The sequence below is a fragment of the Ochotona curzoniae genome, unplaced genomic scaffold (genome assembly GCF_017591425.1).
Source record: "Ochotona curzoniae isolate NIBS_2020 unplaced genomic scaffold, NIBS_Ocur_1.0 scaffold_4506, whole genome shotgun sequence".
NCBI classification, from domain to species: Eukaryota; Metazoa; Chordata; class Mammalia; order Lagomorpha; family Ochotonidae; genus Ochotona; species Ochotona curzoniae.
Window position 1 is genome coordinate 21,353,698 of NW_024467119.1, and position 144,179 is coordinate 21,497,876.

Genomic DNA, 144,179 nt, shown 5'->3' on the forward strand with positions numbered 1-144,179 from the left:
GGGGAAAGAGATATGCAATGTTCCCCCCCACCCCATGGCCTCAGTGACGACTCTGGCAGTGGCTGCTCCCTCCAGAAAATTAGCTCCCATGATGTAGTCCTGTGTGTGAGGAATGTTTAGAAAGTTCATGGAAATATATGGTTTTAAAAAAATCCATCGACTTTAAAATTATTTCGCTTTCAAAATTAACTTATCTTTTCATTTTATTTTTCCATGAAATTTTTGAAGTTCCACTTCAAGTCCAGATCTCAGGAGATACACACTGATAGAGTGGAGCAGGTTCGAGATAGATCAGCTCCTGGGATCTGGTGCCACAACATGCTCCCCCAGCTCCTCCATCAGCCCAGATAGTGGGAGCACTTTGCTGCTTTTCCTAATTCCAGGATTCCTCCATATCTTTCTCTTTGGTTTTCCAGGTCTTCCATTAGCTGTGTAACCAATCTTCTGCACTAAAATGATTTCTGGTTGCTATACCCAGAGGCATTTTTGTTTTTTCTGAAAGATTAGTTACTAATAAAGCTTTTGGTACCAGGAATGGTACCAGGAATGGTCCCAGGAAAACTGATACTCCTCATAGAGCTCCAAGATTGTGTTCTTGGTTTCACCATGAATGCAATGACAACCTGCTTATAGGCTGGAAACGGAACAAACTGAAACAAATTGGAGGCCCGGAGCAATAGTGTACTGGTTAAAGTCCTCGCCTTGCATGCACGTGAATCCTATATGGTTGCCAGTTCTAATCCCAGCGGCCCTGCTTCCCATCCAGCTCCCTGTTTGTGGCCTGGGAAAGTGGTCGAGGACGGCCCAAAGCTTTGGGACCCTGCACCCGTGTGGGAGACCCAGAAGAAGCTCCTGGACCCTGGCTTCAGATTTGCTCGAAGCTCCTAGTAGTCTATTGATGAGTCTTTGGGTTTTCAAACAGGTGTGGAGGAGCTTTTTCAGTCAAGGGCCATCTGGATATTTACAGCATCATTTGCAGGTCATAAAAATTACCAACTTGGGCCCAGCACAATGACATAGTGGCTACATCCTTGCCTTGCAAGTGCCAGGGTCCTATATGGGTGCTGGTTCGTGTCCTGACTGTTCCACTTCCAATCCAGCTCCCTGCTTGTAGCCCTGCTTGTAGATGACAACCCAAAGCCTTGGGAAACTCCTGGATCCTGGCTTCAGATCCATTATATTCAGCTGTTGTAGCCACTTGGGGAGTGAACCAGCAGACAGAAGATCTTTCTCTCTGTATCTCCTCTCTGTAGATCTGCCTTTCTAAATGAATAAATGAACAAATAAGAAACTGGTCAGAGATGCTTTGTACAGTTGCTTTTAGATGATCTCAATAAAGGAGAAAAAGGCAAGGTAGAAAATCGGGCACCTGTGTCTAGTGGGAAATTGACTTTCTGAGATCCCATGATGAGAGAGGCCTGAGGTTCCTGGGTATAAACCCAGATTGCAGGAGCCTGTATAGGAGACACTGGGACCCTTGACTGGAGGTCTGATCAGCAGACCCCACTTCCTTCAGTACCAGGGTCATTGGAATTGCCATGACCCTTCTTATAGATGGTTCCAGAGGAGACTTCTGGCCTTTGGTTTGAGGACACTTCCTCCAATAGTGGCCTGGTTTCCCACAGTTGAAGCAAGACCTTGGGGTCTTTTTTTCTGAGATAGGTGCAATTATAGTGACCAGAATTTCACTATGGTGCCATTTTTTGCCTTTCTTTAAGTCTCAATAATAGCAAACAGCGTTAACTGTCTGATCAACTGGTTCAAAGAGGATTTGTTGGGGTCTGCCATAAGCTTTTGGAGATTTCTCCTGATATCCAGAGCAGACTGCATAGAGGAATTCATCCTGGAGATCTCTCCGTACATGACTATATTTGGGTCCAAAATGGTGAATTTCAAAGTTGCTCCTTTGATGAATTCTAGAAAGGTCATTGGTGGCTCAGTCTTTCCCTGAGGAAAAATGGTGAGTCAGCTATAATTCAGAGACTTAACTTTTGCTCTTCTTAATCCCTCCAAAATATAATAAATGAAGTGCTTCATTTCCCACTTGTGTCTTTTGTCCTCTGAGTGCCAGTTGGAATTTTATTTTTTGGTAGGGATGACCTCTGCTCCAAGCGGGACATACATCTTGTCTCTTAGTGTTTTCCCTTGGGCTGCATAATAATCATTTCCAGCATAACAAACCATTTCCAGCACCCTCCCTCTTTCCAAAGAGGTCAGGGTCATGTCTAAAAGTAACATCACATCTTTCCACGCCAGATCATACACAGACTGAAGTCCCACCTTTTCTTGTTAATATTTGTTTATTTCTATTGGAAAGTCAGATATACAGTCAGGGTGACAGAGAGGAAGATACTCCAACTGATGATTCACTCCCCAAGTGTGCGCAATAGCCAGAGCTGCGCCAATCCGAAGCCAGGAACCAGGAACCTCCTCCAGGTCTCCCACGGGGGTGCAGGGTCCCACGCGGGTGCAGGGGTGGCCTTGGGCTGTTCTTGACCACTTTCCCATGTCACAATCAGGGAGCCAGATGGGAAGTGGAACTGCCGGGATTAGAACAGACGCCCATATGGGATCCGGCGCGTTTAGGGCAAGAACCTTAGCCGCTAGGTCTTGGTGCCGGGTCCTGAAGCCCCACTTTTTAAGGATACAACCAAGAGGAGTCTGATAGCCCACTCGGGAGATGTGAGATCCCATCTAAGTGACACAGTTGAGACAAGGAAAAGCTTACAGAGACTTGCCCTTTATCCTGGTCTAGCCTGAGCCCTGAAGTTTATGTCAGAACTAGGGGCAAGTTCAGTCTGACCCCTGTGCATGGTCATTGCAGGAGTGATCCTGCTGTCTGCCAGAACAGGTTCCAAGAGCACGGGTGCTACCACGATCACTCCTGCCTTGCCCTACTTCCCTCCTCACCCTTGACCATTGTCCTATGTGGCTGTTAGTGTTAGGTATTTTTGCATAACTAAGCTCTCTTCGGGATAAGTTTGCCAAAACAAGCCAAAACACCAGACACAGTGAGACACCTAGGAGGTCCTTTATTCCAGCAGGGTAGGGGCCAAAGGACAGAGTGGAGGCAGAGGGAGAGGGAAGGAAGGGGCTGCAAGGCGAGCAGGGGAGAGGTAGGAGTAAGATACTAGGATTGCTGAAGCCACAGGGGATTGAGGGTTGCTGGAGAGGGCTGTCAGGTATGGCACCATGAGGTTGCAGAGAATTGGTGGGAACAGGGTTGCAAAGTTACACTAGATTTGGCACACAACAAAATTTGAACTTGAAGGGAATGCAAGTCTTAAGGAATCCAACCTAGGGGAAGCAGATATTTAAAACAATACCGAGTCCCAAATGGCAGAAGTTCAAGTTATTTCTTACAGTGACCACTGTGGAATCCCTGGTAACCCTTTTCTTCCATGTGATCTCTGTTTCCCAGAAAATGTTAAGATGGCCAAGCAAGTCCCCTGAGCTAAGGAGGATTGTCTGTTACTGTTTGGATTTTCATCTCTTGGCCTGATCAAAATAAGTGGAACAATCACATGGTTTTAATTGTTCTCAGTATAGTTTAAAATTAATGAGGCATCTACGAGATGACACCACGGGAGCATGCCTTGTAACAGGCCTGAGGTGGGTGCACCATTCCAAGAAAAGGCAAGTTGCTCCCAGAAATGGAGAAGTGGCAGCAACATGAGCAATGGGTATCTAAAGAAGTTTCTGAAATGCTTCCCTGATTTGGAAATTTCGCCCCACCCCAACAGCAGGACTATAAGAATCACAGTTGAGGTAAAGACAGAGCCCAAGGCTTAAATTCTTCAGACTCTTGGTAGGAGCTTCTGAGGGCTGGGCTCCCACTGCCAAACCTGACCCTCCCTTTTCTATGGGTGTTCAGGTTTCAGAGACCAATAGACATTTGCGTGATAGGGTTTTGAAAAGAATCACAATGGGGGCAGGGATAGAACCTGGCTGCTCCTTTCTTCAAGTCCTCAAATATTCTCTGTGGCTATTGGAGCTTCTGAGTTTCAGGCTCCTACAACGCAGCTCCAAAGGTGTCCCTGCTTGGGTCTCCGAGGTGGGAAGCCATGCGGTTGATAGAATTGGGATGAGACACAGTAAAGAGACTGACCTCTTCTCAATTCATCTGGGGAGTGGAGAGGGGGGTCTTCCAAAGGTTCACTCTTCAAGGGATCAAACCCAAGCAGCACACTCATGGAGGTGCCCAGGATTCACACCCCCCCCCCCTCCATCAACTAGAAAGCAGGCCAGAGGGGAGCTGGAGGGTTGCCTGGATCGCCATTGTGGCAGGACTATGACCGTAGTAGCACTGGCCCAAATCTAGTGGAGCACGGGTCCCAGCTTCTATGTAATGTCCTGGCACCTAAACACCCCTTCTCCCAGATGATAGTTACCATCTCTATGTTGTGTTTCCTCTGGTTGGGAGAGGAATGAAGGAAGCAGTCTGTACCACCAACAGTGCAATACCAGATTATATCTAGAATCCACATCCCATCCATCAATAAGATCAGGGCAACCTGTAGGTAGCACAGATGCCCACGTTGTTATGGGCTGTCTGCTGCTGTGGTGGACTTCACAGATGCTAAGGTAGATTAGGACCATAACTTCACACCCACACACACCCACGCATTAGATAGACGATACCTTCAGGAAGAGAGAAAGGACTTGGCATATTGGCATGAAAAGCAGAGTTGCAGCTATAAAATGCAAGGCAAAAAGGAGTATGTGCAGAGCTTTGAACTTGAGCATATCTTGATTCTTTCACACCCATGACCCAACAAAGGTAAAGAATTTGTTGGGATTAGGGTACTCAACTTCAAGGAAAGAAGCTGGGTGAATTCAGGAACATCTGATGGAAGAAGGAAGATGAAAATACTAATCATAGCTTCAGAATCAGGAGTAGAATGAATTTGGTTCTGCTATTTTTTAAAAGACTTATTTATTTTTATTGGAAAGTCAGATATACAGAGAAGAGGACAGAGGAAGATCTTCCAACTGCTAATTCACTCCCCAAGTGGCCACAACAGTTGGAGCTGAGCAAATCTGAAGCCAGGAGCTTCTTCCACATCTTCCATGTGGGTGCATGGTCTCAAGGCTTTGGGCTGTCCCATACTGCTTTCCCAGCCCACAAGCAGGGAGCTGGATGGGAAGTAGAGCAGCCAGTATACAAATTGGTGCCCATATGTGATCCTGGCACTTGCAAGGCGAGGACTTTAGCCACTTGGCTACTGTGCTAGGCCTGCTACATTATTTTTATTGTTGCTCGGATTATGTCCGGTTAACCTCAAGATGGACTTAATGCTGAGCCCAAATCTCAGTGGTAAAGATGTGCACCTTTATACTCTGTACCCTGCCCCATACCCTTTAACCTCACTTACTGAACACAGTATTTCTCAGCTTCTACACTCTAAATCCTACTTGCTCACTCCTTATATATTTGTTTCCCAAGTGAATTTGATAAATGCACAGCATGGATGAGGAAAGGAATTAACTTCCTAAGGCATAACCCTTAACTCACAGGAAATGAGAACCCCTAAGTTCATCATTTTCCTCATCTCCTGGTAAAGATAATGTTAAGGGACTTGTATTCAGCTCCTCAGAGGCTCACTGACAGGTCTGTACCCCACAGAGATGACGGCCCAACCATGACCTTTGACTTGCTTTTCCTTGTTCCCTATTTCATTCTTCCCAGCTCCCCCCCCCCCCCCCCCCCCGCCACACACACACCTTTTTGGTTTCACTCATCCAAACAAACTACCTCTATGCAAGGCATTGTCTAGTGCTGGCTGGGTGAGATTACCTATTTCCATTTCAGCAATGAACATGTTTTGCCAAATGATGACACATGGTAGAATGCAAGGACACTTGGTGAATATCTTCAAGGTCTTGTCTCTTGAGCATCTTAAAAATATATACTCACTGGAAAAACAAACATAGACAAACAGAAAGACAACAGCTGGGGGCTATAATGGGCCAAAGCCAGTAATCTGGACCTGTAGCCAGGTCTCCCACACAGGTGGCAAGGTCCCAAGCATTTGAGTCATCCCCTGTTACTTTCCCAGGCATGTTAACAGAAAGTTGGATAGGAAGCAGAGCATGTGGGACAAAAAGGGCAGCCCAACTTGGGATGCTGGAAGGGTAAGCACGAGCTTAAAACCCCAGTGATACAACACCAACTCCCAGAGTATATTCTTAAGAAGACATATCTTCAAATCTGGAGAACTTAAAGACCCACTTATAGGTGAGTGGTCCCACTTTCGGCTAACATAAAGGATTTAATGAAGACAAGGCTTTCAGGGTTCATGTCAGGGTCACACTGAATCCTTCAAATAGAAAAAAAAAATCAAATCTACTTACCTGTTAGTGTTGGCATCTATTGCAAAACATCTCCCGTGTTTCCAAGAACTTACTCCACTGCAGAGCTGTTTCACTTTACTCTTTCTAGAATAATCTCAACTACACCACCCGTGAAAATAATTTTTCAGTGACCAGTCCTTAACAGTTTGGAGAACTCCTACAGTACGGGTTTTAGCCTACCAAACTGTGAGATCAGATGCACAGAGAGGAAGATTCTCTATCTGCTGATTCACTCCCCAACGCAGCTGCAATGGTCAGAACTGAGCCAATCCAAAGCCAGGAGCCCAGAGCCTATTCCGTATCTCCCACATGGGTGTTGGGTCCCAAGGTCTGGGCAGTTCTCAACTGCTTTCCCAGGACATAACTAGGTAGCTGGATGGGAAGCAAGGCCTCCGGGATTAGAACTGGTGCCCATATGGGATCCCAGTACATGCAAGGCACTAACTGCTAGGCTACCATGCTGAGTCTAGCCCACCATACTGTGGAGAATCACCTAGTCTTCCGAGCTTCCAAGGCACATTTGTTGAGCTGCACTATTCCCCTCAACTCCTCCCTTGGTCCAACTCTAGTTCTCTTTTTCAAGTTTTCTCCCAAAGTACTCCCCGGTGAGTTTTCTGCTCATGCCCTTTGATTCTGCTTCCCAGGAACTGCTTGCAGCACTGAATTCCAACATGCTATGCCATTATTTTATTAGTACAGTCTCCTCTCCCCTTCCCAAGATGCTAACGTTTCACTCCACGACACATAATTACCTTCTCCTATGTCGTAAAAAAAAATTCTCAGAATACAAATTCATAGAGGAGACAAGAGCCTGACTTTCAAGGTTAGGAGTGTTCTAGCACAATGTTTGTGGAAAAAATTGAATTAGAAGTTGATACACAAAAATCTCTGAACCCAGGCATGGCTTTCCATAATGTGTTTTCCATGAACTTTATGAAGATCCTTACAGAAGACTGCTCATCTCTATTTAAGGCATTTCCTCTAGGCCTTGGCAGATCCAGCTGTGGAGTCTGGTCACTACTGGAAACTGACCTGATGCATCTGATGGTTGCCTGTCATGATGGGCTTAACTATGTCCTCGTTAACAAACCTGCATTCTACGAGACAGAGATTTAAGTTTTTATTTATACTACATGGCTGAAGTCCAGCAGGGAAATTCTGTTCATCAAAGTTACTTGGAGAGCTAAGATAAAAAGTTCCAGCATAGTTATCTGCTTCAATGCTCACACATTACCCATTGGCTCTTCAAGTTCTACTGAGGAGTCTATGTCCCTTTACTTTCTTCAGGCAAGGCAAGCTAACTTTGGAATCTTGTGTAAGTAGTGATGTAAAAAAGCAACAAGAATGTAGCTTGAAGTGTAACTGTTTCCTGAGTTACCTTGGCTTCCTGTCTCACTTGACAAGTACCAACCAAAATGCAGAAACTTACACTGTACAAATAGAGTCAAAAACCAAGACACACAGATGCACTTGCAAAATGGCCATTTATTGCCTACAGGGGAGGGAAGGGGTGGGAGAGACGGGGAAGTACACAGGTGCAAGGAAACAAGCATATATTTAGCCCTATACATCATGTGTGAGCAGTACCCAATCTCCAAAATGGAAAAAAGTATTTTGTCATCTGACATAGTAGTTAAGGTTCTTAAGCACCTCCCTTCTGAGCTGCCACAAGATTTAAAAGGCAGGACTGCTTTGTTTAGTCAATGTTCACATTAATGAAAAAACTACCGCCCAACTGTGTCCTTTCGCACACACATTTTGTACAGTGTCTATTGTGAAAAACATCTCAGCTGAGCAGTTTGGTCAAGATTCAGATCTCATCAATTGTTTAACCATAATAAATAGAAAAATAAAGCAGCTGGTGATTTTGTCAGAGAATGTGTTCGGTAAGAACAGAACCACTTTCTCCAGGGATGACAGAGTGTTAAATGGTTAGAACACCACAGAAGCAATCTATTAAACATTAAAACACTAGTAAGCTACAATTGCATGGCACTTAATTGAATCTTCTAATTAAAAAAAAAAGAAAATCAGATTTTTAAGCTGATTATTGGAACACAATAACAAGTTGATTTACTGCTTGGCTTTTTTTTTTTCCTTTTCTATTAGGATAAAAGCAAAGTAAATACATAACCTAAAACAGTAGAATTTTATCCTAGGATAGTATCAACAGAAACTATCAGGTATCTGGGGAAAAAAAACTACCAAAACTTCTTGCTCAGTTTTAAAATCAAGTGATTTGCTTTCTGATCACTAAAAATAATTACAAAAACTTTACAAACCACAAAATGACTCAAATATATGCAAAATAAGAAACTGTTTAACTTATTGTCAGAAATGAAAATAAATGAACACCACCCCCCACTCAAATAATAAATTGATTAGAAGAGTACAACATCCATGGATAATTAGTTGGCACTTGTTTTATGGTTGAAAAAAAATCAAAACAATAGATATAAATTAATCCATGGTGAGTTTGACCAACACCCTCACACTTTCAAGGAGGAGTGAGTACATACACATTTTCTCTAAAAACAACAAAATAAAATCCTCCGACTATGCCACTCCATAGACAAAGACAAAGTTGAACTGTTCATCTTCAAAGTACTCCTATGGAACTCTGCACCTCAGCTTCTCCTAGATGAAAGATTGTTTGCAATTGGACAACTGTACGAATGCCCATAGTGCACTTCTCAGTGCTGCTGGTGTTGAAGAAATTTGCCACTCACAACACTGAACAATTCTGTATCCAGTGTGCAGTAACACAGCCATCCAAACCCCTCTCCCCAACCTCCAAAAGTTGGCAGAGCACCGCTCAGGAATTTCACAGGTAGGGAATATATTTTTAGCAAGTTAAGCACAGAGAAAGGACAGTAGAGTTTCTGAATAAATACAAACCCAGTTACTGCAGATACTGCATCAAGATTGAAACAAATAGCAGGATACTTTAGTAAGAAGCAAAGCCAATTTTGACAAATCAACATGGAGTTAATTTTCTGGGTTCAGATAACTACAGGCAGATTAAACAGTTGTGGTACATACAACAATTGAAAACTGAAAAGAAAATATATCCATAATCCAAAACAAGAAGGGACAACTTTTAAGAGGGTTACCATGATTCTTTTAAAGTAACATCAAAAAGGAACATTACCTAAATTTGAAGAGACTGTTATAAATAACTTGTACTAAGTACCAAACTGTGCCTTCTGAAGGGCTCTGAAAGCTGACTAGACCATGCGACCACGCCAAGGAGTCCTATTCCCTGACATGTGCAAATCCTTTTCATGTGATTTATTTCTGATGCCATACTTAATTTCAGTTCAGTGCTACAGTTCATATGACATGGCATAGTAAGAAATCAATACCTAATGTCTTTATTTCATAGACTTTGAAAGTGAACTAAAATAATACACTACTTGGACATCCCGTTTGTTGAATATTACTTCAACATGTTTGTTTTCCTTTGGTTGCAAGACTCTCAAGTTCAACTAAACTTACAGAAAAGGCAATTACTAAGTGGGTTAACAATGTGTTTCCTGCCATCTCCCTTGTGCTTTAACAGAGAAGCGAACATAAAGAAGGTATTTGGTTAAAACAACTGTACCTGCACCCCCTGATCACCTTCCTGAAATAACTGGGTTTTTTTTTTTGTATTTTTCTTTTTAATCTTTCTGCTACTCAAAACATTCTGCAGTACATATGTAAGGGCTTTATTTCTTTTGTAACATTTAAGCTTTAGACAGTACTTTCACAAAAAAAAAGTATCATTCTACAAAATGCAGGATGCTCTAGGCACCCTGTTCTTAAACAGATCACAATCCAACTTTGGTAAACAAGCAAGGGTAAAGATGTACTAACTTACTAATGCTTGAATTTAAACTGGGTGATCATGATACTATCACAAAACTAAAATCACACAAAATAATCAGAAGCAGAACAGTTTCATTTGTCTGAAAATTTCAAATTTTTAACTGAAATTCCTGGCTTGGAATCCTCACATTCCTAATTTGTCATCCTACAATTCACATTGTAGTTTTAAAACCAGTAAACAAGTTTTCTAAAGGGAAAGACGGGTGGGAGACGGAAAAACCTTACAAATGTGAGAATTCACATTTCTGTCAAAATGTAAGTATGTATGAATGCTCTTTTGAAAATGTACCCTAAAGTCTTTGCCTGCTAGAAAACCGTGATTGTAGCAGTAACTGATTTTTCTGTGATCAAAGCTGCTCATCAGTCAGCATACTCTGCAAAGCTTATCAAGTATGTCAGAACATAAAAGCCTACAAATACTGGGACACAATCCACTTCTATCACTTAGAAATCCAGCATTGTATTAAGAAGGACAAGCCCTATGTCTGGTTCCTTCCCACATGTAATGTGTTCTTCGTCCTTGTGCTTTCTCTACTCTGTTGTTGGATATGGAAAGTACAGATGGCATTCATGTTTAGAAATTCTCAGAAATGAAAATACAAATCTGAGTTTCACACATTAATAATAATACATATTTAGGAGACAGAATCTTAAAATGGAACACCATGTGTTTGCTCATGTTCCAGTTTTAATATGCCAAACTCTCAATGCCAATGTGACCTATCATAGAATCAAGTGATATGAGACTCAGATATATTTCTACTTTCTCCCTTGCTTGTCTGTGATTTAATATGTAACTTTAAGACGACAAAAAAAGTAGGGGCAGCAAGGAAACAGCTTTATATTTCTGCAAACTGTAACACCAAAAACACAAGTGGCTTCTTTCAATACATTCACATAGGATGCTTATTAGTAAAATTAAATATCTGCTTATGAATACCAGAAAAAAAAAACTTGAAAACAAAGAGTATGGAACAAGGCAAATGGGGGAGGGGTAGAAAGCTGGTCTCAGAACCCATTGTGCCATACCTGACTTCAACATGTGATATTCAGACAAACTTTCACACGCCTCACATCAAAGAAATGAAACAAAAATATTCAGCTATGTTGTACAAAATTTTTTTTTTACATAAAACATCATAAATCTTGAACAGATTCACTATATCTGAGTTCTAAAAAGTTGCCTATAGAATGGTGCTGGGATTCTGTTCTCTGCTTGCTTTTAGGCAGTGCTGTTGCTTAAAAGTTGACACCAGGCACAATATTTGAAAACAAAGTCAACAAGCAAGGAGCAGTAGGAGGATTTGAGCCTTTCCCAGATGTCAGTCCTGAGGATGCTGCAATATTCCCCGTCCAAATGTGTAAAGCTATGAGGCGGATACTGATGCCTGAGAGTGGGTGACTTGACATGCATTTATATGACTGCCGTAACGCAAACAGTGCAGTTTTTCCTTCCTCACACAACACTGTTTTAATAAATTTAAAGAACACTCCAGTTCTTAGACAAATATCAGAAATTATATGGATTTTAAAAAAAAGGATCACAATCTAAAAATGCCCCAATTTTCTTTTATCTTCAGATAAAATATGCAGCAGCCCAATGGCATAAAGCTTATTAACTTAAATTCTGAGAGCTAGAAAGTATATGAACACATATATTTAACTTCCACTGAATATAAATCGTATGTCATTCACCTCTTTCTTTTGGCTTCTCACTGCCAAAGTTCCAAATGGCATGCATTTTAACAAGACAATGCTGAGGAGAGCAGCATTTCTGATCATCTGAATTGGCAGCTCAAAACAGATACCACTCCTTTTACAAAGGGAACAAAGGGTGAAGGGGGTGTGAAACTTGGGCAGTGGGCTCAAGGGAAACCGTGCACATGAAATTTGGGTTACCATGCCCCAAGTGTGTGTGCCACCTAAAACATAACAATTGCCTACTTCAACAGAGCTACTACCAACATTTACTAAAACCACATTAAAAATACACAGGATAATGAATGGTTTGAAAGAGTGCATTTGGAAGCAGAGAGAACCCAATTACACACCTTCCTGCAACAGAGTGCCTCAATCATACACAAAATAAACTTAAGCTGTGTACAATGTTTCCCAATTTTTTATTTTTCCCCTCTACATTTAACTATTAAAAAAGTTTTTTTATTAATAAATGGGCTCCTCTGTGGTTCATATACAATCATAAGTGAATTTTAAATTCCATTTTATACAAACATCTCAAAAAATATTGGGAGTGAAGTATGGTAGGAAATATTGCTCACATTGCTAATAAACATGCGTATATGAAAGGAGGAAAATGTTTTGTTAGTGCATATACCTCCAGAGCAGAAAATCCACCCACAAAAAAAGACCTAAAATAAAACATACAGTAGCTGATTACAAAAAAAGGTAATGTCCACAAGATTAAGTTTTTCATGCTATTCTACTTTCCAGTACTATGCTTTAGGTAATCAATTTGCATGGCTAGATGTTGGATGCTTGAGGTATATAAGAAGGGATACCTGCACGCTGAGGAAAATCTGTCATCTTAAAGGTTGTTCCTTTGTTTATTCTGGTCCTTTAACATTTTTAAAAGGATATTTACATTGAACTTCAGTGAACTACAATTACATTCCAATTATAAATAGATGACAAACAACGCCTCTATCACTAGGCACTTTTAAAGGGGAGTTTAGGCTTTCCAGAACCCTCCTGATGCAATCCCATATATGGTAATGCATCATCCCACCACCCTCAACCCACTAAAATTACTCTTCAGGGGAAATATCTTATGTAGCCTGATTAATTTACTAAGGAAGAAATTAGTAGAAAAATGACCAAGGGAAATGCATCATTTAAGTCTAATAAAACAGCCTAAATTTTCAGGTTTGTAAGAGGAGACAAATTGTACATATTTAAAACAAATTAAATAATTTAAATTTGACCTGTACTTTATATATTAGTGAAACACAAATATAGGCTATTTTCTTTTAAAATTTCATTCACATAATGGAAAATTTCTTGTTTATTAAAAATATCACATTTTGAGACTAGAAACAGTAAAGTGCATGAAAAGTTTAAAATATAAATTTCAGAAAACTCTTATAGCAGCAAAAAAGCAGAATAAAGAAAAACTTAAAAACACAGACACAACCTTTTCCTGTTACTGTGCCATAATTAACATCAAGTAGCCAACTAATTTTTCCCCCAAAAGGTTCATTGCCTCGAGTCACAGATTTTCAGCTGGCTATTCCTGGGCCAGAAAGGGATTCCAACATATTTAACGGCATCAACAGTTGGGAATAAACCAGTAGCTTCTTAATTCAACCCTGACAGACAATGGAAACAAAGACTAAAAGCATATGATGGCCATTTGGCAGCTAGAGTTAGGAAAAATGATCTGAGATTTTCATCTACTGCCTCAAATTTTTCTGCCTCTCAAATCCTTTCCATAGTTACTCCCAAAAAACCAAAATCAACAACTCAATCTACTTTGGGAATCAAGTGAAACATTTGTATGGCTTTCCCCTCTAAAACTTTCATTCTTTGATCAGGGAATTTTTATTTAGCAGTGGCTTTTTGTTTTTTAATATATGACTGTAATGGCAAAACCTAGATAATATGTAATTCCAATTATGCTAGGCAGAATAGGGTAGTTGGGAGTCATGAAAAATAACAGACACTAATTTTGTGGGCATCATAAACATACTGAATTCTATTTCTAAGACGTGTGGCAGTATAAATTACCTGCGGTTCCCCTCTACATAAACTGGAAAGACAGGCTTAGAATCAATACTTCTATTAAGACAACAAACTAATAGGGAGACACAAAAAATAAATTAATTAAAAAAAGAAACAGCATTTGGCCACAAACTGTCATGTGCTATTAAATGCTTGATCCAAAAGCATACTGTATAATTTGTAATTTCTCAAAATTTTTTTGTTATGATTAGAGGCTATGTCATGGGTTATGTATAGATCAAGCAAATTTAAGTGCTTTGCTAAGGTGCAAATGATTTGGTGAGCAAAAAAATCAGCCTGTTATAAAAGAACACAGAAATTCAAGAATAAAAATTCCCAGCAAGACATACTATCATTCAGTTTAAAATCTTGTATCTATAGTATTAAAAAATTTCCCTTTACAAAATTGGTTGGTTCATGAAACCATTCCAAAGAAAGTATCTGTCTTGGAAAAACAAATACCCTGTTGTTGGGCCTCAACCTGGTGCTTTAAAAATTATGGATGTTGTCTGCTAATACAGTAAGAAGGTCTAATTTAAAAACATTTAAATTAAAATTTGGAAAGAGTAATACTTTGGTTCCAGCCCTAGTGCCAAATGATATCAATATGCACAAAATGTACAAAGTTTTATAGCAAACACATAATGAAAGGAACCTGAAGAAGCAGCTTAAGGATGGCCATACTTCACTCCTACATACTTTGATTTACAACTGTACAGGTCCATAGCAACAGATCCCCGTCTCTGCGGGGCAGTACTCCACTACCTCCGACTCGGTAAGTGAACACCATTGACAAGAGGCAGGAGTGGAGGGTGGAGTTCAAGTTGTGTTAACAGTGAGAAGTGGTCTGAAGGGATGTGAGGGTGTGGACACCCAGTGATGTTGTTCTCAACCAGCCATTGAGGATCTAAAGGCCCCAGGACACCAAGTACGTTCATATGAGTCTTGGAATAGAAAATGTAGTCAATCACGCCCTGCAGAGAGTGGGGATTGGGAAAGAAAAAAGGAAAACATCAAGACACATAACCAACAGTCTAGAGTCTGTCAAAGCCAAATCACTGTGTAACCTGCACTTCTGACTTCTGGTATCTGTTGTCCTGGCAGCGGCTCAACTAAACCTCTCATCTTCAGTGAATATTGTATGAAATAAAGATACTTCAATAGGGAAACAGCACCATACTGAAATCAATATAACTTGCATTTGTGCATCAGTAATAAACTGAGAAGCTAAATATAGGAAATTATGTCTAGGAATCTTCAGAAAATAAAGATATTTACATAAATGTCCACATAGTTCATGAAAAATCAAATTATTTTCTTCAATGCTGTTGGCTTCGTTTTCAACTTCTGCATGCAGCCAACCATATCTGAATGAAATCATGGCAAAGCATGTTTTCACATTTATTACAAATCTACAAAATAGTACAAAAAGTTACCCATTCTAACATGTACTTTAATTTAAAATACTCATTTTCACAAGCTCTAGGATACTGTGAAATCTGGGCTTCCTTGCAGCATAAAGAAAATGAAGCAAATCACACCTCCCTCAACTACTATTTCCTGGAGTTTAGTAGCAATATCAAATATCAGTATCTCAAAATAAAGCAGTGTATTTTAAAAGAACACCAACAAAATAAGCTGGGTTTACAGTCTCAGATGACCTGTGTATCCATGAAAATCAACTCAAATTTATTCCCCATGCAAATCCAGAGAGCCCAAACCCAAACAAAAACACAGTAGCTATTTACAGTAGAGACGTGCCTCTACCCCAGCGGAGGTGTAGCAGTCTTGTGAACAACTGATAAGACCAGCTGTCTTAGCACCTCTTCCCAACTCTGAATGCAAGTGGGAGTTTGGAAACGGCTGCTATCCAAGTACTTAAATCACAAAAATTAGTCAGCAAAACAAATCAGGACTTCTTTTCCAAGTAAGGTGGCAATTTCCCAACAGATTACTGCTTGCAAGTGGTTAGAACAAAATGAAACTATTCATAGAAGCAGCTTCTAACAACCTCTAACAGCAAGCCTAAGCCAGATTCAACTTCTAAGCAATGTTTTGCATAACTACAAAAGCTAATAGCATCAATAGATAAATTTCCATTCTTCCTCCTATTTGCTTCTTTAAAAGGAGCTAACACTAAAAACAGGAAAAGTTATTAGGGACATGAGAGTCCATTGCATAAATGTCATTTGGTATTTTACTAAATTCTCTCTAGGTTTCTTAAACCAAACATCTTTCTCATATCCTTTTTTTTTTTTTTTCAGTAGAGTTAATATTTGAATATGGCTGCCAGAATGCCAGAAAGCTCAACGGAGGTACAGTATAAGGAGTCACAAGTATATAAGCTGTATCACAACACTGCCAAATCGGCAAAAGAAAATAGACTAGACTACAGAAAATCAACAAAATCAATCTTTCTAAAGAACACCTGGGACCACACAACAGGTGCTCCAGCTTCATTATTTGGAAAAAAAAAAAGTAAAATCTTTTGTTTCTTTTTTTAAAACTAGACTGTTCCATCAACTGGAAAAATACTAGCATGTATACATGGGCATAAAATCTTTGTGATTACACAATTAATCTCTCTCTCTGGCACACACAGAACACTTTTCTTGCTTCCTACATGTTTATATGTACTTTCCCCATCAGCCTGGAGGCTGCCACTCACTTTGAAATCAAAGGTGTAATTGGTGTAAGGCATCAAGTTATTTTCATAGGCGCTCTTCAGTTGGAAGCCATGTGTGATTCTCCCTTCTGAGCTTCCATTCTTTCCGTTGCAGCTGAAGTTCATAAGACACTCGTTGTACCTTAATTCCTTGAAGTCTTTATGGTTGTCAGCTACTCCTCCATTACTTAAATACTCCACAACACCTATCGAATTAACACAGAAAGGACACAGCACTCAGCATAAGGGCCTCACACGAGATTTCACAGGCAAGGTTTGTTACCACACGGATGTACCAGATTCAGGGGGTTGTATCAGGTTGAGTCACATGAAACTGTCTTCTTTCTTGTTCCAAAACACAAACAAACACACACACACCTAAATATAAGCAATTTTGTATGATTCTGACGAATCGAAGAGTATTTGTTTACTTTGGAACAAAATATCAGGATTACCTAGAACCAGCTTGTTTTCTTCATACTGAGGATGTTTTCTTAGACCTGCATGACATTCACCACAAAGGTTTTGATTCTAAATGCCTTTTGAATATTAATTCTAAATCACTGTCATTTTTTCCCCATTGTACTGGTCAACCGACAAACTGGGAACATATAAATACAGCACAAAAAATTTAAAAATTTATAAAAAAGCATATTTTGTAACTTTAATCGTTCAGCAACTAGACAATGTTATTTTGAGCCCAGAGTGATTGTTTTTAGTCTAAAACTACATAATGTCATAAACCAGTTATACCATTTAGCAAAAATACTGGGGTTCTCTAAAAAATGAGTACACTATTTCCACTGCAGTGAATATGAAAAAGGTCTCACAACCCTTCTTATGATGATGATTATGGCTACTGTTAGATCATCTTTTTTTTTTAATTTGTGATCAAGAATGATAGCAAAGCATAGTGAGATATAAGTGCAATGCCAATATTATGAATAAATTCAAGAGGCGCTATCATTCAACATTTACTTCATGCTGGAAGCTGTTGTAAGTACACTGCACATAGAATCCTCACAAACAACTCCATGGAGAGAATAGAATTATCATTCCCTTAGGCTTATGAGACATGGGGAGGGAGTGGGCTCAATCACAGATGCCCCAGCTCATAACTGTTAGAACCAGGATCCAGTCTTGACTGGCTCCAGATCAGTTCACTCACATGCTGTTCTGCCAAATGACACCTATTTTACTCAAGTCAAATTAAATATGAAGAATATCTGCATTTGGGAGCAAGGCAACTGAAGGATTAAGAGGGAAAGATAAGAAGCCAACCAGGGCAGGAAGTTGAAGATAAACATTTGAAAACAACAGTTTGCGCTCTTATTTGCTAAGGAGAGAAATCTTATTTGGGGGGTAGGACTTGTTTTTGCATATTCCAAGCATGAAAATGTGGTTATATTTATTCTTGAGAGATTATTTTAAATAACTTCAGACTAACAGTGAAAACACACCAATCTGGAATATGCCTTGGCAAATGGCAAAAGAACAATTTAATATTTTACATCTGGAATTTAATACCTAAAATGCAGAGCTGATTTTTTTGCAAACAGTAGGAATTCTAATCATTCTTCTATACCTAAAATTTCATGAATCCACTGGAAACTGCCAGTTTACTCAACCAAATAACTACCTGTGCTGAGTATTTTCCCGTTGCCCCTTCAGAACACCATTCTCCATTCTACTCTGTGTGTTAGGGGGATGGTATTTACTGCATCAACTTCCCCTTGAAGATTCTAGTTGGATTTGGTCAGTGGGCAGCACTGGGAGAAGATCAGAGGATAGGAGCAGGGTGAGTATACACATACTGGCATGTTCCCCAGCCAGATCCCTTCTTACTAGTGTGGCAGGGATTACATTAGTAAGTTCAAGCCAATCTTCCTACAATGTAAGATCCACTCTAAACAGCCGAGGCAAGACAGACCATGCCAGACTGGGCCACAGTACCCAAGTAGCACAGTAAGAACCGGGGGTGAAGGGAGGAAGCAAAGCTGGTAGGGGCAATATGGAGGGCTCCCCTGCCGGAGCAACACTCCCATTGGAGAGCATGAGTTGGGATGGGGCAGACCAGACTGGCCAGGGTTACAACACCTGTCAGCATCAAGTGAGCTAGATCAGGAAAGTCAGGCTGGGCTCATTGTTCCTACTGGTGCAAGCAAACGTTAGAGTGGGTGTGGGTTGGCAGGGCTCTGTCGCGCATCAGCTGGCAGATACTGGCACTGGGAGCTAATTATGTCATGCCAAACTGCAGAACCACCTGGAGAGAGTTCATGATCCAGGAGTGAGAGTGGGTCCAGTAGGGAAACAGTGGACACCTCCATCCTGGATTGCCTCTTCGACCAGTGAGCATAAGAACCAGGACTGGGGCAGGCATGGCTAGACAGAGAGTGGTGCCTCTTGGCAGGTATGTGGGCTGGACAGCGGGGCTGGTTGGGTTGAACTAGGCTTCAATGCCCAATGACATGTATGAGAGCTGAATGGGAGGTGGGGCAGACTGGACAAATCTGCTATACATAGTGGCAAGCATGGGAACCAGGGGGTGAGGCGGCCCTGGTGGGGATTATTGCAGGTCGCTCTGACTAGGGTGCAGCTCCCACTGGTTTGCATGAGAGCTGAGCGTGTGGTAGGCAGGATTGGGATCGACTGCAATACCTATTGGTTCGTGTATAAGATAGCACTGGAGGAAGAACTGACTCAACAATTGCAACCACCAGCATATGCATAAATTGATTGGGTCTACAAACTGTGCCTGACCCTGTACCAGCAAGCACACCCAAGACTCTGGTCTGGGATCACCTCAGACAAAGTTCCTTTGGGTGTCCTCCCAATCAAACTGCCAGATTCAGAACCCCAACCAGAAAGAGAATTGCAGGTTCCACGGTCTAACCAAGGAGTGCGTGTGTCAAAGCTGAGCTGCCTCAGTGGCTCAGACGGAGCAGTGGACAGCATATCCAGGTGCACATGGAGATGTGGTAGTATACTGGAACTTGCAGAGGATAACTGGTAACACAACAGAGGATGAAGGACAGAACAAATCAATCAACTACCCCAGTCAAGTGTTGGCAGTGAAACTCTGAGCAAACGGAGACTCTAAGATGGACTATGCCAGCCAATAGATTCTGGAGAGATTTCATCGTGCCTGGAATGGCAAGACTAGCAGTAATTCAGAAGAGGTGAACTATCAAAATCACTTGAGCAATGCCCTGAAAACATGCACCACATCGGGGCTGGATGGGGCTTCTCACTTTATCTGCCCGCTTTTCCCAGACACAGGAAAAAAATGAGAATGTGGAAACAATGGTCTTACCCACTTTCCAGTAGCCCTTGACCCTTTGTCCCTAATCAATTATGTAAAGATAATCAAAATTAAAAAATAATAATAATACAGAAAAATGTGTCCACATTCTGATGCTCTGTCAGTTTCTTGTTGAGGTGGTAAAGACCCTAACTCCACTAACAGGACACTGCATCATCCACCGCTTTGTATCCCTTTGTTCTGCCCATATCTTTGGAAACAGCTTTTTTGTTTAAATTTGTTGAATTACTCCAAGCTTCATTACTGAAATTTTCACTAATATGCTTCCTAATTTAGAAATCATAAAGATCTAAGAACTAATGGCTTGAACAAACAGTGAAATCAAAATTAAAAGCAACGACACAATAATGTTCTAAATACCTGAATCTGGCAATGAGTTCAGATCTGCACATAGCACCAGCGGAATAGAATTAGGGTCTGTGGTTGGGCTGCCAGGCCTGCTCGAAGCCTTCTCCAGGATGTTTTTAACCTCTGAGACAAACATCATGGTCTGGATGAGTTTCACATCAGAGTACTCTGGGTCCCAATGCATGTGGGCGTTGGCCACAATAAGCAGCTGTTTGTCTGCAGCATGAATTGGCTTCATACCTAAATTTAAATATTACAAAAAAAAAGAGGTAAACTTATGCTTTATTTAGGAAAAGTGGTATCTTAAGGTGTTTCGTCAAAATATCATTTTGTTGCTCTTTTCCATAAATGTATACCTGTTTTTTTTAATTTCATAAAGCTATAAGTTAAAGTTTTGATCATTTAATATGGAAATTACTCTTTTAGACCAATTTAGCAAACAATACCCATGGCTAAATGTGGACTGCCACATGTTTCTGTACAGCCAGTAAGACTGAAGGATAATTTTACACCTTTGGAGCTTTATTATCCCCCAAAACAAGTGTGAGTGAGACCATGTGTCCCAAAGAGCCTAAAGTCCTTCCTAACCAGCCTGTAACAGAAAGCCACTGACCCCACTCTACACAGCACACAACAAGATGATACAGTGTCTGATCAGTCATTGCATTTTCCTGAGTTCCTATCTTAAAAAAGTTCTTAATTATTTCAGCAATTTAAATATCACAATAAGTCAGAGAGGCAATTTTCAGTTACATGTGTTTCTTAAGACTTAATTTAAATCCTTCCCACTGGTCTATATTGATTCACCAAGAATTCTAGAGCACAACAGTAACAGGTCACTAGTAGAAAGTGGTAAGACAGTAACCCATGCAAAACCAAACAAAGGAATTTGCTACCTATCAGAGTAACACCATACATTCAAAAATGTTATTTTTAGGGCCCGGTGCGGTGGCGCAGTGGTTAAGGTCCTCGCCTTGCACGCCCGGGATCCCATATGGGCGCCGGTTCTAATCCCGGCGGCCCCACTTCCCTTCCAGCTCCCTGCCTGTGGCCCAGAAAAGCAGTTGAGGACGGCCCAAAGCTTTGGGAACCTGCACCCGCGTGGGAGACCCGGAAGAGGCTCCTGGCTTTGGACCGGCATAGCATCGGCCGTTGCGCTCACTTCGGGAGTGAAACATCAGACGGAAGATCTTCCTCTCTGTCTCTCCTCTCTGTATATCCGCCGTTCCAATAAAAATAAAATAAATCTTTAAAAAAAATGTTATCTTTAAAATGAGAATTAGAGGATGGAGGAGGGGGCATTTGGCATACTAGTATGTCACTTGGAGCAGCAGTATGCTGTGTTGGAGTGCCTGGGCCTCAGGTTTGGTCTAATCTCAACTCCAAGTGCCTGCTGAGGCACTAAGGCACACCCAGAGAGGCTGCAGGCGATGGCTCAATTACTGGGTCCCTATCTGGAACACTTAAGAATTCAGTTTCTTGGCTATGAACTAACAGAACCCCAGCAGTTTCAGGCTTTTTTGGGGGGGGATAGATAAATACAGTCTCTCTCTTTCTCTTAATATGGTTCCAGAGGTACAAGGATTCTCCTTTCCATCTCCTACCCATTCCTCTTCTATTATTTCCTCCCAAATTATTACAAAAGTACAGCCTTTCAACAACAATCACAAGTCCATCATTCTATTTAAGTGTAACATGACATTGTAGGTATAACAATGGTAGAAAGTCCAACATCCTATTGTCAAGATACATTTAACAGTTTCATTGGGAGTTCCTTTGATTTGGAAGTACAAATGCATACTGAATTTTATCTTCACATCTCAATATGGCAATCTTTATTTTAAACTTCCTCCAGAGGACTATACGTACATGCATGTTACCTACATATCTACTGACCTTGTATTTTGCATGACGCTTGTCTTATATCAGATAGAACATATATTTTTCCTTTTTGGTTGCAAATAGTGGAATTTCATTCTTTTTAATGGCTGGGTAGTATTCAATAAATTAATGTATCAGTTTCTTTAGCCATTCCTTTTTGGGGGGTGGGGGTGAAGAGTGGGGGGAGGCAGATATGGAGAGGAGAGACAGAAAGGAAAATCTTCTGTCCAATGGCTCACTCCCCAAGTGGCCACAATGGCGCTATAGTGTTGTTTGTTTTGCAATTGTTGAGTTTCTGAAACTCTTTGTAAATCCTGGATATTCATCTCATATCCGTTGTGCAGTGTACAAAGACTTTCTCCCATTCTGTTGCCTTTCACTTTTGTTGATCATTTCCCTTCACTGTACTGAAGCACCTTAGTTTCATGCAGTCCCATTAGTTTATTTTGGCTTTGACTGCTGTGATTTTGCTGATTTTTCTAAGAAGTCTTTCTCAATTCCTATATTTTGGTGAGTGCTTCCTGTTTTCCTCTAACAGTTTGATGGTTTCTGGGTACAGATTTAGGTCCCTGATCCATTTAGAGCTTCTTTTATTTCCTATACGGTGACAGGTGAAATCTTATTTCTTCTCCAACCCGCTATCCAACTGTCCCAACAGCATTTGTTGAAGAGACCAGACTTTTTCTTTGGATTATTTTTAGCTCTCTTGTTGAACGTTAGTTGTCTGTACCTGTGTGGTCTCCCTTCTGGTATTTCTATTCTGTTCCGTTGGTCTTCCCTGTTTCTGTACCAGTACCAAACTGTTTTGATTACCATTGCTCTGTGGTATGTCTTGAAGTCAAACTGTGATTTCTCGAGCTTTATTTTTATTCTTCAGAATAGCTTTGGCTATTCACGGTCTCTTGTACTTCCAAATTTTTGCAACATTTTTTCTATTTCTGAGAAGAATGTTTTTGGGATTTTTATTGGGATCACACTGAATCTGTATATTACTTTTGGTAATATGGACATTTTGATTATGTTGATTCTACCAATCTAGGAACATGGTAAATTTCCCTACTTTTTAATGTATTCTATTTGTGTTTTCTTAACATTCTGTAATTTTCATCATAAAGGCCTTCCACGTCAAACAAAAAAAGGTATTTTTAAAGGCTTATTTTTATTGGAAAGGCAGATATACAAAGAGAAGAAGAGACAGAGAGAAAGATCTTTTGTCCACTCAATCACTCCCCAAGTAGCTGCAATGCCCAGAGCTGAGCCAATCTGAGGCCAGGAGTCAGGAGCCTCTTCCGGGTCTCCCAAGGAGACACAGGGTCCCAATGCCTTGGACCATCCTCTACTGCTTTTCCTGGCCACAAGCAGAGACTACATGGGAAATGGAGCAACTGGGACATGAACCTGGCACCCATATGGGATCCTGGTGCATGCAAGGTGAGGATTTAGCCACCAAGCCATCATGCCGGGTACAAACAAACAAAAAATTTTTTAAACTAAGAAACAAGGAGTAGCATGTTCCCAAAGTCTAGACACTTGAGTTTTACACCTGACATTATTACTAATTACTTTGTTCCCCTGATCAGTAACACATTGGGCTTGGTTCAGAAAAACAGATATTCCTCTAGATAATCTTAAGATTGTTTTTCCTCCAAAAATTCTTCTATTAAAAAATCCTGTCAAAATAAACATTAACATGAAACCTTCCAAATAACAGATGGATAATACATTAAAAGCTATGGAAACTGTGTCTGGTGTTGTGGCCTGGAATGCCAGCATCCTATTTGAGTACCAATTTGTGTCTCCATTTCTCCATTTCCCCTCCAGCTTTCTGCTAAGGGCCTAAGAAAAGCATTGGAAGTAATCATTTTAAAGCAATCTGATCATAAGATGAATAGCTATAAAGAGTAGGTGACACAGTTTTGCAGGGATAGGTGAAACAGTACAGTTAGGTGCCTCCTGGGATACTCATTTCCCAAAGTGGAGTACTGGTTTGTTGTTGCCAGCCGCATCTGTATGTACTGCCCACATGCCGTACCCAAAATGGCGCCGGCCAGAGAGGCTACATCTTGGTGTCTGGTGGAGAGTCACGTAGCCTTCGCGGTACTGCGCATGCGCAGTCAGCTGCGGCGTGGCTGGCGCATGAACACTGGGACTGACGAATCCAGTCGCCCAGGACCCTGCGTAATCATGACGCCGACCTATCATCGGCGGAGGCGGGGCCAGTCAGCACATAAGAGCAGACAGCCTGCTGGGGTCGGAGCCCTTTCCTCCTCATCTTGGTGTGCACAATAAATTTTACCGCAGAAGGCTTCACTCGCGTCTGCCTCTTATTGCGGGGCGATAAGACACGTGGGCGCGACAGTCTGTGCCCCAGCATCTCTGCTTCCACTCCAGCTTCCTATTAATGCAACCCTGAGATGTGGCGGACAACAATGTTGAGTTCTTAGGCCCCAGCCACCCACATGGGGGACCCAGATGGAGTTCTCCACAATCATGACTTCACCCCTGGCCCAGCCCCGGCTGTTGCAGGCTGGGGACAGAACTAGTAGATGGGAGATCAAACAGGCAAAGAAATAAGTCCACTTGCTCTTTCTCTCTCATCACTTAAAATTAAATATTAAGACAAAATAACTGTAGTCCTAATCCTTTAAGCTGTCTTCCTTTCTTACAAACAAGTTTCACAGTATCACTTTTGACCATAAACAGTAAAACATACATGTTCACTGCATTGAATATTTAAAATTTGACTCTTCAAAGGAGACGTAAGTACTTAATAAGTAAACTTCCCTTCAAGAGCACAAGAGACACATACTTCAGAAAGCAGAGGTATTTGCAGTACAATGCAGAATTTATCTTTTGGAAATCTGAAGGAAAATTCCAAAAGAAATTCAATTTTCACAAGACTAGGACAAAAAGTACAAAAGGGAAGAATGAATTGGAAAGGATATAAAAGTATGTAAAAGCAGAAAGATCACAGGGAAAAAAACTCAAAATCTCCCATCAAAGACTTGTAGAATTAAAGGGCAAGCTAAAGAATGAGAAAAGGAGGCATGATTTATATGCATATGAATAATTCAAATCAACATTCAAGGCAAAAATCTTCTGAAAGAAAGTGAGGAGGTGGGGGAACCCTGATTTAGTTACCCCTTCTTGCTCTTTCTTAAAATATACTAATAAATGATAAAATGCTCAAAGGCAGGCAATAGAGGCTTTTTAAAGAAAGTTTGAATGCAAAGAATATAATGACTTTTTGCTCTGAAGGTAGCTATAAATAATCTAAAATGCTGAAGAACTGTAGATAAAAGATCCTGCTCTTACAATAACAGATAAAACAAAGAAATTATGGAAGACATGCCAAGCACTTAACCTTAAAGACAAAAGATTCACACTCCAAAAGCTGAAAATATGGCTCAAAAGAGAATAAGTCATCCTAACTCAATCTAAATTTAGCTCAACCCCAAGCTTCCTTATTTCAAAGAATCTTTTGGAAGTAACAACATATTAAAAATACTTTATACACATCACTTCGTAGGAACACTATGACAGAGACCATCACATATCCCAGGAAATCATTCCATCTTTCACAATTAATACTATTTCCCTGTCCATCTCCCATAACTTTCTTCATTTTCTTCACATGGTTTTAAACGAGAAAATTTCACTGTTATTTGTAGCAAAATCATGTCAAATTGTACTCACCTGTTCCAAAAAGTTCTTTATGGACTTCTAATACCACAGCAACACCAATGTTATCTTTTGTCATCACTCTGTTCAGCATAGCTTCGGATCCATCTGAATTAGCCATTGCCACTTGGTTAAATTCAACTGTATGCTTTTGCACCAATGTAAATCTAAAAAGCACAATGCATTATGATTTAAGATACATGGACTACCATGTTAAAAGACATTAAATAAAGAAGCGTAGGATACAGATAGTATCCAGTGTCTCCTTTTTACTTTTTAGCTGCAACTGTTCCTGTTATAAGGCTCTGCCTAATAAGATGTAAGAAATCTGGTATCTACAAAGAAAAAAAAAACCTGCCAAAAAGCATACAAATTCCTTTATCCCTTTACACTTCTGCCCCTCCTCTTAGTGCTTAGAGGAGTAACAACAACCTTGTAAGACACAACATAGGCAAAATCTAACCTTCTATGGATGGAAAAAGTCAAACCAGTTCTGAACCGTCTGTTTCTTGACTTTTTGTATGAAAAACAATACTCTTCTACTTGTTTCACTTGCTGTTGGAATTTCCTGGTACTTAAAGGCACACACAATCTTAACTTCAGAAACACGAACTTTTCTGTGTTGAGAAAATAGCTCTTTCTGTGATGACAGCTTTCACACCAATGGCATTTCCTTGTGGCAAATTATTAAGTATTGCAGAGCTGCAGGATTTAATAGCTCTAACCCAGTGCTGGTATTCAACAGAAGTGTGGGTGCAGGTAGGCAGTTGACCCAGTGACTGAGATGCCTATGCTCCCTAGTGGAGTCCTTAGGTTCCCTACTTGCCTTTAGCTATTAATGCCAGCTTCCTGTGCAGACCCTACGAGGCAGCAGGAACGACTGAAGTACCTGAGCTTAGGCCTGATATTGTGCACAATGTGTTACGCCTCCACCAGCAACAACAGTATCCCATAGGAGCATTTGTTCAGTCTCAGCTGCTGCACTTCCAATTCATTTCCCTGATCATAACAGCCTGTGAAAAGCAACTGTAATGTTTTTTTTAAGATCACACGAGTACTTGGGCCTCTGCACACCCATATGTGAGACCAGGATGGACACATAGCTTTAGCCTGGCCAACCTAGACTGTTGTGGCCACTTGCAGCAGACAGAAGATACTTCTCTCTTGCCCTCTCTCTGTATCCCTGGCTTTTAAATTAAAAACAAACAACAAAGGATAACTGGAGGCCTAACATTCTCTTAGGAGACACAGATTAAGTTCCTGGACTGGCCTGGCATAGTCCAGCCCAGGGTGTCCCAGACATTTGCTAAGTGAACCAGTGTATATTAGTTTGCTAGCTTGCTCACTGGCTCTCTCACTTTGCATCTCAAAAACAAACAAGAAACATAATAGCAATGTGGTCTTAAGCCATTTAACTTCTATCTAATTTTAATATCTTGGGAACTAACTCTGTAGCACAGGGAGTTGATGCACCTACTGCAATGCTGGCATCCTGTTTGGGCATCAGCTTGTGTCCTGGCTGCACAATTTGCATTCTAGACCCTGCTAATGCTCCTGGGAAAACTGTCAAAGATGGCTCAGGTGTTTGGGTCCCTGTACCAATATAGGAGACCCAGATGAAGCTTCTGGTTTCAGATGAGCCTAGCTCTTGCAACTGCAGCCATCTGGGGAATGAACCAGTAGACACAAGATTGATCTCTCTGTGACTCTTACATAAAACAAATAAATCTTTAGGGGAAAAAAAAGAAAGACATATAGACATGTCTTCCATGATCCTAAAAGCTGACTAGATAGATGGTCCACTATATGGAATGATACTCGCCTTAGGATTCCATTCTGAGTATCTCAGATGCGCTGACACGTGTCAATGGCCCTGATATAACAAGCCTGTTTATCAGTCTTGGGCTTATTTCTAACCCAGAGCACTTAAAAAGGAAGTATAGTTTGATTTCTTCCTTCTGTAAGGAGGTGATCTTTAAAGTTGAATCAAAGAAGGACAAGAGTTACCAAAGTGAGTAGGATTATGAGCATTCCAAGTCAAAGAGGCAGAAGCTGCAGCAGGGAAAGTAAAGAACCTTTAAGTTGCAGGTTAGAATGGAAGCAAAGGGTGTGAAAGGATGCCAGAGATAAAATGGTCAACTAACAGTTCTAAGCAAGCAAATATTGTTTGTCATTTTTTTTAAGATCACACAAGCTACTTGGTAGAAAACATTACAGTGACCGAGACAGAATTCTGAAGCCAGTTAAAAAGAGTCTGAAGCTTGAAGAAATGATGGCGTCCTGGTTTAGAGCAAGAGAAATAATTCATCAATATCAAAATCTGTTCTAGCAGACAGGAGTGACTATCCTCCAGACTTCTCAAACATCTGCAAGCCACGGAATATCATCTTTAAGCAACTTCTGTGAGATTCGCATGTATGAAACAGGTAAAGCATCATTATGTTAAAAGAAAAAACACTACTGAAAATAACCTGCTTTGGAGAATAAAAAAAAAAGAGAGAGAGAGAGAGAGAGAGAAAAGAAGGTATATTTGACACAGTCTTATCAGTCTCCATATCCAATTTACTTCTCTATTTTGTCTTGGTTACAAAGTATTAATAACAATCCTGATCACACAGATAGAAGTCAATTAAGCACATCAGAAACACATGCTCCCCAAAAAATAAAAGTTGGTATTACTAAGATTGATTTATAACAACACAGTGTTCTTTAGGAGGTTAAAATACCCTGCTTAATAATATTTTTAGGGCCTGGCGCAATAGTGTAGTGGCTAATCCTCACCTTGCATGCACCAGGATCCCATATGGGTGCCAGGTTCATGTCCCAGCTGCTCCACTTGCCATGCAGTCTCTGTTAGTGGCCAGGGAAAGCAGTAGAGGATGGTCCAAGGCATTGGGACCCTGCATCCACTTGGGAGATCCGGAAGAAGCTCCCAACTCCTGGCCTTGTAGTGGCTCAGCTTTGGGCATTGCAGCTACTTGGGGAGTGATTGAGTGGACAAAAGATCTTTCTCTGTCTCTCCTTCTCTCTGTATATCTGCCTTTCCAATAAAAATAAATAAATCTTTTTTAATAGTAATTTTTTAATGTTTTAGGACAGTTTTATATTTTAAGATAGCTTAATTCTCTAGGATAGGTTTCTACCAAAGTCAACTATTTTGAGGAAGAAGAGAGGAATAGCAACCTAACAACCTTTATTTCTTCTACTAAATCTAGACCTCAATCTTTTAATTCAAAGAATATTAAATAAAACTAATTTCTCTTTCACGTGGAACCGGCTTAAGTATCTGCAATAAATGGCAAGCTCTCCATCCCAGAGTCTTCCAGAGATGATGCGTCCAATTCCTTATGACACACCATGTATAGACAGCTGTTCCTTTGAATTAAGTCAAATTATTTAAGGGTGCATTCATTAAAACTGAACATAAATGAACCAATGCCTTCTTAAGTTTCAGCTGCTTTTTTTGACTTTGTCAGCCAGTGGATTCTGGAGAGATTTCATCGTGCTTGTAGTGGCAAGATTGGCAGCAATTCAGAACAGCTGAACTATCAAAACCATTTGTGCAGTGCCCTCGGAGCATGCCTCACATTGGAGACCCTGGGATGGGTGGGAGGCTGGGTGGGGCTTCTCCCTTTATCTACACCCCCCTTACCCCAGATACAGAAAAAATAATAATGTGAAAACAATGGTCTTACCCACTTTACTCTTACCCACTTTCCTGTAGCCCTTGACCCTTTGTGCCCTAATTAACTATATGTAAAGATTATCAAAATAAAATTTAAAAAAGGACAGGAGTCGCACTTTGGGTACAGCCATGATTGATTAACCTTTCCTCATTTGAAAAACAATTCTGAAAGCTCCCAAATCTTCTAAGGTATCTTCTTGCTATGGTTTTTGGTTTCCAAGTCAAGAAAACATAAAACCAGTCTTCCCAAGTAAAATGAATATTTCTTCATAACTAACATTCCTTTCCTTGAGTATTACAAAGTCTAAAAGGGACAGTGGCTCATACTTTCAATTCTTATCACTTCAGTTTTACCAAAAACTAAAGAATCAAAAAGATAGTTAATAACTAAGAAACCACAGAAAGTTCCTTTTTTCTAGTTAGGACTAATGAAGGCTACAGTTATATTTCTTGAATTTGAAGAATTTCTGCAAGTACTCCTGTTGTAAAAGGATGAGACTTCCACCATTAAGGCTGACAATGCAATTTCCTATAGTTTACCTTCTTTCCATGTTTATATTTGTTCATAAAGCATTATCATAAGAAACAGACATAATCTATTCATGCCATCTTAACCATACCATTCCCTACATTTTCCTCCCAAATACAGTGAGATGTATTCCATTCTGCTCCTTTCTATTTTACAGACTTCCATTCCAGTAATATTTTGAAATACTGAGGTATTCATCTACTCCTTTAGATGTTCTTTTTGAGTAAAGTGACTTGGTCTATAACTTACAGTTATTAATTCAAGTCACTCAGTCTAAACAATATGGAAAAATCTTAGGGACCGGCACAACAGCTGAATGGCTAAATCCTCATGCTTTGCATGCACTAGGATCCTATATGGGCGCCAGTTCATGTCCTGGATGCTCCACAGTGTCGGGAACTTGCAACTGCCTAGGCAACCCGGAAGAAGCTCCTGGCTCCTGGAATCAGACCAGCTTGGCTCTTGCTGTTGCGTCCACTTGGGGAGTGAACCAGCAGATTGAAGATCTCTAATTCTTCCTTTCCAAAACAAAAACTACTTAAAAAAGATTAAGAATTGTCGAACACTTTGATTTTAAAACAGTAAGACTAAGACTAAGAGTAAGGAGAGAGTCATTCTTTTATTGCTATATAATTTTGTAAACCACACAAAAAGTGGGAAGAATATACAAATAAAGAAATGGGTCCAGAAAGGATAAATAACTCATGTAAGGTTATACAGCTAGGTCAGTGCATGCTAATCCATAAAGCTCTGTACCTTTATGGGAGCTGGACTGAGTCCTAGGTGCTCCACTTCAGATCTAGCTCCCTGTTAATGGCCCAGAAAAGCAGCAGAGTATGTCCCAGGTCCTTGGGTTCCTGTACCCACATCGGAGATCTGGAAGAAGCTCCTGGCTCCTGGCTTAGGATTAGATCAGCTCTGGTTGCTGCAGCCATTTAGAGAGTGATCCAGTGGAAGATCTCTGTCTGTCCCTCTCTAACACTGACTTTAAAATCAGATAAATATTGGGGGGCGGCGGGAAGATTATACAGCTAAATAAATGTAAGAGCACCAGCTAACTTCAAATTTTTAGTCTTTATGCCATATTATCTTGTCAATCTAAAGAAAGAGTAAAGGTGGGGCAGTGTGTTTTATGTTAAACTCCAAATCATTTAGCATTGGATATTGAGCATTTTAAAAGTAACTTGGATGAATATTTGGTACCAGGAAGGAAGATAGTTTTAAGGGGAAAGAAATTCAGAGGAGGCACAATGTAAGAATGTATCATGAAGTCATGAGTGCTGTTGAAAGATGTTACTATTTAGAAACAGAACTGAGGAAAGGAGAAGGAAAAGGAATCCAATCAGATCCTATGTACTAATTTCTCAACTATCATTAAGCATTTTTAATAATTTCGTACAAATACCCAGTATTTAAAGCATCCTAGATAACAGCTTCATAATTTTCGGTCCTTCCCTGCATCTAGTAAACCATTAAGAAATTTGATTTTTCCTCTCAAAACTGTGAGGGACATGGTAAAAACACATTATCTTGAAAGAAACAATGATACTTGGGAAGAGTTTGATGTCAGAAATCCCACTGCTACTAACAGCTAATACATTTATAAAAATTCAAGTGTTTCAAAAGAAAGTTCTGTATAAACAATAAATGTTGAGAACACAATTAAAGGCAATTTTTCCAGAGGGATCATAAAAAAATCCAAAGGGATTGTATAAAAGCTCAAATAAGAAGCGTTAAGATCCAGTTTATTGCAGTGCGTAAAAGAATGGGCTACAAAGGCTACTGCATTATGCTGGACTAATTAGCAGAGCTGTGATGATGAAATAACTGTATACTTATCCCTGAGAGCATCTCTTAAATATAATCCATGTAACTAGAGGAGACCTGATGCACGTTAAACACTATGAAAATTACATTTGTTATTTCTAAGATTCACAAGACATTACCAAACACTAGAAAAAGTTAGTATATTCTGACTTCACACTAGCTTTTTGTTATTTTATAGGATCAAACCAAAGACAATCTTAAACATGCGATAAAAGGAATTCATTTACACTTTTGCACTTTGTTTCCTTAACTCACTTTTCTGTTTTGAAGAATATTGCACAACCATCCACATGCTTTCTCTCCTGCTCAGACATGATTTTGGCACGTGACTTTGGAGAAAAAAATCCATCATATCCACGCTCCTTCAATGCAGGCAGAAAGAGAGTGAAGTATTGCTCTGTTTCCACTTCCTGAGATGAAAGAAAAGTAAACATCTATGTAACAGAGTATAATTTAACAGGGATATGAAATTTTTCATTATCATCAGAGGCTTCATTGAAATGATTATAAATTCATGTAACAGCTGGTCAAGCCGTCTTACCTCACTGCCAATGACTGCCATTTGACAATGGTAACTTTTTAAACATCAGAGTGCCAGAAAGGTGACTTAACTGTCTTATGCCTACACAGCTAGTTTGTGACAGGAGTAGGACTGCACGCTAGGTCTCCATTCTACTATAATCATCTTAACCAAAACAATTAAATATATGACAGATTAAGTGTAAGAGAGCAGTAACTTTGAAATATAAGGTGGTAAATTTTAAAATTATTCATTCTTCTGAGCCTTGGTGGAAAGGATTAGCAACCAAGAGTGAGAAACAAATTTATCATCTAAAACATCCTGCTTTAAGGTAGCTTAATTTAGTAATTATTAAGTTAATTTATTCACTGACCCACAAAATATTTTAAAACAAACTTTTCAAAAGGAGTCAAATATGAGGAAAATGTGTACACATGCATAAGGCAACGTGATTTTGCAAAAGCTCATAAAAATTAAGAGTCTAACAATACAGAAAAGGCTAAATATGTATTCACATAATTAATGTGTTTTCAAGAATTTTAGTAACACAGATGGCACACTAAGTAAAATTAATAAGAAAAAAATACACTAACAGGACCTCAATTTTCTCTTGGCTGTCATGAAAATGCGCAGAAGAAAAGCCTGTAGAGGTTCTGACGTAACAAGGACCTGTGAGACACGGAATGAGATTGTTTTCCTTTATCATTCCTTGTCCTTTCTCTCAAGCTTCAACTTCTTTAAAATAAATACTTTAAAATATGGCATTAATACAGAAAATCAACTTTCTTGAATTGTGTCTTTTTCCTTAGAACAGTGTGAAGCTGCTACTGTACCAAAAAGGAGAATCAAGTAACTACAACACTCTAGTTTTGTTTGCTTCTCCCACCTCCCAGTTCTGTGTCGGTGTTCAGAAGAACATTTAACTTTTGAACATGTTTACTTCTTGTTATTTCCCAACAACAGAAAAATAATTTATCACATTGTTTTAATCCAAAAAAATAACTTCAAACAATTTTTTTGCAGGCTGTGTTCAAAAGAACATGTGAGATTTCAACATATAATTTAAAACATCTTTAAGAAATATGTTACTGGCATGATGGATTTGTTAGCTACCCTGAAGTGATCATTCCACATGTACATATATATTAAACTATCACACATCTCCATAAATATGCAATTCTTATTTGTCCATTAAAAATGTTAGAAAAAAATTTTAAGACTTTAGAATGCTTTGAAAGTAGCTGAGAAAAAAAATGTTTTTTAACTGGCAATAAATCTTTACTTAATTATTACCCTAAATGTTGAAAAACTTGATATGTATTTCATAAAAGGATCTTTCAGTTTTTATAATAAAATTAAAAGACAGATGAGGAAGTTCCAAAGATGATTATAAACACAAAAATGCATGACTTATGGCATATTTTAAATGTTTATTTGTAAAGAACAAACAACTATTGGGAAGCTTTTTTTTAATGGACTCTATTGTAAATTAAATTTATATTTCTCAAGATTTGGCAATCATTTGTAGCTTTCCCTTTTAGCAATACCAAAGATTTCTTCATGGGATAAACTCTTAACATGAATTTGGTTAAAATTATTTTTTACTTTAGAGAACAGCAAATTAATGTTAAGTGGATGGTTGTACTAAGCAACAGTTTCACTGTGGAATGTTCCAAATGCTTATTAAATTTGTCCCTCTTTTAAGAGAAGAAAATAATTAATTTAGAATTTCACTTCAAAGACAGTATCTCTCCCAGAGAAAGATAATATTTTTGAGTTCACCTTTAAGTTAAAGACAATTTAATTTCTAGAGTGTTACCTGAAGACTAATGATATCTGCGTCACAGTTAACAATTTCTTCCATAATTCCCTTTTTCCTGTATTCCCAGTTTAATGCCCAGGATGGGCAATAGCCATATAGCTGCCGCGTGGCGTATTTATCACATAACACATTGTAACACATAACCGTGAATGATGCTAAGAAGTGGGAGAAAAACAACAGGGAGAAAATTAGGCAATTTTTTCTAAAGCAGTTATCATGTGTTTACCTATACAAGTACACATACATAATTCAAAATTACCATAAACAACTAGAGGAAAATTAAAACAGCACTGTATCTACTGAAACTTTAAATCAGCCATATCAAAGTTCATGGACTGAAGAAGAATGCAATTTACCCTTGAGATTTTTTGTTAAAGATAAGGGTTTTTTTTTCCAAGAAATAAAAACTCATTTTAAATCTACATGATAATTTTTGTACATAATTTGCCAAGAAAAGCTTTTCTGTATAGTGGAATCATGTACATTTTGGTTTCTTTCTAATTAAAGGACTCCAACTCTATTACTTTTTATTAACACAGTACCTAAAAACTCTTGGGTTTTGTGCTGTCACTACCGTAAGCCGGAATAGTACAGACCAATAAAGTTAGAAGAGAATCCTTTTTGCCAATCAAATATTCATTTGTGAAACAAAATTCTCATCTTACTGTGCTTCTGAGCTAGCATAGGCATTTGGCCTAGCAGTGAAGACACAAACTTAAGATGCCTTCCATCATGAGAAAACCTCAGTCCGGCTCCAGCCTCTGGCCTAGCTAATGCAGACCCTTAGAGAGCGGAATGTGGGTTCAGGTGGCTGGGTTCCTGCCACACACCAGACTGAGTTCTCCTTCTACCTGGCCCAGTGCCCGACACTACAGGACTTTGGAGAGTAGAGGCAGTGCTCTCTCAAATGATCTTTATAATGGCCTTGAACAATAAAAGGACTGTGAACATAATAATAGTCAAGAGAACATGGTTTTATCCTTTCTACTCAAAAAGCATACTTTAAGGACCATCAGCATGTCATGTACAAAATTTGAAGTGCAGAATCTCTAGTTTCTGACTGCCATGTTCTGGCCTAAATGTACTCCAAGGCTAATTTATCAAAGTTTGCCTTCTCTCAAAATATACCATAAAACCTGAAAGAAATGCAGAATCTCTGGATCCACAAGTTAATTATTGAATAGGAGGTGCAGTTTACCAAAATCCCCAGGTGATTCATAGGCACGTGAACATTAAGGCATGAAAAGGAATTCTAATCTTCACTTACACCCTATTCTCACTTCCCATCAGAAATACTCTGGAGAACATGAGGGAGAAAAAAAAAAAAAAACTGCTGACACCAAGGAAATTATTCCAGACTGAGTCAGAATCAGAGGCTCGGTATTCATTTTTTTTTTTAAAGAAAGACCTTTGAACTGACAGGAAGAAATGGATGAGAATCATTTATATAAATAACATGTGACAAACACAAGGTGAAGTAACAACTGACTGGGGCCAGTTCAATTTCAAAGGATTGGAAAGATATTCGCGGCAACTGAGTTCACTGGTCCCCTGGGAATCAGACTGGTGACCATTGTACATCCTAGGGGCTAAATTTCAGTGTGAGGTGATTGATATTCTGATTATTTATCTTGGAAAGGATCCAGAACCATTCCCAAGAAACCACATTTTGAAGTGAGCAGGCGCAGTTTACTTCTCCAGAATGGAAACATCCTCTGACAGTAAAGGGAAACGAAGCAAGACGGTAATTTGCCTCATTGACTTTTTCCCTAAGCCTCTGTGACATGAATATGTCCCAGACAGACAAGGCAGAGGTTATGGTTACACAACTCTTCCTCGTCAGTGCCAATGCCAGAGAACAAAATCAGCTAAGTCACTACTACCACCACTTTCCATGCTCTGTTTCTCTCTGGGGTCTTTTTCGCCCTATGGGCTTGATTCCTACATAGTTTATCATTCCCTCCATTTGGCTAAAATCCTTTACAATTATCACCAGCTGGTATCCATATTATGAACATCACTCTACGTATACCAAGTAAGTATATATTTAACAATATGTACTTTAGCACTAAAATTCAAAGTCCTACATCCCAAGAAAATTCTTCAATACACACTTTTAGAATTTAGCAACTAATGAAAAGTCATTTCTATTGTTCTTTTTCTTAAAGGGAAGGAAGGCTGCCATACAATATTAGGAAAGTCTTCAAGATTGTGTTTACTCTAATAGGCAATTGTTCAGAAGAACTAGAAAATGGTACTTTTAGTATCACAGAGGAGTAATTAGATTATACTCCAGGTAAAGGCAAGACTAAAATATTCCTTTTATTTGGACCAGCAATGCACATCCTGACAATTAAGTATTATTCACAGTAACACTGACACTGCACTTTTTAAAATGGCTAATACTGTGGTTTGCAGACTATGCTAGCTCTGAAATTATCTCCTCTAGAAGAAACAAAATGTACTGCATATAGTATTTTTCAATGCTAATAAAATATACACAAAACCATAAAGTTGTAATTCCCACATTTCCAAAACTAAAACAAACGCTTTGTTCCAAATATTTTTAATTTAGAAAATAAAGAAAGAAAAATAGGCAGCAGGCTAGGCTGCCTCCTTAAACACCCATATTCTTCTGCTAAGGAACCTTGCCTAAATGGTTTAAAAATTTCCAGATATTCATTGTTACTCATCTTTCTTAGACCATCCAAGTCTCTGCGGTAAGAGGCCATTTCAAAAGCTGTATTACAAGGACTAATTTTAAAACCAAAAGCTACATCACTGTGACACTTGTACCTAGGCCTTTCTTAAGATGAATTTTAAGTCTATCCGTCAGTATTTTAAAAGTCATCGACCCATGGTAGGTCAAACTAAGACTTACTACACAAAGACCATGAAGCTCAAATGGTATGTAAGTATTTCTGACACAAATAAAGGAAGGATGAAGAAGAACCACCTGATGGCAGAATTTGGTCTCGTTCTTTTAATGTAATCCATGGCCTCGGAGGAAGCTGCTCTGGATGAACTGAAAAACATTTTTGCAAAAGTAAGTTACTATTACATTTTCTAAAATCATCTTCTCCTTTTTTAAAATATATATAATGTCAAATGAGCCTCTGCTTCCTATTCAGTTGTACTGGTCCACAAACCAAGTTACATATCTAATAATGAAATTTAATATTTACAAACAAAAAGAGGTTTAAGAAGAGCTCTGCAGAAAAGAACAAGATATAATGCTACATAAACCATTAATGACATTTCCACTCACAAGGTATTTTTGGAAACTATCTATTTACAACACTAAGTAAATAAGTCTTCATTTTATTTGTAAATTGCATTGACTCCAAATTGTTCCACACCAGAAAATTAAAGCTACATGAGCTTAATAACAGATTAAAACATTCAAATATCTTTAAAATGAAAAGTATACATAAATATATAGGAAAATTAACTGAATTTTCTAAAGGGGCTTTTATTTTCCAATTTTGTTTTCTCTTAGAACATCTTCCTTCTAAAAATCTTTACAATTACAGGGCTATTTGATTCAAGTTTAAAGATATGCTCATACCACTAGTGTTTGAGAAATATATATCTTTAAAACAAACCACTCTATCTTCATCTACCCCCAAATTTTCACTATAGTGGTCTCAGATCTTCAAAAGTATAACTTTGCTAACAGTTTCAGCGTTCCTAAGGTCTACTATTCTATTTTAGCAGCTATATTTTCAGAGTGAACACTTCATCACATATCCTGCACTCTTCCAGCAGATAGGAAGGTCATCACAACAGGACAAATTGCTCATCTAATGGCTTCAGTGTACTGACTCCTGGAACTATACTGTGTCTGTTACAAACACCATTCCTGAATCATGGCAATTATCCCAAAATGGAAAGTCAAATATGCAAATCAAACTGATAATTAAATGATTTTTTTTTCTAACTTTTGAGATCCTTTTAGCAAAATCTTCCTAAGGTGGCTAGGTGAAAAATTTAGAAATTAGGGTGAATATTTGGTGCAGGAGTTAACGATGCTGCTTGGGATGCCTGCATCCCATATTGGAGTGCCTGAGTTCATGTCCTGGCTCTGCTTCCAATCCCAGCTTCCTGCTGATGTAGCCCGAGAGGCCACAGGCGATGGCTCGATGGGCTGGTTACACACTGGGTTACAGGCTCCTAGCTTTCACCTGGCAAACCAGAACAAGCCGCAATGGACATCTGGGGATTAAATCAATGGATGGGATATTTTTCTTATCTCTGCCTCTCTGCCCTTAAAACAAATACAATGATGAAGATAAAAACTTAGAAAACTCTCAAAATAAAACATGCTAATGTCAACATTTTGGTGGCTCCCAAATCTTAACATGTCAACAATATATCAATGCAAGTGAAAATACAATATTCATCAACAGTATCTAAACAGCCAAAAACATATGAAAAAATGCTCTATCCCACTAATATCCAGGAAAATTAAGAAAGATGAGATACTTGATGACATAAGTTTAAAACATGCAGAGTTGGCAGCAGTAATCGCAAACAACTACTTGCATGTATAGCTGTGGGAACATAAATTAGTACATCCACATACAGAACCAACTGGAATTATATGCTAAAATTTAAATTTTTTTCCTGTATCTAGCAATTTTATTTGCTAGGATAACTCCCTTTGCCCAAAGCAGAATTTTTTTAAAAGATTTATTTAATTTTACACACAGACACAAAAAAAGAGACAAAGTTCTACCATCTGCTGTTCACTGACTATGGGGACTCGATAAACGGAGCTGGGCCGATCCAAAGCCAGGAGCTTCTTCTGAGTCTCCCATGTGAATGTAGAGACCCAAGGATTTAGATCATACTCTGCTGCTTTCCAAATCCATAAGAAGGGAACTGGGTTGGAAGTAGAGCAGCTAGGACATGAGCCAGTGCCCATAGGGGATGTCAGTGTCACAGGCAAAAGATGAGCCGGCTATGCCACAGCAAAGTCCCCCTTAAAGCAGAATTTTAAAAGATATCAGAGTACCTGGGATCTTATACCCGTTCTGCTTCCTGCTAACAAGGAGCCCAGGAAGCAGCAGTAGTGGCTCACGGCGTCCTACTTGGCTTCAGCCCCTCAGCCGTGGCAGGCGTTAAGGATATAGGAACATCATCTTCACTACATCTCTCAAATAAATTTTAGATATGTTTAAGTTCAGAGAAAAATTAAAGCATGTTTATATTGGCACAAGAATGTTTTGAAATGTGTGCAGTTTTTTTCATAATGAGCATTTCCATGAACTTTCTTAAGATCTCCTGTGTTAAAAGTACAGAAGTGTTCAATGAATACCACTGAGCGGGAAAAACAATATTCACATACTAATCCTGCTACCGATTCAAATTCTCAGCTGACTACAGCAGTTGATTCCCTGCCACCATGTGCAATGCCCAGATTCAGCTACTGGTCCCTGGCGGTGGCCTGGTGCAACCCCAACACTGGCTAGCTGAGGATGAAGGTTCTCGGTTTCTGGCTCACTACTTGGCTCTCTCTTCCTCTCAAATAAATAACTTTCTTTAATTAAAATGTCTATATATATATATATATAATGGAATCAGAATTTATTTGAAAAATTTAAAAGCATACAGTAAACAGTACAAAATTCTGATAATATCTGCACACAAATCAATGTCTAACAAAAGCACAAGTATACACATCCAACTTAGAACCATGATCATTTACATGAGACTGAGATAAAAGAGTAGACAAATGAAACTCTAACCTTAACAGGAATTTTAGCAAGAATGATAATACAGTCACGAGATATTTAAATGCAATTTTTAAAAGATAAAACAGCATGGTCAATAATAGGATAAAAGAATACTACTTTTTCAGAAAAGCAATAATGTTGACCCAATCTAACCAAAGCAGCATCTCCAAGCCTATCCCACACCTGACACGGCTGACAGCAGTGAGCCTGCTCTGCCCTCAGGGAAGGTGTCAGCAGGGCCTGGAAGGGAGAACACCGTCTACACGCTAAAGCTAAACAGGGCAACTGTCTGCCACAACTGAACACGTAGAGATGACCAAGAGTCTCCTAACACAACATCCAAACCATCTGCACTACAAATCACTGATCACACTAAGAACCAGGAAAACCACAACCAGAGAAAAGTTTTTCAGAAGAAACCAACAGTGACATGAATAGGATGTTGAAATTATCTGCTTGAACAAATAGTTACAATTTTCCTTGAGACAAATGCAAACAAGAAAAACAAAAAAGGGGTTATATTTTAAAACTTCAGAGGAGATAGGAACTTGCAAAAACAAAAATTTTAAGGGTACAATAGACTTAACAAGATATAACTTCATCAAAAGATAAAAGCAGTGATCCTGACAACAGAACAATAGAACTTAATCTGAACAACAACAAAAACAAAATGAACAGAAACTCAAGGACCTGCCTGTGGCACAATAAGACCATCAGCGTTTCAGAAGAACAAAAAGAAATGAGAGCTGAAAAAGTATGCTAAAGAAATGAGAGATTAAATTCTACACAAATGTTAAAGACAGAAAATCACAAATTCAAGAAGGTGGACAATCTTTGATTACAATAAACCCAAAGAAGCCTAAATAAGAACATAATTAAACTTGTGAAAACCAAAGAAAGAACTTTAAAAACAAAGGAGAGAAATAATACATTACTCAAGAGGAAATAACAAATTTGAATCACTCTGAATTTCCTTTCTGAAACCATGGAAGTCCAAGGACAAAGTATATTCTTTAAGGGCTTTAAACTGCCAATTCTGTGTTCAGTAGCTTATCTTCATAAATCAACAGCAAGCAGTTAAAGGAAAGCTATGAGACTTCACTGTTCCAAGACTACTTGTTGGGGCCAGTGCTGTGGTACAGTGAATTAAGGGGCCACCTGCAGCCCACACATCCTGTACACGCACTAACTCAAATTCTCATTGCTCAACTTTTGATCCAGTGCCCAGCTGGTGTGCCTTAGAGGCCAAGGTTAGGTCCAAGTGCTTGGTCCCCTGCACCCATGTGGGCAACCAGGAAGAAGATCCTGGCCCAGATATTGCAGCCATTTCAGGTGTGAACCAACAGATGAAAAGACCAGCCCCCCACCTCTGTCACTCCCTTTTTCTTTGTAACTTTGCCTTTCAAAGAAATACATCTTAAAAAAAAAAAACCATTACAAATGAAAATATGAAAGAAGAAATGGGACACCAAAAGTTTACCACAAGTAACAGATAAAATTGTAGGTAAATACATAACTATCATTTTCCCCATCAGCTTCTTAAATCATACTTGATAGATGAAGCAAAAAAATCTAAGAATATGGTGTGGTCCTCTGTATAGGTATCTACTATTCTTAAATTGACAGATTAAAAGACAGGGCAGAATCTTAGCAGAGTAAATGAAAAAACATGACCCATGACTCCACTACATGCTGATCATAAGCAATTCACTTCAAGTACAGTCATTATGGAGCTGCCTCAAAAATCTAAAAACAGATCTGGAATTTGATCCAGCTATCCCTTTTCTGGGCATACATCCTAAAGTAAAATCAGATTTGTACACAAATGCTCACTACAACCCTATTGACAATAGACAAATGGCAAAATCAGTGTAGCTATCCATAAACAAATGAACAAATAAAATGTGCCATACATATGCAATGGAGCATTATTCTGTCATTAAAAACAATGAAATCCTGACGTGCAGCCAAATATAATTAGAAATCATTATGTCGAATGAAATATGCAAGATATAGAAAGAAAAATACTACAAGGTCCCCCAAATGAAACATTATTTATTTGGGACTAGAGCTTTGGCATAGTGGCTAAACGTGGTGTTGGTTCAAGTTCCAGCTGCTCTACTTCCAATCTAGCTCCCCACGAATGGATGGCAAAGCAGTACAAGATGGCCTAAGAGCAGTACAAGACGGCCCCTGTTAGCACATGGGAGACCTGGAAGAAGCTCCTGGCTCCCGGCTTTGGACCAGCCCAGCGCCAGCCAGTGCAGCCTTTTGGAGACTGCATCAGAAGAGGGAAGACTCTGTCTTCCCTTCTCTCTCTGTAATTTTTTCAAGCAAAATAATAATAATAATAATAAATCTTTTCAAAGTTATCTGTTCAATCTGAATTTTAAAACTGTGATTATTAGAAACCCAGAAGGGTGGAGGTAAGGGGGTACAGGGACAAGTATAGAGGATGCAAATAAAAACACAATAGGGTACACCTAAAAGGTTCTGGTATTTTGTACAACCATTTTAGAAAAATGAACCGTGGATGGAAGAGATTTCCCCCATTATTAGACCGTTCAAAACCTTAAAAAATATATAGGAATATAGACAATGCAAATAAGTAACTGTAATAGATGACAGACACCACTATATAGCAAACACTGAGACATAAGAAATCCTGAACATTATGCCAATAAATTTGAAAATTTAGACAAAAAAGCCCAAGTTTCCATAAAACATAACTTTCAGAACTGGACAAAAGTGAAATATCAAATAGAATTACAGTTACTAAAAAATTAAATCAGGACTTCGAAATTTCTCATGAAGAAACCCAAACCCCAGATGTATTCTACCTAAGATTTAGAAAAAACAACAATCTTGAACTCCTCCAAATGACAGAACCTGAGGACATATTTCTCAATAAATAGTACAAAGTCAATTTAAATTTTTTAAGGACTTATTTATTTAAAGAGTGAAAAAAGAAAGAAGGAGAGAAAGATTTTTCATCTGCTAGTTCACCTCCCAAATGGCCGCAACAGCCAGGGCTGGGCCGTCCAAAGCCAGGAGCCTGGCGCTCCATCCTGGCCAGGGGGCTGAGTGCCAGGCCCACACACACCAGCAGGGAGCTGCAGGGCATCCAGCCCACACCTCGGTATGGCAAGCTGGAGGTGCAGGCCACAGCTTCACCTGTCAGTACCAAAGCCAACACACCTTTAATAGCAAAACTCAACAAAGGACATTAAAGAAATAAAATTATTAGCCAATCTCACTCGTAGGCATAGTTGAAAAACAACATTATAAATATTAGTAAAAAGAATCTAGGTATAACAATGTATTATGAACTCGAGTTTATCCCAGCAGTACAAAGTTGTAAACTTACGAAGATTAATATACCTATTCTATGAGCAAAATAAATGATAAAAATCATCTATTTCAACAGAGAATAGGCATTTACTTACAGTTAATATCTACTCATCTATTTATATTTAAAAAAAATTTTAAAAGCCCTTTCCTGGTTAGTAAAAAAACATACAAACAAATAAAAAACACTTCCTTAGTCTGAAAAGCTTTATATAAAAACTAAAGTGAGTAAAATGGTCAATTATAAATTATAAAATTTTAGAAGTTAGAAAACAGTTAAACTAGGTAAAAATGTCCATTACCACTGCCTTCAATTAGCATTTTATTGGTGGTCTTGCCAAGTGAAGTAAAAGCAAAGGGAAAAAATTAAGACATTAAGTGAAAATATAAATATTGGAAGAGAAATTAAACACAATGATAGGAAAAGGTTATGCAACTGGAATTTGCAGATAACCTTGCATAAATTGAACTAAAAATGCAGTAGGATTAAAAACAGCTTATTGGGTCCAGTGCAGGAGCCCAGCGGCTGAAATCCTCGCCTTGAATGCACCAGGACCCCATGTGGCACCAGTTCATGTCCCAGCAGTCCCACTTCCCATCCAGCTCCCTGCTTGTGGCCTGGGAAAACAGAGGAAGATGGTCCAAAGCCTTGGGACCCTGAACCCATGGGGGAGACCTGGAAGAGACTCTAGGTTCCTGGCTTTGCATCAGTGCAGCTGGGGCCATTGAGGTCACTTGGGGAGTGAATCAGTGGACAGAAGACCTTCCTCTCTGTCTCTCCTCCCCTCTGTATATCTGCCTTTCCAATAAAAATGTAAAAAAAAAAAAAAAAACAGCTTATCAATGTGCCTATGTATTTTATTTAGGAATAGTCTAGAAAGATGTCTAAAAACCAAGAAATACACAAAACTGAGCCGTTGTATTTCATATATCACAAAAAGCCATGAAGATGTAAGATTTTTTAAAGACTATTCAAAAGGGTCAATGCTTAGAATAAATATAAAGCAGTTCCCAGACAGAAACTTGAACTCTTGACACAGAGATACTATAAAAATCACCAACAGGGCCTGGCGGCGTGGCCTAGCAGCTAAAGTCCTTGCCTTGAACGCCCGGGATCCCATATGGGTGCTGGTTCTAATCCCGGCAGCTCCACTTCCCATCCAACTCCCTGCTGGTGGCCTGGGAAAGCAGTCGAGGACGGCCCAAAGCTTTGGGACTCTACACCCGTGTGGGAGACCCGGAAGAAGTTCCTGGATCCTGGCTTCGGATTGGCATAGCATTGGCCGTTGCGCTCACTTGGGGAGTGAATCATCGGACAGAAGATCTTCCTCTCTGTCTCTCCTCCTCTCTGTATATCTCACTTTCCAATAAATAAATAAATCTTGAAAAAAAAATCACCAACAGAAGAGTTAAGATTAATTTGTAAATCTATCAGTTCTTTCCAGAGTGATCTATAGATTCAATACAATTCCAAATAATACTCCTACATTTTGAAGAAAGAAGATAAGAAAAATTCATCCTTAAAGTTATGATGAAAATATGGGGCATCTTGAAAAAGGTTACAGGAAATGTGTGTCATGAAAAACACTAATGATTTTCAAAAACACACCAAACATTTTAATCCCATTTTCCATCAACTTTATGAAATTTTTTCATACAAGGCTAAAGCAGCAAGAAGACAAAACTACCCATTATTCCCAACAGGATTAAAAGGAAAACTTAATCTAATGGATCTCAAGATTTTTACGGCTAACGTAATTAAAGACATTCTTATACTGCTGTAAAACTTAGGTGAGACAATGGAGAATCCAGAAGCAAATCCATACACTACATAAACAACTTAAGAAGTTGTGACAAAGAAAACACTAAAAACAAAAATGAAAGGATAGTCTTATCAATAAATTGCTCGATGTTACTTTTGCGAAAAAAATTACCTATGCAAAATTCACAAAATTCATCAATTCTAGAAAGTTACATGTTACAAGTGAAAAAACACGTTTCTAAATAATGTAAGACTATGCCCTTAATTAAATGGTAGACAAAAAATTTTAAACAGAATACAAAAGCAGCACCTTAACAGAAAAAGATTAATAAATTGAAGTGTTAAATTTTTCTGCTCAAAAAAAACTGATCAATGAAAATTTATACATATATAAACAACTTGTATTTAAAAGAATTTCTGAGAAATCACAAAGAGATACATAGTATCCATCTTGGTTGGCTGCCCAAATCTATACTTATAAGAGCTTTAAAGCAATTTGTAAATAGCATACACATGCTATATATATAGCTCTAACCGCCACATATTTCTATCAAAATTATCTTGGAAATAACTTTTTGTATTTTTTTTCATCAACTTCTAATTTTTTCATCCACTTTTTAGGTCATATTAATTTGGTTTTACCTTAACATAAACTCTACTTCACACAATGGGAGAGTGGCATGTCAAAAATATTGTGATGATAGTCTCTATTCCGTAATTCTTCATTTGTTGAGACCTGACTCAGCATTTTTTTCTTGGAATACTTTATTCCAAGAAAATTAGCTGATTTGGTATGGGAACACCATACAACCAACATGAAGTATGAAACACTGTTGAAAAATCACCTGTAGCTAGGTCACTCATGAAAATATAGAAAATGTGTGGGTTCTAAGTAATTTATATCAAATTGAAACAATTGATAGATGTGTAACTTTGTAATTAGAAGAAAAACAAATTGGCTTCACGGCCATGACTTTAATGCAAATTGGTTGGTATTCAAATCTTAGAATTTGCACCCACAAAATATAAATAAAATCTCCTACACCTCTGAGGCTCATAGAAAGATTAATCAAGTTACTCTAAGTAAGGCTCTTAACATACTGCTTAGCAAACATAAAGTACTCAGAACATGAAAAGAATGTCATACTATCATGGAAATTATTAATGAAAGAAACTCCAAGTCTACAGGAAACTAGTCTTAAAAAACCTCTCATGCTTTTGAAAATCATCTGATATATTTGCGATTAATAATATAAGAGGTCAGCCACCTGTGACACTGATATCCCATATGGTCACCCACTGGAGTACTGGCTGCTCTATTTCTGATCCAGCTCCCTGGTGGTGGACTAGGAAAGCAATACGATGGTCTAAGTGTTTGGGCTCCTGCCACCCACATGGGAGATCCGGATCTAGTTCCTGGTTCAGCTCAGTCAAGCCATGTTGCAGCCATTTCGGGAATGAACCAGTGAATGGGAAAAAACTGACTCTTTCTCTCTCTCTCTCTCTTTTCTCTTTCTCTTTCTCTCTCTCTCCCCACACACCGCAATCACACACATGTGGCTCACTCTCTTGTGCTCAACACTCTCTTTCTAATTCCACATTTAAAAGACATCATTAAATCTTGGGGCCAGCTCAATGGCTTATCAGGCCAATTCATCCAACCGCAGCACTAGCATCTCAAATGGATGACAGTTTGACTCCTGGCTGCCCCACTTCTGATCCAGCTCCCTTCCTACTGCCTGTGAGAGCAGCAGAGGGCCGTGTGAGTCCTTGGATATCTTCACCCATACAGGAGACCCAGAAGATGATCCTGTCTCCCAGCTTCAGATCAGCTGAGCTCTGGCCACTGCAGTTATTTGGGGAATGAACCAATGAGTGGAAGATTTCTCTGTCTCTCCGCCTCTCTCTTTAAATCTGCCTCTCAAACAGAAATAAGCAAATCTTTTAAAAAATCTGTACAGTTTACTGTTTTGTCATTATTAGTTACCTGCAAGATTGTCAAGCATGAAGTTCAGTAGCTTTCGGGTTCCATCTGGGTCCTGGTATAAATTGAGAATATCCTGTGATAAAGGATTGCCTATAGTAGAAGATAAAAATAAAAACTGTAAGACTCACAGTTGAAAAACTAGACAAAAATGCATTCTATATAACCAAATGCCAACGTTTCAAGCTGCAGACTATCGTATTAAATATGATTACACATATCCAAAGAAACCATATAAACTTATTACTGGGATGTAACTGTACTAAGCTGAGGAACATCTGTATGTTTAGTTAAAGAGAAGGATATATACAGAATTAAAGAATAAGAATGATGTATAAAAGAATTATCAAGAAATAAGTTACCAAGAAGCAAACTAACTATGAAATTTAAAAACCACAATGAAAAATAATCCATAGAAGAGTTCAATAGCAGCATTGAGTAAGCAGAAGGAAGGGCAAATAGCTTAAAAGGTAAGTTGAAATTGTACAATCTGAAGAACTACAAGAGAAAATAATGAAGAAAACAGTCTCAGAGAACTAATACAATTCAGATACAACTTTTTAAATTTTACTTTATTTGGGATTACCCCTAAACTCCTATCCCCCGACAGATTTTCCCCACATTGCTACAATAGGATAGTCCTTCATAAGAAGTCATAATTCCATCAGTCTCTTATTTAAGTGTGCCCTGACATTGCTGGTACAGACAGTGTCAGACATCCAGCATCCCATTGTCTACACATGTCCAACAGTTTCACTGGGAATCTGAGATGCAGCTTTTAATACTATTGAAATTAAGTTCATATTAATGCAAATTAGACTCCTACATATGGAGTTGTAGGAATTGTAATTCCAGGCTAACCTTTAAGAATAGAAATCAAAATAATGCAGCAAAAGAAGTAACAAAAGAATTAAATTACTACATTAGAGGATATAGATATCACAAGACATTGAGAAATACAGAAACAAAAAATGACAAATGAAATAGAAAACAAACAACAAAGGCAAGACTGATTCCTTTTTTATTAAAAAAAAAATTGCTTAATGGAAATGAATGTTACAGTGCTGAGATGGTGAAACCTTTAGGAGGTGGAGCTTTATAGAAATGTAAGTAGGTCATGAGCCACCACACTCAGAAGGGATTAATATAGATCTCATAGGACTGAAGTAATTCTTGCTAGAGTGGAGTGCTATAAAGCAAGGCCATCTAACATGCTCGGCCTCTTAGGCAGGTGAAGGGTCCCTCTTCTGCTTCTCTGTATTATGTGTCCCAGTCAGGGAACTCTCACTGGAATGTATTTGAACTCTCACTACACTGTCTGAACCTTTCAGCTGCTAAAACCATGAGCTAAAACAGATCTCATATTGGGCAGTGTTTTTGTTATGTAGATTACCAGTATTAGTAAAATTCATTTAAAATCATGATCCATTATGATAATTTAATGACGCAATAAAGAAGAGAAACAAAACGGGATAATCTCAATGCTAAATGTTTCAAGAGAAAATTACAAGTGCATTTGGTTTTACTGAAAAACTCAATCATTTAAGAAAGCAATTACAGAAATGTTTTGGAAACTTTTCTAATTTCACATCAATGACAAAAGCCCTTAGAAAGTGTGAAACAGAAGAAAACATTACCGAAGTCCTACAATCGATGTTAATGTTGAAAGATGGACTCTACAATCAATAAAGCAAAGATATACACTGTCACCAATTCTATTCAATACTGTACCAAATGTTCTAGCCAGTATGATAAGGCAAGAAAAGTAAATTAAAATTACACTACACATTGTAAAAGAAAAAAGTAAATGGTCTCTACATATAGATGATGAATCTACAGTTTCTAAATTTACAAACTTTGCAAGAAGAGATCAAACAAGCAGTTTAGTTCTGAAACAAAATTCTAACAAGCAATACCAATTTACAACAGCATAAAATGTATCAAATAACAACAAGAAATATCTAGGAAAATATGTCAGATTTGCATGCTGAAAACTGTAAAACATTCTACATGAATAAAGACACGCTGAATTGAAAACCTCAATATTAAATCACAAGATTGAAGCAGTGATAATCTCCAAAGTGATCTACCTGTTCAACACACAAGCACACACACTCAAAAATTCCAGAACAACTCACAAGCAGAATCTTGAATTTACATAAAAAGGCAAAGCATCTAAAAGCATCCCAGGCAGGGGAAAGGTTGTGATGCAGCAAGCACCACTCAGAACACCTGTATCCCATATCAGGGTGCCAGTTCAAGTCCTGGCTCCTCCTCTTCCTAACATCCTCCTCCCAATGTGCCTGGAAATGCAGCAGATGATGGCCCAAGTGTTAGAGGCCCTTCCAGCCCTGGCAGGTGTGCATGAAAGATCTCTATCTTTCTCTCAGATAGGAGGTAGGTATTCTTTCTTCTTTCCTTGTTCCTTTCTTTTTTTTCCTTCATTGCCTCCTTCCCTCCTTTTGTTCTTATCCTTAATATTTATTAACATGAAAGGCAGAGTTGGACCTGGCACAGCAGTCTAGCGGCTGAAGTCCTCACCTTGAACACACCAAGTGTGTTCTAATATGGGCACCGGTTCTAATCCCAGCAGCTCCACTTCCCATCCAACTCCCTGCTTGTGGCCTGGGAAAACAACGGGGGACGGCCCAAAACCTTGGGACCCTGCACCCACATGGGAGACCTAGAAGAGGATCCTGGCTCCTGGCTTTGGATCAGCACAGCTCCAGCCACTACGGCTGCTTGGGGAGTGAATCAGCAGACAGAAGATCTTCCTCTCTGTCTCTCCTCTTCTCTGTATATCTTTGCAATAAAAAACAAATAAATCTTTAGAAAAAAATGAAAGGCAGAATTACAGAGATATATTTTCCTCCTGCTGATTGACCCAAAAATACCACACCAGTATGATCTGGGTTGGGCTAAAGCCAGGAGCTAAGAGCTCCATCCAGGTCTTCCACCTGTGTGGAGAGACCCAGACACTTAAGTCATCCTCACTGCTCTCCAAGGCACATTGGCATGAAGTTGGATCAGAAATGGAGCAGCCAGAATTTGAACCCCATTGCAGCATCCCATTGCAGGCAGTGACTCTACTTCTTGGCCACAATGCCAGCCCTGGGATGTAGGCATCTTAGCTAATATCTTAATCACTAGGCCAAAGCCCATCTCCGAAACTATCTTTAAAATGAAAAGAGCTCCCTGTTTATAGCCTGGGAAAGCAGCGGAGGATGCCTCAAATCCTTGGGCATTGCATCCAAGTGGGAGACCTGGAAGAAGCTCCTGTCTCCTGCGTTTGGTCTGGTCTGGGCCTAGCTGTTGAGAGCACCTGCGGAGTAAAACAGTGGATGAGAAGACTTCTCTCTGTCTCTCCCTTTCCCTTGCTCTAATTTTCAAATAGACAAATCAATCTTAAAAAAAAGTTAAAAGAGCTAATGCAATTACAAATAGACAAGACTCTAGAATTATATTTACAAAATATTATCAACTTACACAAATCAATTTACAAACTTATAAAAAGATAAATTCCAACAAAACAGATAGTAAGTCCAAAAACACCAACTGATTAACAATAAGAAGCCCTCATTTTTTCTTATACCTAAAACTATATGAGTGATCCTCAAAGCATTCATGGAAAATACATACTATGATAAAACTAGGTATTGAGTCCAAATGTTTTTGCAACAAAATAAAACTTTGTTTCTTCGCAATTATTTCAACTGCAGAGGCAGTGCTCTTCTCCCTCACACATATATATACACATACAGAGCAAAAGGAAACAAGAACTCGCACAGCTGGTTCACTCCCCAGATGCTGCAGCATCCGAGCACAGCCTTCCCTAGTCACTTGAGCCATTACAGCCACTTCCAAAGATCTAAATCGGCACCTGATGGGGCCAGCGACTGTTCCCAGACGCTCCAAAGAGGAACTCAGGAGTCTCTTGAGTGCTAGGTTAAATATCCAATTCCTAAATTCATCTTTTATTCCATCTTTCCTATAGTTTTTGAAGTACTCTTGTATACTAAGATAGTACATGGTTTCATCAAAGAAAACCAACATTTCAGGGAACAGATTAACTCAGTCTTACACAAACTACTTTAGACAACTGAAAAACAAGCAATTTTCCCTTCTGTTTCAAAGCCAATATAAATGCCATACACACTTGAATAATAATGAAATACACAAGTCTACTTCATTCATAAACACATACAGAAACGTCCATAAAAACATACTGCTGTGCAAGGCAGCAGGCCTTGTGCTTCTTTTGTATCTTTAGTGAGGGTTAGAGATTAGAGGAGCTTCTCTGTCTCCTGACATGGGCAGTAAACAGGTCAAGGCAACTACATCATTGCTACTACATAACTGCTGCTTGGGGAAGCAAAACTACCTTTTTACTGCTTGTTTCAGTATTTGTTCTTTGCCTGAAAAATGATGGACGCTTGCATCTGGATTACTCAACTATAATGCAAGCCTCCTGTACACAAGGCCTACACCTAGGCCCATTTCATGGATTTCTCTCTGACCCAAGATATCCTCTTCTACTACTATCTGGGAAACAGAAACCAGCTAACTTATTTAAAGCTTGTAAGTAGGGTAAAACCCTGCACACTTCTGCAGTCCTTGACATTACAAAATTATATCTAGCAGTATAAAAAAATATATAACCATGACCAAGTTATGTTTAGCTTAGGCATATAAATGAGGAGGAAAGCATGTAATTGATCTTATGAGCCTTTGAGATGTAGAACATAGTATCTCAATAAATAAAAACATTTGATAAAATATCTGAACAACAATTAACAATGTAAGAAAATCAGGAAACTAGTAGAATCCAAAAAATAAAATTTAAAAAAATTAAAAACGCATAGTAGCTCTTTTATTGGAAAATTATTAGAAGCATTCCATTCAAAATTAGTAACAGAAGCATACCCAGTATTAATATTTCTCTCCAATACTGTGTTGGATATACTGGCCAATGGCAAATGCATAAGGGAAAAGAAATTAAACTCACAAGAATTTAAAAATAAGCAAGACTTCATTACCATCAAATAGTATAAAGCCCAACATACCTGGGAGACAATTTTCTAGAAAAAAATTTCAGCTTATCCAAGAAACTTTACCATGAGATTAATTAAAAACAAACAAAAATAAGAATCAACTGTGCTTATAAAACCCAACAGCAAATAGGCAAGTGAAAAAAAGCTTTAAAAACCAAAAATCATCGCATCTAGGCCTTTTGGTTAAGATCAAGTATAAAATTAAGAAAGCTCATTCATAAGGTAGCCAGAAATACACCTTTCAAAAGCTGTAAAAACACCAATATGTAAAAAGCTATGAAACTTTATTCAAAACATTAAATAAAATCTAAATAAGTGGGTGGCAAGCCCAAATTCGTAGATAGGAAGATTCATTGTAATTATATCAATTCTTCCTAAAATGATACAGAATGTCAACATAAACTCCAAAAAACCAACAGCTTTTTGTGAAATATTCAATTTCTTAGTAAGAATAAGAGTCTAGACACTGCTAAAGAAATTTGAGAGAGAACTTCACAAACCAGAGATCCATTTTGATATAGAGCTATATTAATAATTAAAAGAATATGTAATCAGTACAAGGTTAGACAAACTGATCATTGGAAAGAACAGGAATTCCCAAAATAAACCTAGACATAGTTGAAATGAGAGGTAACTTCACTAATCAGTGGGAAAAGAATTTCTCTAACTGCCCATGAGACAAGTTGCTAAACATAAGGAAAAAGTAAGATTAGATTCCTCCAAAAACTAGATCTCTTCTACTATACTAAAAATGGCCCCAGGAGCTAAAGCTGCTGCCTACGACACCAACAACCCATCTGGGGTCTGGTTTCTGAACAACTGCTCTACTTTCTATCCAGCTGCCCCTGACCCCGTTTTTCTTTTTTAAAGATTTATTTATTATTTAATGAAAAGGCAGATTTACAGATATAGAAAGATCTTTCAACCGCCGGTTCGTTCCCCAAGTGGTCTCAATGGCTGGAGCTGAGCCGATCTGAAGCCAGGAGAAAGGAGCTTCCTCCAGGTCTCCCATGCAGGTGCAGGGTCCCAAGGCTTTGGTTCATCCTCTATTGCTTTCCCAGGCTACAGACAGGGAGCTGGATGGAAAGTGGAACAACCAGGACACAAATTGGTGCCCATATGGAATCCTGGCTGATGCAAAGTGAGATTTAATTACTAGGTGATCGTGGGCACCTCAGATCCCCTTTTCATCACATGGGAAAAGCAGAAGATAACCCACCCAGATGAGAACAAAGATGAAGCTCCTCCTACCAGCTTCAGTTGACGCAGCCGTGTGTGTGTGTGTGTGTGTGTGTGTGTGTGTGTGTGTGTGTGTCTCTCAGGGCATTGCACCAGGACCTGGGACCTGGAGCGGGGGGCATTGCACCAGGACCTGGGACCTGGAGCGGGGGGCATTGCACCAGGGCCTGGGACGTGTGTGTGTGTGTGTGTGTGTGTGTGTGTGTGTGTGTGTGTGTGTGTGTGTGTGTGTGTGTGTGTGTGTGAGGGCATTGCACCAAGGGCTGGGACATCTCTAGAAAAATTACAATTTTTAGAAAGTGTCATTGGCTCCCCAGCTGAGGCAACTGCATAGGTTGCCTTGTACTTAGACAAGTGTTATACTGCTCAGAAAAAAGCAGCTAATAGCTGAAGAGCATTCTGGGCCTGGTTAATACCCAAATTTGTGTTAACTACACCAGTGTACCAGAGTAGTTGCCTATTTTTTTTTAAAGATATGTTGGAAATGCTGGGATAGGACATGCCACCCCAGGCCTAAGGTTGGCGGATGGTTGGGAGGGGGTGGCAAAGAGAGAGGGAGAGCTTGAGGGCCAGGTAGGTGAGGGAGCCAAAACTAGGAGATTTACAGGGGGGAAACTAGAATGTATGCTGGGTCAGGCCAAGCATCCGCCCATATGGGTTATCTGGGCTGGCTAAGTAACATCGCCCAACAGCACTCACAAAAGCCACAGTTGGGGGCATGCCTGGCTGGGCTAGGTCATGGTACACACCCACATTTAGGAGCGGGATTGGGCCATGTCAGGCAGGGCTACAGACCCACGAGAATGTGAAAGAACTGGCTCTGGGGGCAGATTCTGTAGACTTGTGGGCTTGCCTCTGTGGGACAGCAGCATCCACCGGTTTGTGAAAAGAGTTGGGTGGGGGTGGTAATGGGGTCAGCTAGGCTAGGCCCTGGGCACACCTGACACTTGCAGTAGCCAGGGCTAGGAGGGGGCCAGCTGGGCCAGGCTGCAGCACACACAGGCACATGCAAAGGCCAGGAATGAAGGCAGACTACGCATTCATAGTGGCAGGGCCACAGCACCTGTCAGCATGTAATAGATCCTGGGCCTGGCAGGGAAGCTTGGGGAACAACCCTGCTAGGCCACACCTGCCCTAGGGAAGCACAAAAAATGGGGTTTGGAGTAGGCCAGGCCAGGAAAGGCCACAGCACTCATTTCCATTTCTGCAGGTTGAGTCTTGGGGGCAGGCTGGGCTGGGACATGAAACGGCACCCATAGGCATGCATGAGAGCCAGGGCAGGATGTGAGCTGTGCCCAGCTGGGCTAAGCTGTAACATCCAGCCAGAGCTGACACTATGTGCAGGTCATGCCAGGCTGGGTCACAGCAGCCACCAGCACTTGCAAGACCCAGGGCTAGGAATTGGCCTGGTGGGAAAAATTTGGGAATTATCCTGACAGACTAAAACTTCCATTTGTGACTGTGAGAGCCAGGACTGTGGTAGACCAGACTGGCAAAGTTTTAGTGCCTGTCAGCATATGTATGGGCTGGGACTGGGGTAGACCAGACTGGGTTAGGCTCCAGCACCTGCTTTCAAGCACCCGAATGCGTGTGAGCCAGGCTGTAGTACCCACTAGTGACAGCCAAGATGGGTGTGTGCCAGTCAGGCGGGATGAGGTGAGCTAAACTACAGAAGCTGATGAATGGCGAGACTGGGGGTGGGCCGTCTCACACTGGGTCATAGCAGTTGCTAGTTTATGCAAGACTTGGGGATGGGAGCAAGCCTGGTATGAGAACTTCAAGGACTTCCTGCTGGGCCACTGCTTCCACTGGTGAGCCTGAGAACCAGAACTGGAGGTGGACCAGCCTGGGTAAGGCTGCAGAACATGTCAGCCCTCATGTAGGCAGGGCCTGGGGGACGGCTGGGCTAAGCTAAGCTGTAGCAAAAAAGCCAGATGGGATGCAGGTTGGTACAGGCTAGGCCACAGCACATGCCGGCATGCACCAAAACTGCAGCTGGGGGACATACTTGTTGGGAGTTATTGGGGTTGCCCCTACTAGGTTGCGGTACCTGCTGGTGGGCATGAACACCGGGTCTGTAGTGGGCTGGGCTGAGCTCGCCACAGCACACATCAGTTCTCATGAGCAATGGAGTTGGGGCAAACTGATTAGACAGCTGCATCCACTGGTTTGTGTGTTGTCAGGTGCCGGGGACAGACCCTGCACTGGTTGGCACACACAAGAGTGAAGTCTGAGGTCACTCCAGGAAAGACTCCTTGGGCGCAGCTCCCCAACTAGACTCAAACACCAGACATAGGGAAAATCACAGGATATAAGGTACATCCTTGCAGTGCACACCATCACAACTGGGTCTCCTCAGCTGCTAATGCTTCTGCAGTGAGCAATATGCCCAGATAAACACTGGAGACATGACAGCCAGCTCACCTAGGCCAGCACATAATGTCAAGTGCTTTGTCAGAGGACAGAAAGCAAAACATGCTGGACACTTTCCTGGCCAAGTTTTGCAGTAAGTAGCTGGGTCTGTGGATGCACATTAAGGTGGACTTGGTCAGCCAACAGGCCTTGGAAAGATTTTCTCAACCCTGGTGCAATGCAGCTTACAACATATCAGGACTATCAAAATCACTCAGGTAACACCCTCAGAACACTCTTCTCCATACTGGGGTGTCTGAGGCATCACCAAGTGATCATCCCCCACTCCTGGATGCTGATGTAGTTTGACAGCAAGGAGTGACCTCTTCCCTTCTCCCCTGTAGGCACAGGAGAAAAAAAAGACTCACTCACCTTCCTCCATACTTCAATCCATCCCTACCCTAATCAAAGATCAGCATGGACATGCATCTCTCAACTATGTAAACAAGGCTACAAATAAAAATCTTCTAAAATAAAAAAAGGAAATAACATAGGAAAACATATCAAGGGCAGGGCAGGATTTGTTTGAACAAAACACTATGAAACAGAAGATTTGAACATTGGAGTAAATTAAAAACATCAAATTTACTCATTAAAAACTACTACAAAGAAAACAGACAAATCAGAGAACGGAGGAAGACATTTATAACACAAACAGTCAAAAGTTAAAAACCATAAATCAGTAACAAATAATCCAAGTGAAAACGGGCATAAGATTAACAGCAATTTCAAAGCAGAAACATTAAAGGCTAATGAACACATAAAAAGATCCTCAACCTTATTAGTAACTAGGAAAATATAAACTAAGAGTACAATTAAAAGCTCTTTAATACTCAACAACTGGCAAAACTTTCAAAATGCTAACAGTAAGAAGTATTGGAAAGCAGACTGAAAAATGGAACCTACTTTTTACTCTTGGGAGCTTATTTTAGAACAAGTACATTATAAACATAATGGCCTTGCCCAACAGAGCTAAAGATGCTTACGGACATCTGGAACTCTCCAATGCAACTCCTATAAACTGTACTGTAGACATGAACTAGAATGCTTAAGACTGTACTTACAGTAGCGCTGCTTAAAGCAGTCCACAAAAGGGGGAACTAAATATTTACATTATAATGAATAAATTACAGCATATTCATATATCAGAATTACAAATGAACTGTAATCACCATATGCACCAACATGACTGAAACCTAAAAAGTAAAAAGATGTTTTAGTCACAGAAAATTATATTCAGGAGGATTCCACTCAAACAAATGCTAGGAAATAAATGCATTCTTAATCCCAGTGTCTGAAGTCAGGAAAATAGAAACCTCTGACAGAAGGTGGGAAGACGTAATCACAAAAAACTACGAAGAAAACTCAACAAGCACGGGGAGGGAGACCTACAGTGACAAACCACAACTGCGCTAATTTCCTTTGTTCTCAGCCAACAGAATTAATTCATCAATGGTTTGAAATTTCCGTGCTGCTACACATGAAAAAAGGGCAACCAAGAACAGTTTCACTTACATTGTTACTAGGCATAAGTTTGACCAACTATCCAAATTTCTGGAGCCATTTATATATTCTATTATATAAACCAGTAAGCGCTTTTCTACTAGATTGTTCTTATTTTCTTGTTATATATGAACTTCTAGAAATCAATAAACACACTTTGCCATGTCAATGATAATTCTAAATGTTTAAAAATCAAAAGGGGGGGCACTATGGTATAGTAGATAAAGTCACCGCCTGCGAGTCTGGCACATTACCAGGGAGCAAGAGCAGAAGTGGAGCAGCCAGGACTGGAACCAGCCCCCAGTGGGCTTCCAGTTATTACTCTTATTACTCATAAGAGTAATAACTAACTAAATGAATAACTATGCCCTTTATCCACCATTCTCATTTTTTATTTTTATTTTTTCAAAAGATTTATTTTATTTGAAATGTCGTTACAGAGAGAGGAAGAGATAGAAATTTCTTACAGTAGTTGCATCACTCTGCAAATGGCCACATTGGCCAGGGCTAGGGCAGTCCAGAGCCAGGAGCTGCTCCTGGTCTCTTGTGGGTGAAGGGCCACTCTTATGATATACTTCATGAATTAAAAAAATGTTCCACTGACAAAGTTCACTTTAAGATGATAAGCTCAAAGTATAATACATTTTACATTCTTATGAACTGGGGCATCAAAGTTTAATGTTTAAGGATTACTTAGTCCATATATTAAGGAAAGTTTTATACCTTAGGATATGATTTTCAAAGTAATTGAAAAGTTTTATTTATAACTTTCATCATAGAGTCAATAATTTGAACTTTTAAGAAACTAATCTGGATTGCCCATGCCCATAGGCTGGTCTTAAGCCTTAATTCACCAAATAATCTACCTTCCCTACACAGTCCGCTAATCTTAACACAGAATTGCTAGAAATCTGTTGGGGACCGGTGTTACAACACAGGGGATTAGGCTTATGATGCATGGATTCCATACTGCAGCATCTGTTTAAGAGTCCCAATTGCTCCACATCCAGTCCAGTCCCTTCCTAACACACCTGAGAAAGCAGTATCCGACAGCCCAAATGGAACAGAGTTCTAGGTTTCTGGGCTCTGGTCTCCAGCAGCCCTGGTCATTATGATCAACTGGGGAATAGGCCAAATCAAAACTCACAATTATCCTGTCTGCTCTCTCTCGCCCATCATCCCTTCCTACCCTACCCCATGCATCCCCCAACCACCACCCCACCTCTGGCTATTCCTGTGTCACTTAGCCTTTCAAACCAAACAAGCAAAAAGAGAAAAACACGCCTTGGTAGTCTGATGATCCAAACTATTATTAAAATTTCACCTGTTGGGACCAGCTTTGTGACCCCAACAAAGAAGGTGAAGCTGCCAGCCTTTGACACCAGCATCCCATATAAGCACCGGTTTGAGTTTCAGCTGCTCCACTTCCAATCCAGCTCCCTGTTCATGGCCTGGGAAAAGTAGTGGGAGATGGCTCAGGTATTTGAGCCCCTGTGGGAGATCGAGATGAAGCTCCTGGCTCCTAGCTTCAACCTGGCCCAGCACTGGCATTTGAGGCCATCTGTAGAGTGAATCCCACCAGATGAAAAATCTCTCTCTAACTTCCAAATATATGAATAAATCTTTTTTTAAGACTTTCATTTGTTTTTCAAAAGAGAAAAATAAAATGGAGTAGCGGCCAGCACAGTGGCCTAACAAGCTAATTCTCTGTCTGCTGATGCCAGCAGCCCTTTTGGGCACGGGTTCCATGTCCCAGCTCCTCCCCTTCCTAATCCAGCTCTCTGCCTGTGGCCTGGCAATGCAGTGAAAGATGATCAAAGCCCTGGGCCTCTGAATCCATGTGAAAGACACAAAAGCAGATCTTGGCTCCTGCCTTCAGACCAGTCCAGCTGGGGAAGTGAACCAGTGGATGGAAGATCTCTCTCTTTCTCTCTCATGCTATATATGTGTGTGTGTGTGTGTGTGTGTGTGTGTGTGTGTGTCTGTCTGTCTCACCCCTTCCCCTGACAATTCTGATTTTCCAAGGAAAACAAAACATATCTTAAAAAAAAAAGAAAAAAATAGGAAAGACACCTCAGGGACATTTTATTTTTTCAGATGCTTCATAAAGCCATTCCTGTTTTTAACACCTCAAACTATTTTAAAATGTGGCAAAAGTTTTCATTTTCTTTCCTTTGTGAAAGTTCCTTGCTCTTGAATCACCGGAACAGAAAATGGCACTGACAGAAAATTAAACAGATTTTCAAAAAATATGAAACAGCTCCACACAGCATAGCTAATCTGAAATTTGCACTATTACAAAACTCAAAACTTTCTGAACACTTGACATGTAACCATCAGTGGAAAACTTCCTGTATGACCTCACATCGCAGGTCACAGTAAAAAAAAAAAATACTGGCACACTGAACATACTACATAAAATTAAGAATACCTTTACGAGTTATCTATGAGACATAAATGAACGTGATGCTTAAACCTGGATCTTATCTCCAACACCTCTCATCAGGTATATGTGAATACTCCCTAACCCAAGATAAACTGAACCTTAGAACAAATTGAAGCATCCACACATATGAACAAAGCTAAGGCTACAACAGCAGAGGCAAAGCTGGTGCCTGACTTAACAGACTTCAGGTCCAACTAGAGGTTTTAACGAACCTGTACCACGTGACTTAAAGGTCACTAAAAACAAAGGGCCGACAAAGACCATAACTTGAAAGACTAACCCAGCAGCTAGTGAATTAGAAAGATCAGAGGAAACAGGTATTCAGAATGACTCATTCAGGTGACAATGTACATTTTCTACAAACACATCTCAGCACCAGATAACATGGAATTGAGTTAAGAAAGAATAAGAAATACAACATTTGACTTTTCAGAAATATCAACTATGTAAGAGTGAATCCACGTAAGAGTAAATCTACTTCGTTCAACTGTAAATTATTCATTTTCAGTAATGAACTATCAAAATCAAAATGAGGGAAACAACCCTTTTGATTGATAACAAAGCACCTTACTGGAGACAAGGAATTACAACAGACTATAAGCAGTATAAAGCGTGAATTTCATGCATTAATCTAAGATTATAATGTCAATTATCACATAAGTTTTTAGTAGAAGGGACTGATTTACCCTCATTCTTCCGCTACTTGAAAGGCCTTTCTTTGAGAATGAGATTTTAACACAAAAAGCATAATAAAATGTTCAACAGCTAATTTCAAATGCCTTTCATTAGTCCTCAGAAAATTGTGTTGGAAGTATTCCCAGCTCCACTGTTTTATATTTAAGTTCAAAAGAAGAACAAAAATCACACTGGACTATTCATATAATTAGCTCATTTATGAAACTCTGTATAAGAAAACTTAATATTATTTCTGCCATCTCAATCAATATCAGCATTCTTTGTAATTTTACTCAAATATCACTATTAATGCTCCATTACACGACAAAAACAAACACAAAAAGAACATTTTCATGGAGATTCCAATAGTCTGAAAAATGAAAATAAAATAAATGAAAGTGTTGTATGGCTTTTTGATCTTCATTCCTTACAAGTTACAGAATAAAATATTCAATCAATATAGTACATTCACATTTATTCAATCCTCTGAAGTTAAAAATAAACCCCGATTTATTTATTGAAAAGCAAAGTAGAAGAGAGTAAGAGACTGAAAAAGGAAAAGGAGGACAGAAGGAAAGAGAGAAAAAGACAAAGATAGGGTCAGAAAGAGGGAGGAAGAAAGGGTGACAGAGATTTCTATCAGCTGGTCCACACCTCCACATGCTAACAACAGCCGAGCCTGGGCAGACCAAAGCCAGGAGCTTGGAACTCCACTGGGGTTTCCCTTGGTGGGTGGCAAACACACAAGTAACTTGAGCCATTATCTACTACCTTCCCAGTCATTAGCAAGAAGCTGGAACAGAAGCATGGCATAGCTGGGACTTGAATTGGCACAGGTTGCTAGCATTGCAAGGAGCATTTCAATCTTCTGCACTACCATATCTACCCCAGTTCTAACATGAAGTGAGTTTAACTTTCAACTAAAACTTTACAAGCAAAACTCATGGTTTAAGAGGAGAGTAGCAAATCAGGGTAAATGCACTTTATGTAGATATAATAACTTATTACTTATTAATGCACTTAGATGCAGCTAATATTTACTAATGCAATGTTTTTTCCTGTGTATCAATGCTATTTTACTTATTCTAACAAAAGATAAACATGGAGCACTCTATGGTTTATTCCATCATTAAGCAAAGCCACTCTTTAAAAAGAAATAAAGTCAAAAGTCAATCACAATTTTAACTTAAAACTTAACTCCTCAGTGTCTTACAGAAATTAAAGATAAAATATAAAAACAAAAAAAATTTACATAGCTGGCACCATACCATACAGAAATTTTAATGTGACATGAAGAATTACTTATATTTCCAAACAATAGTTACATTCTCGAAATCAAACTAAATGGATGAAAGGCAATCAAAATGGTCTTTTACCCAAAATTTATTTATCTTTATTTGAAAGGTAGATTTACAAAGAGAAGGAGACATACAGAGAGACAGAGAGAAAGAGATCTTCTGTCCACTGCTTCACTCCCCAAATGGCCTAGGCTATGAAATGAGCCGATATGAAGCCAGGAGCCAGGAGATTCTTCAGCTAGCGATTAGCTGATATGAAGCCAGGAGCTAGGATTCCTCTGGGTCTCCCACGTGGGTGCAGGGTCCCAAGCAGCTATCATCCATTGCTTTCCCAAGCCATAAGCAGGAAGTTACATCAGATGTAGACCAGCCAGACCATGAACTGGTGCCCATATAAAACACCAGCATGGCTGGTGAAAGATAAGCCTTCAACATCACCATGCTGGTCTACAAAATGGTCTTTTAACAAAGCTGAGGACATACAGGAGGACAGAGAGGTAACTCACCACATGGGATACTAACATCCTATACTGGAATGCTTAGTTTAAACCTGAGCTCCTCTGCTTCCAATGCCGCTTCCTGCTGATGTGCCCCCTGGAATACTGCACAAGGGCCCCTGCCACCATATTAGAGGCCTAGAGGGAATTGGGGTTTCCTGGATTCAGCCAGGCCCAACCCTGGAATTGCTGACATTTGGGGACTGAACCAGCAGAAGAGATCATCACTCAGTCTCTCTCTATACCTCTCTCTGCTTTTCAAATGAAATATTTTCAAAAGGGGGCAGTACCCCTCAATACTGAAGGTTAACACAATCACTATAAAAAAAGGGGGGGTGGGGGCAGCATTGTAGAATATCGTGTTAAGCTACTGCTTTCCACAGTGGCATTTTCTGTGACAGGGCTAATCTGAGGCCCAGATCCCCATGAATGTGCCTGGGAAAGCAGCAGAGGACGGCCTTTGTGGGAGACCAGGAAGGAGTTCCTGACTTCTGGCTTCAGCCTGGCCCAGTCCAAGCTGCTACGAGCATTTGGGGAGTGCACCACCAATGCCAGACCTCTCCCTTCCTCTCTGCCCAGCCCTTTCTGTAACTCTGTCTTACATACAAACAAATTAACATCAGGTAAAAAAAAAAAATCACTCACCTTTCAAACCTAGAGTTTGTAGCTGGAAGAGCCGACCAAGTTCATAAGGCAAAACCCGTAACATATTGTTATTTAAAAGCAATTCCCTGTTTAAAAACAAAATAAAACAGTTTCATTTTAATATGTCAAACTTCTTTAAAGCCTACATTTGTAATTCTTAACCCTCCTTTTAACATATCAAGAGTGATATTTATATTCAAGCCATTCCTCTATGTTCATCTAAAAACTTTGTACAATATTAAAATGCTAAAAAATGTTACTGTCACAATCATGAACAATGTATCTATGACTTACTTATTTCAAGCACAGATTAAAGATGTATAGGAATTTCGTGCCATTCTCAAGTTCTTTTCTCTTCACCCAAAATGCCTATCATTTGCAAATGAGAGTGACAAACACCCAGCAGTATCAAAGACAGCAGATAATCTGGACCAAGACTAACTGATAGAAAAAATGCCAATATTTTTACACAGATTTCAGGAATAAACCATAATCAATTGCATGTCTCATAGCCGATTCAACTTTAATCATGATAACATGAAAAACAAACAGAAAACGAAATTAGGCAAAGAAGCAAAAGATAATTAAATGGAAAATGTAAAAAAACTCATAACAATATGATAAAAAAATTAATACAGAGCATTAAAAAAAAGCTTAGGATGGTACAGGTAAGAACAGGACAGCAAACTACAGAAAAAATAAATGGTACCTTCACTAGTGGATAGCTCAAAAGGAAAACTCAATGCCAAACAAAGTAAGAACTCATCATGGGATCGTGATGGACAACATTCTAAAACAATACTCATATGTTCAATTTTAAACACATAACTACAAATTTTTAGATTACAATAACAAATACATCATTTTTTACTAATATATAAACAAGGTAAAAATGCAGTTCTTATTTTCATTGGGAACACCAATACAATGCCTGAAGCTTCCAGTTAAATTTTCTCCTATGAAGAAATTCTTACACAACACTAAAATGCCAGATTTTAAGGTTTCCTTAGGAAACTATAATTATAAAATATAAATATGCCTTGCTTTACAGATTGCAGCTATTTTCCTCAATGTTTTACTTATCAACAAACCATATTTTTTTATTTCTCATTGATCTTACTTGATTTTAACCTAAGGTAAAGTGAAAAGTTTTAGCTGTACCCTACCTCAAGTTAGGGTTACAATCAATAGGCAATATTAAGCACATTCTTGGCCAGGAACCTCCAAGTTTCAAACAAGGCAAAGAAATGCTTAAAAGAGTGATTTAAGAACCATGTTTGGACAGTTTCTACCTGTTTACCTTCACATGCCTATGTAAATCCTACCAACAAGCCACTGTTTCACTGTTTGGTACACTTAGAACTGCACAAGGCTGTGGTTTTTCCTCACCTGAGAGACACCATGTTTCCTAGTTCTGCTGGTAAACTTCTGAGTTTATTGGATGACAGATCCAGGTAAACCAGATTATGAAGCTTGGCAATATCAGGTGGAATGCGACTAAGGAAATTGTCATTTAGGTGCAGCGCTGTCAAGTGTGTCAACGACCAGAGTGATGTACTTAAGCTCCGCACTCTACCTAAAAGGTAAAATAGTAAGGTATAAAACTCTAGGTCCAAGATGAAGACTAGGCTGCAAAGATGAAAAGGTGGTGAAAGATACTGCAAATACAGAAAGTTTTCATAATATTAGCCATTTACTTTTATCACCATATGATTGCTTTCCAAACACCCCTGGTTCTCCCTTAATTTCAAGTTGCTAATTAACTCTACTTCATTGTGTTTCACCAGTGTTTACCAGCTTTGTTCCAGCATTCATTCAGCCTACCATTTTGCATCTAGTCCTCTTATCTCCTTAGCCTCCTCAGGTCCACCGTTTTCTCAGTTTTTCCTGTTTTTTCATGACCTTGAACATTCTCAGGATGACTTGGCAGGGACGTTGTAAGAACGCTGCTCAGTCTGCATTGTCTGGTATCTTCCCTCATTATTAGACTGGGTCATGAGTTTTTAGGTACCAAATTCTGTTCTGACAAATCTTAGCTGTTCCGTAATGGCTATCACACATTTGTTGGAATAAATATATAGCTTTTAAGGTTGTCTTCTTTGTCCACAGTGGGAAGACAGGGGAACGGCAAAGATCTCAATTTACAAAAATAATCATCCTAACAAGGCTAAAACAAAAATCTACTGTATCTAAACATCTCCTTTAACTTAGAAACTGAAATCCCCAACACCTTCAATTTCATCTGCCAATTCTAACTCAAGTCAATGAGATCCCAAAAGAGTGAGAACAAAGGTATTTATTTACTGCCAGATAAACACTAGATAAACACTAGCACCTCAGCACTTGTATCTTTTCATTTATTAGTCCACCTATTTTAAAAGGTCCAACAAAAACATAATAAATCAAGATTCAACTCTTGTTCATTATTACTACTACGCCCCAAAATAAATGCTTCAAATTCTACTCACCCGAAATTTCTAATTCTGCCCAGTGCGATTTTTTCCCATTGGCTACCTCCTCTGCTGACATGATGGTGTAAATTCGGCGAGGATCTGGAGGATCATATTTTTCCTTTGGCATCCCTATTAGTCTGTTAAAATAAAAATTTAAAAAAAATTAATTATAGACTTAGGAAGTGGGATACTGAGTTTTTCTCTTTCGGTTGCCAGGCTAATAACTCACTTAGCACTACAATTTTTATGTTTTAAAAAGACAGAACATTATCTGTAGTATGCCAGGCTCTTGCAGAAACTAATTATTGCATGAGGGGAAATGCAAACAAGCTATGACACTACTACACTCTGTGGTGATCACTGTGGCGTGGGACCAGATCTCCTGGCCAACAGTTATGACCATCTAGGGAGTGAGCGAACCAGTAGATGAAAGACCTCTCTCTCTCTCTCTCTCTCAATCCTCCCCTAACTCTGCCATTTAAATAATAACATATTTCAAGGAATCAAAGTTAGAGACCAGCACAGTGGCATAGCAAGCTAATTCTCCACCTGCGGCTCTGGCATCCCATAGAGCTGCAGGTCACAGTCCCAGCTGTTCCAACTCCAGCTCCCTGCTGGTGACCTAGGAAAACAGCGAAGGATGGCCCAAGGCTTTGGGCCACTGCAAACATGTGAAAGACCCAGAATAAGATCCCAGCTCCAGCTTCAGACAGGCCCATCCCTGACTATTGTAGCCATTTGGGAGGTGAACCAGTACAAAGAAGATCTCTAACTCTGGTTTCAAGTAAAACAGAATAAATCTTTAAAAAAAAAAAAGCACAACTAAAATTTCCCATGCTACAATTTCCCCTCATTTCTGAAGGGGAAAGTCATTCCTTTCTATTTGCTTAAAGAGAAAAAAACTAAAGTTTTACAGATTTGCTCATCTATTAACAGTAATTAGTTTCCAGTTTGCACATTTAGCTCTTCAACTCTAACATTATCACACAATCTGGGTAATATTAAACCATATTTTACTTTCCATGAATGTCTTATAACATCATAGCGCAAAGAATATGATTATTTTCCACAGGGGGAAAATTGTTTCTACCATATTCAGCCTACCTAAAACATTTCTGAAAATAAAGTTTTTAGATAACACAATTTTTAGAACTTCTACTGTACATCATAAGGCACATGTGGGTTCTTTTGTGTGCTATTTTAAGATTTTATAAAATTAAATAAAGGATGGAGGGAGGAATACCTACACAACAAAGCTGTATAATGGAAAAAAAATAATACTAAAAAGATTAAATAAGATCAAATCTGACACAGACCCAAAGCTCCATAATGCATAACTACAATGAGGATGGGGAAACACAAAGACCATTCAATCTGCAGAAACACGGGCCTCATAAATCTCATGGGGTGGGGCTAGTGCTGGTATAGGAGGTCCAGCTGCCGCCTGGGCTGCTGGCACACCATATGGACACCAGGTTGCTCCCAGCTGCTCTACTTCAGATCCAGCACACCTGTTCATGGCTGTGGAAAACAACCTAAGATGGCTCAAGTGCTTTGGGTCCCTGCTCTCAGCCAGGAGACTCAGAAGGAGCTTCTGGCCGAACCTTGGCTGTTGCTGCCATCTGAGCAACAAGCCAAAACACAGAAGACTTTTCTCTCTCTGAAACCCTTTCAAACAAATCTTTAAAAAAAAAAAAAAAAAATCACAGTGACACCATGGGTTAAGTTGCTGCCTGTGCCTGCATCCCACAGGGTCAGACTGTTCCACCTCCAATCAAGCTCCCCGCTACTGCCTGTGAGAGCAGCAGAGGAGTCCACATCCTTGGGCCCCTGGAGCCATGTGGGAGACCTACAAGACCTGGATGAAGCCCCTTGCTCCTGGACTTGGCCTGGCCCATCCCTAGCTGTTCAGGACATTAGGGAAGTTAACTACAGGAGAGAAGAATTCTGCCGTACCAATAAAAGTAAATTTTAAAAATCTGAAACAAACAAAAAAAGAAATAGTATCCCCTATAGTATATAAAAATAAATAAATAAAAAGTTCTCTTCAACCACAGCTTTCCTCTCACCTACCTAAGCTTTAAGATTTTAGTGCGTAGCTCAGTATGATTAATGTGATTTCATTTAGGATTCACATTAGGACTGAGCATTGGAACCAAAGAATGTTCCATAAATCAGACACTTCTACTTCAAGCAATCCAACCCTAAAATACAATTCATTAGAAACATTAAGTGATCACCACTGCAAAGGCCATCTTAGGTGGAGAAGCAGATGCAGGTGGAATTCCCAGAAACAGACAAACATAAAATTAAGCCTACATAGTCTGATTTACATTGTAGAGAAAATATCAGTGACTTTATACTTTCAAACAGTCACAGAGTAGGACCAGCAATGTGGTCTAGCAACCTAACCCTCTGCCTGAGGTGCTGGCATCCCAAGGGGGTGCTGCTTTCGGTCTCAGCTGCTGCACTTCCGATCCAGCTCCCTGCTTATGGCCTGGGAAAGCAGAGGAGGATGGCCCAAGGCCTTGGGCCCCATTATCCACATGGGAAGACCTAAAAGAAGCTCCTGACTTCCAGCTTCAGAGCCAACCCAGCTTTGGCCATGTGACCACTTACAAAGTGAACCAAAAATAGAGGATCTGTCTCTTTTCCTAACTCTTTCTCAAGTAAATTAAATGTTTTTTTAAAATCCCAGATAAGGGCTGGCATGATAGACAGCCAGCTAAACCTCAGCCTGCAACAGTGGCATTCAATGTGGGTGCTGGTCCCAGTTCTATCTGCTGCACTCTGATCCAGCCTCCTCCCCTCACCCTTGCTTATGGCCTAGGAAAGCAGCAGAGGATGATCCAAGGCCTTAGACCCCTGCACTGGCATGGGAAAACCAGGAAGAACTTTCTAGCTTCCAGCTATGAACGCCTACCCCTGGCCTACAAGACCATCTGGGGATGGAAGATCTATGTCTCTCCCTCTCTCTGTAAAATAAATAAATCTTTTTTAGAAAGTCACAAATAAATCTTATGCTGGCAGTTATTTCCTAAGATTATATAAGAAAAAAATATAGTACTTGCTATCTACTGAATACTCCCTGTAGCTAACTTCTGTCTCCCATCTGGTAGTACCTCCCTGAGAAAATGTATCTGTGTTTACCTTGCTAACAAACCCCCACACTCTGCCATTTTTTGAAGTTTCTACATCTTCATCAATATCCTTTTTTTTTTTTTTTTTCATTGGAAAGGCGGATATACAGAGAGGAGAGACAGAGAGGAAGGTCTTCCGTCCGATGATTCACTCCCCAAGTGAGCGCAACGGGCCGATACTATGCCGATCTGAAGCCAGGAGCCTCTTCCGGGTCTTCCACGCGGGTGCAGGGTCCCAAAGCTTTGGGCCGTCCTCAACTGCTTTCCCAGGCCACAAGCAGGGAGCTGGAAGGGAAGCGGGGCTGCCGGGATTAGAACCGGCGCCCATATGGGATCCCGGGCGTGCAAGGCGAGGACCTTTAACCACTTGCGCCACCGCGCCGGGCCCAATATCCATTTTTTAAACTACACACAGCTATCAATCACTTTAACGGTCACACAAAATCTGCACTATGCATGAATGGGCTCACCAGATGATGCTAAATCAACACCTGGGAATTTACACTAGAAATAGTAGTTCATGTTGACAACATTAAAGATTGATGGCAATCAACAAGCACTTAGAAAGCTCACCATCATTAACAATGCTAGCCTACCTCTATGCCAAGGGCCTTTGATGGCATTTGTCTTAATTAAAATTTCAACTAAAATCCATAGATAGCAAATAAGGTAAACATCAAAAAGAACTTCATGCCAAATTTTCATGTCATATCCAACTTAGTGACCATTCTATATAAACAAAACCAAACCTAGGTTTTATAAGGGTAAAATCACTCACTATTTTGAAAATAGTCCTCAGACTTTGGGAATCACATGTTTAAAACCAATTTAACATTTACTCAAGAAATAGTTTGCATGCCCAATATTATCACCTACTGTTCCAGGCACTAAAAAGAATAAGACATGCTCCTTATCCTCTGGAACACACAAATGTTTTCACGGGACTACTTGGAAATGCTTTAGAATATTCTATTTTTAAATAAACCAAGTGGAAACCAGCATTTCTCATTCTTTTTACTTTTTGTTGTTCTCTCATCAAATAGCTGTCACTATTATGAAATGAGAACAGCTAGAGGAAACAAAGCAACTTAATCATAAAGCAAGGGAGTGGTGAACAGATATCTCAACAGCCCAAAGCAGGAGTTCTAGGACACAAAGGGCAAATTTTCAGAGGGCAGGCATTTGACTGAGCAGTCAAAACGCCTGCTGGGGCATCCTATATCAGCGTCAGGTGACCAGCCATCCAAGGCAGGAACCTGGTAACCACAGTGATGGCTCAAGTAGCTAGAACCCTGCCACTCCCCTGGCCAGTGGGCCTTCTGCTTTGGCCGTGGCAGGCTCCGGAGTAAACCATCTGAATGCATCACTCACTCTTACTCTTTCTCTCTGTGTCTCCAATAAGTATATTAAGCACTTAAAATATTTAATAGGGAAATGAAGGGTCTAGCATGATGGCTCAATGGCTAAATCCTCACTTTACAAGCTCTGGGATCCCATATGGGTTGCCGGTTTTTGTCCTGGCTAATCTACTTCCCACCTAGCTCTCTGCTGATGCCCTGGGAAAACAACAGAGGATGGTCCAAGGCCTTGGCACCCTGCACCCTATATAAGGGGCCCAGAGGAAGCACCTTGCTCCTGATTGGCTCAGCTCCGGCCACCATGGCCATTTAAGGAGTGAACAGTCAGAAGGAAGATCTTTAAAAAATTAAAATTTTGGCCTGGCAAGGTAGCACAGTGGCTGGAGTCCTTGCCTTGCATGTGCCAGGATCCCATATGGGTGCTGATTCTAATCCCAGAGGCCCCATTTCCCATACAGCTCCCTTTTTGTGGCCTGTGAAAACAGTGGAGGATGGTCCAGGGCCTTGGGACCCTGCACCCATGTAGGAGATCAGGAGGACGCTCCAGGCTCCTAGCTTCGGATTGGAAAGCTAGGAGGAAATGAAAGAATGAAAAGTTTCATTGGGGCAATTAAATAAATGATAAATAGGTTAAGCACATACCCTACATGTAACTTAAGGTGATGCCAATTGGTTTCCTAAATCAGTGATATTTTTTCTACTGACAAGTCAATTAGGCAATAGTAATAAGAAGTTGTTGTTATATAAAATTCTGTAAATAAAACTTAAAATTTATTCTTAAGGGATCTACTTCACATCAACTAGCTATCTATCCAAACAAAATGTACAGACATATGGTGGCAATTAGGATTCCAGAACAAGATGAAATTACATTATTGGTGCTTATACATCTTTCCAAATGCAATAATCTTATAGTAACATAGGTATAACTAGAGGAAGCTTATGGCTTTGAAAAGAGTGGGGACACAGTCACCCTGTCAGTTTCAAAAGTACAAACACTTTCAAAAATGAAATATGCACTTGTATAAATGTACTCATTTTAAAACTTTTAAAACTTAACTAGACAGACCAAAATCATAAACTAGAAACAGACTCACACTTCAATCACACAGAAATGATAGTTTCTTTCAACAAATGATGCTAGAACAATCTGTCATCTATATGCAAAAATGAATACACATCAATTCTCACCTGTATCACAAAGTAAACTATGATAATATACAGTTGCTCATGGTCGGGGAAAGCAGTGAGGGTGCCCTAAGTGCCTGGGCCTCCTGCCACCCATTGAAGAGAATGAGACGCTCCAGGCTTCACTCAAGCCTGGCCCAATACTGGCGATTGTGGCCTTCTGGGGGAGGGAGGGTGGATCATCATGTGGAAGATCTTTCCCTGTCCTCGCCATCTATCCTCTATCATTTATTAAATGAATAAATACTAAAAAACAGAACATTAAACATCTCCACAAAACATATCTTTTATTATAAGCCTGGGACCTTAGAGTTATAGTATGACCTATAATTTCTCTAAGGTTTAATCATACCGTAGTTTTAAAATGTTTCCAGTTTTGCCATATTCTAATTGAGAAAAGCTAATCTGATCTCGAGTATTACTTAACAGAAATAAATGTCAGTTACTTTTCTACCTTAATACACAAACAGTATCGGTTAAAAATCTTTGACTATATGGGCCTGGCGGGATGGCCTGGTGGCTAGTCCTTGAACCCACAGGATCCCATGTGGGCACCATTTCTAATCCCTGCAGCTCCACTTCCCATCCAGCTCCCTCTTGTGGCCCGGGAAAGCAGTTGAGGACGGCCCAAAGCTTTGGGACCCTGCACCTGTGTGGGATACCCGGAAGAAGTTCCTGGATCCTGGCTTCAGATTGGCATGGCATCGGCCGTTGCGCTCACTTGGGGAGTGAAACATCGGATGGAAGATCTTCCTCTCTGTCTCTCCTCCTCTCTGTGTATGTAACTTTCCAATAAATAAATAAATCTTTAAAACAAAATCTTTGGCTATTATGAAAAACTATTTCAATAAGGCAAACTTTGTCTGAAAAACATTAAAGACCATAGTCTCCCTAGAGAATACACACACACACACACACACACACACACACACACACACACATGCTATTCAAAAGAAAAATCCTATTCAAAATGTATTTAAAACATACTCCTCAAAACAATTAAGACTGCACTTATTGAGCAGTTACTCAGTACTTTAACTTCAAACAAAATACCAATGGCTGCCTGCTTTGTTTAAAAGCCTAAAGGTCACTTACAAATGCACAAAAGTAACAATTTACCTCAAGACAATTAATTTTCTTTTCCACGATAAAAGATGTTTTCCCAACAATCTCTAAGCATAGAGTAAGTGATATCATAAGTAGGCTATAGATCTTCTTTTTGAAATTCAAGTGCAATTAAATACAGAAAAACATTTCAGTCCGGATGTTAAGATCTAAAACTTTCCACAATGAGAAAAATCCAACTCAAAGGCTATTAACGCTAAAGTTGAGAATCCCTGCACAGACATAAGCAAAGCACGGATCCCGGGTATAGCAAGCGCTAAACGACTATCAGCAACACCAAGTACATTGCAAAGGAAGCAGTATGCCAAAGAGAAACAGAAAAGTCAAAGGCTGTTGATCAAAGACACCCTAGCCAATTAAAATTGTCTCTAGATGTTAAAAAAGCAGGTATCTTTCCCACCAAAGGTTGAGAATCCTAATAATTTCCACAGGAGACCAAAAAAACAGATATAACTGTCGTTCACTGAGTACCAATCATGTGACAAACATCAGTCACAAGGTTTTACATGTATTAATTTGCAGAGGCAATCACAACTACTTCAAGTTGCAGGTGTTTTAATTATCTCTATTTTAGAAGGGCACAGGGACACTCTCAAACTTGTCTTTGATTGCGCTGCTGTTAGTGGGTACCTGAGTGCGACTTAACCTACTCTTAACCTACTCTTCCTGGCTCAACAGGCCCAGCCTTATCCACTACACCATCTTGCCATACATGCTTGACAAGCAATCATCACAAGAATTCTGGGCCTAGGGCTGGTTTTGTGACCCGTTGTGTTAAAGCCACAGCATGCAATGCTTTCTCCCATATCCAAGTGTTGGTGTGAGTCCTGGCTGCGCAGCTTCACCCTGGGAATGCAGCAGAAGATGGCTCAAGTTCTTGGGCCCTTGCCACCATCATGGGAAACCCAGGTTGAATTTCAGGCTACTGGCTTGGGTCTGACCTAGGGTCATCGTGGTCATCTGAAGAGTGAACCAACAGATAGAAACTAAAAGCTCTCTCACTCTCTTTCTGTGTTGCTCTGCTTTTCAAGGAAATAAATCTTAAGCAGGGGAAGGGGTAGGATCTGGGACTTTGAGTACTAAAAGCAGCAGTCACTGATTGTTGGATGTTGAGCAAGGAGACTTGAGAAACTCAGTGTAACTTCAGGAATTGCTCTGTGCTTGAAGACAAATAAGCTTTCTACCAGAAACGAGCATATGGGTGTTTTCCTGTCAATTTTTACTAATATAAAGAATGTGCAACACAAAACTTAAAATGGCATGCAAAAACCAGTTGTAAATTCCATATAGTCAGCTACACTGCCACAGAATGTTGTAGTTGATGTAGCAACAAAGTGAGTGTAATTCCATAATAAATGACAGTTGATCATTTCATTCGCATTTAACAGACAAAGCTGAAGCAACAAAGACTTGTCAGACTGATTGGGAACTGTGGTTAGCAAGTTAGCCACCACTTCAGATGCCTTCATCCCATACCGAGTATCAGGATGAGTCCTTTACTGCTTTGCTTCTGATTTAGCATGCAAGCTAACCCATCCTGGAAGACAACAAAACACGGCTCAAGTGCTTCAACCCCTAACGCCCATGAAGCTGACCCCCATGGAGGTCTGGGTACTGACTTGGCCCTAGCCCCATCCTCGCTGCAGACACAGTGTAATCCAGCAGATGCAAACCCTTTCTGTCTGTCAGTCTGTCTCTCTGGCCTTCAAATATACAAAAATATAAACATCTAAAAAACTTGTCAAACTTCAATTGTTTATCAATGTCATGAACAGTGTCTTGATAATGATTTTCTAATACTCAAAGAATAATTCCCAACATTTTGTACTATAGAACATACTAAATTTTAATTTTGCCCAAAACTCTTTTAAATCTGGACACAAATTAGTCTCCATTTGAAATATGTGCAGTATTTCTGTGATGAGACTATTCCCATTCATACATTTATAATATACAGTGTTCCATATGAATGGTAACTTTCAAGATATCAAGGAAATAAATCCACAAAGAGCTAGGAAGACTCCCACCAGCATAATACTACACACTATTTCATATGTACCTCAAATAACCTGAAAAGCACAGACAGTAGTAAAAAAAAAATTAGAAAGTAACATTTCTAGCATGATTTTTGTTTATATAGCTTGATTTTTAACAGATTGTGTTTAGTAACTGTCTTGCAAGATTCTTTAAAAAAATTAACAACTAGAGCTCTCAGGTCAACACAAGGCAACTCTGGCACACAATCGTCACAGATGCAAAATCTTGCTTTCCCCTCCCCCACGAATCATCAGTCCTTTGTGATCAATTCTACTTCACTGAAAAATTCAAAAAGAACACTGAATTGCTCTTATACTTAGCATAACTTACTTCCGCCATCCCATTAACACATTCATTTAATAAGCAGTAAGATCTGCAAGTGGTTAAGAATGCATAAATCCTATGAGAAAAGAATTAGAATTTTAGAAGCGAAATCATATGTGATCCAGTTCTCAAGCCTTGGTTAACCTTGATTAACCTTCAAAGATGAAACAATTCCAGTTCTATAGAAACTTCAATAAAGCTGAGGTAAAGTTATACTGGCACCAAAATCAAATACACACAGTACAAAAAAAAAATTACTATGTCTATAAATCTGAAACTATGAAAGATTTTAAAATGTGTCTAAAAATGTTAGTAAATCAAATCCAGCGACACCTAAAAAGAATAATACATCATAGCAGGCGGTGGTTATTCCAGAAATGCAAGGCTAGCCTAATACTCAAATTTTTTTTGAACATACGTCACCTGTGTACCATAAATATATAATGATCATCTCAAATACATAGGAAGCATTTGAAAACTTCAACATTCATTTGTATTTTAAGACCAACTCTTCATTTCAAAAAATAAAGAATGCACTGAGCCAGACAACAGCATGAATAAGAAGCAGCTACCAGACTGAGTTTCTGAAATTCTGAATGTTTTTCTAAGATCAGAAACAAGATGAAGATTATCTTCTTTTTTATCCAACTTTGCAACTAGAAGTGTTATTCTTGCAAGCAGGCAGGTAAGGGAAGAAAAAATACAGAAGGATTTCAGACTGGAAGGAAGGATCAAATCTACCCTTAGTCACAGAAAACAAATTATTTATATGAGAAAATTCTACAGAATACACACACAAAATCATGCAATATTAGTTGCCTTTCCATGTGTAAGTAACAAATAAAAACGGTTCTTAAAGTGCTATTTATAATGCCATCAAAAATTATAAACACTTAGACATTCATATAAAAATGCACAGGACCAGTATCATGGAAACACAATATTAAAAAAATTAAATAACTAAATAAATCATACTCAGATTCATTATTGTTTAAGTATCAGTTCTCCATAAACTTATCTCCAGCTTGAACACAAGTCCAATGAAATTTAAGCATATTTTATAGAAATACAAGATAGCTAACTTCAAAACATTTTTTAAAAGAAAAATAAAACTGGAGGGCTTATACAAATTTCAAGCTTCATTATGAAGTAACAGTAATTACAGAACTAAGATGTGTTTATCTTAAAGATCAAAACAACAAAGAGTCTAGAAGTAGTGCCATGAACACATGGTCAATTTCCAACAGAGGCACTAAATCATGTCCATGGAGAAAGGATAATCTCCAACAGGCAGTGTAGACTGTCACATTCTAGCAAATGAAACTTGATTTTAAACTCGTGCCTCACACATAATCAAAATGAGTAATAACTCTAAATGAAAGAGCAGAGTGTAGATACTAGAAGAAAACATTAATGATAACTAGCTTAGCAAAAATTTCTTATCAAAAACAAAACAAAAATCAATAAAAACTGAAGAAGTGGACCTCATCAAAAACTTTAGCTCTCTGAAACAATTAGGAAGAAAGTAAAAACTCAAATCAGACTGGGAGAATATTTACAGATCACTGAAATGAATACACACAAACACATACACAAGTATGTGTATGTATCTCCAAGAATAAACAAAGAACTCTCAATTTAAAATAACTGCAAGGGATGGTGGGCAGTGCCTTGGCATAACAAGATAAGCCTCTGACTGTACCACCTGCGTCCCATATGGGCACAGGTTCGAGTCCTGGCTACTCTACTTGTAATCCAGCTACAGAATCGGAAACAGTAAGAGACCTTCATTTAAAACGGCCCACTAAAGGTCCTCTATATTTTTCTTCATACGCACAGATCAGAAACCCTGAGGGGATAAGGAGAGCTCTACTTAGCAGGATAGATGAGAAAATCACTAGAAATCAGGAGACACCTGAAACCTTTACAAGTGCTTTATTCTAACACCCCTAACTCAAGGAACCTGGAGTATCCAGTGATCCAAAACAAGTTCCGTTTCTGACACATTAACAAGTCAATTATACACTCATTTAATACAGTCTACTCTTCAACACATTTAGAGATAAACACAAAACATGTTTCCATTACTGAAACAAATCTGCACAGTTTCGTCTCTTTAATTACCAACATAGATATTGAAATAAATAAGAAAAACGGTTTGAGGGGTAGGCATTGTGGCATAGTATAAACGATGGCTTTGGCTATCTGCATCCCACACTGAAATACTGAGTGCAGGATACTCAGCTTCCTGCTAATGTACCTGGGAGCTCAGTGTAAGATAAACCAAATAGTTGGGCCCCTGCCAGGCACACAGAAGACCTGGATGGAGTTCAAAACTCCTGGCTTCAGCCTGGCCTAGATGCAGCTATCGAAGGTTTTTTATCTGTCATTCCCTCTGTCACTCTGCCTTTCAAATAATCTTTTCCTTTTGTGCTTCAGAAGTGGAGCAGCCAAAACTCAAGATTGCCACTCATATGGGACGCCAGAGCTGCTAGCAGCAGCTTAACCTGCTGTATAACAGCACTGACCCTAAAACTAATGGTTTAATTGAGAAACCATTTTCATGCTGAATAAATTTCGTAATTATTTCAGCTTTTTCTTTGATAAAATATTTTAAATTAAACTGCAAATATAAAATTCTAAACAATGTTAAATTCTAAGAATAACTGTAACAGCTATTCCTGACTTTAAACTTGAATCAAGTTATACAATGCTTCAATGTTAGGTAATCATATAAAATATACATGTAAATATGTGTTCAAAATTACTCAGAATGTAGAAAAGACACATGGGAATCTGCACATTTCTATTAAAAACAGAGGACTAGGCACACGAGCATCTCAGCCTACCAGCTGAGCCAGGAGGGCTGCCTTCATCCCCTGTGAGAGTTCCTAGGTTGCAGTCCCAGCTTGGCTCTTGATTCTAGCTCCAACTAATGTACACCTTGGGGAGTGGTCGGGGTGGTGCAAGTAGCTGGATCCTTGCCAACCGGGTAGGGTCCCTGGACTGAATTCCCAACTCCCACTTCAGTCTGGCCCAACACCAGCCACAGAGGGTCTTCAGGAAGCACAACTATAAATGGAAGCTCTATGTCTCAACAATTCTCTATGCCTTGCAAATAAAATTAAAGCAGAAAAATCTTAGTAACTGCAATAAACGTGATATTACAAAGAAAATTTCCATTCAGGAACATCATCTTGATTTTCAAAGAACTTAAAAGAAAGGTAAAGACGATGCTGACTCACACTGATACAAAGCATTAAACAAAGCCTTTAGCCCTCCGCTTCGAGCATAAATAAATGCCTGACACGGGTATCCACCCTACTCACAGAAAGCATTGCCAAAAGGTTTGTACTAGCGGAAAAGGTTTGAAGGGAAGGGGTGTCAACTTGAAAACAGTTCCTAAAATAGTTGCTTATAAAGATGAAGAACAAGAGAGCTTATAAAAGCTTTGAGTCAAGTTGGTTCCAGGAAAAGGATCCATTGACCCTATGTGAAGGCAAAAACAGCCATGGAAAAGCAGATACCCAGATTTTGTCAGCAGAAGGAAGAATATTGTTCATCATTTCCCACACAGGCAGATTTAACTTGTAATCCACATATTCCTGGCAAGGAGACACTTTACAAAATTAACAAACAAACTAAATATGATGTTCTTCCACATTTCAGCCCTGCAGTCAAAATGCCAATTTCACAAACTCAAAGGTCAAAAAGAAGTAAGGTTTCCTGTTTTGTGAGTCATTACCTTCCTCCTGAGCTAACCAATGCAGAATTTCCTTCTTGTTTTGAAGCTGACAAAAAGACAGCAAACATACGTGAAATTGTAGGCAGTTACCCAGATTCAAGGGTATCACATTCTAAAACCTAATGATGCACAATCCATGTCTATTACTAACTTTATTGCACAAAAGCCAAGTACTTACAAAAGTACTTACTTTTCCTAAAAATTCTCCTCTCCCCACTTTCTTGTAATACTGTCCCATACATAAAAAGTAATGAAGAATAAATAAAATGAAAATCTGAGGACCACACTATTTCTTGAAACTTTCTCCCCTCTTTGCTTCTAGATCAGAATTTAACTGGGCTGGAGGAAGACACAATATATAGGAAATCATGCACCAAATGCCCAGTATGTGCCCAGCTAGTAAGTTACAGATTTCCATGCCTTATCACATTTAACTGCACTAAAATGACCATCCGAATGTTGATGCTTTGCATGCTAAGGCTAGCAAGCTGCAGTGCAGAGCCATGCAGCATCCAGCATGTCAGAGCTACTGACTGCACTGCAAGCTGAACACAGGGAAGTCTGAACACAAATCCAGCATCCCACAAAACTACATCTAGCTGAATTTTACACATTCCTAGAAGAAAGCAGAAAACGATCCTGGGCTGCAGAGAGTTCTAAGGCAATGGCTGCTTTTATAAAATGACATATTAAATGATATCTCAAAGTCTTTAATGTCTAAAATAATAAAATCTAAAGCAGAAAACTAAGTCTACAGAATATTTCCAATGGATAACGAGGTAATGTTTCTAAAACATAAATATTACAAATCAGGAAGAACATCCCAACAGAAAAATTTGGGAGTAAAGGTCACGATCAGGTAAATCAGACAATAGGGTATCTCTAAAAATTGTGGGGAAAAAAGTATCCTTGCTATTAGACAAAAACTTATAAACACAGACCCTCAAAAACTAATGGAAAAAACTAATGATGTGACTAGATGTCTAGGCTTATGGGCATTTATCACACAATTGAAAGAAGTGCAATTTTACACATTCCTAACAATCTGAAAACACATATTAAAATTTTAAATGTGTAATTATCTTGATCAAAGAAGTCCAATTCTAGAAACTTATCCCTTTACATAAGTATAAAGCTGCAACTGTCATCACAGCCTGTAGGCTAAGCCTCCACCCATGGTGTCAGTATTCCACATGGGTGTTGATTCAAGCCCCAGCTGCTCTACCTCGGATCCAGTTTCTAAAGGTCTAAGAAAGCAACAGGGATGGCTTAGGTCCTCAAGCCCCTGCACTCACTAGGGGATGAGGAGGAAGCTCCTGGCTCCTGACTTCATACCAGCCCTGGCCACTGAGGCCATTTGTGGACTGAACCAGCTGTCTCTCCTCTCTGTAATTCTGCCTATCAAAAACATACAATTTTTTAAAAGTACCTACACATTCTTTTCACTTCATTAGGGTTGACAAACAAAAACAAGCTGTCAGTCATTAAGGGATTGAGCGGTGGCTCATCAATAAAATTAATTAGAAAGAAGTCACAAGATGGATAGCTGATGTTGAATAGTTCACTAATTCCTCAAAAAATTAAACAAAGAACTACCATTTTGACCCAGCAATCCCACACCTGATGATATATCCAAGAGAGACAGAAACACATACCCATGAGTTCTCAGATTTACAATATCCACACATGCTCATATACACATAAAGACATTTTATGTAGCTATAAGAAGCAATAAAATACTAGTTTACTGTACAACATGGATTGATCTTGAAAATCCTATCTTCAAACAAGCCAGACATGAAAGGTCACATATCATATGATTCACTTACATTAAATGTCAGGAATAGATAAATTCATAAGAACAAAAGATAAGTGCCAGAGAACAAGGGAACCAGAATTTACTGATACAGATAAGGGATGAATGGGGGTGCTAAAGTGGAACACTCTAGCAATGATGATTCACAAAATAATAAATTACTAAAACATTCACTTTAATCTGTTATATAATACATAAGCCTCAATTTTTAACACTAAGTTTTTTTAAAGTATGAGGGATACTTACTGATAGGAAAAAAGTTACTAAATTTTAAAAAGCAAGGTTAAAAAATTATACCCTGTATGACTATGCTATGTTAGCATGACTTTGTAAATACATTTAACTCACAACATAAAATGTGCACTGTGGCACAGAAGGCTGAGGCAATGCCGGCCCCAGGTGAGCGCCTGTGGGCTGCCCTACTTTTGATCCGTCTCCCTGCTAACATGCCTGAGAAAGCAGTGGAGGATGGCACAAATGCTTGGGACTGCATGCCCCCTTGGGCGAGCCCAAAAGCTCCTGGCTCCAGTCCAGCCTCAGCCCTCATGGAGCATTTCCAGTCACGGAGGGAGTAAACCAGGGAATGGAAGATATTGCTCTCTCTCTTTTTCCTCTCATTTGAGGAGTGAATCAGGGAAGGCAAGATGTGTCTGTGTGTGTTGGGTGGGGGGTGCGTCCTTGTGAGAGTCCCCCTCTCTTCAACTCTGCCTTTCAATTAAATAAGTAAGTAAATCTTTTAAGTAATTATACATTGTATCCCACTACTAACAGAATTGATCTCTAGTAGAAAGGCAGGGAGCGAGAGAAGGAGGGAAAGAAGGAAGATAAAAATACACTCTTCAGTTACTGTCACTTGAATACCTTTTTCACAAGTAATACTTCCAGAAACAGACATGACACAATACAAACATTACCATTTGCAAAGAAAAACACATTGCTAAGACAAAAATACCAAGAAACCGGGAAACAATACAAAGATTCACATGGAGCGCAAGCACCTGGCACAGCAGTTAGGATGCCACAGAGACGGCTCAAATCCAGCCACAGCGCCCAGGCTCGAGCTCCGACCCCACCCCTGACTCGGACTTCCAGATCCTGCACAGCCTAGCAAGCAGCAGATGACCGCCCTGCTACTGGAGTCCCATCACCATGTGCAAGGCCACGGCTTTACTCTACTGGTTTCAACCTTCCCACTTCCAGACGTCATGCGCATTTGGGAGGCGAAGCAATTTTCCCTCTCCTCCTCCCTCTTTTCCTTCCTTCCTTTTTTCCTTCTCCTTCTGACTTTCAAACAAAAATATATAAAGCATTAGCCTAGACTCCACAAACCTCAGAGAAAGAGAACCTGAGATTATACATAATTATGCATATTATATATACACATAAAAATTACATCACTACTCCTTCTATCTTCAGTAGATCTCTTTTACTCTTTTTCTTCTCTCTGTAAACCTACCCTTCAAATAAAAAATATCTTTCTTTCTTTTTCTTTCTTTCATTTTATTTTATATTTTATAGAAAGAAAATAAATGAAGGGAAATGACTGGGGCCTTCTCAATAAAAATAAATATTTATAAAAAATCACTGTCATTCTTTCAAATAAAAAATCTTTTAAAAAATACTAAATTCTGGTGTCTCTCCCTCCTCTTTCGAGAGGCACCCCACCTCCTGGTTTTCTCTCCAGAGGCGCTTTCCCCTTCCTTCCCTTCCCTGCTCATCTGCTCCCTTCGCAAATAAACTTTTCTGTCTGCAACAGATTCCTGGCTTTTTATTTCTATACTCAGCAGAGGAAAGAACCCACCGGGCAATTCTGGTAAAATATTTTCCCTGGAGCCCAACATGGAGCTGGAAAAGAGACTTGGATGGGAGCCACATGGCCCTACTCAACTGAGAGACGACTTAACAAGGGGTCTTCAATCTCCAGGTGACCTTGAACATGCAAACTTGTATGACAACCAGACCAACTTCTGCCATGGCAACTTGGATGACCTGGACCATCTCTCTGGATCCCACACCTCCAGGGGCCCCTTACCCAATTTCAGCAGGAAGTAGCCAGAAGACATCGTCGCCCTTTACCCCTACAGAAGTAGGGTGTGAGATTTCAAGAGGGGGGCCTGAGACCATCCAGACCTGCTCAGGTCTTGGCCACACCTTCACGTGGGCGGCACCAGCACTGCCCACCCATCTTCTAATTAATTAAGAGACCACCAATGGGGAACATCTTACCTGTAGGTTCCCCGCCCAACAAGAAGGGGTCAAGGAAGGCTTAAAACCCTAAGCTCCTTCCTCAAACCTTTGGTGTCTCTCCCTCCTCTTGAGAGGCACCCCACTTCCTGGTTTTGTCTCCAGAGGTGCTTTCACCTTCCTTCCCTTCCCTGCTCACCTGGTCCTTTCGCAAATAAACTTTTCTGTCTGCAACAGAAAAAGAAAAAATACTAAATTCACTGACTTCTAGTTAAAATGTAAAACCTATTCAATCTCTTACAGAATTAACAAGACCTCTGATTTTTTGTTAAGATTTATTTATTTTTATTGGAAGGTCAGATATATGGGGAGAGAGGAGTAGAGACAGAGAGATCTTCCATCCAATGGTTCACTCCCCAGGCGGCCACAACGCCTAGAGCTGAGCCAACCCGAAGCCAGGATCCAGGACCTTCCTCCAGGTATCCCATGCGGGTGCAGGGTCCCAAAGCTTTGGGCCGTCCTCAACTGCTTTCCCAGGCCACAAGCAGGAAGCTGGATGGGAAGCGGAGCTGCCGGGATTAGAACCGGCGCCCACATGGGATCTCGGGTGTGCAAGGTGAGGACTTTAACCACTATGCCATCATGCCAGGCTCAAGACCTGAGTTTTATACACAATAATTACATTTCATATGTTACAACTGCTACAGAAATCTAAAATGCTATCTATTCACTTAAGAGTTTAAAATGACGGCAGTTATTACACACACTGATCTTCTTACTTAAAAGGCAAAAGATTTACACACTTTGAAGAGAAACCAGAGCATAGATCTAGCTATTCAGACGATGTAGGGAACCAGAATTTTGGCACAGCAGGTTACCATTTCCTACAATGCCGGCATCCACACTGTTTCTGAGATCCAACTGTTCAGCTTCCAAAAAGCCCCCTGTTAATGCGTCTGAAAAGGCACGGAAGAAAGCCCAGGGTACTCGTCACCTACATCCAGAACAGATGGAGTTCCAAGTCCCTGGCATTGGTCTGGGCCCAGCTCTGGCTTTTGCAGCCACGTGTAAAATTAATCAACAGATAGAAAATCTCTCTCTGCTTGACACTGTGCCTTTTAAATAATCACATTATTCTAAAAAGAAACAAAATCAGAGGCAGGAAGGAAAACCAATCTTTTTTCCTGACTTATTTATTGATTCTGGCCCTGTGGTGTAGCCACTACCAGCAATGCCAGAACCCCATGAGGATTCCAGTTCAGTTCAGTTCCTGGCAGCTCCACTTCAGATCCAGCTCCCTGCTAACGCACCTGGAAAGGTAGAAGATGGCCCAAGTGCCTGAGCCCTGCTACCCACAGAGGAGATCTGAAAGAAGCTCCTGGCTTCAGCCTGGTGCCACCATGGTCATTGTAGCTAGCCTTCTGAGAAGTGAACCAGTGGATGCAGGTTTTGTTTATCCCCCCATCTCTCTATAACTCTGACTTAATTAATTATAACTATTTAAATTTTTACTAGTAAAAAGTAAAAGTATTTTACTTAAGATGCAGTTGGAGACAGAAAGAGAGAAAGAGATTTTCCACCCCCTGGTTCATTCCCCCAAATGGCCTCAACGGCCAGGGCTGGCCCACGGTGAAGCCAGGAGATCTTTCTTGGTCTCCCACATAAGCGGCAGGAGCCCGGGTACTGTTTTATCCTTCTTTGTTTTGTCCTGGCTACTCTCAGCCAGATCTCAGGACAGAAACCAAGGCCCAAAAGAGAAAATGCCACGAAGAGCAGACTCAATGCATTGCGCCCCAATGCCAACCCCAAGAAACTCAATCCTAAGAATATTTTATTTATTCAGGCATAAAACTAGAGAGCACCCAAGTTCAGGTAACCATAGACTCAATCTGTTTAACATAAATTCCCTAACTGCCCCTTGAACTCTCCCTTCTGTTCCGTCATGTGTCTGACTTTTCCTTCACATTCAATCACCAGTGTCACTTGAAAGGTTTCTTTTCCTTCCTAACACAAATCTTATTTCTTTGTTTGTAGAAATTAGAGTTACAGAGAGAGAAGGAGAGCTAGCAAGAGCTCTTTCACCTATTGGTTCATTCCCCAAATGACTGCAAAGGCCGGAGCTAGCCTGGTCCAACGCTAGTAGCAGGAACTTCTGAGTCTCCCATGTGGATGCAAGGGCCTAGGTACTTGGGCCACCTTCTGTTGTTCTCTAGGCACATTAGCAGGAAGCCACATTTAAAGTGGAGTAGCGGGCCCAGCGGCGTGGTCTAGTGGCTAGGGTCCTCGCCTTGCACGCCCGGGATCCCAAATGGGCACCAGTTCTAATCCCGGCAGCTCCACTTCCCATCCAGCTCCCTGCTTGTGGCCTGGGAAAGCAGTCGAGGACGGCCCAAAGCTTTGGGACCCTGCACCCGTGTGGGAGACCCGGAAGAGGTTCCTGGCTCCTGGCTTCGGATCAGCATAGCATCGGCCATTGCACTCACTTGGGGAGTGAACCATTGGATGGAAGATCTTCCTCTCTGTCTCTCCTCCTCTCTGTATATCCGCCTTTCCAATAAATAAATAAATCTTTTTTAAAAAAAAAAAAGAAAGAAAGTGGAGTAGCAGGGATACGAACTGGTACACACACAGGATGGCGGAACAATAAGCAGAGGCTTAGGCTGTGTGCCCCGGCACCAGTCCCTAAATCTTATTTCATATTACTGTATACTTTAATCTTTAAAAGCTCTGTCTCCACACAGTTTCTTCTCAACTGCTTCTGTATGCCTCAACGACATTAGCTTCAGGGATCAGGGCTACGACACAAGTTAAGCCACCACATGTGTTGCTGACACTACACACCAGAGCACCAAACTTGCGTCTAAGCTGTTCTGCCTCTCATTTGGCTTCCTGTTACAGTGTCTGGGAAAGTCCTGGACCCTGGCAAACCATGTGGGACACCCAGAAGGAGTGTGGGGTGCCCCGCTTCTGCCCAGCCCCAGCCCTGGCTATTGCAATCTTCAGAGAGTGAACCATCAAATGAACTGAGAGCTCGCGCATTCTCTAACTCTTCCTTTCAAAAAACAAGTGAATTTTTTTTTTAACTTACAAACTGTCACCACCATCCTGCTCAAATCATTCCATGGCTCTCAGTGTCTTAAACAATACTGATAATTATGAGATTTTGGAAATCTGTAGTACTATTAGTCTAAACAACTGCATTATAGCATAGAACCATATATTACACATCACAGTTATGGACTTCATTAATTTTTTTTATATTATAGAGGCAGAGAAACAAAGATAAAGAGGGATCTTCTACCTGCTAGTTCACTCTCCAAACGTTTGCAAAACCCAGAGCAGGGCAGGCTGAAGTGAGGAGCAAGGAACCGAGTTTGGGTCTCCTATGTGGGTGACAGAAGCCTAAGTACTTCTGCCCTCACCGGCTCCTTGTCAAGTACACATTAGGAAGCTGGGAGCGGAAGCAGAGCTGAGACTTGAACCCAAGCTCTGCAGTAAAGGATGCGAGCATCACCAGCAGCTTCCTACCTCCTGCACCTAAGGCGACAGCGTATGAATTTGAACCACCACCTGTTGCTTTAGAGCTGAAATCTTTGTGTCAATGACTTGAAAACCAAATTGAAATTTTTTTACCCAAAGCACTAAGTCTACCTATAATCATGTCCCAGGCCCTTTTATTAGCTTCAAATTCCCATTCAGGCCCCAGAAGATAACCAGAAGTAAACTTAATTTCCCACTCATGTCATTGAATCTGAACTTGTCTCTGCAACTACAAACTTCATGCAAAAAAAAGTTGATGTAATTTTCGCTGTTAGCAGTGCCATTTGCTTATTCATTAATAAACACTAAAGTTCCCACTACAAGTCTAACAGTACAGTAAGCCCCTACTCTGTGTGTCACACTTGACCGGAGATTCGTGTTGTGGTTTACAGATGAAGCCGACACCTACAACACGTTCCGTATGAGGGCGTAGTCAAATCCTGGCAGTCCCACTTCTAATCCAGCTCCCTGCTAATGGCCTGGGAAAGCAGCAAAAGAACACTCAACTTCTTGGGCCCGGTGCGGTGGCCTAGCGGCTATCCTTGAACGCCCCGGGATCCCACATGGGCACCAGTTTAATACTGGCAGCTCCACTACCCATCTGGCTCCCTGCTTGTGGCCTGGGAAACCAGTCAAGGACGGCCCAAAGCCTTGGGACCTGCACCCGTGTGGGAAACCCAGAAGAGCTCCTGGCTTTTGGCACCTGGTTTTTGGCACCTGGCTTCAGATCGGCTCAGCTCCGGCAGTTGTGGCTACCTGAGCGTTAACCAGCGGATGGAAGATCTTTGTCTCCTCTCTCTGTAAATCTGACTTGCCAATAAAATATTATCTTTAAAAAATAAATAAAAATAAAATAAAATCCATGAGCTCTGTGTACAACAGCACTTACGCTACTTTGTCAACTGGAACATTTTGCCTTCACTTGTTTGCTGGACCCATATTCAAACATCCCGCAGGTCCAGGTAGTATTAAGAGTGTGGAAGTCCAACACATCCAACTGTAATCATGAGCATATAAATACACTTGTATGTGTCCTAGTAACAGGCCACAATAGTAAGTTCAGGCGTTCGGCACAACAATTAAGAAGTCACTAGAACACTCACATTCCACATTGGAGGGCCTGGGGTTAAAGTTCAGGAAGCATATCCACTTCCAGTTTCCTGCTCACACACCCTGGGAGGTAGCAGCGAAGACTCAAGGACTTGGATCTCTACCAAGTCTAGTCCTGGCTTTGGCCTGCCAGTATGGCTACTGCGGGCATTTGGGAAGTGAAACAATGGCTAGATTACCTATCTATCTATCTATCTATCTATCTATCATCTATCTATCATCTATCTCTGCCTTCCAAATATTAAATTATAAATAGAAATTTAAAATAACAAAGGCAGGAAGTGGCTTTTGACAGTGTTTAATTACATTTTTTAATTTATTTGAAAGGCATAATTATAAAGAGATGGTGAAAGGGGAAGGAAAAGGCAGAGATGGAAAAGAGGAGGAGAGACAATGAGAGGGAAGAGATATCTTTCATCTGCTGACTTAATCCTCAAATGGCCACAGCAGCAGGGGCTATGCCAGACTGAAGCCAGAAGTCCAGAGCTACTCTGGGTCTCCCACATGGGTGCAAGGGGCCTAAACATTCGGGGTTCCTAGGCACATTAGCAGGGAACTGGATCAGAAGTGCAGCAGGCAGATCTTGAAGTGGCAGCCAATACAGCTGCCAGTACTGCAGACAGAGACAACACTCACTATGCAACAATGCTGTCCTTGATACGCAATAATCCAACAAGAGTTAGTCTTATTCCTTGATTAATAGAGTACATTTCAATTTTTGTTTTATTCTTCATGTTATTAAATATAATAGCTTATAGCAAGCAGATTCTGAATATTTCCTAATAAGTTACATACATTTTTTTTTGGTGATTCTAGTTCTTTGAAGTACTTCAAGGTTACCATCCCGTAAGTCACATCATATTGCTGCCTTTTTTTTTTGTAAGATTTATTTATTTTTTATTGGAAAGTCACATTTACAAGAAGGAGAAGAGGCAGAGAGAAAGCTCTTCCATCTGCTGGTTCATTCCCCAAGTGGTGACAACAACCGGAGCTGAGCTGAGCCAAAGGCAGAAGCCAGGAGCTTCTCTGGGTCTGCCATGCAGGTACAGGGCCATCCTCCACTGCATTCTCAGATCACAAGCAGAGAGCTGGATGGGAAATGGATCAGCAGACATGAATCCATGCCCATATGGGGTCCTGGCCCATGTAAGGCGAGGATATTAACCACGAGGCTACTTTTTGTTTTTTAATTTAAATTTAAATAAAATGTAAATGTTAATGTTGCAGAAGACTATACTAAAGTCAAAACTCTAATATAGATCCTGTAGATACGCAGTTTTTGTTTTTTAAATATAATCAATGATCAAAGGCAAAGGTATGTGAGAAAAAGCAGGTGTTTGGTGTAATGGTTGAAATGCCACTATGGGGCCTTGGGACCCTGCATCCGCATGGGAGACCTTGAGGAGGTTTCTGGCTCCTGGCTTCGCATCAGCACAGCACCAGCCATTGCAGTCACTTGGGGAGTGAATCGTCAAATGGAAGATCTTCCTCTCTGTCTCTCCTCTCTGTGTATATCTGACTCTGCAATAAAAACAAATAAATCTTGGGGGAAAAAAAGATGCCACTATAAGGAATATTTACAAAAGCAAAACCATTGATGCTGAAATGCTTGGGGTTAAGGGGTCGTCTACTGATAGATGCCTCACAACCCACACCTTCATCCAATGCAGCAAAGGTAAGGGCACTTCTTTTCAATTCTGCAGTCACTCTCTGGGAGTTAGTGCTCCTGGTTCCTGTTTCCACTCCACACTTAGCTACCAGACTAATTAGAAATACCCCATACTCTTTATTGAGCACTTTTTTTCCAAAACAATACTCTCCAGTGCTCAAGAAATTTCAATCATTCCAATATGAGGTAAAAGATTAAGGGCCTGCCAAATATACACACAGACTGATGAAAACATTATTAGGATCCGGGGCGGTGGCCCAGTGGCTAAAATCCTCGCCTTAAATGCGCCGAGATGCCAAATGGGTGCCAGTTCGTATCCCAGCAGTCCTGCTTCCCACCCTGCTCCCTGCTTGTGGCCTAGGAAAGCAGTTGAGGACGGCCCAAAGCCTTGGGACCCTGCACCTGCGTAGGAGACCAGGAAGAAGCCCCAGGTTCCTGGCTTCAGATTGGCTCAGCTCTAGGCGTTGTGATTGCTTGAGGAGTGAAGTATTGGATGGAAGATCGTCCTCTCTCCATCCTCCTCTCTGTATATTCGCCTTTCTGATAAAAATAAAAATAAATAAATCTTAAAAAAAAAAAAGCATTATTAGAGACCAGCAAAAAAAAAGCTGGAAATGGAAGACAAAGATGGAAGAAGGGTGGGAGGGTCTGGTTCTTCTTCACCACCCAATTTAATATCACATCTGCCATTCATCACTAGATATTCTCATTTCCTGACCTATATTCCACACCTTCTTCAAAACTCAATACTAATATCTTTTCACCAAAAAAAAAAAGAAAAATTGCAATAAACCTGCAAAAAAATTCTCTTCCTCACTCTGATAAAAGGCATTTATGAGAATTCTGTTAACATTATACTTAATAGGAGACTGAACATTTTCCCCTTACAAGCAGACACTAGAAGGAAGCCCTACAAGTGTCTGTCCTTGACACTTCTTTCCAAAGACATGTTAGAGGTACTTTCCAAGGCAGTTAGGCAAGAAAATAAAATAAAATGCGCTCACATTGGAAAAAAAGTAAAAATACGTTCATTTGCAAGTGATGCAAACCTACAGAATCTATGTAAAAACTATTAAAACCAGTAAGCTCAGCAAGAGATAGAGACTTAGAGCAACAAAAATAGTGTCTTTATATGCTTGCATTGAACTACTTGAGAATGACAGTCCATCTAAAATTGCACCTAAAGAAGTAAGACAACTGGGCCCGGTGGGATGGCCTAGCAGCTAAATTCCTCCCCGTGAACACCCCAGGATCCCATATGGGCACCGGTTCTAATTCCGGCAGCTCCACTTCCCATCCAGCTCCCTGCTTGTGGCCTGGGAAAGCAGTTGAGGATGGCCCAAAGCTTTGGGACCCTGTACCCGTGTGGGAGACCCAGAAGAAGTTCCTGGCTCCTGGCTTTGGATCGGCATAGCATAACATCGGCCGTTGCGCTCACTTGGATAGTGAAACATCGGAAGGAAGCTCTTCCTCTCTGTCTCTCCTCCTCTCTGTATATCTGACTTTCCAATACATAAATAAATCTTTCTAAAAAAAAAAAAAGAAAAGAAAAGAAATAAGACAATTGAGAAGAAATGCAATAGGACATATAACTTACACTCTAAAAACAATAAAAGATCATTGAGAGCAATTAAACAAAAAAAGGAGAACATCTTACGTTCACAGAGAACCTTTCTATTGAGATGGCAATGCCCCCAAATCATCTACAGATTCAACACATAACCTCATCCAAATTCCTGCAGGCTTCCATAACACTGATATGAAAATGCTGAGACCCAAATAACCAAAATAATCTTGAAAAAGAGCAATCTCAAGTCTCACACTTCTCAATTAAAAAGCAACAATAGTTACAACGGAACAGGCAAAAGGATATAACAGATCAATAGACAAGGACTGAAATTTCCAAACCAACTGTGATGACTGTTCAACTGGTCTCTGACAAGAGTAACAAGAGAAGTCAATGGAGGAAAGAATAACCTTCCTAACACATGGGACTGGGACAAGTGGAGACCCACACGCAGAGCAGTGTTAGACTCCCTCCACAGTAATATCCTATTCTGAAGTTAAGTCCCAACTGATCAAGGACCTAAGTGCAAGCCATAAAGTATTTAGAACAAAAACAATAAATTTTTTGTGATCTTAGCTAGGCAAAGGTTTCTTAGCCATGACACCAAAAGTGCAATGTCAACTAGAAAAAAAAAAAAGAACATTGACTACAAGCTGAAACTTTTAATATCCAGAATGATACCACTAAGAAAGTAAAAAGGCAATTCACATGAAGAGGGAAAATATGTGCAAAACATATGTAACTGTATGTATATGTAGATCACATTTAAGGACTCTTCCAACTGAATAATAAAAAGTAACTCAAGGGCCCGGCACGGTGGCACAAGTGGTTAAAGGTCCTCGCCTTGCACGCCCGGGATCCCATATGGGCACCGGTTCTAATCCCGGCAGCCCCGCTTCCCTTCCAGCTCCCTGCCTGTGGCCCGGGAAAGCAGTCAAGGACGGCCCAAAGCTTTGGGACCCTGCACCCGCGTGGGAGACCCGGAAGAGGCTCCTGGCTTCAGATCGGCATAGTATCGGCCCGTTGCGCTCACTTGGGGAGTGAATCATCGGACGGAAGATCTTCCTCTCTGTCTCTCCTCTCTGTATATCCGCCTTTCCAATTTAAAAAAAAAAAAAGTAACTCAATACAAACACAGGCAAAGAATGAGAGCCTTTTCACACATGTCTCCAAGGGATATACACAGATGTCCAAAAAGGACAGGAAAAGATGCTCGGTATGACTAGCAGTAAAAGAAAGGCAAATCAAAACACAGAGGCACCATTTCCCGTCTACCAGGATGGATGATGACAAGACAGAGCAACTGGAGCCCTCATATACTACTGATATGAATGCAAGATACTGAGCTGCTTTTGAAAACAGTCTAGAAATTCCTCAACAGTCTGAACTTGAATGACCGTGGTTCCATTACGTTGTGTGATACTAACTTCATTCTTAGGGACATACTCAAAACAACTGAAAACATACGGCACAAAAAAAGTTGGCAAATTATAAGTTGCAATAGACAAGAAAATAGAAAAAAAATATTCATCAGTTGATTAGCTGGTAATCAAAATGTGCTATATCCATGAAGTGGCATCATTTATAGCCATAAAAAGAATAAAATACAATTACATAGATGTACCCTTGAAAGCACAATAAATTAAAGTACACATATAAAGATTTCATTTGTATAAAATGTCCAGAAAAGACATTCCTACACAAAACGTAGGTAAATCATCAAATTGAACTAGGTGAATGGAAGAATGAAGGACGACTCTTAAAATATGGGATCTATATTTCGGATGACGAAAACGTTCTTAAGGGGGCCAGGTTAATCTTTTACCTGCAAGCACCACCAGCATCCCATATGGGTGCCAGTTCGTGTTCTGGCTGTTCCACTTGCCATTCAGCTCCCTGTTTATGGCCTAGGAAAGCAGCAAAGGATGGTCCAAAGTCTTAGAACCCTGTCACCCACACGGGAGACCTGGAAAAGGCTCCTGGCTTCAGCTCAGCTCTGGCCATTTGAGGAATGAACCAGCAGTTGGGAGCTCTTTCCTTCTCTCTTTATCTACATAAATCTGTCTTTCCAATTTAAAAAAAAAAAAAAAAAGCAGCAACAAGAAATGTTCTTAAGGGGGCTGGTGCTGTGGCTGGATTGTCTAATCCCCTGTCTGCAATGCTGCATTCCATGAGTGGCAATTTGCATCCCAGCTGCTCCACCACAAAAGCAGCTCCCTGGTTATGGACTGGGGAACCAACAGAGGATGGCCCAACTCTTGGGCCCCTGCACCCATGCAGGAGATCCAGAAAAGGCTCCTGGCTCCGGGCTTTGGACTGGCTCAGCTCTGTCCATTGTAGTCATTAAAGGAATGAACCAGAGAACAGAAGATCTGTATCTCTTCTTTCTCTATAAATGAAAATAAATCTTTTAAAACTTCACAGAAAACATCCTAAATTGTACCTTTTGTTTGGCTACTATCAAAAAAAAAAAGTTCTGGGCCCGGCACGGTGGCACAAGTGGTTAAGGTCCTCAAGTGGTTAAGGTCCTCGCCTTGCACGCCCGGGATCCCATATGGGCGCCGGTTCTAATCCCAGCAGCCCCGCTTCCCTTCCAGCTCCCTGCCTGTGGCCTGGGAAAGCAGTCGAGGACGGCCCAAGGCTTTGGGACCCTGCAGCTGTGTGGGAGACCCGGAAGAGGCTCCTGGCTTCGGATCGGCATAGCATCGACCGTTGCACTCACTTGGGGAGTGAATCATCGGATGGAAGACCTTCCTCTCTGTCTCTCCTCTCTGTATATCTGCCTTTCCAATAAAAAAAAATAATAAAAATAAATCTTTAAAAAAAAAAGTTATTAAAATCCTGGGCAATAAAAACAGTGATTTAAATCAAAATTAAAGTTGTCCAGGGGCTGACATGTGGTGCAGCTCATTAAGCTGTTGCCTGTGATAATGCCGGCATACGATGTGGACACCAGTTCAAGTCTCGACTGCTCCATTTCAAATTCAGCTCCCTGTCAATGCACCCAGAAAACCAGTCCCACTGGCTGGGTCCCTGCCACCCATAGGGGTGATCCACTGGAGTTCTAGACTTCAGCCTGACCCAGTCCCAGCTGTGGTGGCAACTTGGAAAGTGAACCAGCTGTCTCTCTCTGTAACTCCACATCTAAAAAAAGTAATTTTCTTAAAAAAAAAAAATCAAGTTGTCCAGAGACAAAAACCCCTTAGTGTGCTGGCCCTCCAGGTCCATCGTTAGAGTGCATTCACTCAAAGGAAGTTGTAGTATTTTCATCCTGAAGTGTGAGCACAAGTTAACCATTATCTTTTGTTGTTCACTTGATGGTTTTACTGTTCCTTCTGGGTTCAGGCTTCAATATATTAATGTTCCCAACTTGAGTCACTGCAACAGCAACAACAAGCCATCCCAGGGTACAACCAAATACTACTCAGTATTGTGAAAACATAAAATACTAACAGTAATGCTGCACACCAGCAAGAAAAAAAAACAAATATATATATATATATATATAAAGAAAAACACTATTTCCTATGAAACCACACCTGAGGAAATGAAATTCGGAGTTTTACCCTACTGCACTGAACTGATGGCAAAATACAGAAATAACTCAGCTAGAACCCAGCGAGCCACAATGAAAATGTAAAACAGTAATGAATAAGCCCACTAAAGATTACAGAATTCAACCGTAATTTCTCTGTAAAACCTAAATCCTTGAGGGGCTTCTGAAATTCACTTACCATTCAAGCCCCTCACAGGTAAGAACATCCCTTTACATTCTGTGGCCCTCCCCCTTCCCTCCTCTCAACTCCCCCTCAGACCCAAAGGCCAGTTTTACTCTTTGAAGGGAAGCAATTCTGAAGTATTATCACTGACCTTTAGACAGAATTTCATAAATCTCCGTCATCTAAAATAACAGTGAAAGGCCCCTTGTGGCAGAGATGACCAAGCTGTTCACCAGCCAGGGCCTACATTTTCCATCCCCCTTATATTATTTAAAATATTGTATTACACACACACACACACACACACACACATATGTCTGTGACAAATTATTGCCAATAAAACTGGGGAAATATTTGTCCTTTTAAAAATCTGTGTCTTCTTTACAAATGGTCTGTGGGCAACAGGTAGAACTCCAGGTATGTAGGCAATGGGGAAGTCACACGATCTAAGGAACCAGGATCCTTAAATGATCACATGCAATAAAGCCACTGTTTACTAACCAGAACACCTGCACTGTACTGTCCTGCAAGCAAAACACAAACCTCTATGTACCAAGCCCCTGACATTCTGGAATACTTGACTACCCCAACAAATTAGCACTGCTTTGAGGAATACGGGATGAACTGCTGAAGTATTCCAATTCCTATTTAAAGGCATTAATAATGGGCATTTGGGGAAGATCATTTAAAACCTCCTTTCAGTAATTTAAATTTCAGAACATAAACAATTTTCTACCTTGATTTTAGTGTAACATAATTCTGCTAATCTGTGCAATTTAGCATGAGCAGTCCTATTAATGGTAAATTTCACTGTATAAGTACTGTAATAGTTCAGTATCATGTTTTCATGATTACAGAAAAATGTTTTCTCCAATTCTATCCAGGTTTAAAAATTTGCTTTAAGATAGTATCATTCATAATATCTAATGGAATTACTTTATCTAATACTAAGAGCAAAATTCATTCCTATTTCATAGTTACTAGAGAACTGGAAATTATGGTTTTTAAGGTAAGAATTCTTTAAAATTCCAGAGATTATTTTGTCCATTATAAAGTTGTTTCTACTATCCTTCACACAAATATTTAAATATAAAAGCTATTTTGGAATCTTAGTCCTAATTTTAGAAAAATCCAGTGAGATTTCCCAAAAACGTATTATTGTTGTTACAAATAATAAGGCTCCACTAAACTGACACCAATGAAAACTCCTCCCACATTCTCTTTGTCCTGCCTTTACCAAAAAAAGAAAAAGATCCTTTAACCTCTCAGTTGCCTTTATTTAAATCCGCAAAACTCTGTAATTTTTTTTTCACACAATACAACTAAAATTTAATGGACCACACATCTACAACTCTATAAGAAACAGAAGATGGGAAACTGCCAGCAGTTGACACAGGATTTTCATTTTCATTCAGAAGAATATGCCGGGAGATTTTGCTTGTGAGGAACCGGTCCTCGTGCGCTGTGTTCCACGGCCCTTACACTCTCAGGTAACTTCTGCTGCCTTGCTCCTCAGCATTGCCTGCATGAACGCATATGCTACGTGGAACATAAAACTTTTTCCCAAGGGAAAGTAACAACAACTCCCAAGAATAATGAAGCTGCGAGATACCAAAAATACCAAAGATCTAACCTGTGAAAAGTTGATTAGAGAAAGGAAAGGACAGAAATATTCCGCTGTCAGGATTTTCAACTTAGTTACATAATATTGCTCCAGGTAATCACTACTTCGGTATTCAAGCTGATAGGGCTGCAGGAGGCAGAACTACAATTTAAGTAAGCATCTACTACGCACCAAATACCATTTTCTCATGCTAATTTACAAACTGCAATGTCATAAAATATGAACTCTATTTCAGACAAGAAAATGGAGTCCTGTAGATGCTGGATACCTTGTCTAAGGTCAAAATAGTTAAGAAAAACATCACACAGATGAGATTCTGACGTCTGTAAAACGAGTTTTTTCCCCCTTAAACTACAAGTGCTAAATTGCTTTTGTAGTAGCACTAACAGGAAACACCTCTTCACTCCTCCCTCTCTTCCCAGTGAGCAGCACGCACTATTTCTTCACGAGACCTGTTTTAAAAACAATCAACCACTGGCCATTACACAGAGTGCAACCTACAAACACCGGATCCGTATTAAAGGCTTTATCCACAGCAGGGTTCTGGTGAGGACTAACGAGTTACAAACATGAAAAGGATGGAGTCGATAAAAGTGAGCCAGCGAATAATTATGCAAACGCCGTTTCTATTCGGTTCTGAAACGCACTGCACGCCTGTGAGCAGCGGACTTATCTGGGTAACTGCGTTTTGCTTCAGACGCTTCTCCCAACAGCTTTCCAGGAGCACACACCGAGTACACAATAGAGGCCGCCTGCTCTACGCGGCTTCGGAAACGTGTCTGCCGAGCGTGACCGTCTTGAGGCTCACCAGCGGCTCCCGAGCATCTCCCAGAATGTGGCGCTGGCCTGCCACTTGCACACCCACGGCTCAGCTCAACTCCTCCAACAACACAACCCACCCCGAAGCCCAAGCCGAGCAGGAGGCCGAGGCCAAGAGGATGACAGCTCCAGTAACTTCCTCTTCCTCCCCGACCTCCCAGCTCAGCCCCGCGCGAACACGCCTTTCCCCTAGGAGGCAGGAGACGACAATTTCAAAAGCACAACACCGAGCCAAGCCGCCGCCGCCTGCACGGGCCGTCGGGGCTGGCGGCCGGCTCTCCCCCACCCCTCCCGGCCAATCTACTTCGTGGGGAGGGGGAGGGGGCGATCCCAACTCACCCACCGCAAAGTATTTGCAACACAAAACGTAAATCTGTTCTCAGAGCCTCGGCGCAACGCGGAGGGCTCTCGATAGGTTCCCCACAAGGACTGCTTGGAGCCACTTTGCCTCGGGGTCCCGGCGACCGTGGAACGCCAAAATAAGCCTTCGCTCCTCGTCGGGGGACGCGGAGGCGGCCGAGGCGCCCACAGCCTGCGCGTCCCGTCCCAACCCTCACCTGCCCGGGCCCGGGGCAGCACGGTGCTCCCGCACGGGGCTCCGCGTCCCGGGAGGCGCCCGGGCGCCGAGGCGGTTAGGCCGCGCTGCAGGCCGGCGCGCTTCCTGCCGCGGCCGTGGCCCCGGGAACCCGAGAGCCGCAGCTTCCCGCCCGGCCCCGCCGCCTCGCGTGGGCCGCCCTCGCTCAGCCCTGCGCGGCCCAGCCCCCCGCGAGGCAGCTCTCACCTGCGAGGCTCGGGAGCCTCGGCCACAAAGGGGGAGAGAGGGAGAGAGAGAGAGAGAGAGAGAGAGAGAGAGGGCCACGCCAGTCGGGGGGGGGGTCCCAGCCACGGGCGCGGACGCCCCCCGACACACACACACACACACACATCCCGCAACCCTCCTCGCCCGCCTCCCGCCAGCGCGGGTCACCCCGCCGCCCCCCGCCGATCACCCGACACACACCCACTCGCCGCGCGGGTCCCTCAGGCCGCCCTCCCGCCCGCCAAAGTCTCATCAACTCGCACGCCCACACTGCCTATTTGTTCCCTCTCCCACCTCATTTCCCCGGGGACGCGCTCGTCCTCCCGACACACTCGCCATCGGCCCGACTGGGGCGCACACTCACACTCACACACAAAAACACTCTACCTCATTCTCTTCCTCCGGCCCACAAGGAGCAACCACAGCAGCCATTTCCCCGCGGCTGGGGGAAAACACACACACACACCACCCCCTCACACACACACACACACACACACACACGCGAGCGAGCGCGCGCGCGCGGGCCCTCACACATACTTCCCCCTCCGGAGCCGCGGCCACAGACACAAACACAAACACCCACGCCCGCCCGCCCGTCCGACCCGAGGGGCAGCGCGGCCGCGGCGCCCGGGCCTTCGGGGGGCTCCCACGTCCCCCACTCCCCCGACCCCCGGTCCCCCTCACCTGCATTCAGCGCGCCAGGGGCCGGGCGGCGGCGACGGCGGCGGCGGCGGGGCGGCTGGGGCTGCGGCGGCGGGGGAGGCGGCGGCGGCGGTGGCGGCGGGGCTGAGGGCAGTAAAGACATGCAGGCAGCCCGCCGGGGGGAGAGAGGCACCGGCCGGAGGGGACGCAGGGCGGGCGGGCCGGGCCGGGCCGCCGGAGGAACGGGCAAGAGGCGGCTGGCTGGCTGGCTGGCTGGCTGGCTGGCTGGCTGGAGCCTAAAGGAGAGACGGAGCGGGGAGAAGGGAAGGGAACGAGGGCGGCCGCCGCCGGGCTTCGAGAACGGTGACCCCGGACGCGCTGAGGAGGGCCCCGCGCGGCCCGCTGACGCGAAGGCCTCAGCCGGAGGAAGCTGCGCGCCCTCCCGCCCCCGCAGGCCGCCCTAAGCCGCGGCTAGAGCCTCCGAAAGCCTCGCCGAGCCCGGCCTTGGCCTTGGCCTCCCGGTGCTGGGGGGCTTGCCGCCGCTGCGGGGGGTTAAGCTGCCGAGCCTGCTGCTGCTTGCCGGGGGTGGGGGGCCGCCGAGGCGGAACAGAGACCCCAGCTCTCGAGGTGCCTTCGCCCTCGCGCACACACACGTTCACACCCCCCCGAGAGCCGGGGGAGAGGCGTCCGGGCAATATCGGGGATTGAGATTAATAACAAGGTGCAAGAGAGTGCGAGAAGGAGGAGGGTTGATTGACGTGGAGGGGCTGGCGGGAGTCAGTCACTCCCCGGCGCGGAGGGGTGGGGTGAGGGGAAGGGGGCGGAGCTTCCCGCCGCGCGCGCGTGCGCGCCGCCGCCGCCAGGCCGAGGGGCGCGGGCGCGCGCGGCGCCAGGGTGGCTCGGCCCGCGCGCGGCTGTCACGCTTTGCTGCCCTCTGACTGGGGCCCGTCGGCCTCGGCGAGGAGCGAGCTGAGCGGGCCGGGTGGGTGTTCGAGCCGCGTTCACCGAGTGCTGAGGGGAGAGAACCGAAGGAGCCGCCTCGCGGGTGTTTCCGGCCGCGCTGTGGGCCCGGCCCGGGCCACCTGAGAGTCGAACCCAGCACGGGTCTGGGAGCTGACGGGACGCCCGCCGAGGTGAAGCGACCGCAGGCAAGGTTTCCTGAGAACTTCGGGGTGTTTTGTCCTTAACGTGTGTAAGTTTGTGCCGTGAAAGGTAAATAAAAGACTGCGTGACGCTTTCAGATGATTTCCGACCTCGTTTCACATTCCCCCTTCTCGCGATAGAATTACGTGTCTCGGGCCGTTTATTCGTGGCAGCTGCAGAATGAAAACATCCGAGTGTGAACTAGCAGCATCCGCGTTCATCGGAACGTGTGGCCTGGATATTTTCCGTTTCTGAGCTCTATTTGCATTTTTTAATTTATTTATTTCCTGCTGGGCCTGCTCCAACTTTGAACCCCCACAAGTCCAAAATGCAAATTACACAAGCGCCAGAAGTCTGCACTGTGGCGGTTTTGCACGATTGCAATCCCCTCCCTCCTCGACACATGCTCCGGGTCCTTTATTTTGGTCCAGCGTGTATTAGCACGCTGCGCTGTGCTTTTGGCCCACGACGGGAGAGGTGCTGGGCACACGCGCTCGCCGTGTCGGTGGGGCTGCATCAGCGGCCTTAATACTGACTAAAGCGCCTCATCTCTGGTGGGGAAGGGAGGGACGGCAAAAAAAAACAAATGCAAATCCTCTTTTAAGGCAGAACTGGAGAGCTATTCAAACAGCCCACCAGTGCCGCGGACCAGCACCAGGGCGCCACTTTGATCTCGCCAGCAGGAAGTGTGAGGGGAAGACGCAAGCTACTTTGTTTGCTTCCTGTTAGGTTCACGTTTTCACACACACACACACACACACACACACACACACACACACGCCTCGCCACTTTCTGCAAGAAGTCAAGGCAGGCCTGATTGTCTCACTCATTCCCGATGCTTCGAAACCTCTGACATGCAATGAATTGGTTTTGATTTTATAAGCAGTAAACCAAACAAATCACTTAAGGAGTCCAGAAGAGCGAACCTGCCTGGAAGGTGTCTGAACTTCCCCGAGGACAAAGACCATCAAACGTCAAAGGAAAGAAGGAAATAAAGACTCCAGAAAATAGGAATCAAGGGGGGTGTGCTGGCAGGTTTTTAAGTTTCACTCAGTACCCGTGGATAGATTGATTTCTCGCTTTTCCTTATGTACAGGGAACACTTGCAGGCGCCGCAGTTAGCACCGGCAGTAGGCACACAATCAGGCAAGCAGCCCCTGCGCTCAGGTGGTTCACACTAAGAGGCTGACACATCAACAGGAAATTTCCAGGGAACAAGCCAGCAAGGATACGTGAAAGGTGATGCAGAATTCATCACAACATTGAGGCTAGGCTGACAGCCTACCCTGGCAATTTTACTTGAGTCATCTTATACCCACCTACATTCATGGGCAACCCCACAGTAGCAAGGAGTTGGGGAAAAGGAGGAAGTTCACTGTGAATGATGAAAGAGAAGCAATAACAAACATCGCTTAGCTTGACGTTGATGGGATGTTCCTTGTTGGCCTCTGAATTTTATCTTGCTGTGGTGTGTGTGTGTGTGTGTGTGTGTGTGTGTGTGTGCACTTGTTTGAAGATTGACACAGCGCCCATGTGTTTGTTCTTGCCACAGAAGCCCTCCAGAGCTGGGGCTGGGCCTAGCCTGCACCCAATCCAGTATCCCACACAGGTGGCAGGGGTGTGGCGGGCAGGCAGTTTTCAATGATGAGCCGTGGCTGTTGCTTCCAGCAGCTGCAGTAACAGGAAGCTGGAATCCAGAGCTGTGTAAGGAACCCAGGAACTCCAAGGTGGAACTCAAGCATCTTAACGTATCACTTAACTGCTAGCACAAGCACCACCCCCCTCTAAATTTTTAGTACTAAATGCATTGTAATCCATTCCGAGGGGGAGGGGGGAAGATAGTAGTGCCACTTAACATTAAGGATAATGGCAGTTGACAAAGATCAACTGAATGCGTGTTAAATTTAAGTATCTTTCCTGTCAGAGATGTTCTGTTTCTATCATCTCAAATGGGAAAAACGGAAAGCAATACTTTTAAAACCTTACTCATATAACTACCATTCAAAGATGATGCTTGTTTTTGCCAGTGGCAGTTAGACTAACGTGGAAGAAACAATCGTTTTCAGTTAGTTGGCACTGTATAAATGCCAAGAAATTAGATCTTAACAAGATTTCAATTCAAAAGGCATTCCAAAACAACAACGAAAGAATGGTACTTTATCCACTTTTTTTAAATTACATTGCATTATGTGATACAGTTTTATAGGTACTGGGATTCCCCCAAACCCTCCCCCCCATGGTGGATTCCTCCACCTTGTTGCATTACCACAGTTCAAGTTCAGTTGAGATTCTTTCATTGCAAGCATATACCAAGCATAGAGTCCAGCATCTTATTGTCCAGATAAGTTCAACGGCTTCTTGGGGAGACCATCTCTGGTCTGAAGGTAGAGCCGGCAGAGTATCATCCCGATCAATTAAAAATCCCAACATAACATCAGCAACAATTTATAATGTTTATCCACTCTTTTTTTAAGGCTTAAGCGTGGAGTCTGGTTTTCTGGCCAGGCCTCCCACAGAAGAGACAGGGTTCCCCAAGCACTGGCGTCATCTGCTGTTTTCCCAGGAACATTAGCAGAAACTGGATATAAAGTGCAGCAGCTAGAATTCAATTCAGCCATTACATGGAAAGTTCAAATAGTTAACTGTGTAGGTTAACCTGCTGTATTACAAAACAGGCCCCTAATTATTTTTAAATAATAGATGTGCTGTAAATCAAAGTTTGTAACAGAATTGTAGCCTACTTTAAGATATTAATTCCGGGAATTGTTCAAGTTTGAATACAAGTTTTGTTGCTAAGATCAGAAAAAAATATTGAAGGAAAACTTTATTTTGGCTTTTGTGAGTAATGCTGCAATAAATGGGAATGCAGCTGTTTCAACATGTGCTGATTTCATTGCTTCTCGACATATACCCAGGAGTGCGGTGTCTGGGTCACAGGACATTTATGACCCATGTATTTACTTACTTGTTTTTGAGGCACCTCCATGTTGTTTTCCATAACAGCTGTGATAATCTACCTTATAAATCTGTAGTGTTTAAAAGTTCCCTTTTCTCTACCGGCTCCTCAATACTTGTTATCTTCAGTATTTCTGATAATAGTCTCTCTGGCTGGAATTAGGTGGTATCTGCTTGGTTTTGATTTACATTTCCTCAAAGTCTAGTCTAATGTAAGGTGATGGATATGCTAATTGCCATGGAATAATCATTGTACAATGTGTACATATGCTGCGCCTCATAAATATGTAGAATTGCTATGTGCCAATCAAAATGAAATTTAAAAAAAAAAAAGATCTTTTAAAAAGTGCCTTGTTTTGGCAAAGCTTCTGGCTTACTTGCACTCTGGTAAAACTGATTTAATAGTAGTAGTGTGTAGGCTCATAGGCAGGACTTACATCTGATCTGTATTACCACAGCATTAGTTCATACTTTCTCATTAAAAAAAAAAGTTGTAAAATATTGTAGAGAGATTGGGACCAGCACCCTGGCATAGTGAGCTAGACTTCTGTCTATGGCACTGGCATCCCATATGGGCACTGGTTCAAGCCCCCCTACTCCACTTCCAATCTAGCTCCTTCCTTTATGACCTCGCAAGGCAGCATAAGATGGCTCAACTCCTTGGGAACCCTACATCCATATTGGAAGAACTGGACGAGGCTCTTGGCTCCTGGCTTCAGCTTGTCCCAGCTCCTGCTATGGCAGCCATTTGAGGAGTGAGTGAGCCAACAGATGAAAGATCTCTATCTCTCTCTCCCTCTCTCTCTCTCTCTGTCTCTTCTCTGTAATTATGCCTTTCAAATAAAAATAAATATATTTTTTAAAGTCCTAGAGATCACCTGTGTTAACAATGAATATTTTATTTAAAAGAAACTTTCTAGCTTTCCCTACTTTTGGTGATGGCACAGTTAGCTGATCACAAGACTCACTTTTCTGAATTCTGTTGAGCAGCTTTTTCAAATAGGACAACACTTTTTTTTTTTAGTTTTTTAATGTAAGAAAGTCATTGTCACTGATGAAGAGTTAAATTTTATTTTGTTGAGTTCAGTACATGGCTTTATACTAATAACTATATGACTTTAAAATTTTTTAAATCTATTTTAGAGATATAGAGTCCTGCCATCAACTGATTTATTACCTAAATGCCTACAACTCTTGGGAGCTGGGAACATAACTGCAGTTCTTGCGTGTAGTGGCAGGAACCCAATTATTTGAGTTGTAACCTTTGCCTCCCATGGTCTTTATTTATAAAAAGCTAAAGTTGCAGTGTGTTACTTACCTCCACTTGTCAGGGACGGTACCCAGACCTGACCTTTCGTGATGGTACCCAGACCTGACCTTTCGCCTGTCGCCTTTGCCTCCTAACTCCTCAGCCACTAAGCGTGAATGCATCTCCAGCCAGATTGGCTAGGCTGGTGTCTCTAGATCTGCAATGACTCCTGGGAGGTCTTCTGCCCGGAACACGGCATCCAGCCTGATGGCCAGATACCAAGCAACAAGACCATTGTGGGAGGAGACGACTTCTTCAACACGCCCTTCAGTGAGACCGATGCTGGAAAGCACGTGTCCAGGGCCATGTTTGTAAACCTGGAGGCCACTGTCATTAATGAAGTTTGTACTGGCACCTACAACAGCTCTTCCACCCCAAACACAGCTCATCAAAGGCAAGAAAGATGCCACCAATAATTACATCCGCAGGGACCACACAATCTGCAAGGAGATCATCAGCCTCATTCTGGACTGGATCCACCAGCTGGCTGAGCAGCGAACAGGCCTGCCGAGCTTCCTGTTTTTCCACAGCTTTGATGGGGACTGTTCTGGGTTCACCTCCCTGCTGATGGAACACCTCTCTGTGGATTAGGATAGAAATCCAAGCTGGAGTTTCCCATCTACCTAATCCCCCAGATATCTACAGCTGTGGTAGAACCCTGCAACTCCATCATCACCACTCATACCACCCTGGAACACTCTGGCTGTGCCTTCTCGTTAGACGATGAGGCCATTTGTGATATCTGACATAGAAACTTCAATATCAAGCGCCCCACCTATGCTAACCTGGACCACCTCATTAGCCAGACTGTGTCCTTTGTCACAGCCTTCCTCTGGTTTGACAGAGCCCTGAATATTGACCTGACAAAATTCCAGACCAACCTGATGTCCTATCCCCACATCCACTTCCCTCTCTCTGGTCTCCTAGGAACCTGTCATCTCTGCTGAGCTCCTGCCACGAGCAGCTTTCTGTAGCAGAGATCATCAGTCCTTACTTTGAGCCAGCCAACCGCATGATGAAATGAGAGCCTCACCGTGGTAAATACCTGGCTTGCTGCCTGCTATGCCATGGTGACATGGTTCCCAAAGATGTCAGTGCTGCCATTGCACCATCTAGACCAAGCACAGCATCTGGTTTCTGAGCTGGTGTTCTGATGGCTTTACGGTTGGAATTAATTACCAGCCTCCCACTGTGGTACCCAGTGGAGATTTGGCCAAGGTACAGTGAGCTATGTGCATGCTGAGCAATACCACAGCCAGTACCAAGGCCTGGCTCACCTGGCCCGCAAGTTTGACCTGATGTATTCCAAGCATGCCTTTGTTCACTAGTATGTGGGTGAGGGCACGGAGGAGGGAGAGTTTTTCTAGGTTCATGAAGACTTGGCTGCCCTGGAGAAAGATTGAAGAGGTGGATGTCGTTTCTGTTGAAGGATAAGGTGAGGGGGAAGGAGAGTACTAGTTTTCCACTCCTTTTGACATTACAACTTGCCGTACTCATCGAACTTGAACTTCAACAGGAGCTGAGAGCCTTTAGACTTTTCTGATTACCTTGTCTTCATACAACTATTATCATCCCTGTCTTTTCCATGTATACCTGTAATATACTTCCATCACATCTAAAAATAAAGGCTTTAGGAAGAAAAAAAAAAAAGAACAGGAAGATGAATCCAAGGCCTAGAGTGGAAATCAAACCTAGGTACTCAGTGGGGAACGCAGGTCCCTAACTGCTGTCACTGAACACCACTCCCAATATGTAACTTCTCCAGAGTGTTTCGATATTCAGTAAAGCATGTTAGTAAAATAAGTATGCATGTTTACCTCATATTCATTAGTAAAATGAACTTATAAATAAGTATCAAACAAGATAGCATTGGATGTTTACCTCCCAGACCACCCTACAGGGCTTCCAAATCATATTTCTATGACATAGCCTACAATTTCCTGAACTATACTTCTTTCTATCTTCCCCTTTTTATTCATTTCTCTCTCTTTTTTTTTTAAGATTTATTTTTTTTAAGGTTTTTTTCATTTTTTTTTATTGGAAAGTCAGATGTACAGAGAGGAGGAAAGACAGAAAGGAATATCTTCCATCCATTGATTCACTCCCCAAGTGATCATAACACCTGGAGCTGAGCCAATCTCAAGCCAGGAACCAGGAACCTTCTCCAGGTCTCCCACACGGGTGCAGGATCCCAAGGCTTTGGGTCATCTTCAATTGCTTTCCCAGGCCACAAACAGGGAGCTAGATGGAAAGTGGGGCCTCCAGAATTAGAACCGGCACCTATATGGGATCGTGGGTGCATGCAAGGTGAGGATTTTAGCCACTAGGCTACTGCACCAGGCCCTCCTTGTGTGTGCGTTGTTTTTTGTTTGTTTGTTTTTTATAATATGCTTCAGAATCCACATTAGAGTATACAGAAGAAACTGGGGAAATGGGATTTCAGCTAGAAAGCCTCTGCTTTTTTGGTTTTTGTTTGTTTGTTTGTTTGCCTTGTTTCACATATTAACCACCTATCTGCCCAAATTTATTTTTCTTCAGATGGTGCTCTTTGTCTTAGAGTGAACTATTCCTACTTGTGCTATAAGCAAGTACTTCCAGGGGCTAGAGTTGTGACATAGTAAGTAAAATCCCTCCCTGCACATCTTCAAATCCAGAATTCTGCTAATGGCCTGAGAGAAGCAGCAGCAGATAACCCAAATGTTCAGGTTTCTGCCGCTCATGGGGGAGACCTGGAGGAAGTTCCTGGATCCTGGCTTTAATTTGTCCTGGCTTGCTGTCGTGGCTGTCTGGCAAGCAAACTAGTAGGTGGAAGATTTCTTTGTGTCTCTCCATCTCCCACTGCAACTCTGATCCTGAATTAAACTGAATAAATAAATAAACTTGAAAACAAAAACCACACAGGTGATGCTAATGGCTTAAGAAAATCCCCCAACCTCTTGGCTACAAGGATGGATAAATGAAGCTTCAGCAAGCAAAATCCCCCAGAATGTTTTCAGACAGAACTAAAGAGAAGAAGGACTATTCAATTATAGCAAAAGCCTCAAGAAGAAGGCAGAGTGGTTAGTAGCCACAAAACACCATGTATAGAAGGACACCACAACAGGAAGAGAAGTAGAGAGAGTAAATGAGCAGTTCATGGGGTCTCATGTTCCAGTGATCCCCAAGGTCCCAGGCGCGCCTTTTCACATAATACAACTAAGATTAGTAAATGTTGGTCATTGATTTGCATCTAATCTGAGTTAGACCTCTACAACTAAAACAGCGTCTAGTATCTGTATATCCTATACTTCTACATGAGAGTCCTTGCCAAGAAGGCCAACCTCTGCTTAACACATCTAACACTTGGCATGCTGCTTGGCACAGTGGGGAAGACCCTGCTTAGGATTTCCATATCCCATAGCACACTGGTTTAAGTCCTGGCTCCACTTCCAATCCTAATTTTCTATGAGGACATACCCTGCCAGACAACAGGTGATGGTTCACCCACATGATTAAGTCCCCAGCTCCTAATTTGGGCCTGGCTCTACCCTGGCTGTTGCAGGCCCTCGAGCCAGTCAATGGAAGATGGATCTCACCCTCTCTTCCTCTGCTCATTTAAGAGAAAGAAAATACATATTATTTTTTAAATCACTGAACAACCTATACTAAGTCATTGTTAATTGGATCAGAGCCTACCAAGTGTTGATGGTCAGCTGGTCCTGCTTCCTCATTTTTCACAAAAGGAACCTGAGGCAAATGACTTACTGAACATCACCCAGGGGAAGTCAGTATCAGGATTTGGTCTCTAGACACACAGTTATGCTATAAAAAGACTTTTTTTTTTTTTTACAAGTATTTAGAAATATGACCTTAACCTAAAAGAAAAATCTCAACAGCAATTCCAGACACTGGATTGTAGTGGGAAGACATTTGGTGGCTTACAGGCCATAATGGATGCTTTTTCCTCTTTGAGCCACTGAGAAGTTTTCCATTTATACCCAAGCATACTCTCTGGGTCTTAGATATCACACCCAGAGTTTTAACTACTCTGTATATACTTTGGAATCCTGAGTGTACATCTCCCGAGTTCTCACCTCAGTCAGATAGATATAGTTAACTTTCTTCTGGATATTCCCACCCAGATCATCTACACAAACGTCAAGACTAATCTAATATGAACTCATTGTCTTTCCACTCATTGTCTATTCCTGGCCTTGCATGGTCGTATCTTCTTGAAAACGTTGTTATCATACTGAAGATCATGTAATCAGACTTTTGAATAGTTCTCCAATACAGAATCCTGGAAGTCATCCCAAACTTTTTTTGTTTTATTTATTTGCTTGAAATAACAACAGAGAGATGTTCCATTTGCTGGTTTAATCTCCAAATGGCTGCAACTGCCAGGCAGAAGCTAGGAGCCAAAAACTTCATTCCAATCTTTCATGTGGGTGCAGGGGCTCAAGGAGCTGGGTCATCCTCTACTGCTTTCCCAGGCCATTATCAGGGAGCTGGATTGGGAGTGCGCCAGCCAGGATTCGGGCTATAGCCCATAGGGGATGCTGATGCTGCCTTGCGTCTTACATCACAATGCCAGTTGCAATCCTCAACTTTTCTCTCCCTCCCTCACCGAGTGCTATAAATTCTACCATATATCTATATTAGAGATATTTATATTCTACACATATTTATATTCTACTAATCCCTTCCCAGTGCACTGCCAGTGTGTTTTTAAACAATGTTTTAATATGCTTGCTTTTGTTTTTATTTGAAAAGCAGAGAAACAGACAAATCTTCAGTCCACTGATTCCCTCTCCAAATGCCAGTGACATTCAGAGCTGAGCCAGTCTGAAACCAGGATGCCAGAACACTATCTTCTACACAGGTGGCAAGGGTCGGTGGACTTGAACTACCACCTCTATCTCCTAGGAAGATAGACTCCAATGCAAAGCCAGGACTTAGACTCTGTCAAGGAATGTCAGCTTCCCAAACAGCATCTTAACAAACAAAAGCTCCAAATACACACTCCTGTCAGAGATCTACCTATCACCTCTCATCTGAACTTTTGCCTTTTATCTGTTCATGTATCCCAACCAAGCATAAACCCAACATCTTCTAAAACATATCTTGTTAGTATTACTGTGGCCCTTAAATGATTTCTTATAATTTAAAGAATAAACCCTACTTTCAGAACTATCAGAGGTACATAAAAATGTTCTAAGTAAAAGCAATCAAAGTTTATTTTTGGCACAAAAATATTCTGAAATGCATGTGTATGAGGTGTCTTTTAAAAGCTCATGGTCAGAGATGGGGAGGTGAGTGTTGTGGCATAATGAGTAAAGCTGCAGCCTGTAGTCCAGACATTCTATGCAATTGATCTACTTCCAATTCCTGCTAATGGCCTTGGAAAATAGCAGAGGATGGCCCCAGCACACATGTGGGAAACCTGGAAGAAGCTCCTGGCTCCTGGCTCCTAGCCCAGCCTCAGTCACTGTGGCCATTTGGGGAGTTAACCATTGAATGGAAAAGCTTTCTCTCTCTCTCTTTCTGTGTCTCTGCCTCTCTGTAATTCTGCATCACACATAAATAAATAAATCTTTTTAAAAAATTAAAGCTCGTAGAGGGACCAGTGTTGTGGCACAACAAGTTGAGCTGTCACCTACAATGCCAGCATCCATGTGGGGACCAGTTCAGGTCCTGGTTGTTCTACCTTGATTCAGCTTCTTGCTAATACACACCAGGGAAGCACAGAGGCTAGCCTGAGGACTTGGGCCCCTGTCACCCACAAGGAGACTCAGGCGGAGCTCCTGGCTTCTGACTATGGGATAGCCCCTGATCTTGTGGTCATTTGAGAGTGATCTGACTGATGGAGAATCTTGATCTCTCCCTTATCTCTCTAACTCTACCTTTCAGGTAAATATATACATTTTTTTTAAAGTTCATGGAAATCAGTATTCTAAAGAAAGCATGGGATTCAAATTGTTGTTACACCAAAATAAACTTAGTTTTTAATTCTGTTGTGCCACAACTCATTTGAAATAGCCTCAAATGTCCCTTGAGAACTTCCCTCCTACCACCACAGCAGCCACTTGTCTTGAAGCGTTTGTCACCCCGGCCTTCAATGAGCCCGTTAACATTTCTGAAACAGGAGATGCTCTCTTGGCTATGTTTGCACATCTGATTTGCTTACCATAGCTCTTTCCCATTTCGTCCTCTTGAAGTCATTGTTCAAGATTTAGATGAAGCATCACTTTCTGAAGCAGGCTCTGGCACTCCATTATTGATGCCAGAGTCACCTCTGCGCACTAAGGGCGATTAAAATAACTAGGAAATAAAGAGCTTTTCCATCTCATCTAACTTGACTTAGGCTTCCAAAACAAAAATACCTGGAATGATACCTTGTGTTTCTGCACGACTCACAATTCTTACAGAGCAAGCTAACTGCTGCTACAGGAAGTTTGAAAGTCACTAACCTAAAGTACATTATGGCATTATTATTGATTGGAATGAAGTTTTTAAGAAGAGGCATTCCTTTTTTGGAAATGAATTTATGGAGGGAAAAGGAGGAATTCCTATATCTATAAAACTGTGTCATGAAAAAAATAATAACAATTTACAAAATTTTAAAAAGCGGGAGAAAGAAAGTTACCAGGGGCAGATTGTCAAAGGACAGACCCTTCACCTCTTAGCCAGGTGTCCCTGTGTAATATACAGAATGAGCCTCTATGGGGGCAGTTCACTGTGGATTGTCCACTGTGGACCTCTGGGGACACAGTCTTTCAAGGCGGAGAGCATCAGTTCTGCTTCACCCCTACAACAGCACAGCACAGCACAGAACTCTCCAGGAACCTTGACTTATCTGGTGAACAATAATGCTTCACAAAACACACTATGTAGTTTCATTTACTAGCAATTAGCTGTTGCTAAAAGAAATCCAGAATGACAGTAACTTAAACTTTATTTTTCTCTCACGTGAAAGACATCTGGAAGTAACCAGTTCAGGGCTAATGTGACACATCACTGGTCAGCAGGGACACAGCTCTCTCTCTCTCTCTCTCTCTCTCTCTCTCTCTCTCTCTCTCTGGCTTTGCTATCTTTAGACCATGGCTTCTTTTCCTGCTTCGTAGTCCAATATGGCCATGAGAGTCACCCCATATGGTGCTACAGTTTGTTTACTGCAAAGACATCTGATCAAATGAGTGGGGGCTGGATACTCTAAAGGACTGCATTTACCCAGAGAAGGAATTTTTCTGAATCATTGGCAAAGACAGATGCTGCTTTCTGCCCATTCAGACACCAAAGACATTAAGAGACCAGCCATTGAGATGATAGCTATCCTATCCTTTTTCCTGGAAAGGCAAACAATTACCCCCTTCCACAAACTTTCCTAGAAGGCCAAGCAAAAAAAAGTCTTTTCTCAGATTTCACTGACTAAAACACTTAATGGAAAGAGAAAGCCAACTGAAAAAGCAGTTAGGTAATACCACGTTTCAGTTAAAACTCTCTGCCACCACTACTGGGCAGCTTCAGTGTAAATGCAACGTGCGTGCGGTACTCCAACACTGAATGGCTAGTGTGTCCAAAGAACAAAGAAGTAGATTTAAGACATAGTGTTGAGCTTCATAACTAAAAATTTTGACTTGAGGAGCTGGCATGGCACAGCCGGTTCCGCTGTACTGATGGTTGTATCATATATCCTGGCTGCTACACTTACCCAACAGCTCCCTGACAACGTGTCTGGGAAAGCAGCAGAGGAGCCTCAACTATGTGAGCCCCTGCTACCTACTAGAATAATAGTTATCTACTTGTTCCCGCTTTGGGTCTACACCAGCCCCAGTTTTGAATCTCTTTGAGGAGTAGACCAGTGGATGGAAGACGATCTCTCTGTCTCTTTTGCTCCCGATTCTCTGTCAAATAAATAAACAAATAAGAAATTTAACGCCAGCAAAGCAAACTTAAACTTAGGGACTATCAACAACACTTTCATGATGTTTTTAGAAATTGGTGATTAATTTCTGTCTCCATCATATATCAAAAAGATGGTAGTTTTGTGTTTGATATCTCAAAGCGTTTCTGCATTTAAATTCTGAATTGTCAAGTCTTTATATTTCCTTTATTCTTTATCTACTTTTTTAAGTTCTCTCCTTTGAGAATTGCAATTAAGCTGCTGCCTAGTAGTGGGCACTGGTTCGAGTTTCAACTGTTCCACTTCTAATTCAGCTGCCTGCTAGTGTGCCTGGGAAAGCAGTAGAGTGTGGTCCAAGTGCCTGGGCCCCTGCACCCACATGACACCAGAAAGAAACTCCTGGCAGTGCAGTGGCCATTGTTATTTGGGAATTGAACCAATGATTGCAACTCCCCCTCCCCCTGAATGTGTAACTCTGACTTTTATATGAATAAAATAATTCTACATAAATAACATAAATAGAAGCGAAGGGACTCACTCTGATCTGTGAGGTTGGCGTAGTAGAAACCATGTGATTTGAAGACTAGGACAGATCTGGGTACAAATTCTGGCACTGCCACTTGCTGTACGATCCTGCAAAAACTGCTTCAAAGTGGGCCTGAAGCGATAGCGTAGTGGCTAAAGTCCTCGCCTTGCACACGCAGGAATCCCATATGGGTTCCAGTTCTAATCCCAGCAGCCCCACTTTCCATCCAGCTCCCTACTTGTGGTCTGGGAAAGCAGTCAAGGACAGCCCAAAACCTTGGGACCCTGTACCCGTGTGGGAGACCCGGAAGAAGCTCCAGGCTCCTGGCTTCTCTGTCTCTCCTCCCCTCTATCTGCCTTTCCAATTAAAAAAAAATCTTTTTTTTTTCCCATTTTTATTATATTTTTGACAATCTTTACATAGTTAATTAGGGTAAAAAGGTTTAAAGACTACAGGAAAATGGGGAAGACTATTTTTTCCATATTGTTTCCTTCATATAGCTGAGGTAAAGGGGGATTTTAAGGGAGAAGCTCCACCCAGTCCCCCACCCACCCCAGGTCCCGGATGTGGGGCATGCTCTGAGGGTCTTACTCAAGCGGTTTTGATAGTCCAACAGTTATGAATTGTTGCCAGTTTCGCCACTCCAAGCATGATGAGGTCGTTGAAGACTCCACTGATTGACACAGTCCATCACAGAATGTGCTTCATTATAATACATGAAGTTGATAATAAAACCTACCAGCAGAGTTGACATGAAGAATGGAAGAAATACTAAATGTTAAGCCTAATAATACTATGTGTTCAGTATTGCCTGACTAAATTAATAAGTAGGTTATACAGGTTTGTGCTGGATCTCTTTAATATTGAGAATTTGGGGTGGGAAATGGGAGAATTAAGGTACAGTGGGTTTAGCCTCCACTTACGACACTGGCATCCCATATCAGGGCTTTGGTTCACGTCCAGGTTGCTCCGTATAAGATGCTCTGCTCCCATCTTACACACCCGGAAAGTCAACGGAAGAAGGTAACAGTGCTTGGGCACCTGTCACCCATGTGGGAGACCTGAACCCCGACCACCCTGACCATTTGACTTTTTTAAGAAAATTAATTTAATTTTTATTGGAAAGTCAGATATACAGAGAGGAGGAGAGAGAGAGATGAAGATCCTGCACTCACTGACTCACTCCCCAAGTGACTGCAATGACTGGAGCCAAGCCAATCTGAAACCAGGAGCCAGGAGCCTTCTCTGGGTCTCCCACACGAGTGCAGGGTCCCAAGGCTTTGGGCCGTCCTCCACTGCTTTCCCAGGCCACAAGCAGGGTGCTGGATGGGAAGCGGGGCCACCAGGATTAGAACTGGCATGCATATGGGATCCCGATGAGTTCACCATGAGGACTTTAGCCACTAGGCCACCGCACCGGGCCCACCATTTGACGTTTAAACAAGTAAAATAAGTATTTTTTTAAAAGTGTCATGAACTTAAAAGATGCTTTCAAGGAGCAGCTATTGTGCCTTCTTCTGTGAGATGTTATCAAAAGGGAAAAATTACGACAACAGAATATGCTGGCAGAGATAGAGGATATAACTACAAGTAGAAAATACTTAAAATATACATTTAAAAAAAATTCCTACACAAGGAGAAAAGATAACCATACATTTGAAAAATTGCAGATATACACAAATCTATTTACCCCAGATGAGGAGACTGGAGTAATACGTTCTACTTGTAATTTTATCATTAGACTATTTTTACTGCATTCTGTGACAGTTTCCCTGGATTTTCACATGTCAGCTTTCTCATAAACAACTTGAAGTGAAGATAACCAAGCAAAAATACAGTGAAAAAAAAATCACAAAAGCCAGTACATATTATTATGTCTTGTCATTATGGCATTACACCAAGACAAACACATGGTTAAGGGAAGTGTGTTTCTTTTGATTCTCAATGAATTGCTTCAGCAATAGCTCCAGGGCCTTGCTTTAGGATAGCACACTCTAATTAGTTCCCCGGAATCAGCCTCCCCTTCTCTCCTTCCTGCCTTTAATATGCAGCATTCACACTTGTCTGATTGATTAGAGTAATATTTCCACATGACTAACTCTTTTGGTAGATAGAAGATTATATGCTAATGCATGGGCTGACCCACATAACTGGCTTCAGGAAAATAACAAATGTCACTGAGCACTCCTGCTAAAATGGTATGCTTTTCTGCTTTTCTTGTCCTTGTTTTTTATGGCAATTCTAGGATCTAAAACTTACACTCACAGAGAGATGACATGACAAAATTCAGACCATACACTCTGGGAATGTCCTTTCAGTGAGCACTTCCTGTGAAGTTCCGAACCTCCAACAGAATGAAGTCGCTCAAACCTTTCAATTTAGTTGGTTTTTAAAATTTATTTTATAAGCTTTTAATGCAAATATCAGCACATATAAACTAAAACTGGAAGGTAAGTATAAAGAAATGTCATGGACACTCAAATTGTCAAGATTCTACTATCCAGCATGTATTCTTTTTTTTTTTTTTTTTTTTTAAGATTTACTTGTTCTTATTGCAAAGTCAGATATACAGAGAGGAGGAGAGACAGAGAGAGGAAGATCTTACATCTGATGATTCACTCCCCAAGTGACTGTAGTGGTCGGTGCTGCGCTGATCCGAAGCCAGGAGCCAGGAATCTCCTCCAGGTCTCCACGCAGATACAGGGTCCCAAGGTTTTGGGCTGTGCTTGACTGCTTTCTAAGACCAAAAGCAGGGAGCTGGATGGGAAGTGGAGCTGCCGGGATTAGAACCAGTGCCCATATGGGTTCCCGGCACATTCAAGGCAAGGACTTTAGCCTCTAGGCCACCGCGCTGGGCCCACTAGCATGTTTTCTTTTTTTTTTTTTTTTTTCAACTTTAGTGTCAATTTATTTAGTTATCTGCCTTTAACAAAGAGAAAACCAAGGCTTGAAAAGGGGATTCCCCCCACCCCTCCCACACCCCTCCCCCCATGGTGGATTCCTCCACCTTGTTGCATAACCATAGATCAAGTTCAGTTGAGATTCATTGCTTGCAAACACATGCCTAGCATAAAGTTCCGTGTCCTATTGTCCAGATAAGTTCAGTGGCCTCTTGGGGAGACCTTCTATGGTCTGAAGATAGGTCTAACAGAGTAAAGATCCGGTCAGTTAAAAGCCCCAACAAGGCCTCAGTATCATTATACAACATTATGGAATTAATTGACATAGTATTGGGTAAACAATATGTTAAAAATAATGCAAGTTCCATTCTTCGAGACATCTGGGTTGAGACAGTATCAATGACAGGTTCAAAAAATAACAAACAACCAAACAAAAATTACACGTTAAATCAAGGCAAACATGTGGTATCTGATCTTTTGGGATTCACTCATTTCCCTTAGCATTATAGTTTCCAGTTGTGCCCATTTAGCCACAAAGAACTGCATTTTGTTTTTTTTAATAGCTGAGTAGTATTCCATGGAGTAGATGAACCAAAGCTTTCTTATCCAATCTTCTGCTGATGGGCATTTTGGTTGCTTCCATGTTTTTGCAATTACTGATTGTGCTGCAATGAACATAGGGATGCATGTTGGTTTGTTGTAAAACAGGTGTTTTGGATATATTCCTAGGAGTGCTATTGCTGGGTCATATGGTATGCAGATTTTGAGTTGTTTGAGTGTTCTCCAGACTGATTTCCATAGAGGCTGTACCAATTTGCAGCTCCACCAGCAGTTGAGTAGGGTTCCCTTTTCCCCGCATCCTCGCCAGCAGGCATCGTTGGTGTTCTTGTTTATGTGGGCCAATCTTGCTGGTGTTAGGTGGTACCTCATCGATGTTTTAATTTGGATTTCCCTTATTGCCAGGGAGCTGGAACATTTTTTCATATGTTTGTTTGCCATTTGGATTTGTTCCTTTGTGAAATGTTTGCCCATTTCCCGTGCCCATTTCTTGAGTGGCTTGTTCGTTTTGGTTTTTTGGTTGTTTTGAAGTTCTTTGTATATCCTGGAAATTAGCCCCCTATCGCCTATATCGTGTGCAAAGATCTTCTCCCACTCTGTGGGTTGCTTTTTTACTTTGTTGATTGTTTCCCTTGCTGTACAGAAGCTTCTTAGTTTGATGAGGTCCCATTTGTTTATTCTGTTCTCAACTGCTATTGCTTTTGGTGTCCTTCTTAGAAAGTCGGGACCTACTCCTAGGTCTTGCAGGGTATTTCCTACATTTTCTTGCAAGAGTTTGAAGGTTTCTGGATGTAGGTTTAGGTCTTTTATCCATGTAGATTGGATCTTGGTGTATGGTGATAGATGTGGGTCTATCTTTTTGTTTCTACAGGCTATCAGCCAGTTGTCCCAACAACATTTACTAAAGAGGCCTTCCCACTTGCTTGAGTTGTCATTGGTCTTTTTGTCAAAGATTAATTGGTTGTATTTGTGTGGGTTCCCTTTTGGAGCTTCTATTCTATTCCATTGATCTTCCTTTCTGTCTTTGTGGCAGTACCAGGCTGTTTTGATAACCACTGCTCTATAGTATGTCCAGAGGTCCGGGATTGTGATTCCCCCTGCTAACTTCTTATTTTTCAGGATGGTTCTAGCTATTCGTGGTTTTTTGTGTTTCCAGATGAACTTTTGAATCATTGTATCCAGTTCCGTGAAGAATGTTTTGGGCAATTTGATTGGAATTGCATTGAAAATGTATATTGCTTGTGGCAGTATAGACATTTTAATGATATTGATTTTGCCTATCCAGGAGCACGGGATGTTGTTCCATCTTTTGAGGTTTTGTTCAATTTCCTTTTTAAATAGTTTGTAGTTTTCTTCGAATAGGTCTCCTACGCTTTTGGTTAGATTTATTCCCAAATACTTCATACTTCTCTCAGCTATTTTGAATGGTATCCTGTTGGTTAGATTTTCTTCCATCTTGGTGTTATTTGCGTACACTATGGCTGTTGATTTTCGTTCGTTAATTTTGTACCCCGCCACTCTGCCAAACTCTCGTATAAGTTCTAGCAGTTTCTGTATTGAGTCTCCTGGTTTTTCTATGTATAGGATTATGTCATCTGCATATAGTGAAAGCTTGACTTCTTCGTTTCCTATACGTATGCCTTTGATTTCTTTTTCTTGTCTTATGGCCTCTGCAAGTACCTCTAGGACTATGTTGAATAGCAGTGGTGATAGCGGGCACCCTTGTCTTGTTCCAGATCTCAGTGGGAAGGGTTCTAGCTTTTCTCCATTCAGTATGATACTGGCGTTGGGTTTTTCATAAATTGCTTTGATTATGTTGTGGATTTTCCCGTCTATGCCTACTTTGGCTAGAGTTTTTAGCATGAAGAGGTGTTGGATAGCATGTTTTCTAAAAGCACTATGTACCAGCATGATTTTCCTAAAGGAATGTGGGGAAATGACTACTTCATGTACTTGCGGTTTTCACCTTGAAGCATTTATGTATTTCTTTCAAAAACTAAGTATGTTTTCTTGGAATTTTCCTATCAATAAAAGACTCTAGTATTGTACAGTCTTTGTAAGTATTGACTATACTACATTCAAGAGAATGTTAAATGAGCTATACCAGTGGGGCAAAACCAACTTCCTTATGGAAGTGAAATCAGATGGGCTGCCTGACTTACCCTGGGGCGAATAAGAAGTTGGAACAGCAAGAGAGACATGAGTGGACAGTTAGCCTTGTCACTGTGATGGTGGCACTGAGGTTCTTCTGTCCAGAAGTGCTGGCATACGAGAGCTGCAAACGGTCTGCTGTATCTGAAGAATAAAGTGCAGAATTGCACATGAGGCCCAGCAATCTGTTAATCAATAGAACATGTCATGGTGAATGTTCAACTCCAGCCCATACAGTTCACCGCCCCTTATTTCCTGGGCCACTGGTGAGTAAGGCGCTCCATCCGTGTTTCCTGGAGTTAGGAGACGAGCTGAAGTTCTTTTCTCTGTGTGTCTTTATGAGACTGGCAGAAGAGTTCACTTTTAACTTGCAAATATATGACTCCCAGGAACATAAGACTGACAGAGGCGTGGGGCTAGCAGTAGGGTGGGGTGGGAGAATTTTGCAATAGGCTGAAAGTATTGCATTCACTCCTAGCTCAGCCCCCACAGATTGTAGAGGAACTGTCATTCCCTTGAGGGTCATGTATTTATTGTTAGCACCAGATTTTTAATGAATTTGCATTGTAGAAAATCAAGAAATATAGATAAGCAAAAAGTAAAACATAATTATTATGTAAATATTATTATATTATTAACACTTCAGTATTATATGAGTGTGTCTTGGTTCTCTTTCCTTAACTACATGAACTCTTGCTGTGTATGCTATCCGATAGCCTGCTCTTATCAGAGATTTTATTATTTTTTTGTTTGTTTTATGCAGCATACAGAGTGTATATTGTGTATATTTCATTTCTGGGAGTTGGATCAGAAGTGGACCAATCTGTGCACAAACTAACCCACAGAGGATGCCAACATCCCAGGTGATGACTTAAACCCCTATGCTACAGCACGGACCCAATAATGTGTATAACTTCATTTCCTTAATGAAACAAAAATGTCACAACTTTTTTTGCAATGAATATGGCTCTCTCTCCAGTCTCTCTTCTCTCACTGGTTCTTTTCTAATGATTCCAAGTGGAAGGGAACAGAACAATCCATCAGAAGAACGTTGAACTCCCTGGATTGTATGATTGATTATTTTTGTGAATGTTTGGTTTGTTTCACTGTGTTTCTCTTTCCTATATCTGTGGTCTATCCAGACATTTAATAATTCAAATGAAACATTTGGCCAGAATACATGGTTAGTACATCCTGTACTTTATATTATCCCCCACCAGGACACACACAAAATCTGGTTGGCCCATAAACAATGAATCTGGATCCTTTTCACCCTAGGAATCTACTTTAATGGATTACGTGTGTTGGAACGTGCCAACTGTTCTGCAAAAAGCAGTGTTGTTTTTGCCCTTAAGGGCTATAGACATTTGTTAAATAAGAAGCTTTAATTTGGTTTTGGAGTCTGTTATCTGACCATTTGGTTTTGTTTTTATTCTGTTGGTACATCTACCTTTATGATCAAGTCTCCTAAGCATGTGATGAAAATTTGTTCTCACACACCATGCTGTCTGTGTCAAAAATTGTGGCCCAGAAGCTCACCATGTGTAAGGGCAAATAAACTAGATATTAACATTTTACAACAGATAGTCAACCCAGTCAATAATTCACATTTTGAAATTTGAGACTTAATATAATCCAGAATAACTTCAAATGTCAAGCATTTTGTTTTTCTGTTTTAAATGAATACCAACTGCTGGTACACCTACACAAAACAAATCTGGTGAACTTCTACCAGCTGACCTTTAAAACAATCATGCATTAAAGGAACCATGCTCTTCAGCAACTGTTATGATCCTGTTCTTCTTGTTCCTTTTAGAAAAATATTCAGTTTTTATAACTTTCCAATGTCTGTGGCCCAGTCTCCAAAAGTAGCCTGGAAAGAACAATATTTCTAATATTTCAGAGCTGTGAACTCCTTCCTATTTACTTTCCATGTGTAATGGTACACTCTGTATCTACATTGCACACTGTATCTACCAAATTTCAGGTTTAATTATTTTAACCGAATACACCTGTATTGTTTTTAACAGCATCTATGAAATAGAGAAAATCTTTTGAAGTGAAGACAGAGCCTATCTTTCACTTTTTGGTTCTGAAATGACTCATGCTCATCACACATTTTAACTAGTGTTCTTTACTTAGCCTTTTCAGTTCCTTCTTTCTGCCAACCTGAACTTGCAAGAGTTCAACATCAACTATGAGTTCAGAGAATCACTACAAAAACTTTTTTCCCTCTTTATTTGTTTTAATGTCTGAAAACACACCATGAAGATTTGGCTCCTTAAAAATAAAAACTTCTAAAGTCATCTTAAGTTAGTGTGTCACAGCAACTTCTATGCAGAAGTACAGGGAGAAAGGAGATCGTAAATACAGGAAATGCTCTGTGATACATTTTTTCCCTCTTGAAAACTCATAATACTCTAAAGTTGAATAGGAAATTAAAAAATGTTGACTAAACATAAATGTTTAACCCCGGCTATAGGCAATGCCTAAGTTGTATTGTGCCTAGGCAAGTGTTACACTGTTGGAGGAAAAACAATCGATGCTGGAGGCCATCCTGGGCCAAACAATGCCAAATTTGTGTAACCTGTACCAGTATTCCAGCATAGTAGCCTATTCCACTTGTTTTTTAAAGATATATGGGAAAGGCAGGGAATGTCGGGCCAAGACATGCCACCCTGGCCCCTAGGCTGAGGGGCTGTAGGTTGCCTGAGAAAGAGCATATTGGAGTGGGAGCAGCCGAGGGCGTAATAGACAGGGAAGGAATGACTTCTGGGGAATTCCACAGACCGGGCCACTGCACACACAGTTAACTGAAGGAGCTGAGACAAAAGTTGAAACAGGGGAAATGCCTCCCATCCACTGGCACTCACAAAAGCACGGGCTGGCAGGCATGCCTAGCTAAAATAGGCAGCATTACCTGCCTAAGAGTATCAGAACATGGGGTGGGCCATGTCAGGCTGGGCTGCAGCAACCAGTGGAACACAGAGAACCTGATTTGGGGGCAGATTCTATAGGAGACATATGGCCTTGCCTCTGTGGTACTGTAGTACCCATTGGTTTGCCAGAGAGCTAAGGTGGTGATGGGCTGAGCCAGGCTGGACCATGGAACTCAGCTGACACTCATGGGAGCTGGGCCTGGGATGAGGCTGGGTTAGGCCAGGCTGCAGCATCAAAGGTTAGGATTAATGGCAGTCCCTGACAAGCAGGGCTGAGAATGTACCTGGCAGGAAAACTTGAGAAACTCACCTGGTAGGCCACAGCTCCCTCTGGGGAGCACAAGAGACAGGGCTTGGAGCAGGCCAGGCCAGACAAAACTACAGCATTCAACAACATTTGTGTGGGCCAGGTCTATGGATAGCTGGCAATCAGGAGAACCAGGAAAGGGTGTGGGTTGCTCCTGGCTGGGCTAGGCTGCAACAGTTGCCAACAAGAACTGAGACCATGAGCAGTCCCTGCCAGGTTGGGTTGAAGTGTCCACCAGCATGTGCAAAATGTGTGGGTTGGAAACGAACCTGATAGGGAAACTTTGGGGACTCCCCTGCTAGGCTGCAACTCCCACTGGTGAGCGCAAGGACAGGGGCTATGGGTAGACTAGACTGGGCAAAGCTGCAGCACCCATCTGCGTGTGTGAGCTGGGTTTAGGGGTAGTCACACTGGGTTAGGCTGCAGCATCTACTGGTGCTTGCAAGAGCCAGAATGGATGTGGGCTAGGTCAGGCAAGCCCACAGTACCCACCGGTTCATATGAGAGATGGATCTGGGGATGGGCCATGCTGGGCTAGGCTGTAGCATCCACTGGCAAAAGCAAGAATGGGTGCAAGTCAATAAGGCTAAGCTGCAATACCTACCAGTAAGTGCCAGAACTGGGGGATGGCCATGTAAGGTTGGCCAACAGAACCCATTTGCACACAGGAGACCCGGGGCTCTGGAAGCAGACATGGAAGGGGAACTAAGGGAATTCCCCTAGGCTATAGCTCCTGTGGTGAGCCCAAGAACCAGGGATGGGGGAAGATCAGTCCAAGTGGGACTGAAGAACCCATTGGCATATATGAGCCCAGTTCAGGGGATGGGTTGGGCTAAGCTTGTGCATAGCACACACTGTCATGCGTGAGAGTGAGAACAGGGTACAGACCAGGTCCGGTTTGACTGCAAAACCTGTATCACATGAGGACTCAGGTGTGCCAGGTTGGGCTAGGATGCTTCACTTTCTGGCAAGAGCTGGGACTGGGCGCAGGCCAGGTTGAGCCAGACTTCAGCACCTGCTGGCAAATGCCAAGACTGAGGAGCCATTTCAGATTAGGCCATAGCATCCACTGATATGCACAGGACTCAGACCTGAGGGTAACTTCATGGACTCTATTGCTGGGCCGCTGCTTCCATTGGTAAGCGTAACAGGTGGGACTGAGGGTGGCTCAGGTGGGCTAGACTACCACAATCACTGGTGAGCACAATAACCAGGATGGGTGTGGGTCAGCCATGCTAGGCTGTAGCATCTGGGTAAATACCAGGATTGGATTTGATTCGTGTCAGGCTAGATTATAGTAGTATCCTCTGACAGGAGCAAGATCTAAGGCTGGAAATGGGCTTCGTAAGAGAACTGACGGCAGATTCAACTGATGATCATAAAAGGCAGGCCTGGAGGCAACAACACCTGGCAGCATACACGTGGGCTGGGTTGGGGGCAGATTGGGCTAAGTTAAGTAGCAGGGCCAGTGAGTGTGCGTGAGAGCCAGATGGGATATAGCACGGGATGAGCTAGGCTACAGCACATGCCAGCACATGCAAACATCGGGGCTGGGGGTGGGCCTGGTGGGAGTTACTGGGAGTCACCCTGACTAGGCTGCAGTTGCCATTGGTGTTAATGTGAGGACCAGGACTGCAGCAGGTAGGGCTGGGCTAGGCCATGACATCTGTTAAATCATGTGAGAGATGGGGCTGGGGACATAACTGACAAAGCAGCTGCATCCACCACTATGTGCATTGGCTGGTGCAGGTGACAGACCGAACCTTACCCTATACATACAAGAGTCAAGGTGAGACTTCTGGAGGAACTTCCCAATTAGATGGCGGGACTCAAACCCCTTCCACGGGGAAAACCTGTTAACAGTTCATGCTAATACACACTCCAGGAAGCAGCAGATAAGGGCTCACGTAGTTGGGTACCTGTCACCCATATGGGAGAGTGAATTCTTGGCATCTGGGTTCAGCCTAACCCAGGCATTGACACTCGGGGCATTTGAAGCATACATCAGGTGCCAGGAGATCTCTAACTGGCTGATTGGAGTTCTGTCTTTCTAAAGGTTTCAGTTTCTCTGCATTTCAAATAAAATGAATGCATAAATATTTAAGTAATGATAATGCATGGTTAGAATAGACATTTCATTTTTCATCTTATTTCTGGAAATGTAATCACACACTGTCATAATCATCCATAGAAATGAACACAGGGCATGTCGTGGTGGCCTAGTGGCTAAAGTCCCCGCCTTGCATGTGTCCAGGATCCCATACGGATGCTAGTTTGTATCCTCAGCTGCCCTGCTTCCCTTCCAGCTCACTGCCTGTGGCTTGGGAAAGCAGTAGAGGATGGCGCAAGGTCTTGGGACCCTGCACATGAGTGGAAGACCTGGAAGAAGCTCCTGGCACCTGGCTTTGGATCAGCTTAGCTGTGGCTGTTGTGGCCACTTGGGGAGTAAACCAGTAGATGGAAGATCTTATTCTCTCTCTCTCTCTCCTTTTATCTGTAAATCTGCCTTTAAAATAAAAACAAACAAATCTTTAAAAAAAAAAAAGAGGGCCTGGCACGGTAGCCTAGAGGCTAAAGTCCTTGTTTGGCATGTGCCGGGATCCCATTTGGAGGCCGGTTCGTGTCCCCATGGCCTGCTTCCCATCCAGCTTCCTGGTTGTGGTCTGGGAAAGCAATCAAGGATGGCCCAAGGCTTTGGGACCCTGCCCGCACATGGGAGACCTGGAATAGTCTCCTGGCTCCTGGCTTCAGATTGGCTCAGTTTTGACCATTGAGGTCGGAAGTGAATCACTGGACAGTGGATCTTCCTCTCCGTATATCTGACTTTTCAATAAAAACAAATAAACCTTAAAAAAAAAAGAAATTAAACACACAAGTTTGATTAAATGCTATACAACATTATGCAGTTGTATTTTCTGCCACAATCCTTGAGCATGGTTTTGAACGCTCACAGATCTACCAGTCTCTTAGCAAATGCTTTTAATGAATTCTTTATTTCCTCACCATGAATACATAGATAATATACTTATGAACATAAAATGTTTTAAAAAGCAATAAAATACCTTATCTATCACATGCATGATAATTAAAAATAATAATTTATAGCAAAATATTGCAATGCTCTAGAATGACTTCATTAGAAGGTACAATGGAGAAGGCAGATGCTGGCACCTGTATGAAGCGCTAACATGAGTGTCAGTTTCAAGCCCAGATTGACCCCCAGATGTGGTGAGGTGCCATAGGAGCACCAAGACTTCTCCAAATTCTTGAATTATTCTTGGTACAACTATAAGAAAAACGAAGCGACTTCTTTTTACCCATTCCACAATAGCTACATTTCTAGAAATTTTGCATTAGAATTGTGGGGGTGTGTGAAACACAACCAAAACCTTGAGAAGTGCAATTGGATTGGTTCTATACTCAGAGTATTGCGAGCAGGTTTTTACCTCCTGTCGTTCCCAAAGGATATCTGGAAAGCATGTAGTGGGCATCCTTTTGCATACAGAACTTTCTTGAGAATTCTGGGAACTGTATTTACCTGATATCACTTCTGCACTCTCACACCATTTGTCAGGATAGCCTAAGCTCTTTGCTGCCAGCTCTCAAAAATACCCTCCTCACCAATAAGTTGGATCAAACCATCTAAGAGCCGCTGTTTTAATGTGGTGTATTTGGTAGTAGATTTCCTACTATTCCATTGAATGAATGTGATGCTAGCAGATGATCCACTATTCATTGAATTCAAGCGTGGTCACATTAGCTCACGGAATCCTCAAAACAGGAACCACATACTAAAGCTCACAGCACTTGATTTGATTTGTGCTTGCCTATTTAGTGACCATTATATACAATAAACATTTTTATTTTCAATTAAAAAATCATTTTTCTTCTACTAAAGAAGAAAGTGAAGCTCAGCAATGTCAAATGGTTTTCTTCAGGGGAGTTAGGATCAAACCCTGGTGTTTTTGTTTAAACTGTGTTTTTACATGGGAGACCTGGAGGAAGCTCCCGCGTCCTGGCTTCTGCTTACCCGGTCACGGCCATTGTGGACGTCTGGGGAGTGAAAAAAACATGTGGAAGTTTCTTTGTCTCTTCTGTTCTCTCTGTAAGTCTGCCTTTCAAATACATGCATTTTTAAAAATTGTATGTTCTGCCATTACTATTTTACATGAGGGAGTCTTCAAAATCTTTACAAAATATGTCTTCTATAGAAAAACTGTGCATTGATTTTGAGAAATGTTTGCACACACATAAGCATCTAGTTCCGTTTTTCACTGACTTTTTGAAGTCCCCTTGTTCTCACCAATTATAGATTTTCTTATGTCTTAGAGCCACTGCTTTGTTTCTGTTTGTGCTTTTCTTGCCTTCTGATGTACTTCCTTTATATGAGCCTTTCCTTTTTGATCTTTCTGCAACTACTCTTCTCTGAAAAACATATAAAGCTGTTCCTTACTGCTGCCTCCCCCGTCTCTTAAATGCAGATCTGTGCTGGGTTTGGGTCTGCAACAATTGGTTCTAATTAATGTCCCTAGCCTCAGGCTGTTTCTGAATGAGTGACTCAGGATAACTGAGCAAGTTTGATTTTTAAAAGAGCTTGAGATTTTTTAACCTGAACCAACATGTCCAGGAAGTAAACTGTTGCAAGCTCATTGCCTCTTTTTTTTCTCACCAGCTATTCACTTCCTAAGCTACATGATAGCTTCTTCAATCGTTACCGTCATCATCTGAATCTATCCTGTTGGTGGTTGTGAATGACTTCTCATTAGGGCAATATTTTTTCTTCATTACTAGAGTGGAAGTAATTTGAATTCAGAAAATGTATAGCGCTTTGTTTTCGCGACAGTACATTGCACACAGTGAATTCCCAGTTACTACTGAGTGCATGAAATTCGGTTCAAATGAATTTGGCATGATCACTATAACGTAAATGTGAAGAGACTTCTTCATGTATAGCCTTTGTGTTTTGTTTTGCACACTTACAAAATAAGCATAATTGCTTCTAACGTATGGGGCTGCTTTGAATGTTCAATGCTCAACGTTCAATGAGATGCGAGAGTGTTGCTGGAGTTGTAGCAGCCCCTCCTCTGTCTTCTCCCCACAATTACCTTCCCCTTAGGAGCAACCGAAGGCTGGGAGTTCAGATTTTGAACTTATGTATACACACTTTTTCCATCCTTCTGCATTACATACATATGGAAGGATATCTGCATATGATCAACTGCTTTTTAGTCTATTGTTATTATTGTTTTCGAAATATATACACAGCCCGTTTCTAAAATGAGTCACAAGAGAGGAAGCTACAGAATAACGCCTTCTTGAGGTTCCTCTTTCTCACTTGTTCTGGTGCCCAGTGTGTGTATCTCTTGTGTTCAGTTTATTATGTTGTGATGCAATTATCCCCAAGAATCCATGTGTGCGTGGCTTCCAATCAGTGAGTACTGTCTTGCCTGAAGGATCAGGTCCTCCTTATTGACAGTTGCTGAGGAAAGAGGCACTGCCTGGCACTGTGGAGCCCCACAGAGTGGGTGGCCCCCAAACTGAAGTAGTACAAGATTTCATCTCCAAAGATCAAAGGATCAGCAAGCTGGGAAAGATGATACTACTTCCAACCCGTGGCTGTTAAAGATGACTCTCATGTGGCTCAATAGTGTGCAGTAGTGGGTAAAGCTGCTGCCTGCAAGGTAGGCATCAATTTATGTCCTAGCTGCTCTACTTCTGATCCTGGCCAGTGAGGCCAGATGAGGAAGGAGCCAGCAGATGGAAAATGTGTGTGTGTGTGTGTGTGTGTGTGTGTGTGCACGCCTTTGTGACTGTTTCTGTCTATGTAACTATGATTTTCAAATAAATAGATAAATCTTAAAAAAAAAAAACAAAACAGATCACTCCCCTGATTTACCATGTGGTGGTACACGAGAATGAAGTCATGGAGATCTGTTTTTTTCTAAAAACTACCTTTTCTCTGCCCCCTCCAGGTAGCATATAGCTGTGGAGAACAAGATGGAACTTCCACTCAGATGATCAGTCAGGGCTGGCATTGCAGCATCGAGGGTTGAAGTATCACTCACGAAACCAGCATCTCATGTGGGCATTGGTTCGAATCCTAGCTTCTCCACTTATGACCAAATGCTTGTGCCATTGCATCCATGTGCAGGACAGGATGAAGCTTCTGTCTCTTGGCTTGGCCAGGGCCTGACATGCAAGTAGTTGGGGAGTGAATCAGTATGTGGAAGTTTTCTGTTTCTGCACCCTGCTCCCATAACTCTGCCTTTCAAATGGTTAAGAATAAAACAATCTTTTAAAAAAAAACAAATTTATGACCTTATTTAGGGGTTTTGTGTCTCTCAACCTTCAATAAACACTTTTAACTATTCTACAGAAAACTATGAAAAAGTCCTTTAGCTATGCTTGGACCCATCGAAGATTTGCAACTCGCCATTTCTTCAGTATGTTTGGCTCAGTGGCACTTAATTTAAGGGTCCCAAGGGCAAGAGAAAGCCAGAGGAAAAAGGCAGGTCCCTGTGGCTCAGCTGTTGCCTGAGCATCAGGAAATTCTTGTGATACTAAACTTGCGAGATCTGGTGTATATTTTTGCAAAGAGAAACAGTATTTTTAACACATGTGATGTATGACTCTATCTTCAGAACCTTTCTAGCACACGGTGCTTACTGAGAATTCGTAACATGAATAAATGAACCAGTAGCATACATTTACTGAGTCAGTCTTTCTTTGTCCGTTTCCCTCCATTTCACAGTCAGTTACAGTCCAGAAAGCTTATTCATGTCTAGCTGAACACCCATTCAGTTCCTTGTATGAAGATAAAAATGAGCTAGCTAGCCTGGGAGACACAAAATGAAAAAGATACGGCACCTTGCTTTCGGGAGCTAAAAATGTAGCAGCAGAGAGGTACAGATGTCAGTAACACTTGTGTCAATGCAAAAACCTCAGGGGCGTTTGTCCTCTCCTGGCTTACTACCTTTTTTCTCTTTATAGGCATTTTTCAATTTTTCTCCCCCTTAGGAACACTTGTGTGCTTGGGTGCCCATTTTTTTCGTATCCAAATCACTCCTTCAATACCATTCTTATATTCTTTCCTCTCAACGATTCTTATAACTTTAATAGCTCTTTACTTTCTCTTTTAAACAAGCGTTGAGTACCTCCTTTTGACTGGAATCAAAAACCTTCCCCGGCTTGTCTTTAATTATCTTTCAAGTTCAATTTCTTCTGATGTTCCTTCAAGTTTTTCTGTAGATGGCTGTTTTTTTTCACTTTTGGTAGAATAACTCTAGACTTCCGCCCCCCTCCCCAAGATATTTAGTAAATGTTTCTTTAGAAGAGTGGAAAATATGTGCTTAATGTGTTGTTGTTTTTTCCTTCAGCACACCATATATTACAGAAGCTGATTAAAATTCTTAATGGTGGACAAATGTACTCTGCCTAATAAACAATACTGTCTCATTAAAATCGGATGAGGCAATGAGTATGATTGAAGGCTGTCTGAGTCATGCAGCAAAGGTCAAATGAGACGAAGGAAGGAGCAAAGCATAGTGCCACTGTAAGCTGCTCTAGTTTTTGCGGGAAAAAAAGATATGATTGAAATATTTTATGTTTCTGATCTTGTATCATGTGTTACGTTTAGAAGAGCTGTGGTGTAGAGTCATCTCATCTGACCCTAAACAAAATTGCAGTAAAGAAATAAGTGCTTCATCATAAATGCCATTTTTAGCAGGTGAAAAAAAAAAACAACCTAGAGAGGCCGAATGAGGTCTCCAACCTCACGGGGCATCTATTCTGTATGTGCAGCCCAGGAATTCACACCCTGAGACACGCATCATCTCATCAGGCCATTGTATTTATGTTCACATGCAACTGTGTTTTGACTTATTTGAAATTTCTGAAGCATGCAACTTCTATGTGAGAAACACCTTTCATTGAACACTCATGTACAAAGTAGCAGAGCTTATTTCTGTGATCCAGAGGGCCTGAACTTTCTGCCTTACAGAATATGAATCTTAGCAGTTCCTAAAGTAGATGTTACTCCTTGAAACACAGGAGTTGGAGAAACCCAGAAAATAGGCTCTCTGTTGGAGTCATATTTTCTTAGTAAATCATTTTTTTTTTTTTACAAAGAAGATTTGTTTGTTTGAAAATGAGTTATAGAGAAAAAGAGAGAATCTTCCATCTGCTGATTCACTCTCCAAATTACTGCCACAGTCAGGGCTGGGCCAGGCTGAAGCCAAAAGCTTGGAACTCCATCTGAGTCTCCCAGGTGAATGTTAAAGAGCCTAAGTATGCAGGCCATTCTCTGCTGCTTTCCTAGGTGCATCAACAGGAAACTGGATCTGCAACAGAGCAGCTGGGTCTTGAACTGGCACCCTCATGGGATGCTGGCATTGCAGACAAAGGCTCAATGTGCTGTGCCACAATGTCATCCACAAGAAACAGACTTTGTAGACAGATCTAAACAAATGCATAGAATTCAAATGGAGTTTTCTAATGAGCTCTTATCAAAAAACAGCCTTAGAGCAAGTGTTTAGCAAGTAACAAAATACTGGAGAGTTAATGAGCCATTATAGTATGAGCACAACAGTGATATATGCAGCTTTTCATTTAAGTTTTGTAGAATATATTTCATAGTGCAACAACATAAACAGCTTGACACGGTCTTTTTTATTATTCCTTTTATTCATTTATTTCTATTTATATGAAAGTCAGAAAGAGAGAAAGAATGATATCTTTCATCCTCTGATTTGTCCCCCAGTTGTCTATAACAGCTGGGGCTGGGCCAGGCTGAAATCAGGAGCCCAGAACATGAGGCAGACCTCACACTAGTGGCAGGCTCTTAAGTACTTGAATCAACACCTGTTCTCCCAGGGTGCACATTCACAGGAAACTGAAACCAGAAGTTTGGGCTGGGACTTAAAGCCAGGAACGCTGTTAGGGGATGCAGATGCCCCAGCGTGCTTTTATCTGCCTTGACAATTTCTTGTAATCCAAGAACATTTGCAAAATCACCTGAGTTTTCTCATGGAATGGTTAGATGGGAATGATGAAGACTTGGGACAGGGGATGTGACATAGCCTGCCATATCATAGTGCCAATTCAAGTCTCTGCTGCTCTGCTTCTGAGTCAGCTTCTTGCTAATGTTCTTGGGAAGATGATGAATGATGGTCCAAGCGCTTTGTCTGCTGACACCCAGGAGGGAGTCCAGCGTGAAATTCCTGGCCGCTGGCTTCAGCCTGAACCAGCCCTAGCTGTTGTGGCCATTTTTTTATATGATTACACTCTAACCACAAAAAAATTTCTTTCCAAAAATTTATTTATAAGATAGTTGTCTGTCTTTTTTGTGTTCTGGGTCTTTGTAAACTGGGTGTTCATAATTCAGAGAGTATGATAATGTCAAAGTCAAAAACATTTAATATAAACTATTTTTTAAAGATTTATTTATTTTACTTGAAAGGGGGAGAGAGAGACAGAGAGAGGTCTTCCATCTGCTAGTTTACTTTCCAAATGGCCATATTGGACAGCACTGGGCTGTTCTGAAGCTGGGAGCTTCTTCCAGGTCTCCCATGTGGGTGCAGGACTCCAAGCCCTTGGGCCAGCCTCTGCTTTTCCAGGCCACGAGCAGGGATGGTGATAGGCTGAGCCTAGGACTGTATCATCAAAATCCCATATGGGTTCTAGTCCTGGCTGCTCCACTTTCCATCCAGCTCCCTGCTAGTATGCCTAGGAAAGCAGTAGAGGACAGTCCAAGTATCTGGACCCTGAGCCCACCTTGGAGACCCAAAGGAAGCTCCTGGCTCTCAGCTTTGGACCAGCCTAGCTCTGCCCAGTGTGGCCATTTCGGAAGTGAATCAGCAGATGGATGGAAAATCTCCCTCTCTCTCTCTCTCTCTCCAGCTCAGATTTTCAAAAATAAATAAATAACTTCATAAAAATGGTCTTTATTAAATGTTCCTAGCAGCCTTTTTCCCTGCTGTAATCCCCTAGCCTGGAATTCACTATCAGTACCTGAATTAAGTCAATGTGCAATTTTGGGATAGTCTCTTCATTTCTTGGGCCTCAATTTTCTTATCAATAGAGTGACCAATTTGGTCAATTTCTCATTGATAAAAAGCAGTTTTTAAAAATCTCTCACTGAAGGACCAAACAAATGCTATCTCCCATTTTCATGGGTTTATTTGATCCAAATTGTGAGGATCTGTAAGACACGGATAGAAGTGCCTGGGAAAGAGGCAAGTTCAAGGTCTGTCTGGCTGAGGATGTCCAACACCTAATATCATAATGACCATGTCTGTCAATTGTAAGAGGATGACAGAAATCCCTAGCAAAAGAAGTGACTAACCTCTGATACTGAGACTGTGTCAGGATTTCCAACTCTGCTTTCAGGACATCAGCCAATTAGGAGGGAATGAAGAAATATATTCTGCAAACTCTGTCACTCAAGAAAGCACAGCAGATCCCTGACCATCGGCAAAGGATACCCCCTGTTAATTGTCTCCAGATAATGTAAATTTCTCACCCAATTAAGAAGAGGTGTAACTGTCAGGGGCCAGGTGAGGTTGGGGTGTAATGGGCTTAGCTTCTGCTTTTAACACCCACATCCCATATCAGAGTACCCACTCAAGTCTCAGCTGCCCCACTTCTCATCCAGCTCTCTGCTAACGTGTCTGCAAAAGTCGCAGAGAATGGCTCAAGTGCTTAGGAACCTTGCCAGTGTGTGGATGACCAGGCTGGGGTTCCCAGCTCCTGGCCCAGACCCGGCTGCGATAGCCTATGTGTGGACTCGGTCTCCCTCTCCACCTTTCAAATAAATGAATAAATTACTTTGTAAAAAAGATGAAGTGTAATAGTCAAATTTACCAGTATTCCTGGAATAATTCACTTTCTCAGATACATTATAGCAAAATAGTGGAGAAAAAATCTGGATGAATAAACATACTAATAATGGCTATTTCTTGGGAGCTAGGTTACTAGGAAGAGAATTTCAACATTACTTTACACTCAAATTGCTTGTACTATTCTTGCTATATAAAAACAGAATTCTGTACTAAGTTAAAAATCCAAAATTAAAAATAGGCTTGTTATCCAGATGTTTCAGACAATGAGTATAGTTCTCAGATTGAACAACAAAGAAATTACTGTCTTTCCCTCTAAAGATTTTTGGGCCAGTGTTGTGGTGTAGTATGTTAAGCTACCACTTGCTATGCCAACAGCTTATATGATTCAGCTCCATCTGAGAAAGCAGTATAGGTTGGCCAAACTACTTGCCACTGCCACCCACATGGAGACCAAGATGGAGTCCCTAGCTCCTACCTTTGACTTGGCCCGAGCCTGGCTGTGTTCGCCATTTGAGTAGCAAACCAGCAGATGAAAGCTCTTAGTGTGTGTCTTTCCCTCTCTCTCTTTACAACTCTGACTTTCAAAACATTTCATCTTAAGAAAAAAAAAAAGGAGATTTTACCAACAACGTATAGTTTTACAGGCATGTGGAGCAAATTATTTTCATTCCCTTCTTTCGCAAGAATTTGATGATGTAAGTACATCCAGGTGTTCCATTTGCTTGGGGTGTCACTGAATAATCAGCCTCACCCCAGGGTTGCTCAGAGGAGAGCTTTATTTACTTGGGATGAGAATATGGGTATGAATATCTTCCTTAACAGCTGGTCTTCCTGGGAAGCAATTTGCAAAGGTTTTTATCACAGGAGTTAACCAGAGTGGCCCAGGTGTAAAACAGGGCTCCTAGGCAGGCATTCCTGCTCGAGCAGCAGACATCTTCATTAGTGTTTAAAACTCCGACCTTCAGTGGTTTCCCACACATTTCCTGGGTTGACCTGTGGTCCGGCCCCCTCTGAGAACAATGTGGCAAGATCAATTTTGCAAGAAGCTCCCAGCAAGCAAATGGTGGCAGATTTCTGCCCATCTCCACAGGCACGACCCTTCTCCCCTCTCCTCAAGCTTTCTGGTTGCAATTATTTTACTGTATTCAGAGATCTTTTCATTCCTATTCTTCTTAAAGGATAAATTCCCTTAAAGGTACATAATATATGACTGACAAATAGTCTTTGAACAAATTCACTACATAAACCCAGTCTTCTGTCTCGAAACCACAATCACTTTTCGGAGAAAAGGATATTAATTTGGATCCTGAAATAGGCGTTTCTTCCTGAGAGCTAAAAGATTCCATAATATTTCTAAAATTACCCAAATTCCCTAGTTATTTGGTATTAACATACACACGCACGGGCACACACACGATTTAGCAAATTAGTTGCATGTGATATTTCAATTTCTGAAGGAATGACTAAACGAAGCCTTGCTTGTTAATTCTTGAATGTTGCTTCATTGGCTGTCCCTCACACTGTTCCCTGGTGCTGTTATCTGAGGTCACAGGGAATGACTATGTGAATAAATGGGTGGATAATTTGTTTGCTTAAGACCCCAAAGTCGGAGGTGGGCATTGGACCGACTGGTTAAGATGCCCACGTCTTACCCTGGGATGCCTGGGTTTCATCATGACTCCAGCACCCCGTCAATGTGCCTCTCATCAATGTTCATGCTGGAAGAGAGGAGTGCTGGGTGAGTTAGGGTTCCAGCCACTCCCAAGGATTGAATCTCGGCTCCCTGCTCCTCCCCCAGCCCTCTGGGCCATTGCAGGCATGTGGGGTGCAGGGCAGGTGGGGCGAACCTACGCCTGAGACTGGTTCTCTCTCCCTCTCTGATAAATACATTTTAATTTTAAAATTCCCAAAGGTAAAGAACAAGCACGGCAGGTACAGTGCTCACTGACTCCATCTCCTGACTGTTATTTGGCTCGCTGAGTTCTGTTATCCACCTGGAACAAGAAGCTGGCACTGCAGGGACATTTTTCTGTTGGAATAAATAAAGTGGTCATTTGTTCTAGTAACTGCTTGGCAGGATGAAAGGTGAAAGACGACGTCGGGTAGGAAGTGTCTGCTACAGCTATGCTTTAGCATCTTAGTGTGTAAACTGTCTTTAGTAAAAGTCAGGCTTGCCCGTGAACAAGCAGTCAGTCTTCACCTCCACACACTCATTTTTCATCTCCCATGCCACAAGCTAAGCCCCTCTCCCCCAACCCTTCCACTCTGTGCCTTAAAGGAGACAAAGGAGAAAAGGAGATATTGAAAGAAATTGAGGGCTATGAGCAGAGAAGATGAGGAAGAAGAGAAAGAGACTATGAACAAAGTTCAAATGAATCTGAAATATTTAGATCTACTAAACATTTCACTGAAGTTCGTATTTAAACATTGATAGAATGATTCCTGTAAGAGTGTTGGGGCCTGGTGTCATAGCCTAGTGGCTAAAGTCTTTGCCTTGCAGACGCTGGGATCCTGTATGGGCACCGGTTCTAACCCCAGCTGCTCCAATTTCCATCCAACTCCCAACTTGTGGCCTGAAAAAGCAGTCAAGAATGTCCCGAGGCTTTAGGACCCTACACCCACGTGGGAGACCTGGTGGAGGCTCCTGGCTTCGGATCGGCTCAGTTCAGGCCATCGAGGCTGGGAGTGAATCAGTGGATTGTGGAATCTCCTCTCTGTATATCTGTCTTTCCAATAAAAATAAATAAATCTTTTTTTTAAGGAGTATTGACATTTACAGATACTTTTATAAGAACCTAGGAAAGGACCCAGCACGGCTGCCTAGTGGTTAAAGTCCTCGCCTTGCATGTACCAGGATCCCATATGGGCACCGGTTCTAATTCTGGCAGCCCTACTTTCCATCCAGTTCCCTGTTTGTAGCATGGGAAAGCAGTCAAGGACAGCCCAAAGTTTTGGGACCCTGCACCCGCGTGGGAGACCCGGAAGAGGCTCCTGGCTCCTGGCTTTGTATGGACTTAGCTGTGTCTGTTGTGGCCGCTTGGGCAGCAAATCAATGAACAGAAGATTTTCCTCTCTGTCTCTCCTCCTCTCTGTATATCTGAGTTTCAAATAAAAAATAAATTAATATTAAAGAAAAGAACAGAAGGAAAATTAGTTTATTGGTAGCAGGTCATCTTGTACTAAATCTGTTTCTTTATTACTTTTTTAAACTAAGTCTTTTCTTCTAATTTTTTAGAATTAAGCTGGCTGCTGGAGGGGAGGCTTCCTTTAGGCACAAATGAGCATCCTCCCCTCATTTCACTAGATGGTGACATGAAGATTCCTTTGACTTCGGATGTTTACCTGTCTGAACAGCATTTTCCCTCCCACCTGTTGTTCCTGTGAATAAAACATACACAACTGTATTAACAAACTGTTCTGGAAACTGAGTTCTCTTTGTGCCACACAATTCTAGGAACACAATCACCCTTAGCAGGTGTCACCTGGGCCTGGTTGGCCTGCCAGTCTCACTCAGCACCTGCTGTAGGTGGATGGCTAACGGCAATGTTGAATAACAGCTATTGACTAATAGGCACAACGTTCTTCTTTGCAGATCTCCTTAGAACAGGAATGGTTTTTAAATTACTTTAGCTCCGGCCTGGTACGATGGCTAAATCCTCACATTGCAAGCCCCGTTGTCCCATAGGCAGGCTGGTTCATGTCCTGCTGTTCCACTTGCTATCCAGCTCCCTGCTTATGGCCTGGGAAAGTAGTATAGGGTGGTCCAAAACCTTGGGACTCTGAACTCACATGAGAGACCCAGAAGAAGCTACTGGCTCCTGGCTTCAGGTCAGCTCAGCTCCAGCAATTGCAGCCATTTTAGGAGTGAACAGTTGATGGCAGATCTTGCTATCTCTCCTTCTCTTCCTAAATCTGATCTGCCTTGCCAGTAAAAACAGATAAATCTTTAAAAAAATATTAAATGAACAATAAAGAAAAAAATTGATTGCAGTTCTCTTTTTCTCTCTCTGAGAATTCTGCCCTTCACCAACCTGTTTGCAGTGAAGTGTTTGTCATTAGTACATCTTCCTTATCAGTAATACATGCACATAATTATCATACTGCCTTCAATTTCCCACTAAAATTTGAGCATATTTGAAGCATTATTAGTATCTATTTCCAACATTCCTGTGATTCTTATATGGAACATAGCCTGTTGGGTAATAGTATGTAAACCAGTACCTTGATTTATTGGAAGTAGATGTATGTACTGAAAAGTCTTACCTCTTGGGATTATGTGTTATATTAAATGTCAAAATCTGCCTAGAAGAACCAACTCTATTTTTCAAATTATTTGTGGCAAATAGAAATGAAGAAAAAAATGGAAATACTTAAAACACTTAAACATGTTAAGTTATTTATTTTCTTTTTTTTTTAAAGATTTATCTTTATTATTTTTTTCATTGGAAAGGCGGATATACAGAGAGGAGAGACAGAGAGGAAGATCTTCCGTCCGATGATTCACTCCCCAAGTGAGCACAACGGCCGATGCTATGCCAATCTGAAGCCAGGAGCCTCTTCCGGGTCTCCCACGCGGGTGCAGGGTCCCAAAGCTTTGGGCTGTCCTCAACTGCTTTCCTGGGCCACAAGCAGGGAGCTGGAAGGGAAGCAGGGCTGCTGGGATTAGAACCGGCGCCCATATGGGATCCCGGGCGTGCAAGGCGAGGACTTTAACCACTTGCGCCACTGCGCCGGGCCCAAGTTATTTATTTTCATTATATCTGAAGGACAGAGAGAAAGACGGATGGACAGGTCTTGTATCTGTTGGCTCACTCTTGCTTCCAGCAGCAGGGTTGGGCCAGGCTGAAGCAAGTCACCCAAAACTCAATCTGGGTTTCCTACACGGTCGGTTAGGACCCAAGGACTTGAGCTATGACCTGTTGCTTTCCAGAGTTCATTCTGGTAGGAAGCTGGATCAGAAGAGAAGGTGGTACTCTATCTGAAACACCCCAATGTGGGATTCCAGGGTCCCAAGGGGAAGCTTCGCTGTATGCCGGCTACCTATCTCATGAAATGCTTTTATGAAAATATTATGTCAGCATTGAACAAATTTGATGCAAGTTTCCAATATAAAAATATCTTAACAGAAAGTTCCTCTCCACCAAAATTCAACTCACCCCATCCTGCTTTTGTCTGGAAATGCCTGGCCTGGGCTTGGCTGTATCACCTACCAGCAGGAGCTGGAAATGGGAGCAGGCTGGACTAAGCCAGGGTACTATATCTGTTGGTGGATGCCGAGGTGAGATGAGCCATGACAGTCTGGGCATAGTGGGTGCCAGGCCTGTGAGCTCTGGGGCTATGGGGTCCAGCAGGGCCCGGGATACCTGGCCAAGGCCCAGGGCCACCTGGATAGTGAATGCTGTTTCCAAGAGCCCTGGGGTTGGGGAATCCAGTAGGGCTCATGTCTCCTGATCAGGTCCTTGGGCCCACCTGAGCAGGAGGTTCCAGGTCTATGAATCCCAGGGGTTTGGGATCTGGCTGTGCCTCAGTCTCCTGGCCTGGGTCCTTGTGCCCTACCTGCACTATGGGTGCTGGGTCCTTGAGTCCTGGAGGTAGGGGTCTGGTGGGGCCTGGGCCACCTGGCCCGAGTCCTTGGGCCCACCTGCATGGTTGGTGCTTATTCTGTGAGCCCCAGAGGTGGGACATCTGGTGGTTCCTGGGTCTCCTGGCCTGGATCCTTGGGCCCACCTGCATGGTAGGTGCTCAGTCCTTGAGCCCCGGAGGTGGGGGTCCAGTGGGGCCTTGGTCACCTTGGGCCCACCTGCACGATGGGTACTAGATCCATGAGCCCCTAGGGTTGAGGGTCTGGCAGGGCCTGGGTCAGTCTGCGAGAACTGGTCCCCCTCAGTGGAAAAGACAGAGCTTTGGATTTTGGATCCTGATGCACAAGGAGAATATGGCAGCCCATCGGGGCCTACAGAGAACATCTGTCACCATAGCAGAGGGAGGAGAATAGAACAAATTGGATGACAAACGATGACAGCAAAAGTCTGGTCGAATGGACACTCTAAGGTCGACTGTCAGCCAGTGGATATGGGGAGGGTTTCCTCATCCTTGGATGGGTGAAATTGAAAGCACCTCCGAACTATCAAAACCACCTGGGCAGAACCCTTGGAGTATGCGCCACGTTAGGACCCTGGGGTGATACTGAAAGGCCTTTGCCCATCCCTGCATACTAGGACGGTTGGGAGGCTGGGCATGGCTCATCCCCGTTTATCACTTCTTCTCCCAGAAATGGGAGGAGGAAGTAGAAAACTTGGAAACAGTGATCACACCCACTTTTCCCTAAACCTCGATGCTTCCCACCTTTATCATGTGTCAACATCATCAAAAGCAAAATTAAAGAAAAAAGACAAATATATATATATAGCTTTTGGCATAGCAAGTTAAGCGCAGGCCTGCAAAACCAGCATCCCATATTGGTGCCAACTGGAGTCCTGGCTGTTCCACTTCTGAATCAGCTCCCTGTTAAGGCACCTGGAAAGAGCAGCGGAAGATGTCCCGGAAGAGGTCCCGAAAGCTTGGACCGCTGAGCTCCCTTGGGAGATCTGAAATAAATTCATGGCTCCTGGCTTCGGCCTGGCCCAATCTTAGTCATTGTGGCCATTTGGGTGAGCCAGTAGGTAGAAACCCTCTTTCTGTCTCTCCTTTTCTGCAACTGTTCCTTTCAAGTAAGTAAAATTAAATTTAAAAAAACGAAAAAAATTGCTTTTAGTGTAACTCCAGTATTAAATTCTTTTGTCTTCAATTTTAAAGAGTGTAGTAAGTCTCTGTGAACCTAATACGTGTTAAAAGAGCGTTGTGATAACGTTAGTAGTGTTGCCCAGGTGTCTTGATTAAAATTCCCCAGTCCCATAGACTGTCTGGATAGCCAGGGCTGTTTTTTTGTTGTTGTGTTTTCTGAATCTCCCCAAGGTCTCCTTCGTCTCCATCACCCTAAGCCACTGGCTCTCTTGCAGATAGTCCCTGCTTTTGTAACACTCTGCTCCACTCAGAATTGCTGACCCCTCTGGCCTTTCCTTACAAGCTCCTTCCAGGGAAGCTCTCCAAATACCAGCCTCCTCCTCAGCAGGTTCCCAATTCCCCTGGGGCAACCATTCTCTTAAACGCGGTCCCCTGCAGGCAGTGTCCGCACCACCTGGGAACTTACTAGAATGAGACATTTCTCTGGTCACACCCTAGACCTGTTGGAATTAGAAAGTCTTGGGCAAGAACTTGTGTCTGCCTGTTTAACAAGCCCTTTGGTCATTCTGACCCTTCCCACTAGGTCAGCTAAGTCATATCCTTATCAGTTTCTTCAGACTCTCACTTGTTTTCATCAGAGGTGCTCCAGGTGAAGGCTTCCAATCAAAACCAGTTCTTCAAAACAAATACAAAAACAGTTGCCTAAAATTGGTTAAGGAACAGAAAGGGGGTTGAAGTGAATTTCTTCAAAGCTTATTGACTTTCAAGGCTGGTAGCGGCCAACTTACCTAAAATTCAGCCCCTAAAATTCAGCTTTCTTTGATCTTTTTTTGCTTTTTAATACCACCTTGTTATTTACAAATTCGATAAGCTGCTATTGAAATTTCAACTTTCTCCTGATGTGCCTGGCCTGGACTGTCATTCACAGTGAGCCAGCAACGGGATTATTCTCTACTATTAAGACTCCTTTGCAAGCAATACTCTCATATTTTTCTTGTTAGGTTTTTTTTTTTTTTAAGATTTATTTATTTTTATTGGAAAGGCAGATATACAGAGAGGAGGAGAGACAGAGAGGAAGATCTTCCATTCGATGATTCACTCAACAAGTGGCTGCAATGGCTGCAATGGCTGGAGCTGAGCTGATCCAAAGCCAGGAGCCAGGAGTTCTTCTGGGTCTCCCACGCAGGTGCAGGGTCCCAAGGCTTTGGGCCATCCTCGACTGCTTTCCCAGACCACAAGCAGGGAGCTGGATGGGAAGTGGGGCTGCCGGGATTAGAACCGGTGCCCATACGGGATCCCGGTGGGTTCAAGGCGAGGACTTTAGCTGCTAGGCCACGCCACCGGGCCCTCTCATGAAATTTTTGAAGATGCCTTCTATGCATGGATTTAAATAATATTTTCCACCAAAATATATTTTTTTTTTCATTTTAAAAAAAGATTTGTTTCCTTTTATTGGAAAGGCAGATTTACAGAGAGAAGGAGACACAGAGAAAGATCTTGCATCCACTGGTTCACTCCCCAAGAAGCCACCATGGCTGAGCCAATCAAAACCCAGGAGCCAGGAGCTTCTTCTGGGTCTCCCCAGTGGGTGCAGGGTCCCAAAACTTTGGGTCATCCTCTGCTGCTTTCCCAGGCCATTAGAAGGGAGCTGGATGGGAAGTGAAGCATCCAGGACAGGAACTGGTACCCATATGGGATTCTGGTACTTGCAAGGCAAGGATTCAGCCACAAGGCAATTGCACTGGACCCATATTTACCTTCCAAAACGCATTTCGAGGCCAGTTTTGTGGCTCTATGGGTTAAGCTATTAGTCACTCAAAATACCATTATCCCCTATGGGCACTGGCTCATGTCCTGGCTGCCCCACTTACCCAGCTCCCTGCTAATGTGCCTGAGAAAAATGCTTTTAAAAATAAATAAATAGGGCCTGGCATCGTGGTCTAGCGTTGTAGTTAAAGTCCTTGCCTTGCACACGCCACGATCCCATAAGGATGCCAGTTCTAATCCTGGCCACTCCACTTCCCATGCAGCTCCCTGCCTGTGGCCGGGGAAAGCAATCGAGAACAGTCCGAACCCTTGGGACCCTGCACCCTTGTGGGAGACCCAAAAAAACTCCTGGCTCTTGTGTTCGGATCGGCTCAGCAGTGGCTGATGCGGATGCAATCACTTGGGGAGTAATTCATCGGAAGAAAGATCTTCATCTCTGTCTCTCCTCCTCTTTCTATATATCTGACTTTGCAAGAAAATAAATAAATAAATGTTTGTTTCCTTTTATTGGAAAGACATATTCACAGAAAGGAGATACAAAGAGAGAGAGAGAGAGTATCCATCCATCTACTGGTTCATTTCCCAAAAGGCCACAATGGCCAGAATTGAGTTGATCTGAAGCCAGGACATAGGAGCTTCCTCCAGATCTCCCACATAGGTTCAGGGACTCAAGCCTTTTGGTCTACTACTTTCCCAGGCCATGAGCAGGGACCTGCATGGGAAGTGGAGCCGGGACAAGAACCAGTGTCCATATGGAATGTTGGCATTTAAAAGTAGAGAATTGGGGCCCAGCGCGGTGGTGCTGGAGAGACAGAGGGGAAGATCTTCCGTCCCATGATTCACTCCCCAAGTGAGCTGCAACAGCTGGTGCTGTGCCAATCTGAAGCCGGGAACCAGGAACTTCTTCTGGGTCTCCCACGCGGGTGCAGGGTCCCAAAACATGGGCCGTCTTCGACTGCCTTCTCAGGCCACAAGCAGGGAGCTGGATGGGAAGCAGGGCTGCTGGGATTACCGGCACCCATATGGGATCCCGGGCGTGCAAGGCGAGGACCTTAACCACTGCGCCACCAAGCCGGGCACAAATACATTAAATCTTTAAAGTTATAAAGAATCATAACTACCTTCTCTGAGATTTAATTCCCTTTTCTGCAAAATGAGAGTAATAAGACTAGTGTCTATTTCATATAATAAGTTCATGTACATTAAGTATCTGTAACATTTAATTTGCATATCAGTGAGTGAAATAACAGCATTTGCATTGAAATTGAATAAGAGCTTTCAGAGTAATCTCTAGGAAAAATCCTTTTAGAACTCTTTTTTTCCCATATTTTTTCCATTTGCCATGTTACCATAAATTTGGCAGCAATGCTTTCTAGCAGTTTTCTATTATCACCTCTTTCCAAAGCAGTCGTGTTAATTTCCATCTAACAAAAGGCTTTTTTTTTCCTTCCTTGCACACTTATTTCATCAACATGCGTAAACAGACTTGGGGAAACAATGAAGTCTCAGGTATAAAAGTCTCTAGTGGGAAAAATAGTGGGCCCAGGGGAGGACAGATGACTGGCCAAGTGTCGCGCCCACGTGTCTTACCGCCCAGCAGTAAGAGGCAGACGCGATTGAAGCCTTCTGCGGTAAAGTTTATTGCGCGCACAAAGATGAGGAAGAGGAAGGGGGCGGACCCCGGCAGTCTTTCTGCTCTTATGTGCTGACTGGCCCCGCCTCCGCCGATGATAGGTCGGCGTCATGATCACGCAGGGTCCTGGGCGACTGGATTCGTCAGTCCCCAGTGTTCACGTGCCGGCCACGCCGCAGCTCACTGCGCATGCGCTAGGCTACGTGACACGCACGAAGGTGTGGCTTCTCCGGCCGGCGCCATTTTAGGCACAGCATGTGGCCAGTGCATACAGATGCGGCTTGCAACATCTCTCCCCTTCTTACACAATAGAAAAAATAAGCTGGTATGGGCCTGTCTTAGGTTGTAGACTCAAGGCGCACGATCCGTCATAGGGAGGCTGCGTAGCTTGACGTAGTCCCTGTCTTAGACCGATAATTGTCTGGGTCTATCTTACCCGTCATGGGCTACAACCGCGGTGGTTGTAAAGAGCAATGTCTCGACAAGGCAGTTATAAGAGTGACTACCCTCTCGCGTGCAATGGATAAGTCCTGCGAGGTGCAAGGGCTAGTCGGGTGCATCATGCTCGAACTCAGTGCAATGCCATAATGGCCTGAGGTGCAGGAGCCATGATGTCCATGCTCTTAACTAAACCCGTTGAAGCATGCTCAACCATACCATGGGGGAGTCACCATACTGCATGGCTAGTAGGGCTTGATGTATTACCACACGATCTCGCTGAGCGCGGTGTCTCAGATGACACAGGCAAAAAAGGCATAAGGCACAGCCTGCACACAAGAGCAGAATCAGCACAACCACTCCCACCCATTCCTTAATATGGGAAGTGATGTTCCAAATCCAAGTGGCCAGGGTTTCAGCAACAACAGGATCCACCCATGTAGAATTAATCTGGACAATGGCAATTCTCAACTCCGACTGTAAAATATCAAATTCTCTCGTCCAATTTCCTAAAAGATAAGAAGAAAGCTGGCAAGAAATATTAGCAGCCGTTGAAACATTCTGAAAAGGAATGGAAGTAACACATAAACCTTGACACTAAAATTCTCAGGAAATGCTTGAAAACAAGCGCGTCCTGTAGGGGGAATAAAAAATTACTCACATTCTCCTTAATATCATCATAAGGGAGAAAAGGCAAATCCAAAGAAGAAAAAATCAAGGAAACACTCGGGCTGAGTGGGCGACCGGTAAGGGTCGTGGAAAAACACTCAAAACTCCTCATCGTGGCTCAGCAATCACGGTCCTCACAAGCGCCATACAGACCATTAGTTGCACCATCAGCTGTGTTTGCACTGGGCGGGGCACCATTGTCCTGTGGGATTGTAGGAGGAGTTTCTGATTGCGGGGTTGCATGAATCTTCCCCAAGTCAGATCCTCGTGCAAGCGCTCCAGCGGTTGCAGAAACGTCAGAAGGCGGTGATGGACAGGAACGAGTCAATCGAGCTGGAACCCAAACCGGAACTGGGGCGTCCTGTGGAAACACACAAATGGCTCCTCGAGCCTGCCTAATAACTGGGTCTGGGCCCTTCCATTTGGACTCCAGAACATCCTTCCACTTGACCCAAGATTGCTCTTGCGCCGTGTTAAGGGAATGACGATCTGCAGCACTAAGGCCTTGCTCATCCAGCTGTAAAAAATTGATGGTGAAGAGAGCCAGGGCTAGAGTGGCCCGAGGGCTCTGACTGGCGAGGCCAAGTGATTCCCAGGTGGTTTTTTGTTTTTGTAACAATTCCTTAATAGAGCGATGAGCACGTTCGATTATCCCCTGACCTTGTGGATTATAAGGGATGCCAGTCACTAATTTGACACCCAGTTTCTGCATTACACGTGCCACAAAATCAGCAAAGGGCTCATCCGGCTCCTGTTTAACCTGTGTAATGCCCAGTTTCTCTTGCCCTTTAAGTGAAAGGGCCTTCCAAGCCTTTATAGCTGCAGTAGAGATCTGGGTATACACTGGCCATGGATATCTATTTTGATCATCAGAGTATTGGCCTTGTCCGGAAAGCATATTATAAGTCCATGACAAAGCTTCACTGCCGCGCTGTTGATTTGCGCGGGCGGTCTCAGCCAAAAGCTCCTGCCATAGGCCCTTCCAATTTAGATATGATCCCATATTAGGGAGAACAGCCTTCACCACAAATTGCCAATCAGAGGGAGTCATATTCATTCCCCCCATACGTTCTAACAGGGACAAAGTATAATTGGCGTGAAGACCATATTGCTTTACAGACATGGCCAATTCTCGCACTAATGCTGCATCTACCTGTCTGTAAACTCTTTCCCTTTCTTCTTCTAAGACGGGGAACATATTTTGAAGTTCCCGGCGTGTGGCTGGATCGATGAAGGAGGAGCCGGCGCCACAACTCATGGGCGGGGCAGATGGCTTCACAGCAGGAGGAGCCATTAGTGTAATGGCTCCAGAGCCCTGAGGCCATGGGCCGAGCGTGGCCGGCGCAGTAGCACCGCCATTCTCTTTCTTCTCCTTTTCTGATCCTCCTCTGTCTCCTGCGGGTTTGCGTTCTAAGCGCCTATGCCGCCTATCCCGCTTGTACCCTTCCTCCGCGTCGGACGTCTCCGAATTTGATGAGGAAGATACTGCTTTCAATTTCACCTCTATTTTTTGCTTCAAACCGGTTCTCCTCTCCCGCTCTGTTTCTGAGAGACTATCCTGGGCAGACTGAAGGGCTTTGTCACTCTCTCTGACCGCTCCCCTACGGAGGGCATAAACCCTCTGCAAAAATTTCACCAGAGAGAACCGTGCGCCCATGTCTATAACCAGAAGCGGTGGTTCCTATACCTCCGATTTATGCTCCTAGTCACCCGAAAGTTCTCCCTCTCAGAGCTCCTTACCT

The 144,179-nt window shown here is 41.7% G+C and overlaps 1 protein-coding gene, 1 long non-coding RNA gene and 1 pseudogene across 4 annotated transcripts; 1 reads left to right on the forward strand and 2 right to left on the reverse strand.

Moving 5' to 3' along the window:
• Nucleotides 1–7,819: 7,819 nt before the first annotated feature.
• CNOT6L (CCR4-NOT transcription complex subunit 6 like) lies at nt 7,820–98,424 on the reverse strand. 3 transcript variants are annotated; one of them, XM_040966521.1, is made up of 12 exons: nt 97,742–98,424; nt 65,309–65,430; nt 64,230–64,416; nt 62,841–62,926; nt 47,078–47,167; nt 37,199–37,267; nt 34,240–34,397; nt 32,156–32,310; nt 25,875–26,026; nt 20,310–20,537; nt 16,631–16,833; nt 7,820–14,936 (listed from the first exon to the last, which is right to left on the reverse strand). In XM_040966521.1, the coding sequence occupies exons 2-12, from the start codon at nt 65,418–65,420 to the stop codon at nt 14,724–14,726; spliced, it is 1,653 nt and encodes a 550-aa protein (XP_040822455.1). In that variant the 5' UTR covers nt 65,421–65,430; nt 97,742–98,424; the 3' UTR covers nt 7,820–14,723. The 3 variants fall into 3 exon arrangements, with proteins under 3 accessions (XP_040822455.1, XP_040822454.1, XP_040822456.1); XM_040966520.1 differs by lacking the exon at nt 97,742–98,424 and adding an exon at nt 97,445–97,547 and having other exon boundaries at nt 32,156–32,334; XM_040966522.1 differs by lacking the exon at nt 97,742–98,424 and having other exon boundaries at nt 64,230–64,412; nt 65,309–65,387.
• LOC121146960 lies at nt 90,408–92,005 on the reverse strand. Its single transcript, XR_005882314.1, has 2 exons — nt 91,220–92,005; nt 90,408–90,895 (listed from the first exon to the last, which is right to left on the reverse strand). It is a non-coding gene; the product is annotated as an uncharacterized LOC121146960 (long non-coding RNA).
• A 2,284-nt stretch (nt 98,425–100,708) lies between the features above and the next one.
• On the forward strand, nt 100,709–104,516 carry LOC121147329 (annotated as a pseudogene).
• The last annotated feature ends 39,663 nt before the right edge of the window (nt 104,517–144,179 follow it).

Excerpts from the sequence above, each read along its gene's own strand:
- CNOT6L (XM_040966520.1), bottom strand. Across the intron at positions 47,168-62,840 it reads ACAAACTCTAGGTTTGAAAG|GCAATCCTTTATCACAGGAT; the intron begins GTGAGTGATTTT and ends CTTCTACTATAG. Across the intron at positions 16,834-20,309 it reads GAACTCATTGCCAGATTCAG|GTGTTGTGGAGTATTTAAGT; the intron begins GTATTTAGAACA and ends TTAATTCGATAG.